At 31.6% G+C, this 144,179-nt stretch overlaps 12 protein-coding genes and 1 non-coding gene across 20 annotated transcripts in view; 5 read left to right on the top strand and 8 right to left on the bottom strand.

Annotated features, from left to right (window-relative positions):
- Nucleotides 1-4,033: 4,033 nt before the first annotated feature.
- Nucleotides 4,034-10,296, bottom strand: LOC101211425 (MACPF domain-containing protein At1g14780). 2 transcript variants are annotated; one of them, XM_004142779.3, is made up of 8 exons: nucleotides 9,792-10,296; nucleotides 9,463-9,704; nucleotides 6,230-6,434; nucleotides 5,534-5,608; nucleotides 5,252-5,435; nucleotides 5,004-5,170; nucleotides 4,846-4,910; nucleotides 4,034-4,766 (listed from the first exon to the last, which is right to left on the bottom strand). In XM_004142779.3, the coding sequence occupies exons 1-8, from the start codon at nucleotides 10,026-10,028 to the stop codon at nucleotides 4,100-4,102; spliced, it is 1,842 nt and encodes a 613-aa protein (XP_004142827.1). In that variant the 5' UTR covers nucleotides 10,029-10,296; the 3' UTR covers nucleotides 4,034-4,099. The 2 variants fall into 2 exon arrangements, with proteins under 2 accessions (XP_004142827.1, XP_031741875.1); XM_031886015.1 differs by having other exon boundaries at nucleotides 9,463-9,667; nucleotides 9,792-9,924.
- An 11,946-nt stretch (nucleotides 10,297-22,242) lies between these two features.
- LOC116403700 (B3 domain-containing protein At2g31420-like) lies at nucleotides 22,243-23,341 on the bottom strand. The gene has a single exon (XM_031885197.1). It carries the CDS (start codon nucleotides 23,100-23,102, stop codon nucleotides 22,305-22,307), a length of 798 nt encoding a protein of 265 aa, XP_031741057.1. The 5' UTR covers nucleotides 23,103-23,341; the 3' UTR covers nucleotides 22,243-22,304.
- Nucleotides 23,342-23,731: 390 nt separating this feature from the next.
- On the top strand, nucleotides 23,732-23,813 carry TRNAS-AGA. Its single transcript has one exon. It is a non-coding gene; the product is annotated as a tRNA-Ser (tRNA).
- A 2,225-nt stretch (nucleotides 23,814-26,038) lies between these two features.
- On the bottom strand, nucleotides 26,039-27,678 carry LOC101211173 (vacuolar iron transporter 1). The gene is made up of 4 exons (XM_004142778.3): nucleotides 27,300-27,678; nucleotides 27,124-27,209; nucleotides 26,648-26,762; nucleotides 26,039-26,511 (listed from the first exon to the last, which is right to left on the bottom strand). Exons 1-4 carry the CDS (start codon nucleotides 27,530-27,532, stop codon nucleotides 26,205-26,207), a joined length of 741 nt encoding a protein of 246 aa, XP_004142826.1. The 5' UTR covers nucleotides 27,533-27,678; the 3' UTR covers nucleotides 26,039-26,204.
- Nucleotides 27,679-28,909: 1,231 nt separating this feature from the next.
- Nucleotides 28,910-31,142, bottom strand: LOC101210926 (vacuolar iron transporter 1). The gene is made up of 4 exons (XM_004142777.3): nucleotides 30,800-31,142; nucleotides 29,883-29,968; nucleotides 29,642-29,756; nucleotides 28,910-29,520 (listed from the first exon to the last, which is right to left on the bottom strand). Exons 1-4 carry the CDS (start codon nucleotides 31,039-31,041, stop codon nucleotides 29,223-29,225), a joined length of 741 nt encoding a protein of 246 aa, XP_004142825.1. The 5' UTR covers nucleotides 31,042-31,142; the 3' UTR covers nucleotides 28,910-29,222.
- Nucleotides 31,143-43,617: 12,475 nt separating this feature from the next.
- Nucleotides 43,618-47,328, top strand: LOC101210681 (G-type lectin S-receptor-like serine/threonine-protein kinase SD2-2). Its single transcript, XM_004142776.3, has one exon. The coding sequence runs from the start codon at nucleotides 43,918-43,920 to the stop codon at nucleotides 46,393-46,395; it is 2,478 nt and encodes an 825-aa protein (XP_004142824.2). The 5' UTR covers nucleotides 43,618-43,917; the 3' UTR covers nucleotides 46,396-47,328.
- A 4,901-nt stretch (nucleotides 47,329-52,229) lies between these two features.
- LOC101210438 lies at nucleotides 52,230-54,411 on the top strand. Its single transcript, XM_004142775.3, has 4 exons — nucleotides 52,230-52,510; nucleotides 53,043-53,309; nucleotides 53,575-53,733; nucleotides 53,830-54,411. Exons 1-4 carry the CDS (start codon nucleotides 52,508-52,510, stop codon nucleotides 54,076-54,078), a joined length of 678 nt encoding a protein of 225 aa, XP_004142823.1. The 5' UTR covers nucleotides 52,230-52,507; the 3' UTR covers nucleotides 54,079-54,411.
- Nucleotides 54,412-55,185: 774 nt separating this feature from the next.
- On the bottom strand, nucleotides 55,186-57,900 carry LOC101221701 (G-type lectin S-receptor-like serine/threonine-protein kinase At1g34300). The gene has a single exon (XM_004142814.3). The coding sequence runs from the start codon at nucleotides 57,718-57,720 to the stop codon at nucleotides 55,333-55,335; it is 2,388 nt and encodes a 795-aa protein (XP_004142862.2). The 5' UTR covers nucleotides 57,721-57,900; the 3' UTR covers nucleotides 55,186-55,332.
- Nucleotides 57,901-61,520: 3,620 nt separating this feature from the next.
- LOC105435693 (putative clathrin assembly protein At1g03050) lies at nucleotides 61,521-62,738 on the top strand. Its single transcript, XM_011657942.1, has one exon. It carries the CDS (start codon nucleotides 61,521-61,523, stop codon nucleotides 62,736-62,738), a length of 1,218 nt encoding a protein of 405 aa, XP_011656244.1.
- Nucleotides 62,739-63,412: 674 nt separating this feature from the next.
- Nucleotides 63,413-87,995, bottom strand: LOC101221461 (THO complex subunit 2). 2 transcript variants are annotated; one of them, XM_031885916.1, is made up of 33 exons: nucleotides 87,632-87,995; nucleotides 87,361-87,486; nucleotides 86,876-86,917; nucleotides 83,701-83,760; nucleotides 83,478-83,540; nucleotides 83,011-83,091; nucleotides 81,830-81,901; nucleotides 81,620-81,667; nucleotides 81,425-81,493; nucleotides 81,186-81,319; nucleotides 80,102-80,177; nucleotides 77,447-77,640; nucleotides 76,590-76,670; nucleotides 76,290-76,500; nucleotides 75,962-76,207; nucleotides 75,461-75,541; nucleotides 75,258-75,377; nucleotides 75,108-75,167; nucleotides 74,882-75,009; nucleotides 71,450-71,546; nucleotides 71,201-71,329; nucleotides 70,350-70,453; nucleotides 69,715-69,895; nucleotides 69,349-69,527; nucleotides 68,217-68,823; nucleotides 67,970-68,074; nucleotides 67,295-67,450; nucleotides 67,079-67,159; nucleotides 66,552-67,007; nucleotides 66,302-66,461; nucleotides 65,295-66,214; nucleotides 64,105-64,409; nucleotides 63,413-63,997 (listed from the first exon to the last, which is right to left on the bottom strand). In XM_031885916.1, the coding sequence occupies exons 1-33, from the start codon at nucleotides 87,764-87,766 to the stop codon at nucleotides 63,928-63,930; spliced, it is 5,577 nt and encodes a 1,858-aa protein (XP_031741776.1). In that variant the 5' UTR covers nucleotides 87,767-87,995; the 3' UTR covers nucleotides 63,413-63,927. The 2 variants fall into 2 exon arrangements, with proteins under 2 accessions (XP_031741776.1, XP_004142861.1); XM_004142813.3 differs by having other exon boundaries at nucleotides 65,295-66,461.
- Nucleotides 87,996-95,043: 7,048 nt separating this feature from the next.
- On the bottom strand, nucleotides 95,044-98,726 carry LOC101210025 (receptor protein kinase TMK1). Its single transcript, XM_004142774.3, has 2 exons — nucleotides 96,097-98,726; nucleotides 95,044-95,811 (listed from the first exon to the last, which is right to left on the bottom strand). Exons 1-2 carry the CDS (start codon nucleotides 98,411-98,413, stop codon nucleotides 95,276-95,278), a joined length of 2,853 nt encoding a protein of 950 aa, XP_004142822.1. The 5' UTR covers nucleotides 98,414-98,726; the 3' UTR covers nucleotides 95,044-95,275.
- Nucleotides 98,727-113,295: 14,569 nt separating this feature from the next.
- LOC101209777 (histidine kinase 4) lies at nucleotides 113,296-121,469 on the bottom strand. Of its 4 annotated transcripts, none has more exons than XM_011657143.2 (12): nucleotides 120,859-121,469; nucleotides 119,709-120,194; nucleotides 119,307-119,540; nucleotides 119,031-119,200; nucleotides 118,614-118,832; nucleotides 118,340-118,526; nucleotides 117,417-117,468; nucleotides 117,087-117,316; nucleotides 116,834-116,932; nucleotides 115,929-116,638; nucleotides 114,188-114,688; nucleotides 113,600-113,920 (listed from the first exon to the last, which is right to left on the bottom strand). In XM_011657143.2, exons 2-12 carry the CDS (start codon nucleotides 120,048-120,050, stop codon nucleotides 113,695-113,697), a joined length of 2,970 nt encoding a protein of 989 aa, XP_011655445.1. In that variant the 5' UTR covers nucleotides 120,051-120,194; nucleotides 120,859-121,469; the 3' UTR covers nucleotides 113,600-113,694. The 4 variants fall into 4 exon arrangements, with proteins under 4 accessions (XP_004142821.2, XP_011655445.1, XP_011655446.1 ...); XM_011657144.2 differs by lacking the exon at nucleotides 120,859-121,469 and adding an exon at nucleotides 120,335-120,835; XM_004142773.3 differs by lacking the exon at nucleotides 120,859-121,469 and having other exon boundaries at nucleotides 113,296-113,920; nucleotides 119,709-120,835.
- Nucleotides 121,470-141,037: 19,568 nt separating this feature from the next.
- Nucleotides 141,038-144,179, top strand: part of LOC101209374 (zinc finger protein 7) — a 3,722-nt gene continuing 580 nt past the window's right edge. Inside the window, exons 1-3 of one of the 3 annotated variants that reach the window (XM_004142772.3) lie at nucleotides 141,038-141,553; nucleotides 141,640-141,685; nucleotides 143,122-143,938. In XM_004142772.3, coding sequence (XP_004142820.2) covers nucleotides 143,190-143,938 — 749 coding nt within the window. In that variant the 5' untranslated portion in view covers nucleotides 141,038-141,553; nucleotides 141,640-141,685; nucleotides 143,122-143,189. Of the gene's footprint in view, nucleotides 141,554-141,639; nucleotides 141,686-141,753; nucleotides 141,778-143,121; nucleotides 143,939-144,179 lie in introns of those variants that run through there. The other 2 variants (XM_004142771.3, XM_031886071.1) reach the window with 2 other exon arrangements.

Here is a 144,179-nt window from a genome sequence, read left to right as displayed (position 1 = left end):
GAACAATACCATGAGTTGTCTGTCGTGTAAAAAGGGCATTGTCGTGAGAGCTGGAGGTAAATCCAAGTTGAGTAATGGTGGAGCTAAACGTGGCAAACCAAGCTCGTGGAGCCTGTTTTAGACCGTATAGAGCGCGACGAAGGAGACACACCTTGTTGGGAGGAGGAGAAGTTCCCTGAGGTGGCTTCATATACACTTCTTCAGATAGGTTGCCGTTAAGAAATGCATTTTTGACATCCATCTGAAGAAGAGGCCACTGTTTGGCAGCAGCAACAGCTAACAAGCTGCGAACAGATGTCATCCGGGCAACAGGGGCAAATGTTTCTTCATAGTCAATCCCATATTCTTGTGAGTATCCTTTTGCAACAAGCCGAGCTTTATAACGTTCAATAGTTCCATCAGAGTGAGTTTTGATTTTGTAAATCCATTTGCAACCAATGGGTCTTTTACCGGGAGGTAAATCAACATAGTCCCAAGTGTGCGTCTTTTCAAGAGCCTGTAATTCTTCATCCATTGCTTTCTGCCATACTGGGTTAGTACTGGCCTCTTGATAAGAGGTGGGTTCAACAAGGGAAACAATGGTAGAAAAACAATGGTAATCAGTGAGATGAGTGGGAGGTTCTCTTACCCGGGTAGAGCGACGAAGAGGAGTAGCAGGTGGCGATTCAGGAACATCATCGGAGACAGACGGTGGATCCAGATTTGCAGTAGCAGGTGAAGATTGTGCAAGCTCAGTATCCAAGGTGGGTTCAGAGAGAGGAAAAAGGTCAACAGATGTATTTGTAAAGAAAGATTGAGGACTAGAGAAAGAGGTGTGGAAGGAGGACAAACGAGAGAACATAGTGTGTTCCCAAAAAGTGACATGCCGAGATATCCGGAGTCGGTTGGAAAGAGGGTCCCAACAACGAAATCCTTTGTGTTCGGTGCCATAGCCAAGGAAACAACAGAGACGGGCACGTGGTTCAAGTTTATTGTGTTCATGAGGATGTAACAGAACGAAGCAGGCACTACCAAAAACTTTGAGTTTAGAATAGTCGGGAGAAATACCATATAGTTTTTCGAACGGAGAGGTGTTTTGAAGGACAGAGGAAGGGAGACGATTGATTGTATATACTGATGTAAGGGCAGCTTCACCCCAGAATTTTTCTGGACAAGAGGCAGAAAGAAGGAGGGCACGTACTGAGTCAAGAATGTGACGATGTTTGCGCTCAGCACGTCCATTTTGTTGAGAGGTATGAGGGCAAGAGCGCTGAACAATAGTGCCCTGTTGGGAAAGAAAAGAAAGAAGGATGGAATCTTTATATTCCAAAGCATTATCAGTGCGAAGAATTTTGATGGGAGAGGAAAATTGAGTGCGAATCATGTTAGCAAACTCAATATATGTGCGAGATAATTCAGAACGATGTTTTAGAAAGTAAATCCATGTAAATCGAGAGTAGTCATCAATGAATAAAACATAATAGCGATAACCATGAACAGTAGTAATTGGGGCAGGACCCCAAATATCAGAATGCACTAAATCAAAAGGTTTATCACAATTAGAGATGGATTGAGAAAAAGATAAGGCAGGTTGTTTAGCAAGTTTGCAATTCAAACAATTAAAAGGAACAAATTTAGTAAGATTAGTCAAATTGTTAACAGAAATTAAATGACGAAGTTTTTCAGAGGAAGCATGACCAAGACGAAGATGCCACTGATATGTGTCAGAATCAGTGACTGAAGCAGAGATGGAAGAAGGAGATGAAACCCGAAGTGATGTGAGCTCAAACAATCTTCCCACTTTGCGACCCGTTCCAATCGTCCGTCCCGTCTGCGGATCCTGAACCTGACAACCATTGGGAGAAAATGAAACATTTAAGCCAAGATCACATAATTGACCAACAGACACTAGATTAAAGGTCAGGTTAGGAACACAGTAAGTATGGGGAAGATGTAAACTGGGAGTATCAATGGTACCAGTATGAGAGATGTTCATACAATTACCATCAGCAGCATAAATAGGAGGTAAAGATTTTGTAGGGCTAGAAGTAGACAAGAGAAGAGTCAGAGGTCATATGATTACAACAGGCAGAATCAAGAAGCCATCGATTACCTGATGAAACAGCAAGAGCGGAGGATGATGAAATTAGTTGATTCAATAAGCTCTGAAGATCACTTATCTGAATGAGGGATGAATCATCCGAGGTCGCAGCAACAACAGATGAGGAACCATGTTTGGTAAAAATTTTCTCTTTTGTGGAAGTGCCAGGAGGTCGGGGTGGTCTGGTAGGGCAGTTATCCAGAATGTGACCATGTTTATGGCAGTACCTGCACTCTATTTTAGGACAGTTACTAAATTTGTGACCAGAGAGCTTACAATTCTTACAAAACATATTTGCGGCTCTGTTGGGAGTGTATGTGCTGGCAAGGACAACATCAGATTGTTTAGTAGAGTTGATGCCAAGACGCTTTTCTTCAAACAGAATTTCTTGAATAGCTGCATCTAATGAGGATAAGGGATTCCGGTGTAGTAAAGCAGCTCTAACAGATTCATATTCTGGACGTAATCCCATAAGGACTTTAATAAGGCGAAGATGATCTTTGCTGATGTTCACTTGGTCAAGTTGAGTCCAAATGGGTTGAAGAACTGCCAAATATTCATTAACAGACTGACCAATATCTTGATTTAGATTTACAAGTGTACTGTGCAGTTGGTAATAATGGGCTAAACCAATAGACTTGAAGCGTGTAGACAAAAAATCCCATAATATTTTAGCATCATCAAAGGCATCAAATTGTGCATGTATAGCGGGAATAGAGGTGTTACCAAGCCAGGTGATAATTTGATGATTTTTACTGTCCCAATCTTCGAGACGTTCAATGAATTTGTTGTCCCCTTCCTTTGCAGTTGGTTTGGTGATGTCGCCAGTTACAATGCGCCATAGTTTTCTTCCAATAAGAAAACTTTTCATTTGATTTGCCCATGTGATATAATTTGTACCATCAAGTATTGTAGAAATGGGTCTAAAGATATGGTCTCTCTCCATTTTCGTCTAAAGATATGGTCTTTCTCCATTTTGATTTGAGGTTAACAATGCGGATTTTCGGTCGAGTTTTGACTGATTCGTGACTGGATTCGTCAGATCTGGGTTTTACTGTATTTTGCGGCTGAGATTTGCTTTGCAAGACTAGGATTCGTGACAGGTGAGCGTCTTCACAGCTGGGTCGCGGCGACTGGATTCAGGGGTTCACGGCTGGGTCGCGGCGACTGGATTCAGGAGTTCACGACTGGGTTGCGGCGACTGGATTCAGGGGTTCACGTCTGTGAACGGAGACAAAAAAATTGAAGACAAACGGCTGAAAGATTCGTCAGATCTGGTGGGCGGCGTCGAACGGTAGACGTCGTCTTGCACTCACGACTGGAAGAGAAGTCGCGTGCGGCTTGGAACGACAGAGGAATAAGGACAGAACGACTACGAGGCGCGTATCTCAGCGGCGTAGATTGGAGACAGATCGGAGCGGCGTAGACTGGCGCTTCGCGGATGGAGACAGATCGGAGCGGAAATGGACAGATCGAAGCGGATGGACACCTGCGATGCCGAGGCTGCGACTAATCGGCGCGACACCGATGCTGTGGTGGAATGGCTGCGAGTCGTGATGAAGATACGGGACGGAGACGGTTCAAGATGTGGCGGAACGGCTGTGAGGCGCGATGAGGATGCGGGATGGAGACGTTCACGGGTGGTTGGCGACGGCGGCGGCGATTGAGATAGAGCCTGAAAACCCTAGCTCTGATACCATGTAGGAGAATATGCTAAAGAATATTCTTGTGTGGTTTATTGATCAAAGTTCAGTATATTTACAAGAGTATGAAAATTATACATAAATAGCTAAATTACCCAAATTAACTAAGGAATGTAATATAATTAGCCTAATGTAATGTAATTAGCCTAATTTACATAATTTACATTAATAGGTTTTATTTTGTGTCAAGAAAATTTGTATGGGTGACTTCATCAAAAGCCTAAACTAACAAAACTTATAATTTAAAGAATAGATTTAAAAGGATCCATATATAACAAAAGAACTTACCAATATATTGTTTCTTGTTTCTTGAAGTTCATTGATCATCAGTTATAGTTTCTGAAACTACATGTAACAAACCGAACTTAACTTGTAAACAAATCTTCCCTTTCTCCAAGTTCAACCTAGCTCCAATGACCATCCAATGTCCCGGACTGTCCTGTGGCCCCTTACGCATCTCCGACAAATCCACGAACTTCACAAGCCTCTGCACCTGCACCGACATCGGAGGCCCACCATGAAAAACTCCCGAATCCACTATCACAGCAGCCTCTGGTGGCTTCTCTTTGAGGGCAGCCGAGGTACCAGTTAAGGAGGTGCTGATCGCTGAGAAGATACCAGACTTTGGGGAGATGTCGGAGGAGTGGCGGGCCCAATTGGTTTGGACAATATACGAGTTAGGGACTCTAGAATAGAGGAGGCCAAGATGGAGGACGGTTTTTGAGTCGTGTTGTTTTACAACAAGGAGCTGGGCTCCGGTGACTATGAACGCTGCTGGGGAGTTGACATCACCGGAAGTGGTAGCCCAAGCAGGGTCGTACTTGATTGGAATTGTACATACATGTGAGAATTTGTTGCGATTTAGTGGCTCGACATAACGGTCGTCCGCGATGTGCTGTGAAGAATGCCAGTAAGTTTGTTGAGTGATGTTGTTTTCAAGAAGAAGAGGAGTAGTTAGAAGGTGTTGGATGTGAATGGCCAACCTACAAATACAAACTTTAAATTTAGCTCAACGGTAATTCACAGCAGTTATTATACTAAAGAATTTATTACATTTGTTACCTGTTTGATTTCATGCCTTCAAGATATAATCTCATTCCTGTAACTGGTCTGTTATCTGCTATAACCTATAAATATCTTTGCATACTTCAAATCACAGGTTTGAAGAAGTCGCCACAAGCTAGACTTGAAAGTTAAGTACATGAGTGGTTAGGGTTTACCTGAGTTGTATTTACATATAGTTTTGGACCCATCAAGTTGAGTTGGAGGGAAGGAGAAGTAGAAATATTGGGAGTTGGTCCTAAAGGAAGATCATTATGGATGGGTGCCCAAATCTTGTGCACTTGAAAGTCCAAGAAGTATTGCAAGTCTGCTATAGGAGGTTTGTCTACAAGAGAAAAACACATATAAGATCAAGAGAAGCAACACGAGAGGACTGTGATGAAGAAGAAAGATTGCATATACGTACATCGGAGATAAAGGTTAATGGCATGGGAAAGAAATCCTTTGCCCGGAATGCATTCGAGAAGAGAGATGATCGGTATGAACTGAAAATGAATTGCATCGGGCGATTCGTGGACAGTCGGTAGCCACTCACAATGACTACTTGCTGTTGGACTTCCTCCTCTCTTTGAAGTGATCACTATGATTCCCTACCAGAAAACAAGCAAAAAGACTAATCTCAAAAATCATAAAGAGTTGAATAGAAGATTTTTAATTATATTATAGACTTTGGTTTTCTTGAACTTACGTCTTTTGCACTGACAGAAGAGAAGTTGCCAAAAGCCACAAGTTGGGGATCAAACAAGTTGAAAGCTTGTGGTATCTGCATCCATGTGAGAAAACGTACAAGTTTAGATTTGTACAATAATTCTATGAAGTATTGTAGTACTTTGGAATGATGTTCTAAATGTTTAAAGACACTTGTTTCTTTAAGTAGTTAAAAAGTCATTTCAAATAAGCTTTTTAAATAACTTGTTCATTTACCTCATTACTAAGTAATGAAAGATGACCCTTTACTATTGTAAGAGTGCTCAGAGTGCACCTAAAAGCGTAATGATTATTTATATTGCTCCTCACGATTTTTATCAAGTGCGAAACTAAGGATCATATGTACAAAATTGTGCTCTCCCTCCCTCCCTCACGTTTCTCATTCCTTTACTAGTCCTCTCACAAGCTAGGACTCTTCCTCCCTCTTGCTTGAGCTTAATCACTACTCTAAACCCCTCGTTACCCATATAAAATCTAAAGGTAGAATAAATAATTTTAAACACGTTAGTGCACTACAATAATAATGGTAATGAGGCCGATTATCCAATTTAGGTCAAACGACATTAACCATCTAAAATTTACTTCGTTCATATAAGAGAAATAACAATTCCAAACACAAATAAAGCTTAAGAAATTGTATGATATATGAAAGAAATGAGAAGTATATCATTTAGACCTTGGGTTTGTGATGATCTTTAGGTTTAGAAACTGGTGGAGGAAAAGTGCAAGCTCCATTGAAAAGCTGATCGCCCAACTCTTCCAAGTGGTTTTTGAGCTCTGATGGTTCCAATTTGGATGATTTGTCTTGCCTTACAAGAACCACATCACGTCCTCCGATGCTCAGCCCAACTATTATATGAGTTCCATACTTCTCTATGAACCTGTTCCATAATTATATACCCCCTTTATTTAAACTTCAATTTTTTTTTCCTATTAGTTTGGTTTGGTTCATCGGTTTCTTACACCCTAGTTGAGATTACAGGCAAACCCACCACATGTATTTTAAAAAATTATGGAGAATGAGAAGAGTATCTTAGACGATAAAATTTCAGTACATAGTCCAAAGGAACAAAGATTAAAATGTAAAAAATTCAATTTTTCTTCTGTGCAACTTTGGAAAGTCCAATCCATTTTTTCCCCTCTCTAATTTCCTGGAAGCCATTGACTCAGAGACAAAATATAAGTCTATATTTTTGTCTTTCTTTCTTGAGTTTGACAAAACACAACTTTGAAGTAAAGTATATTAAGACAATATTGATTGTTCATATTATTTCATGATCATATGGAAATTTATGTTTCGGAAACAAAATCTAATAGTTAGCATCTATCAATTTTGAACATTATAATACATTAAAGATTGGTTCAGGTTAGAATAATACATAGATTGTTTACACCTGTGATCATATGTGGCAAATATTTCACTGTTAAAGAATGGAATTACTTCCTTTTACTATGTAACAAAAAAGTTGCATGAGATATAAACATAGTCTAGACTACACCTAACCATTACCCAATTTTCTATATCTTTGAGTTTAACAATCTTAAAAATGGTTTATTAATATAGAGGTAGAAAAAGTGAATTAGAACACAAAGAATTAAAAGTCAATCAAGACCCTGAAATGATCCTCAAAAGAGGCTGCCCAACAAATTTCTACGTTTGAAATTTGTGAAGCATTTAATAACAATTACTAGATCTTATTTCAAAAGGACTAAAATGAGTTGTCAAAATGGATCGAAATCAATTCAACTCATAGTATAGTATATGAAAATTACTTTTAAAAGTGTAAAATGTCTATTTGAACTAAATTAATTCTAACTATTTCAGGATGACTCTAACATGTTAACAACATATAAATATTTAATTCATTTGAAATATACCTTCATATTTGAAGCCCTCTACCCATACTCTCACTTATGTCATTGTCAATAAATAAATAAATAATGTCAGCAATTAGATGAGTTGACTATCTATTACAATCAAGGTTTGAGATTTGTTTATTAGCATAACCAAATACTCAGCCATCCTTAAGTTGTTGTAAATAAAAATAAAATAAAGCTGATTTTTTGGACTTTTCCTTTTTTAAAAAAAAAATCAATTTATCAATTTATGGGTTAATATAGAATTTTGTTAATAAATTAATAAAATTTTACTTTAATGATAGAGAGAGAGATACAAGTTGACTTCATATCCATGTCGGTGGAATTTCACACTATTTGACATGTATGTTAACATGACAAACAATAAATATAGGTAATTTGAAAAAAAAATTCATTTATTTATTATAGTTATGAAATTTATTGAATTAAAAAAAATCTACATCAGGAAAATTAATTACATATTAAGTAGAGTTGGTATATGAAGACATATATAGATGGAAGACTCCATGAACAACCAATAGGGTGACCATAGAGTAAAGGTTTATAATACTACAAAAATAATTGAGAGCAAAAATGACAGAATATTTTGAAACTCTAATGTAATGAACTGGTCAGATTTCTTCTAACAAGAATATCATTAATCTATTTAAAAAATAAATAATCAAATTTTGTTGATGGTTGTATTTTAGTTTCTAAACTAATATAAAAGATAATTCCAAACTTTTAAAGGATATTTGTTTAAGTCTATTTTAGAATATTATAAAAAATTCATGGGTTGAAATGGAATTTAAAGTTAAAATAAAGAGAAAAGAAATTGATAAATACATCTTTGGAGCAATATGAACTTTCGTATTCTCTTTCTCAATAGCTGTCTTGTCATTGATAGGTAAAGATTTGTTAAGCTAATAATTTCCCACTTGCCCAAGTCAAGAATCCCAACCTATTTCCCTCATCATATTTCATACATCAATTTAATACTATTGTTTTTATATTGGTTAAAATATTATCTTGGTTCATAAGTTTAAAAGCAATTTAACTTTAGTATTTCTAATATATATTTGACTAGCTATAATAGGTTCATTTTTAAGAAGGTAACATGAGGTTGTTCTCCTCCTTTTCCATGAATTAAAAGTTATTTTAGCAATGTGTTTTCCAAAAAAGGATTCAATATATTTATTTAGAAGAAAATGAATCTAAAATATTTATGGTGCTTCTTAGTAGTATATTTAAAATTTTAGGATCTATAGTGATATAGCTACTAATGATGCCTATAGAATATGCATATCTCTTTTGGGTTAGCTTTTTGTAAAAACATTAAACATATGTGATCATGGAATTTAAAATTTTAGTTTGCCAATAATCATTTTACTTCTTTTTAATAAGACAAAAATTTAGGTGTAGTTGGAGTATAGGGCTGCATCTATCTCTTTTACCGCCCTTGCTACACCAATACAATGTTGACACGTTTCAACTTCTGTTTTTACTAATTATTATCCCTTCAAAAGTAAATTCGATCAATTGTCTCTATTGAGTTATTTTGTTAGATTTTTATTCTAATTAAAAAGTTTGAAAACAAAAGTCATTAACCATTTCCTTTGATGGTTCAACTTTTGAAATAAATTATATATAGACATTCACTCCTTAGAGTCCTTTAACCATCATTTCAACTATGACATAAATAAAAAAGAACCATCATTGAACTTCAACTTTAGCCACTACCATTTAAAATTAAACCAAAGTTACCCCCCCATTATCTTCATTCAAATCATCACTTTTAGCTTAAGAAATCAATATTAAATTTAAGAGATCAAATACAAAAAACAATAAAACATTTTTTAAAAAATAAAAATGGAGAGTTGAAATGTTCAACCATTAAGATACTAACATCATCTTTGAAGCATAAAGTATTTCCAAGTGAAAATTATATCCTCCATTTCTAATTTTTAAATTTACCGTTAAAATTTATAAATTAACTGATATTTTTTTATTTAGAAAAAAGAAATAGCTTTTAAATTAAGGAATTGGAATTACCTGGCAATAGCAGGGGGATCCCAAGTCGACGGCACGGCGGAGCGAACCTCATCGGATAGGCGGAGTGGATAACGATCAATGTGAGCGTTAAAGAGGCTGATGAAGTAACCATCAAGCCCTAAGCATTTGGTATTCACAGCATCCGTCGCCCAACATCCACTCTGAAATCCGAACATGGAATTAAACGATCCGGACGGTATCTTGCCTGGAATCGAACATTTCCGATTGAAAAGTTCCGACATCTGAATAATAGCAACGAAATTTCAAAAAGGAAAAATAGAGAAGTGAAGAAGAAATTTCAATTTGGAAGGCGATTAGGTTTTTATTACCTGATTGAAGTTGAGAATATCGGACTGGTAACGAGTCCGATCACCTCGATCACATTTAATGTCGATAGAAACGTCTTTGACGGCGCCGAAACCAGGTACGATTAGGTCTCGTCTCTGAGATTGGTTGAGAAGAACGAGACTGCGTTGGCCTTTACAGTATTTGAGGCGGAAATCGGAGGTGAGATCGAACCCTTTTCCTAAGCTGTTGAGAGCTTTTTCTACTATTTCATCTGCCATTTTTGTGTGTAGCTGTTTGTTAGTAGCATAAAGGAGATTGATGGGGGAATTTTAATGGCGGAAGGAAGGAGGTGAGTGCAACTGTTTGGTTGAAAGAATGATGAAATTTTGAAGAGAGAACGAGAAAAAGAAATTTGGAATTGGGATTTGGGAAGTTTCTTCTTTCCGATTTATTTTATCTTTTAAAGAAAAGTTTAATTTGATATGATGAAGTCGGATATGGATACTCTGTCTATCTCCATCTTCGTGTGGAAATTTGGAAATTTTGACATGGTCATCTATCAAAGTTTTGTCTAGTCAATCAAGCCACTCCTTTTAATGTTTTAAACTACTCTTTTTTTTTTTTTTTTTCAGGTTGAGTGAAGTTCACACATATTGATATAAAAATATGTATATTTTGACGAGAAATGTGAGTTAATAACAAGTTATAAACTTCTTTAACTATTTGTAAAGAAAAGAGACGATCAAGTTTCTTTTTCTTTTAAGTTGTTGTCAAGCATTCTTAATCTTAGTATTTTTAATCTGAATGGTGGTATTTTTAATAAATTTTGTATTTATAGATATCGTCAAATTAAATTTTATTGAAATTGGTTGAATATTAATAATAACTTTCATATTTGAATATTTGAATATATTTTCAATTTTAAAAAATTGAAGTAACCTCATTTAAGGGTAAACATGATAGATCAAAAAATCAAGTGGACTGACCAAACAAAAGGCGATCCATTAGAGATAAGGGAAGGTTTGATTGATACCGATTTGAAAAAATTCAAAATGAACAACATTTTTAAAAAAAGTCAAATGTTTAAACCGACTCATCGGCAGTACAATGATCTATTTATACTCTTCGATGGTAGGTTTGAACATTTACTAAACCAACCATAATCGAATTCAATACGGCTAGTTTGATTGGAAAACCGACTTTAATTGGTCGATGTTGATCTCTAGCATCATCTTTGTGTAGCTCTTAGTCCACTGTATTCAAGATAATTGATATTTTTTAAAGTATATATATTTTTAATAAATTTAAGATCTTTTGAAAGTATAAAGACAAACATTAGACCATTCAAAATATGGAAAGGAAAAAACTACAAAACACAATACACTACACTAATATTTTAACTTTTCTTTACTACATTGAAATAAAATAAAAGATGACTTAAAATTTTAAAAGCATTTATATTACAAAGAACCATTCTTATTACAATTAAAATAAGGTTGTTTTAGGTTGCTTATCAATTGTATTTTAAAAGAAAAAATGGTAACTATCATTTAAGTTAGTCCAATTAAAGAAAACAAAACTTGTAGGAATTGATCGGGTTTGCATAAGTTACCTATTATATATTTCAAATATAGCAACAAGTTTCAAAGTTTACAAAGATATACCATGTAATTGAAATATCTTTGTAAACTTTGAAACATAATATGAGAGGAAATATATATTTTTAAAATTAAGTCAAAAATTTTATCAATAGTTTGAGAGAAAGTAACTACTCAACGTCCCAAAAATCAATTTTTAGTCCATTTAACTTTTTAATTATTATAAACAACAAATTATATAAATAGTTTGTACATAAGTAAAAAATAGTTAACTTTATAACACAAGTAGAGAGAGAAGGAATGGATAAGAAATAGTAAAAACACCTAACAAATAAAGATATCAAATTTTGCAACAAATAAAAGGATTTTAAATAATATTGTTGTAGGTTTAAATAGTTGTAAAAACCACTCTAACATTAGGCTGGATAATGGCAAACATAAAAATCAACCCTAAATAATTGATGAAAAAATTAATAATAATAAACAAAATTTAGATCCAAAAACTTTAGGAATATGGTAAAAATCTATTTAATTATAGATTACAGTAAGACTATCCGTCATAAATTTTGTTATTTTTTAAAAGAAATTAAAAATTGTTGTCATATATGATCGTTAAGCAATTATTACTATCAATTGAAATTACTTAATATTTGGAATCCAAAACTCACTCAACCAACTTCAACTTCAAGTATAACACACCTTAAAATATAAGGAATATTATATGAAAAATTATATCTCAAACTTTGGCCTAGAAAAATACTTTAACGAAATAGATCATGTTTATACATAGGAAATAGAGTTTATATAACATTATAAATGTGGTGGTAAATATTAAAACTAGCCTAGGTCGTTCTTGACCATTAGATTAGGGTTCAGGTGAATGAATGTAATATCTTCTTAAGATACTACACATTCTTATAATAAAATATTGAAATTGAAAATTTTAGAGTAGCCCATACTACAAATAAAGTCAATCTCAAATTTTCATATGTTAATTTAATTTGTAAACTCACCCCTCAAAACAAAGGCGTAAAATGATCAAATTAATAAATACAAATAAAGTCAACAAGTGATCAATATCATCTTTCAATAAATAAACTAAATTTGATCATTTATATGTTTTCTCTTGATTTCTTTCCTCCCACCCATTTGTGATCCTCAAAATTATGACTAACTTCTTCATTATGTTTCTATGTTTGTGTATTTTAGGTCAAACCTAAATTATAGTACTAAGTTTTAATTAATATAGGTTTTTTGGCTTTAAATGATTCCTTCTTTGTTTTGCTATAGCCTATATAAAAACCTTAATTGAAGAGCAGCCATTTTAGAGATTGAGAAAAATGAAAGACGGGGGAGTAGGACTACGAGAGTAATAAAAGAACAATAGAAGAAAAAGTGTGGCTAGAATAAGAAAATATGAAGACGTAGATTAAAGGTGATCAGAAGAGTAAGTAAATGAAAGTAACGAGACGGTAGAGTGTGTTGATAAATGATTTCCGTTTCATTTACTAACAATTGTAATAGTTTTAAGCCTAAATTATTAAAACAATTTTATTTATTTAAATTTTTATATGGATATTATTGAAACAAAATATAAAAATCGAGAGTAAACAAAATAACATTTGCAAAAACGTACCCATAATTAAAACTAAACAATAATCACATGTTTGAAGGGTAACATCTATTAATTAACACTGTAATATAATATGTTTGTTTAGGTGTAATAAACTTAACTTATAACTTAAAACAGCAAGTTTAATTAATAAATATAAGTTTGATGAAAGCTTGAACCAATGAGATTAACGTAACAATGATGTTACCTTAAAATAAGCCATTGAATGCATTTATGATTTATCCCAACACATAAGTTATATATATAAAACTCAAAACCATTTGTCAAACTTCACAATTAATTACATTATCCAAAAAAGGAAGTCTTAAACTTATAATGTGAAAGTGGTGGTGGGGAAATGTGAATATTTGAGTAGGTTTGTCAAATTCAAAGGGTTAGAAAATGGCAGTATAATTATATAGCCTTGTGTGAAACATTGGAAACATAAAAAATAAATAATGAGAAGAGAGATAGATAGCAATAACACATATTGTCCCATTAATCAAACTTAAGTTGTCTTCTTGAGTTTCTCTATATACATTTACGTATGTCTTTGTCTCAACAAATTGATCTTTTCTCAAATCAATAATTCAATCTTTTAATAAATAATTATCTCATCCTACACCTTTCTCTTTCTTTCTTTCTTTCTTTCTTCTTTTTGTTGAGATAGTAAAATCTACCCATTTCAGCTTTGTTTGATTAATTAAAACTTGAAAGTATTCCTTAATTTGTTTTATTTATTTTTCATATTTACGTAGATAAAATAAGGAAAGTGTCAACAATAGTTTCTACAACAATAGTTTCTACAACAATAGTCACTACAAGAAATTGAAATAACTCTGACGCTAGAAATAACGTCGGTGAAAGATGCGTCGGTGTTGACCATCCTTCGACGACACAACATTGCTTGCGTCGGTGAAAAGACATTTCGCAACATACAAGAATAAGACGTTACGAAAAGTTTAAAATTAAATTTAATATCTTCAGTTTCTCCGACGTCTATTTGCCACACATTAGGGAAAGCAGAAGTTGTAAGTGTACATGACATTGGTCACTTTCTGTGACGTGTGGCAGGTGCATGTCGGAAAATATTTAAATCATGAATTCATAATTTAATCTTTTCGAAATGTTAGTTTGTCCAACGTCGGAAAAAGTTCACTCTATTTCTTTCCCCTTCAACATAGAATCAATTGCAAAACGAAAGGAAGAGAAAATCGGTGAAGAGAAATGGAGAGGAGGAGATCCATGTTGTCGCTCGTCTGTCTTTGTTGTCCTCGTTGTCATCGCCAGAAGTGTCATTGTCCTCCTCTTTCTCCTCTGTTACTATTCCTCACTCTCCCTCTCTCATTCCCTCTACTTTCTCCATGTTTTCCTTCTCTGAATCACGTGCTCATCTCCTTTTCTCATTCCTTGTACTTTCTCTCTTTCCATTATCTAAATCGCTCCTCTTCGTCCCTTCTTTTGTCAAATTTCATTCTCCAAAAATGATTAATCATCGTTTGAAAATAGACTAATTTATCAGCAACATCAACCATATCTGACAATGACATAAATAAATATAATAATTTAGTGGGTTTCTTTTCATATACATTGTTTTGTAATGAATGAAAAAAAATAACAAAAAATATATATTTAAAGCCTTCCACGATGCAAACGTCACAGAAGCTGCAACGTGCGTCAAGAAAGAATTTCTCGTTGTTGATGTGAGCCACGTTGGGGAAAGTATCCTCGACGTGCCTGCCGACATCGTTTGCGATGTTGCAGTAACTTTCTCCGATATTGGTTAGGGTTTTCAACGACGTATTGTTACGTCGGAAAAAATCTTACTTCTTGTAGTGAGTAAATTGAAATGAACTGTGATATCAATTACACAACAATAAGAACAACTATAAGTGTTTACTCTTCTTGCTAATATTGAGATCAAGAATATATTCCCAACAAGAATCGACTAGTTGATGTTTCTTTTTTTCTTGCTACACAAATTTTGCACATAACATCATCTAAACTTTCTTTTTTTCGCAATCTCTGATAAGACAAATAAATATGATTTATATATATCAAGCAAACATCCTCACTTATTCCTTAGATAAAAGAATTACTTAGAATTCACAAAATCTTTACCTTGAGATAAGATAATTAATTTTAAAAATATCTTTTATTTAAAAAATATATTTTAATAAAATATTAACTCCAAATATGGAGGCGTTATTAAGAACAAATTTTGAAGACGTCCCCAACAAATGTATATATTTAATTTAATTTTAAATTTTAGATTTTCCATATTTAAATTTATGTATTATTTTGATAAATACTATATATTTTTTATTTAACAAAATTAAAAAAGGTTAGAAAAAACAACACAACAAACAAAAGAAAATAATTGTCAAACAAGTTTTAGTTTTGTTTTAGTTTTGTTTCAAGACACTTAATAGTTACAAACAAATTCATGTTTCTAGTTTTTAGAATTTAAGAATCGAAAAACAAAAGATATTAGAAACAAAAAAACTAAAATTAAAAAACGAAAACATAATCAAACGGACTATAAATATAAATTGTTACAACTATTAACTTAAGATTTCGATTGATATAACCTTAAATAATTTAAGAGTAGAAATATAATTTTTTTAAAAAAAGTTATTATGATAGTCATAATCTATGTATGTTCGTCGTCTTTATAAAGGTAGAAAAGTGGAAATAAAAGGGAAAGGGAATTCAAAATTTGTGTAGACTTTTTGACCACGTAATGTATACCAAGTATATGCCATCGAGTCGTGATCGCTCTATGTCTCATAACTATATACTTATATACGTATGCTTTTGTCTGATTGAATATTAGTTAGAACACATGAAATTAAATAATAATGACAAAAAACGTTAATACACAGTTCGTACTCAATATGAAAACACACAGAAGCTATAATATAAACTTAGAAAAAGGGAAGTCAAGTCAAGTGTTCCAAACTAAAGGCCAAAAATAGTAGACTTCAACATTAAGAAATTCCAATTTAAGTGACTAAAAAATAATACAGCAAACAACACTTTTTCTTCTTCCAATTCAAGTAATCGTGTTCTTTTTTCCCTTCCATAGTTCCCTTTTAGGATTTCCACCAATGTTTATATGGCTAATCTCTTGATATTTAAAAATATCCATAAAATGTGAACGTTCACATATATACAAATGAAAAACTAAAAAAAATACATTATATTTTTTAAAACAAGTTAAGATGTTCTTAATTTATATAATATCTAAATTAGTTATGTTTTATATTTATATTCTAATCCAAATTTTAAAATTGAACCTTTGAGTTTATATTTATATTGAATATTTTTATATGAGTTCATTTTTTACAATTATTCTAGGATCTAATTGTTATTAATAAAATTTTAATCCATCTCTTAATATCAATGTTAATTAAAAATATGAAAATTAAATATAATAGACATATCAATAAAAAAAAAAATTGTAATATTCATGCCAAAGAATTACTTCCAAAGTTTTTAGAAAAGAATGATAGAATGTACAATTATTCTGAGACAAAGACAAGCTCTTTAATGTTGACCATATCATGACATATTTCTATCAATGAAAGAGTGTGGACAAAGCTATAGAGAATGGGAGGGGAAATACACAAAATAATAATGTCTGCTAGAGAAAAAGTATATTCACAGTTCACACTACTTTTCACATTTGAGAATACCTATGGCAAAATAATTCAATTAGAGGACAGAGTGAAGAAGCAGACTCACTTTGTTTGACTCTACATAAAGTGCTCAATCTTTTGACTGAGGCAACTCTAAATCTTTTAACTACTTCAATTTCAATTAGGTATATTAAAATTTTAATTACTGCCTTAATTTTGGTACATCAAATATACCAAAATTTTAATATAATTTTTAAATATAAAAATTATAGTAAAATGAATTAAAATATTTATAAATATACAAAAATATTATCCATAAATTACAATAAATTAATATTTTTTGGTTGGTATACAAATTATAAATACTTTGTTATACTTATAAATATTGTTAGCAGTTTTAACCTTTAAAACAATTATCCTTCATTCGAGCTATCCCAATAAAATTTGTTTAAAATAAACTTTTTTAATTTTGAAATGAAACATTTAATTTTTTTTCTTTAAAAATTGAACCCAAATGCACCTTAAAAACAAATCTTTAGCTCCTTCAAAGTGTGGATGAAAGTCGTCTCTAGTGGAAAGAAACACTACTTTCTTCTTCTGATCTTTTGCTAATTTCGTTATTTCCATTGAAGCATCCCTTGATTGTTTTCTTAAATAAATAATAGAGTAAGAGAGAGAGAGAGATAATGGTTTGCATAAGATAGAAGAAAACCTTCGTTTACCCTCCTATACGCAACTTAAGCTTTCAGTGACTTAGACTTATAAAAATGATTTTCAGTGACTTAGACTTATAAAAATGATTTGATGATCATGAGAAACTTGAGAGTTGTAGTTGCATGTGTTACAGAATGTAAGTTTTTCTTTTCTTATTACAACAATAATGGTGGGATAGGAAACAATATTATATTTTAGGCCTTACTTTACTTTGGCACAAAAGGTTGATAACTAAGTTTACTTTTCTTTAGAGAATATATCAACGAACTAAGCTCATTTGAAGGTCTCGTTATCTGTCAACTTTAATACAACTCAACTTGTTTATATGTGCATATAAGTAAGAGAGATTAGATGTCCAAATTTCTCCACTCCATTTATTGCTCATCGGAAATCAAAGAGCATCTTGATATCTAAATTATTAGTTCTTGTTATCTTGGTCCTAGGATTTTCAAAAGTTTACTTTATTCTAGCCTCATATCTTATTAAAAAATTAATGGCTTATCTACAATTATAAAAAAATTAATGGCTTATCTACAATTAGACATTTTTTGGTCTGTGAACTTTTAAGTTTTTGTTGAATAGATGTTTAAACTTTAATTGATCTATTAACATTCAATATTTTGTCTAAAACCATATCTTTAACTTTTATAAAATTGTCTAATAGATCCCCCACACTAATTTTTATTTCTCATCTAATAAGTTCTTGAGCTTTAATTTCGATTTTGTGTATACCTAATAAGACTTAGATTTATATATTTGGCATCTTCTAAAATTAAGTGTGTACGGCTTTGAAATAATTTTGTTAGGTAACCTTGTGAAAAGAAATTTAGCATGCACGTAAGTGAAGATGAGGCATGCTGAAAAAACCTACGTTGACGGTGCATATTGTTAAGACACAATAATTGTGTTAGAATGTTAAGGTAATTAATTGTTTGTCAAATTCGAATTTTAAATCTGAACATGAATAACATTACATTATACCCTAACTTTTTTTAACATGATTGAACTTGAAATGAAAATTTTAAACTATCAATATTCGTGAAAAAGTAACAACCAATCTAATTTTTACGTTAATTAGGAGAGTGAGGAATGAAAATCAAAATTAAAAGTTTATCGTGAAACATAATGATAGAAAAGTCTCCAACTTTATATATTTAGTGGAATGGAAATTATTTAATGAGCTATACCAAAGAATAAATTTATTGTAATAAAGGGCCCCTTTGCAAATGACGTTTTACCTTCTAAGCTTTGGCCAGTCTTAAAACATTTTTAAAGTGCAGATGACAAAAATACAAACTTTACTAATGAAACTTTTGTATTTTTTATGTTTTATAAAAGTAAAGTTACTTTTAATTTTTATTATTATTAATTACCACGTTGAAATAAAAGTTTTATAGATATAGAACATACTAAAGTAAAATTGAGTACTTAATTGGAGAGAATTTGAACAAAATTATGGCATGATATCTCTCCCAAAATTTTGATTTTTTTAGTTTAAATCTTTCCATTTATAATAAAAAAAAATATGAAAATAAATATACCAGATACATTGAAATATAAGAAATTTGAAGAAAAAGGTGTATCTATAAAAATTAGGAAGAAACAAAAAAGCAAAATTGTTAATAAAAAAAGAAAGAGATACAATTAACTTCAGTGAAGTGTAGAAAAAGAAGAAATAATAACAAAGAAAATTGTATGTACATTGTATGGTGCAATCCATTTATTGAGAAATTTTAGATTCAAATTTTAGTTCATTTTAATTTTCAATCAAATCTCAAAATTATGATAAATATTATAATAAATATATCTATTATCAATTTCTTTGATGTGTTTTCGTATGTGTCACTTCCCTCCAAGTCCAACTTCTTTATAAGAAATCAATCCTTAGTGATTAGGTAACTTACTTAATTTTTGTGTTTCCTTACCCCTCTTTTTTATCCTATAAATTACATTTTATAAAAAAGATGTGATTCTTTTATATACAAGTCTATATTGGGTAGAGATGTGATTTCTTAAAAAAAAAAAAAAAAAGTTTCCCCTTCATTTAAGGTGAAGTATAGATCATGATGTAGGGATTTTTTTAATATAAAATACAACGAAAAGAAGATATTCTTTTCGAGATAAAATGCTATTTTTTTCACTTTGTTTAAATTCCTTTAACGTAAAGTAGAGATACGAAGATAAAAGTTTATTTATAAAAAAAAAAATCCTCTTAATTTATTGTGGATTTTTAGAGATAAATTTTGATTTTTTTTCCGTAAGAAATTCTCCTTTATTTAGTTGAAGTATAAACTAGTTAATTTGTCACCTATTTTAGTTTAGTTTTATTTTTAATTTCTTAATGTATATTCTCAATTCTCCTATTATCATGATGTCTTGCCATAAATTTTCCTTAACAAAAAAATGAAATATAAAAAGAAAACTAAAACTGAAATCGAAATTGAATTTAAAATATTTGAGAAAACCATTTTCTTAAATAAGAAATTTAAAAAAAAATTAATTAAGAGATAGAGAGATTAAAGAGGGTTGTTATATCAAATTAAAGTTTCTGGGTCGTGTCTTTTCTCTCTAATTTTACTTAAGAATTAGAGCTCTTCATTCCTAACAACCCTCCTAATTTCACACAAAATGGGGTCAGAAGATTTTGTTTACTCTATTGGAAATCTCTCTTTTTATTGGGGAGGAGGATAAAATCTTCTATCTACTCAAAACTTGTTGAGAAAAAAGATCTCGACCCCAATTTGATTTTTAAAATAAGATTATTGAAAATTTGGTTGTAACAATCATAAATTGCAAAAATACAAATAATCAAATTTAAAACTAATTAAAAGTTGATATGTGTCCTAAATTAAAATAGATAACTTAAATAATTCAAAAAAGGACACGTCTTGTTTAGGGTCAATTCAAAATTATTTTCTTCCCGTGATAGTCTTTCTTTAAAGTGCATAAAAATAGTGTGGGGGTGGGGGGTTCTTACTAAAAATCCATAAATATATCAAAATTTCTTATTTAAAATGATCTTCTGTGGACTTTACATTACAGAAGTTCTTTTGGTGGTAATTGGGAAAAATACGATTTTACTTGGGTGGGAAAAGAATTTTGAGATATATTTTTTTAATAATGGGGTTTGAGACGAACGAGTGTTTGCAAAGTCCTAACTACCCTTTAATTTGATCAATGTTCTCAAATGTCTTTTACATAATTATGTATGTTTTGTCATTAATTTCTTAATAAATGTAAGAGTAAAATATAATTTTGACTTAAAGTTTAGGATTAGTGTTCTATTTGGTGTTTGAAATTTAAAAAGAAACACATCAGTCCCTAAAATTTATAAAATGCTTCGAGATGATCTTTTCAACTATTTTATTGTCTTTTCACTAACTGAAAAGCTGACGAATTTTATTTGAGATGATAATTATTATTAATTTTAAATAGTTCTTCTTGACTAGATAGTTCCCTTTTACTCTCTTTCTCCTTCCTTGCAACTCACATTGAAATTAAAATTTATCATTCTAATTTCAACATCTTTAAAGATCGATTTATTATACATATCCTTCAATTCTTAGTTTCTCCATTTTATTTATTCTACTTCAACTTCATTTCATCAAACGATCCTCTCCTCGTCCGTCACTATAATGGATGATTGGCAAAATGATGCTAGATACTTCTAAACAAACGTTAATTTGGTTATTGCAATGGTAGTTTATGATTATATAGCATGAGAATATAAGATGATTTTAAATTTATATAATCTCATCGTGTGTACACTTAAATTATTACTTTAAATGTATATATACACACATAAAACTTAATATTTTTTTGTTATAAGGGTAAATTAACTAAAATTTGTAGCTAAGGGTAAAGGTTGTTGAAAGTTTCAATAAAAAAAAGGAAAAGGAAAAGCTTTAGACTAGGACTTTTGAGTTGGAGACATAGTTGGCGCCTGGAGGGTTATACCAATGGTCGAAGAGAAGGAGTGAAGGGATGGAGAAAAGAGAAAGGAGGAAAAAGGGAGAATGAAAGAAAACGTAAAAAAGGAAAATAAATAAATATAAAATGTCACCTAATAAAATCAATAACATATTATCATAATATGAATTAAAATTTATCCACACATTATGTCATCTTACTTTTCGTTAATGAACCGATGATAAAATAGATGGAGGAAACATTTAAAAGCATTTTACGAACTTGAAGGACTAAAATACTTTTTATAAAACTTTAAGAATGAAATAGATACTAACTTCAAATTTCATTCCCATTACTTATAAATATAAATAGAAAAAGAAATTATAGAAGTAATCTTTTTAAAAAAATTAAGTATAAAATAATTGAAAACTAATTTTAGTCTCATTCAGTGGTGGTGGGTTATTGGGAATGACTGGAAATCGTGTGGGCTTGCTTGGGTTTGAATTTCTTTTTCAAATCAATTTTTTATTTAATTTAAGTGTGTTGGTTCATATATAAAGGAATTAAAATAATATTTTAACCTAATATCTAATACAATAAATATATATTATGTTTTAGATAAAGTACTCTTGACTAATAGTTATCATATGTTGTGTAAACTTAAATATGAATATATATAATATATATTTTGTTATATAAAGTTAAATATGTATATATATAATATAACATGTTTAAAAAGAAGTAGAAGCACATGTGCAAATGAGACAGTTTTTGGTGCAATTTTGGAAAAAATTCATATTTGCCAATGAGAAATCTAAATCCATTAATATAAATCTAAATTTCTTTTCTTTACATCAAAACTAAAAGCCCCCAATGTGCATTTACATTTCATTCTCCAAAATATCTAAAACCCCACGTGTCATTTTTAGTACATTTGCATTTTTTTTATAAACAGAAAAGAAATAAAAGAAACACAATTTTCCATCTTCTTCCTCTCTCGCTTCCCACCTGAACTCACAAACCCTAATTCTTCACCCAATTCCAAAATTAGTCATTCTTACATAAAGGTACTCAGTTCAATTAGCAAGTTGCTAATTTAACCAAAGCCAAGCAAAGACGATGAGCTTCATCTTCATCATCTTTTCTGAAGCTCCAAACTTGAATCTCTTCTCCACTCTTCAATCCCCTTTCTTCAACCATCAAATTCCATTTTGTCATCAAACAGTAAACATATCCACTCCCAATTTTCCACTTCTTCAAACACAGCATTCTTTCTTCAAGAACATCATCCAATAACATTACATTTATCCCCATCTTGTTCTTATTTTCTTGTTCACTCAGTAACTTACTCTCTTCCTCCGTTGCAAAGTCGAACGACAGTTGTTTTGTGTTCATCGACAAACGACCATGGTTTTTGTTTAAATCCGTATCAGTAAGTTGTTTTTGAATCACTAGGTTTATTTCATACCCACCCATCTCTAAAATCCGATCTCTCATCGCCACCGGCATCGAAGGACGCTCACTCTGGTCTACATTCATCTTCCTCTGTTTCTTAGTCCTACTCGTCGATGCCACATTCTTCTTCCTCTGTTGCTTAGTCCTACTCGTCGATGCCTCCGTCTGCGTCGGAGGGTTTTTTCTCTTGCGGGTTTTGTTTATTTTTTGCGGTGGAACATCAGGAACAGAGTTTGCCAGTTGTATTAGAATAGACGCAGCCTCCGCCATAGACAAGGGGAGTTCGGTTTCAGTCATGGATTGCTCTTTCTTGCCGACGCCGGAGGAAGATCCACGTCTTTTCCGAGGTACGTAAACATTGTTTAAATCAGGAAGTTGAAGACAGATTCTTAAGCCACAACGAACAGATGTCTCCATTACCATTATTTGTTAAACACAGAAAGTGAATGTGAAATTTGAGATTGAAACAGAGTGGAGAGAATTGAATGAAGTGATGATGATTTGTGAGTAATTTGTTGATGGGAGTGAAATAAAAAGCTTAATATACGAATTATTTTCCTTTTATGAATCTGTTTACCGTTGGGTTAGGAAAATTAAATGGAAAATTGGGTACCGTTAAGGAAAATATTTGGAAATCTTATGTTCTTCAAAATTTGTTTCCATATCTGAAAGTTGGGTCAAAGTTAGTCAAAGAGTGTTAGTGCCATAATTGCATTTATTTGATATCCCACAAATCCGACTCGTAGAGTAATTACTCATAAAAGATCTCCAACACCTTAGACATTGCTCCCTTCTAATTTAATGATTAATTATATTATTGAAATTTGTTTAAGGCAAGCCATAGTTTGGAGTTTTGATTATTAAATGAAAGAGTTTTATGACTTTTCCAGTTATTTATTATGTTCCATTGAGGCTATGTTCTCAAAGTTGGTATATATATATAGTTCAGTTTTGTTCTCAAATGAGGCCATAAATGTGTATTTCTATATAAAATATCAACTGGAAAGTTAGAACTTAGAACCCTTCAAACCTCGGGTGTTAAAGATCATCGAGTGGGCGTGCCGGAGTGGTTATCGGGCATGACTAGAAATCATGTGGGCTCTGCCCGCGCAGGTTCGAATCCTGCCGCTCACGCTTCTTTTCTTTTCTTTTAATTAAACATATAAAAGTTTATATAAATTTAATTTGTGTATAGTAGAAGACAAAGGAATCCAAATTTGTGGGGTTTACGATTAAAGAAATATTGAGATTTAAATTTATTTTTTTAAAAAAATTGAATAAAGTAAATGAAAATCTTTAGATTTGATTTAGATTTGAAGAGTTGAACTTCTTTCTCTTTAAAATACAGAATTTAAGATAAATATATTTTCTTCAACTAAATCTAACATTTTCTAATCCACTTGCCACTTAAATTCCTACTTAGCTTTAGTTTTAGTTCTAACCCAACATAATCCTCTCACATTTCCCTTCATTTTCTTCTACTATTTCCATTTCAATGGAATAAAGGAGAGCAGTTTACGACTTTCAAAAAATAAGATCTTTCAAACCCAACTTCACATCTCTATGTTGAAGGCATCATACATTTTAATACATATGACAAACTCTGTAGTTTCTGATGTTGAACTACAACAAATTAACAAAACCGATCACAAAAAAAAGAACCCTCCAAGGACCAATACTACCATTAAGAAAAAAAGAAAGAACAAGAAGGTAAAACAGATTGAGTATCCGTCCATTCCTGAGATGCCAACGACAATGAGAAATCGAATCGAGAAAATGGGTGGTTATGAAATTAATCTAGTCATTCAAAATCAACTCACAACTCACGGACACGGATTTAAACAAGAATGAAGGACGTTTGTCCCTACCAAAAAAGAAACTTGCGTTTGAATTTACAATTGAGGATGAGAGGAATTTGCTAAACCAACGAGAAAATAATAAATGTAATGATAATGAATAATATTGTTGAAGAGATTAGAAGCATTTGTTTTGGTTTGAAGAAATGGAAGATGAGAAGTGGAAATGGAGAAGTGTACTATTTGATGACGCAATGGAATGCATTTGTAGAAGAAATGGGATTGAAGAAAAGACAATATATTCAACTTTGGTGCTTTAGAAAAGTATGAATTTGAACCTCCTCGTTTTTCCTTTGCTATGATCTTCTTATTTTTTTGTTGTAATTATTATTATTACATTGACTTTGATATTTGTATTGAGAGGGAGTGCCTCTCTCATTTTCAATCAAAAGTGATTACTATTGTGATATAATTGTATATGTATACTCTTTAAAAATAGCTATAGAAAAAGAATCTTTGATGATGTTTCATATCAAATCATTAAGTTAAATTTTCTCATTTTTTCCATTACAAAAGAAACACAATTTATCTAGAAAATAATATTCATATTAAAAATAAATTGAGAAAACTCATTTTATATAAAAGTAAATAATAGATTTTTTTTAAAATAAAAACATCACAAAATCTTTATAAAAAAATCTTCTATTTCTTTTAGCACTTACATTAAAGTAGTATAATAGAATTTGAATTTTTTTATGAATCTACATTATTAACGGGAGAAAATTTTGAAATTTGCAAAAAGATTTTTTTTTCATATTACCTACAATAATTCAGGTTAAAATAAATTTTATATTTTTACATACAAAAATCATTTTAGTTAAAAAGGATTAAGGGTAAAACAAAATAAATTTTCAAAAAAGAAAACTTATAACAAAGTGCATCACAATAAAAAAAAGAAAACTATTCATCTAATTTTATCTTAAGAATAACGAGGAAAACTTCATGGTGTTCTTGGGAGGTTCGACAGTTCTTGGAAGATTCTACAAAGGTTAGTTTCTTTTTTCTTTTCCTTCTCATAAGCATTTTTAGACTTTTCTTTTATTTTCTTTGAATTCATTTTTGTTTTTCAAATTAATTTTTTTTTACGACGTTCGTACACTTCTGCTATGAGAATTCTATTCTTTTATGCACAATATCATTTAGATTTTGTACAAGATCTATCGTTTGGACTAGGTACAAGGATACAAGATCGTTTTGGTCGGATGTAAGGATTCAAAATCGTTTAATTTAGACCTGGTATAAGATCGTTTAGACTAAGTACAAAATTATTTTTTCACACGTGTGTGATCGATTAATCGGAAGTGTTTTTGTTATTTGACGTTGTGGACTTGTGAGCTTTTAAAAAAGAAAAAATTTGTTCTCTAGTATGTAAATATTTGGCGTGTTTTATTCAATTTTTTGAAAAACCCCAAAAAGTATCCTTTGCTTTTTTTATTAATTATTTATCAGAAAATAAATAAATAAAACCAAGTATGCATGAACTTAACCAAAGAAGAAGAGAAAAACGATGACATCACCATAACAACACATAATAACGATTATTATTCTGCATTTGGATGCTAAATATACATAATAACGATTATATATGTGTGTACACAAAACTTGAATACGTAAATTAAATTACTTTATGGTAGTGTGTAACATATATGAACAACCATTAATTAATTAGCTAGGGTTGACGTGGTTGGATGGCCTTGGCCATGCCGTAGGCGGCCGCTGACGCAATGGCTCCGATGAGGGCGGTTTGCACGGCGCTCATGACGGGTTTGTTGCCGGTGAAGTAACCCTTGGCATAGCCAAAAACTAAGAGTGCTACCAAAGTTAAGGCAATAGATGCAAGAACAGCCTCTGAGGCTTTGGGGAAAAACATGTAGGGAATCAAGGGTACTAACCCTCCCAATATGTAGGAAATGGCAATGGTTAGGGCACTTTGTATGGCTCTTTTTGGCTCTGGCTTTTCCAATCCTAGCTCAAACCTAGTTTCAAACAAGTTTTGTTATTTTCTTAACATGATTAGAAAAACGCAATCTATCCATTGGTTCAGAATATATTTTGAAATATATAGAAAAGAAAAGAAAAAAGTAGTTGAAGAGGAAGAAGTAATTAAGATACCTCATCATGAAATGAAGCCAAGCTTGAGGGTTTTTCCTTAGAGAATTAACAACAGGACCATATTCATGTGCTTCTATTCCATATTGCTCCAATATATCTCCCACTTCTGCAGCTTCTGCATTATATTATTCCAAAAATGCTCTCCATTTTAGTTTTTCATTATTCTCATAATTGCCATTTCTTATTGCTAATAATAATATTAAGGTTAATGATTCTATATGTGTAGATTAAAATTTCAATTATATCATTTACATTGTTTTTTCTTTCCCTTCTAAATTTAGAGAATGTTTTCAAAGTAAATTAAAATCATTTCTAACTGCAATACTTCACGAGCCCAACTAAAGAATTGAGCCCTGAGTATGAGGGCCCAAATTCGTCGGCCCATTATATTGTATTTTTATTTTTATTTTAACGGGAAATGGAAAGAAGAAGAAGAAGAAGAAGAAGAAGAAGAGGAAGGAAATGGAAGCACTAACCAGTATCAGGAACTAAAACGATTTCCTCCTCTTCTCTCCTCAGCTCCTTCTTGTACTGATCCGCTTCACTTTTCGCCGCTAAATATCTGCCTCATTTTTCAGAAACACATTTCTTTAAATAAATCAATTTCATAATATAACCCTCCACTGCCCTACAAATCAATCGAGATCCGTACCCGCCGAGTCCCATGGAGATGGCGCCCGCCGCCACCTCCGCGATTCCGGCTGTGAGAACGATGGAAGAGGAAGCATTCGCACCGGATAGACCTGCAGCAAGAGCAAAGGGGACGGTGAGGCCGTCGGAGACGCCGATGATTATGTCCCGGACGATCTCCCCGGCGGTGAAATGCTTCTCTTTGTGGTGCTGGAGGAGTGGCAGTTGGTTTCTGGTTCCGTCGAGGTCGGCCATTTGTTTTTTCTATTACTTCTAAAATTTCTGAATGGATTTGAAAACAAAATTAAAGAGAATAAAAGGGAAGTGGGAATGCATTCTAAAAAAGTTTTATGCTCTTTGTTTCCCCAATTATTTATTCTTACTTTACGTCAATCTCTAATTCCTTTCCCTTTTCTTTATTTTTATTTAATTTTTTTCTCTCCTTATTATAAAATTTTAACATTTCTATATTACTTATAGTATGTTACTCCTAAAAAATTTATAAAAATCAAAACACTATTTCAATAAAAAATATATATATATATATCATGTCTATACGAGTTAGCATGAGAGATTTTATTGATGGAATTTTCTATTTTAGTAAAAATAATCTCAAAAAAAAATTGTAAAGGTAAAGCGTATAATTGATTCTAAATGATTGCATTACATATGAGATTTTTATATAAGGGTGCCGGTAAAAGTAGCAAAATTAAAAGTTAGTAACAGTCTAATAGTTATTTAATATTATTAATTATTTGTTAATATGTAAAAGAAAAAGTATCATTGGTGGATTTTTTCTAAATGTTTTTATCATATGATGCAAATTTTCTTTTTTATATATAAAGAGCGTAAAGTTATAAGAAGTTTGTACTCGGTCTTATGCTAAATTAGTTGGTGTTTACTTTTGTTTAGGTTTCTAGAATTTTATATGATACAATAGAAATATTGATTCACCGTTTATATGAACATGGAACCCATAGAAGTACATGAATATGGCTGAAAATACCCACATGTAATTACAGGCTTACAAGTTGTAACGGTCTGGTTGGTATTCTATAAATTAGTTTTCAAATTTTAATTTTTAATAAAAAACTTTATTTAGATATATTTCCATTGAGAAAAATAGTAGATACATCCCCCAAAAAATAATAATATAATTTTGGTAAAAGATTATTGATTGTTTAAAACTAGTTAGTCAACTAAGATTCTAATTAATTGATTTAATTGAATTCTCATATTTTTATCCTAATATTGTAATGAAAAATGATGTAATTGCTAAAACTATGGGGTTGAAGTTGAAATTAGAAAATTGAAACGCAGGAGCTCTATGGTTGACTTTTGTAATCAAATGATGAAATAATTAACAAAAATTACGGTTTTATTATTGTACAAAATTATAAAATCATAATAGTTTTCTTTCCTCTTTTATTTTGTAAAAAATTGTAAGTTGGAAACTATTATTGGTTAGAAGATCAAGTTTTGAATCTTTTATCAACCAAAAGAAGTTATATAATCAAACTAACAATCTTATTCATATTTGATTACAGAATTCAAAAACTGAATCTAACTTAGCTAGCAACAAACAAACATATCTATGAATCCAAAAATCTAAAAACATAAAACACGATTAGATGGTACCAAACAAAATCCTTCAAAAAAAACTTTTAAACTTCTATACTTTTTAAGATTTTCTAGATCAAGAAAACAAATTTAAACCCAAGATATATCAATTTGACAAGAAGTAGATCCTAATTAAACGAGTACATTTACTTACAGAAATGGCGCAAACATATCTAAAAGAAATTACTAGAAAAGCAAGAACTACAATTCAATTAAGGATCTTCTTACTTGCGTCCAGAACTATATCCAATAATATATATATATATATATATATATATATATATTCTTATTTCTAATGCTGACATAATTTGATAATAGAGAGGTTTTAGGTACGAAAAGCCTTTGCAATGAGGAAAGCAGCAGTAGAAGCAACGGCTCCAATTAAGGCAGTTTGTAGTGCACTCATGATGGGACGATTACCAGTAAAATAGCCCTTAGCAAACCCAAAGATTAGCAATGCAATTATGGTTACAATCACAGAAGCAATCACAGCATCTCCAGCAGAGGGGAACACAACGTATGGCGATAAGGGCACCAAGCCTCCGATTATGTACGATATGGCAATTGTTAATGCACTTATTAATGCCCTTTTTGGGTCTGGCTTTTCTAACCCCAATTCAAATCTGCACCACCCAAATAAATCATTTATGATTAGTGTGTGCATAAATCACATCCAAAAGTTATATATACAATATATGGATAGTAAATGTCAAAACAAAAGTGAGGGGAGGAAAGTTTAGTTACTTCATCATGAAATCAACCCAAGCTTGAGGGTTCCTTCTAAGAGCAGCAACAACAGGCCCATATTCATGGGCTTCAACCCCATACTGTGACAATATATCTCCCACCTCAGCAGCCTCTGAAATCATTATCTTATATTCAATTTTCAATTAAACTACTAATCCAAACTTAACTATACCAATTAATTTTAAACCTAAATAAGTTTTTTTTTTTTTAAAAAAAAAGGACCAAATAAATAAATTACCTATGTCTGGGACTTCAATCACCTCTTCTTGTTCCCTCTTCAATTCTCTCATGTAATGATCAGCTTCACTTTTAGCAGCAAGATATCTGCATTATTTCAATTCAATACAACCTTGTTACACTTTGATTTTATCAACTTATATTCATATATAAATCACGTGATGTGAATAAAATGGTAGAAAGTGTTTTTATTTATTTAACTAATTTTGATTAAAAAATCAACTTTTGAATAACTAAATTTAAGGTTTAATCAAAATATATTAACTAAAAAATGCCCACTAAATATGGACATAACCCACCTTACGAACAACACCAAAAATGATAATTTATTTTATTTTTTTATAAAATTATTCTTCATCCAATAAACCAAGAATCAAATAATGATTGTTTCAAGTATATATGATTTCATACTTTGAACAAATTATTAATACTAATTTGGACTCTTCAAGAATCAACATATGATCTAATTATAATAGAGTTCTACTTTTTCTATTATGTGAGTGGATGAATAAGTGGCTTTTTTTTATAAAAAAAAAAAAAGACCCACTAAAAGGCACTTTGACAGAATGTTTTCTTTTATATTAATAAGTTTATATATAGTAAGATATTATATTCAATCAAACCACTTTTGCAGTGTGTAACAAAAAATTTAAAGCCAAAACAGAGGTAGATGCATGTTTAAGTCAAAAAGTTATTTGGAAAACAAAAGGTTGAATATGTTTAGCCTCTAATGACTTCATATACTGATATAAAATGAAACATGAATTTTATTGATATGACGTTCTTATCTAGAAGTAGAAAATTGATTTTCGAGATGCTCACTAAAAACTTTACGATTTTTCGTTAGAGATGGAAAAGAAAAAAGTAAAAAAAAAAGAAAAGAAAAGACAAAGTATTTTAAGGGATTGTGTAGTATACCCTCCAAGTCCCATGGAGATGGCTCCGGCAGCAACTTCAGCAATTCCAGCAATGAGGATAATACTGGAGCTAACATCAGCCCCGGAAAGTCCAGCTGCAAGGGCAAATGGTACGGTGAGGCCATCGGAGACGCCGATGATGATGTCACGGACAACTTCACTTGACATGAAGTGCTTCTCCTCATGATCATGAAGAAGAAGTTTCTGCTTCTCTGGATCAGTGAAACCAGCAGCTTCCCCCATTGCTGAAAGGTTAATTTAAGATCCCAATTAATTGGGGTTTGAAGAAAGAGAGAAAGCAAAGGAGAATGGACAACTGGTGTGTGAAGAAAAAGGAAGGAAATTGGCCACATTTATATAGAGCCTCAAAAAGTGTTGAGGTCATATTGAAATTCTCTCTCTCACGGAAGAGAAGAAAAAGTTGATTTCACAAATAAGTAAATGGACTCTTATGTTTCTAATCCCAAACAATCATTAGGGTTAGCACTTAATTTCATATATCTCATTTTTCGTATTTAGTACAAAAAATAAAATATACCTTCTTTAGTAGACTTCTAATTTATTGGTATGAGCCATCCACCAAAAGATACACAAACATAACTTTAATCTTGACTAGACCCTATTAAATTTTTTTAAAACAAAATTTTCATTTATTTTTTAATTCTAAATTTGAATTAAGTTTCAAACAGATAGTTTTCATACATAGAAAGATTTATAATTTAGGTAGGTTGTTGTTAAATGTGGGTGTAAACAATAATTGTTTTTAAAATATATCTATATTTATTAAAGTGTTATAAATATACGTTTTTATAATTTTTTTTCTCTCTTTTAAAACATTTTTTCTTTGATACTTATTAGATTATTATTCACCTCTCATTTCCCAATTATATATCAGGTACGAAATTTTAAAAAATATAACAAACCATCAAAATATCTACACTAAAATATTTTCAAAAACGAAAAAAATTCAAAACCCATAATGAAAATTTCTAAAAATATTCCAATTAATGGGCATGTAGTATATTTGGAAAATGAACGTTTTATTTGACAAACATTAGTTTAAAATTTGACTATTATTTGGTAGGCGAGATTTAGATTTAGCATCAAATCTAAATCTAAATGATCTTATCCTAATTTTTTTGGAGTGGGTTCTCAAATCTTTTTTATATTTAGAAAATGATAGTTTATATTCGTAATATAAATTGTTAGATTTTATTGTTAAGAATGGACTAATTTGGTACGAGTTTAAATTTGGCTATTTAATATCCAACAGCTAGAAGAGAAGAAAGACGATGGAAAAAAATGACAAACCTTGAATATTTTAAAAAAATAGTTATAGATTTTTTCATTTTGTTAGATGGAGCATAAATATTTTGTACCTATAAAATAGGTTACATATCTATGTGTTGATGTAACGTTTATCTATTTTAAGAACAAAACAAATCTTTTAATTTAGAAATTTTTGTAATTAATGAAAACGATAACAATGAAAATGTAGTAATGAAATGGAATTTAAACACAAATCAAATGAACTTATGGGAATGATATCACATTCATGCATAACATAAATTACACAAACATAGAACTAAAAATTAATATATATATATATATATATATATATATATTGTTTAAATAGGAAACATTGAATTGCAAATGACAAAGAAATGAATGGAAATCTTTAGAGGAGGCTCCACAACACAATAACAAAACAAGGCGTGTGTTGGGCACAAGCTTATAACAAAATGTCAAAAGGAATAAAATCATAATCACAAGGCGTGTGTAACCCACAAGCCCTTAACATTTCATCAATCATGACTTTGCATGGACCAATTTTCCACTCCATAATGCTCACCTCCAAAATTGACCAATTTCAATACATCAAAATCTAACCTACCCAATTTATTTTGGGGTAAGCACTCAAGTTAATTGTGAGGTTCGATATGATTAACGATGTAAGAATTTATTATAAAAACATGAAACTGACGTTGTGTTTGAGTTGTATGGTTCACAATGAATCAAACAAGTGCGCTGTCAACTCAATTCATTGGACCAAACACTTTTGAAAGTTTGATTCAAGTCTGAGCATGTATATTTATTTTTAGTTTAATTTTATCTATTCATTTGAGTGTTGAAATTGAAAGAATAAATTAATAGAATACTTTTAGATTATAGTCGTAGTTAGGTTTAAAAAGGATAATTGCCAAAAATAGTAAATTTAACAAAATATTTATAACATATAACAAAATTTTCAAATTATATCAATAATAGAGATTGATATAAACCGATATATTTCTATCAGTAACATTGATAGATAATGATAGAAGTCAGTTTTGATATAATCCAAAATTTTACTTTAGCTTGTAAATATTTTAATTTATTTTGCTATTTTTTAAAATGTCTCTTTAATTTATAAATAAAAATATTAATATTTTTTTTAATAATAATACTTTAGTCTAATGACTCTACTCACATGCTATTTTTACTTAATTTTTATTAAAATAGAAAACTATATTTTCATTTACGATAAACGGCTTCATCAAATTACATTGATAATAATATTAAGTAATAATTCATAAATTTAATATATTTAAATTTAAAAATTTCGTTTATTTCAAATTAGGGGAGGGTGGTATAATTATAATTAATTAAAAAGTATAATTTAATACACATATATAGTAAAAATGGGGTTAATTTAGTAGATAGATATGTTGATCCTTGTTTTCTTTTTAAACATAAGTAAACAAATGAAAGGTTAAAAAATAAATGTAAAGAAAACAAAATAGAGCAAGGGAAAAATGATTTTATATAAATATATATAAAAGCTGCCGTAATAGGAGCTTAATAAATGAAAGAATTAATGTTAAATATAATTTGAATAACAATCTAAAAAGATTCCATTCCAAAGAAAGAACAAACACACCACCTAACCATTCCACTCCCCCACCCAACCATTTTTCTTAATTTTTTCCACTTCATTTTCTTCCCAACCCTTTTCTTTCTATCATATTTTTCCAAAAATTATATACCAATTTTTATTTCTTTTCCAATTTTCTTAACATCATATTATCTTTACCAAATCTTATACTAAAATTTTCAATTCTTTCCTCCCATTTCTATTTCAATTACATTAACTTTCATAACTTTTAAATGAATTTATCAATTAAGAATTATCTAAACACATTTTACAAATGAATCTGGCAGTATCATTTCTATGCTTCACCAAGTATCAAATTTTACCACATATATATATATATATATATTTGAAAAAAATTAAGTGAATCGTTTCATCCAAAAACAAATTTGTATGGTCTTTATGTTCATCATTGATAAAATTGTACCAAAAATAAATTGATAATGTATTAAGTTTTCTTAGTCCCGTTTTACGGAAGCTTGAGCGATATCCATACTTTTTTTTCCAATTTATGCAATCTTTCCAACTAACTTTGGCTTGTTTTCAAAAATTTTCATGTAATATTTCATCTCATATAAAGTCATACATCCAGTTTATGTTTACACTAATTTTCAAAGTGATTTACTTGTTGTTTTGCTAATTATCTTTTTTATATATATATAATATTTAGGATTTTTAATCTTAGGAAAGATTTTAAAAATTCAAGTAAGATTTGAAAAAAGTTATGTGAAATACAAGATGCTCGAAGTTTCACCAAGTAATTTTTAGTATTAGCTTTTTATACAAATTTGGATAGTCGATATTGAGAGAAACACCAAGTAAAACTATTACATGGAATTCTAAAAAATGGTACTACTACCCCTTCTTTTATCTCTCAGACTCAATTATGAAATTTGTTATTTTATTATGATACTTAATTACCATATCAGTATTACAATATTTAGTTTCTTTTTAATACAATCATTATGAAGTAGATCCACTAAATTAAATTCACTTTAACATGCACTAACCACTATTTAATTAGGGGTGTTGTTACTTAAAAAAAAACATAAAGATGAATATTAAGTTTATAATATAAAATTAACATTAATTTTATGAAGAATTAAAGTGAATAAAATAATTACAGGGTTGAATTCAGAAAGAGAGAGAGAGAATTTAAACTTTTCTTTTTTAAAAATTTGAAAAAGTATTATAAACTTGATGTGACTGTGTTTATGTATCATCAAAATTAAATTGTTCGCCTTGATAAAATATAAAATTTCCATAAAAGTATTAATAAAATATTATTTTGGATGGATTATTCTAAAAAAACTAAATTAGTATTATTATTTAAAAATGAGTAAACATGTCCATCTATATTATTTATAACATTGGTGCTTATTTTTGTTTTAAAATAAAGAGTAGTTGATTGTTTATAATCAACTCAAGACCATTTTTGTAACCTAAAGTTATTTTCATCTTTATTTAGTATTAACTATCCTACTAACTTTCAATCCTTCAGTATTAACTACCATATTTACCATTATTATCTGTTCTACGAAAATTAAAAAGAACTAATATATTTTTATAAATTTAGATAAACAAACTAAAATATTTTCAAATATTAAAATTGGTACGTGACAAAAGAACAAAAATAAAAAGGGAAATAAAAATAAAAGAGTGCATTGGATATACAAAATTTGAATTTATCTTGGTGAAAAAAAACAAGTGTAATAGATTCAATCAAAATATTTATAAAACATAATAAAATATCACCGTCTATCTAAATAGATGATATATAAATCAAAATGAACCATCCTCTATATCTATTTGTATTATAATAGACACACATAATAATCTATAAGGTATACTTTTCTTTTCAGTAGCTCAATTATAAGAAAATGTAGTTTTTTTTTTATTTTTTTCTCCAAAAAATAGGCGAACAAGGACAAAATTTGTCTAGAGGTCCTATGTATTAGTTTGTGTGGGAATGATTTTCTCTGTTAAAAGCAATATAATCGGTAAGACAAGTAAGGTGTGGCATTGCCATGTTGTGGTGGGTGTACCAAATGAAAAATCTAAATTTTGAATCATGGGCTTATGATGTTATAAATCCTCTATAACCCTTACTTGGTTGTATACATGGTATGTTGCTTTTTTTAAAAATAATTAAACAATTTTCCTCTTTGCTCTTGGACTTAACACATCATTATTGAACTTTTTTTTTGGTTTGATTCTTTAGGTGTGAAATTGTTTAATTTGATGTCATAACATATTTTAAAATTTTTATACTAGAGTCCACTTAGAAAAAAGAGAATTATTAGGAAGAACAAAAAGAAAGTAATTGTAGGAATAATTTTAATAACACTAAAATAAATGAGAGGCATTTTAGATGATACATTAGCATAAAAAAAGAGAATGTATATATAGAAAATAAATAAGTGGTGAATGATTTTGTTACTTTTACAAAAGTTGAGGACAAAAAACGAGGAGAGGAAAAAGTTGATGAAACTTTAGAAAAAGTAGAAAGAAAATCCCAAAAATAATTGGGATGTAAAGAGGCAAAAAGTGAAGGGAAAGACAAGGAGTGTGGCCACCACGTTCTCGTTCATTCCCATGCCTTTATCTCTAAATAATACTAATAAATATAAAACCTTTACCTTTACCTTTCTCTTTCTTTTTCTCAAGAGAATCTTAATTATTTTTTGCTTGCTTTATGAGCCTCTATTGGCTACAAATATCATTTTTATGTTTCAATCTCATTTTCTATATTATGAAATTTGGTTTTTAGTTTAAACAAGGGAATGGGTGATTGTAATGTCTAAAACCCACTTGAGTCCTATTGCCATTGGAAAGTAACTATTTTTTAGTGTTATAGGTGGATGCATTTGAGATTAGAAGGCTTCTACAAATTGGAAAAGATTAGAAATACTCAAAACTTATAACATATTTCAGCTTAGTGAATGTACTTATTAGTAGTTGTAATCATCAATGGGTCATCAAACTAAGTTTTCTGACTAAAACACCACGAAACCGACTATAATTTGTATAGTAAACATTCAAATCGACTCCAAACATAAAAAAAATACAAACTAGTTGTTGGTCATCAGTCGATCAGTTTATGTCGATTTATACTTGAATTTCTTTTTCAAATCGATATCAAGCAAACCTATATCGGTCAGTCAGCTTGATTTTTTAGTTTATCATGCTCATCCCTACACATTGGATCATCTTATCTAGACAGTAGCCACACTACTTCACAACGTATACGTTATTCAACTACCTCGTGATCGAATTAACGAGAGATTAGATGTTTGGATGGGACCAGATAAAAATGTGTGTCGGATAGTTTATATTTGTGCACTACACCAACCTAACAGGTCCCATATGTTGGCCCTACAAATTACTTGCAAGATCCAAACAAATTGTAGTGATATAGTTGTGCAAAAGTCAAGTCATGTCCAACTTTTTTATTTAGTGCATAAACTGTAGATATTTTGAAAATAAACAAGGAAACAATATATTTTTAGATGGGATCGTTATGTTGTTTAATTCAAAGGTACTCTGTACATATTTAATTATTAATAATTAATGACAAGAAATTATTTAAGTAAATTCAAAAATTGTGAAATGTATTATAAATACACTTTTTCCTCTAAAAAGTAATGGTTAAATTTTTTGTAAAATCACATGGGTTAAGATCAAGTGGACAAGATATATATATATATATATATATATATATATATATATATATATTAGTAACATATATATGTTAGGTCTTTTAATTAGATGAGTAAATAAGGTTGGGCTTAATTATCAAATAATGATGAAGAAAGTGCAAGTCTAGATATTTAGACATTATGTCTACAAAAGGGATATCTCTTTAATTAGACCTTACATGTTCAAATCATGTGAGTGCAAGCATACTTACTATAGAATCATAATTTTTTCATAAAAGAAGGAAAAAAACCACACCATTCATAAATATTTACTTTTGTTTGTAAGCACATATGTTAGGTTAATTGAACTAAACTCACTTTGACATCATTAGTATATAGACCATTATTCTTTTATCAAATAATATTACGGGTATGCATAGAGTTCCCTCTTATACGATTATTTAAATTGATAATTAAACTCTTTTAATTTTCACTCTCTAAATAAACGACTCAAGTATATTTAATTTTCTTTAATATTCATAATTGTATTGGTGATTAAATTGAGGGTTCTTTTGTAATGTTTTATGGGTATTTATAAGAGATATCAAAGATATCCATCAAACCTTCCAATTTAACCACAAATATGAATGTATCAACTCTTAGTTTAACATGAATTTTAGGAAGTTAGCAACAAATTAGTTGTTTGTAAATCCAATTCAATCTAATCCAATACAAGAACAGTTTGTCAGATAAAGAATGCATATGCAAAATTGGGAATACAGAACAAAAGATTGGCAAACAAAAGATAATTGAGAGGATAAATAGCAATTAAGGGTACAATGATTTGAATGTACTTGAAGGCTTTAAGGGCAATGAGAGATGGATGAAATGGTAATGAGAGTCAGAAAAAATGGGAGAAAAAAGGGTGTAAACATGTGCATTTATATGCCTTTGTTTTTTGTTTTATTTCTTTAGAGAAAGTGGAATTATGGGCACAAAACACAGTAGTAGGTTTGGTGTTTTGTCTCTACAGCAAAACCAATGAATTGGTTTGCAGCTGTTTGAGAAAAAAGACAAAACCCAAAATGCCCAAAATCTCTCAGAAAGAAAACCTTTCCACTTTTTACTTTTTACTTTTTACTTTTTACTTTTTTTGGCAACATTCAGAAGTGGATTTATTTAAAGTTTGGGTTTTGTTTACATTTCCAAAGTTGAAAGTTGAGTGTGGGAGCAAGCGTGCCTTGTTTTCCTTTTCATCTTTTCTATTTCTATTCCAACGTTTCATGACAGTCAATATTCAAAAAGATTGAACGTAACCCTCAAATCTTTTTCCCTACATATCTATAGACCATAGGCTATGTCTGTACATTAACTTTTCAAGTATTAATAAAAAAATTGTTAGTATTTATTAACGCTTATTTAAACATTCATAATTACACTCTTATACTTATTCAAAATTTTGAATCTCTTAACGCGTTGGTTTACACCGTCGAAACAATAGGTATATTTAAATGTTACTTTTGATCTTTGAGGTAGGATGACGCAGTTATTGATGTGCCAATCTAGTTGAGATACTTTCCTCCACCACCTAATCCCTCTTACCTTGAGAATTTATTTTGAAGAAAAAATAATAACTCACTCTTTGTTTGGAGTTAGTTAGATTTAGTTTCAGTTGATGATTAAATTTAGTATTTGAAATAACCCAAATCATCTTATTATTCCCCAACTCTAAAGGGGTGTTTGTTTCAAGAGTTGAGATGTTCGTCAACCAACTTTCGGACACCACCTCTGATGACCAACACCAATCAATCTCCGACCACCACTTTCGATGACTTCATTAACACATTTGTTAACCTTTGATCGACACCAGTTAACCATAAATTTTTTTAATAAAATCACATTTCGTATGAACGATAAACCTTTGTCTTTTTATTTTAAGTAGTTTTTATATATAAAAAAAATTGGTTATTGAAAAACATTTTTTTCAAGTGATTTCGAAATTAAAATAATAGTTTTCTAAATACACTTTATCATTCGTTTTTTTCATTTTATGTTATAATTATTAGATTATCCTTTTAAAATTATCTTTTCTATTATTTTCTATTAAGTTAGGCAATATGTGTAAAAAACTCTAGTTTAATTTAATAACATTTTTATGTTATGTTATTTTATTTTTGTTGGTCTTTTTAACCATTATTTAAACTTAAAGATTGAAACAAGGGAAAAAATTTAGCGACCATATAAAAATTAAAGTTCAAGCTTTATGATATTTTTAGACAATTTTTTATGGATGAAAAAAGAAATTGAAACAGATTATAAATATAGCAAAAAGACTTAAATAGACTATATAGAATTGGATAGATTTTGTTAATAGTTTTAATTTCTTTTTTTCTCATATATAATTTGGTAAAAGAAATTATAATTTTTTAGTAATTGAATTCAAAATTAAAATATTGTTTTATTTCAATTTGAGGTTAGCAATACTATGATTAGAAAAAAAATGCATGATCTTTTTCAAATCAGTTAAAGTGAGAGAAATCTAGAAAAATTTATTTCAAAACCTAATAAAATCAAAATGTCAAAGTATTAAACAAAATTAACTATGAAAAAATGTAGAGTAAAAATAATTATTTTCAGAATAATAGTAATGATAAATAAAAATGATATTGAAAAAGAAAGAAAATGAAAATTGATACTATAATTACTTTTAGTCACAACATAAACCGTTAAAATACATACTAAAATAATAATCAGTCCAAAGACAAATAAACGCCTAACGCCTATGACTCAAATATCCCTTACAAACCAAAGACCGGCCCGCTTAAGCACTAAGGCCCAAAGTCCCTCTATGTTTACTTCCTTCTTTTTTTCTTCTTCTTCTTCTTCACTTGTGTTTTTCAACTTTCTTAAATAACATTATTTATATTTATATTTCAATTCTCATGTCCTAAAATGGAAAATTAAATTTCCCAAACATTAAATATCCCTAACCCTTCATATTAATATTGAACTAAGGAGTATATTTCACTCAACTTTTGTTCCTTTAAATTTTTATTTATGGCTCCCTTGGTTTAAGATTTTATACATGCTTTCAAATTTTAGTAATTCTAATTAAATTTTATCCATTAATATATTTATTCAACATTAATTATAAACTACTACTTAATCATGTTTAGAATTAATTAAATTCAGTAATTTAAAATTTAATTAAATCTTATGTTTTTTATAAAATAATATATTATATAAAAAGTGAAAAATGAGATAAATATGATATTTATAAAGAATACTAAAAAAAAAGGCTTTATAAATAGGATATGTGTTGATGGCAAAAATGAAGTAATGTAAATTTAACACAATAAATAATTAGTTGGTCATAAAGAATCAATAATGATCATTTGTTTATAGTAGAGGATCTAATTAAAATTAGTCTCAATAAATAATTGTCTGCTTGTTAAAAACAAAATAAAAGAGACAATTATCATCATTGTTGAAAAATAAATTTTTGTACTTCCTAAATTTAACTCCTCTTAGATTACTGATTAAATTTGTTTAAGATATTGTTAGTTAATTAATTAGGTATAGAAATAATTGCATTCCTTTAATAAAATTTAAATGTAAAATTTAGTCAAAGGCAAATATTTCAACATAATATTATTATTGATTTATTAAAATTAATATTAGTTAATTAACTATATTCCAAATGATCATGTGAAAATGGAAAACTCACACTCCTCCAAAGAAAATAAAAAGCTTTTATAGAAATAAGGATGTCGAAAATAGTTTATTATCAAACCATGAATGAAAACCTATAAAACGTACATGAATTAATACTCCATATTTTTTACTCGGAGAATATACTTTATGATCATATAGATACTTCAAACTTATATTCTTATATTAACGACATATAGATAAAAATAAAAGACATTTTCAAATAAACAAAAAGTATTTATAAAGTATAGTAAAATTTTAAATTATATCAAATCATAAATATAGATAGAATGGAAAATTTTAGTATATTTTGAAAACATTTTAAACAATTTTGGATTTGCAATCCTTTTTCAAAACAAATAATGGAGGCTAACATTTTGATATGAGTTGTAGTTTATATGAAAATTTTATTTTCTGCAATATGAAACCTAATCAATACGGAACTCCACTTTCTCGAAGATCATATTGCCCTACAAAGTCAAATAAGAATTCTAATACACAAAGTTTTCTAATCATTCAACATATTTCAAATAGGTTTATTTAATTTTCAATTTGTGCCTAATAGGTATTGTAGACACATTTCCTACAATCAACGGAACTTATCTTTACAAAATATTGGATTTTATGTTAATATATAATTTAAGGTTTGATTTTATATCCAATAGGTTGGTACCATTTAAATATGTTAGAATAATTCAAAACCCTTTATACACAAATATTAAAAGTTCTTTTCTTTTTTTACTTATTCAATATAATATAAAAAAAAATAGAAGTTTAAGTAGATATAGCAAAATCTATCAAGTTTAACACTGATAGACCATCTTGTAAATATTGGTGTATCAGTGATAGACTGTAAGTTTATCAATAATACAAGTCTATCACTTATATATTTTGCTATATTTGTAATTATTTTATATGTCGATATATACTTTATTACTACTCTTAAAATTGCGACCAATAATAATTGCCCTAATACTTAATTGTTATACACTTAGTAATTATTTCTATATTAGCAAAAACAAATTTTTTATGTTCGGTGGGTAACCATTTAGTTTTCTTTTAATTTTTAAAAGTTAAATCTATAAACACACGTTTAATCTTTAAAATTTCTTTTTATTCTCTATTTTTTACCATTGTTTTCAAAAGTCAAACAAAGGTTAAAGACTAAAAACAATAGCTTTTAAAATCTTGTGTTTGTTTTTTAAATTTGATTTAGAACTAAAATATTTTAATAAAGAAACATGTTTGATGATACTAAATTTCTGTCAAAAGAAAACGAACATAAACTTCACATGGTAACACAACTGTAAATTTCTAATTTAGGGAAGAAAGAAACATATTTTTGATCATGCCAAATTTTGTCCAAGAGAAAATGTACTTCTTCACGTGGTAACAACGATAAATTTATAATTAGAGAAAAAATAACCTGCAAACAAAAAAAAAAATGACTTTGATGTTTAAGTAAGTAAGAGAATCATATAGTAAAAGAAAGAAGAAACTTTTTGTTACCTTTGTTCGTGCTCATACTACTTATATATTTATAGAGTTTTTCGCTTGACCTCTCTGTCTCAATCCTTTTTAAAGTGGGATCCCATATCCGTTATTGACTTGGGATTTCTTTAGGATGTTTTTTGGTCTTTGTCTTGGCTTGTATTGGGGCTAAGAACACGAAAGTGTGGACTTCTTTGAACTTCATATGCATCTCGGTTTGGGATGGGCTAAGTAGGACTACGAGGTCTTTCATTAGATTCAACCTCAACTTGGAGCAGAGGTAGACCAAAGTAGTATGGGCTCAACCCATATCACTTTCCTTTTCATCTAAAACTTAGCCTTCTTATTGTAGTATAAAAATATTCATTTTGTCCATTAGTCTAAACTAACTCGTAACAATGTTAATCATGATGTAAAAAAAAAAAAAAAATAGACGTAATTTGAAGAGTAAACTAAAAACTCTATCTACTAAAGAATTTGTTAGATAGATTAAAATTATAAATTAACCAAAACTTTATTAACAAAAAGCCTCCAACCAAACCAATTTGTAGTTGATTATCTGTAGTTAGTAAAACAGATAAAGTTATGATAATAGACATGATATTTTGTGATTTTTTAAGAATCAAATTGACGAATGAAAAATAAGAAAGGAACTTGTTCACCAACTTCTTACTTTAATTTCCAAAGTCAATCCACATAACTATATAGTAATAATAATAAACTATATTGAGTTCACATCACCACTTGGTTGCCATGTGATGATAGGTCCTACCATATTATTATTATTTCTTTTCTTCTTTCCCCGTAATACTATGTATACATAAGAAATGTTTAAATCATATTACACCATGATGGGAAATACAGAGTATTAAAAGTTAATAATCTTTTTTTTATTATCGATAGGTTGTCTGCATCAACATTTTGTTGACTTATTTGAATATTAAAATTATGTTAGGTGTATTGGAGAAGTGTCCATGAATAGGAAGATTCATGGAAGAGTTTTATTGATAGAAGGTTGATGACAACTTTTGTAGAGTTGATAGATTCAATATTTAAGAAAAACATTGATAAATGAATAATTAAGTATCATTTCAGTCAAATAAATTAACTAAAACCCAACACTTATAAGTTTAGAAACAAGAAGTGAGGCTTCTTTTTTTTTGTTTTTTGAAGGTTAGAAGATAACCTTGAAAAAGAAGAGGAAGAACATCACATCCCATATCTATGTAATATGTAATATGTAATATGTAATATGTTAGACTTCAAAAACCGGGGGCTCAGTTTTTATTATAAACAATTAATTACAAATATCCAAACCCCCAATTTAATTTCCATGCCTTTCAGCCGCCGACCTCTCATTTCTTAACCATGTCTCTCGCCGTCGCTTTCTCCGCCCTCTTCCTTCTCTTCTTCCCATCTCCGGCCGCAGCCCAGTCTCCGAAACCCACCAATTTCTCTGCCTTCTCTATCTCCCAATCTCCATGGCGACCCTCCCACAATCTCCTTCTCCTCTCCCCCAACTCCCTTTTCGCCGCCGGCTTCCGCCCACTACCCAACAACTCCAATCTCTTCATCTTCTCCGTTTGGTACTTCAACATCTCAACAGACAATATCGTCTGGTCCGCCAACCGTCTTCATCCCGTCACCCGTTCAGCGGCTCTGGTCATCACAGCCACCGGCCAGCTCCGTCTCAACGACGCCTCCGGTCGCAATCTCTGGCCTTCCAACAATGTCTCTGCCAATTCAAATTCGACCCGATTAATCCTTCGCGACGATGGTGATTTGATTTACGGAACATGGGAAAGCTTCCAATTCCCCACCAATACTATCTTGCCTAATCAGACATTGAATGGAACCACCATCATCTCTAACAACGGCAAATATTCGTTTGTGAATTCTGTTAATTTGACGTTTGGAACAGAGAGGTATTGGTGGACTGATAACCCTTTCAAGAATTTCGAAAATACAGGTCAAATCAACAGAGATAATCAAAACCCAATTTACCCTACTGATTTTAATTCGACCCGGCTCCGGAAATTGGTTGTTGACGATGATGGGAACCTCAAGATTTTGAGCTTCAACCCCAATTCTCCGAGGTGGGATATGGTTTGGCAAGCACATGTAGAGTTGTGTCAAATCTTTCGTACTTGCGGCCCAAATTCTGTCTGTATGAGTAGTGGCAGTTACAATTCCACTTACTGTGTCTGTGCTCCTGGATTCAGCCCCGATCCTCGCGGTGGAGCACGTCAAGGATGCAACCGGAAACTCAACGTATCGAACAAATCCAAATTTCTACAACTGGATTTTGTGAATTTTAGAGGTGGGGCTAATCAAATCTTCATGGAAACCCCAAATATTTCAGTCTGTCAAGCGAATTGTTTGAAGAATTCGAGCTGTGTGGGCTATACATTCAGTTTCGAGGGCAACGACCAGTGTGTGCTTCAGCTAGACATTTTGTCGAACGGGTTCTGGTCGCCTGGGATGAAGACGGCTGCCTTTGTGAAGGTCGATAATTCGGAAACAGATCAGTCAAATTTCACCGGAATGATGTACAAACTCCAAACCACATGTCCAGTTCACATCAGTCTCCGGCCACCACCGGATAATAAAGACAATACCACCAGGAACATATGGATAATCGTCACCATATTCATAGCCGAACTAATCTCCGGGGCGGTTTTCTTCTGTGCATTCTTGAAGAGATTTATCAAATACAGAGACATGGCTCGCACGCTTGGTTTCGAATCACTACCCGCCGGTGGACCGAAGCGGTTCAGCTACGACGAGCTGAAGATTGCCACCAACGACTTCTCAAATCCCGTTGGAAAAGGTGGATTCGGCGAAGTCTTCAAAGGGGAATTGCCGGACAAACGTGTTATCGCCGTGAAATGCCTGAAAAACGTCTCTGGCGGCGATGGGGACTTTTGGGCGGAAGTCACCGTTATCGCCAGAATGCACCATCTCAACTTGCTCAGATTGTGGGGATTCTGTGCCGAAAAGGGTCAAAGAATGTTAGTCTACGAGTACATCCCCAATGGATCTCTCGACAAATTCCTCTTCGTCAAATCTTCGTTCTCTGATTCGATAGAGATAGATGGAGAAAACCCATTGCTGGATTGGGGAATCCGTTATAGAATCGCCATTGGAGTTGCAAGAGCAATCGCGTACTTGCACGAGGAATGCCTGGAATGGGTATTGCATCGAGACATAAAGCCCGAAAATATCCTTCTAGACAACGATTTCTGCCCGAAACTAGCGGATTTTGGGTTGTCGAAACTAAAGGAAAACGACGGAACAGCGGTGAGTATGTCTCGGATCAGAGGCACCCCCGGTTATGTGGCACCGGAGCTAGTAAAATTGGGTTCAAATTCAATCACGCCGAAAGCAGATGTGTATAGTTTCGGAATGGTGCTGCTGGAGATTATCAGTGGGACCAGGAATTTCGATACAAAAGAAGGATCGACAGTTGAGAGCGCGTTTTGGTACTTTCCGAGCTGGGCATTCGAAAAAGCGTTTGTGGAAGAGAAGATTGAAGAAGTTTTAGACAGCCGGATCAGGAATGAGTACGATAGTGGAGGCCATTTTGCGATTGTTAACCGTATGGTGCAAACGGCAATGTGGTGCCTTCAGAGCCAGCCGGAGATGAGACCATCGATGGGGAAAGTGGTGAAGATGTTGGAAGGGAAGTTGGAGATTCCAAACCCAGAAAAGCCCTCCATTTACTTTCTCTCAGAAGGACAGGAAGGTCCTAAACATCAAATAGCCATGGTGGTCGATTCTGTAGATTCCATGGATTCTGACTTTCCTCCAGCTGAATACAGCTCAACTAGTCTAAGTTTCGGGTAACTTTTCCCCCATCTCAATCTTTTGACCTTTAACATTCTTTTTTCTTAAAATGTTTAGAATCCATAATCTAATTTTTTTGTAATCAAGCTTATTGTCACTGTCACACTGTATATGGAAATATTCTTACTTTCATTTTAAAACTTTAAAAACAAGTTTGAAATATCTTTTAAATTTGAAATGCATATTTTTAACAATATTTTCCTTTAGGCTTTAAATCACTTTGTTGAGTCTTTGATGTAATCTTTTAATTTTGAGACTTGTACTTTTACTCCAAGTTTATGTCTTATTTGGTTGTTTGTTGAAAATTTCTTTTTGGAAATGTTGAACTGATGAAAGAAAATTTGAAAGTATCTACAAAAGAAGAGAAAACAAAACAAAGAGGATATTTTGCCAGGGTTGTCAAGGAAAAATCCAAAACCCATGAGAATGCCCAAGCTCCAGGGTATTGGGATATACATGTGCCTCCCAAAGGAAAAAAAAAAAAAATTAACATTCCAATAAGGACAATCAATTATGCCGGTAGAAACACATCAATCAACAAATAACTATGTTGCACTCGATTTGACATCCTACAACCTTGAGTATCATCATTGTTACTTGTAATCGGAGGTGAGTATTAAACGTGAAGTTTATAAATAGCTTCATTCGATGACTTTCAAAAGTAGATCGTAAGTAATCTTCAAAAGAGAGTCGTGACCTTACCTTTTATGTGCTTAACTGAATTAGACACTATTTACTGTAATTTATACATCATAGTGTGGTAGGTTCCACATCACACCTGTATAAGAATCTCTAACACAATTCAACTCCACACATGACCATTAAATTCATTCAAAGTGAACAAATTTGAAGACAACTTGTATAGATATCATTGCTCAAATTTATCATCTCAAGCCTATAGTGAAATTGACCTTTGGTCTACTTCTAGTCTAATCTCACTTTCTAAGTTAGACTTGTGTGAGGATACTTTTTACAATTAAAAATTTATAACTGGTTTTTTTTAACCGTCTCTCACTTTCTTTTATAAAGAAGAATGATGATCAATAATAAAATTTGGAAAACTTAAAGAAGAAATGACAAAGTAGACAAAATATTTATCCTTCGTGACAATATCAAGTTTAATAGCATATCGTTTGTTTTTTTAAAAAATATTATTCTCAAGGAAACAAAAAAAAAAAAAAAAAGTTAAAACAAAGTATAAGATAGTGAGAAAATGGAGTTAGTTTTTCACATATTGTGGGAAAATAGGAGAGTATTGGTTAATATAATTCCCCAAATGGAGGGGAACTACACTTTCCACACTACCTCTCCTCTCTTACCCATTTATTTAGACCTACTCCATAACCTAAATCTCCCTCCAAATTAGGCACCTCACCAACCTTCACTCATTCTCCACAATTATATCTTTTTCACTTTGACCCTAACCACAACCCACTCCCATCATTCACACATAGTCCAAGATATTGACCTCTTACCCCTACTCCAATTCTCTTTTTGAAGGGAACTTTGTGTTTTCCCCCTTTCACGAATAATATCTTCAATTTTCCTTGTTGAGTTCTTATTAAACTTTCACATCAACAACACTGAAATATGAACCTTCAATTAAGACAATATACCCTAAACAGATTAGAGGAATATCAATTACAACATCGTCTATTATTATCCAAAAGATTTTTCCTTTTTCTTGGGTTTAGTATCTGCCATTTGTCTCCCTTTTCTCTCCATTTTTGCAAGTGGTAATGACAACAATAGCGAGAGAATATTATTTTAATAGATGTTGGTAATTGGCCATTATGTGAATGGAACATCGTTTATCATTCCATTTTTTTTTTTTCAATTTCCATGGTTTGGTCTATTGATATACCGTTGTTCTTAATTAGTTTTTTTCCTTTCATTTATGTATTCCGTACTCTTGTGTTAATTTTTGAGCGTCATTCTTTGCATATATTATTGACGAAATAGACATGATAAATATGGCTTCTACATATGGAAAAAAAAATTAAATTCTTTTCCACATAAAAAGAAAATTTACACATTTTTTAATTCTTTGGGAGAAGGGCTCATCGAATATAAAAAATAATAATTATAATTTATAAAAGAAAAAGAAAAAGAAGACCATGGTGTAATCTGAGTCATTGGATATTATGACGCGTGGTCATGATCTTGGCCTTCTCCTTTGCCCCTCACCATCAACAGCTCGTTTCCTTCCTCCCTTTTCTTCCCTTCTTCCTCTTTCTCTTCCTCCTTGCATTATCCTGCCATACACCTGAAGAATTAAACATAGCTTCTACTTTTTGCTCATTCTTTTCTGATGAATTCCAGTTCAAATCATCATATTTCTATTCTAACCTCAAAATTCTGAAGAAAACCTTTTCTTTAATACAACAATGTTTACCCACTAATGAATTGAATCTCCATAACTTTAGCAAAACATCTGTGCGAAGTGAGTCAACTTAAAAATTATAGCTACATCAGTGATTGTATGTATTGATTGTAAATGTAATAAATTCATGTGTAATTGAGAATTAAAACTCTAACTTATGTATAGTTTATTTCCAAGATTAAAATATATGTTCATAGTGCAATGAGCATGATTTAAAAACTTTCAATCCATTAGTCTAATTAAATTTCTAGAATAATTGTTCCTATTATTATTGTTGTCATTAACAACTTTTGTGTGAGGAGTGCAGTGTGTGTTAGACTCCTTCTACATCATAGATTCATAAATATATCTATATAAACTATATGTATATGTATAATATCTTAAACATGAAATAAAATATTTATTTTTAAAGAGTAAATAATATAAATGAGAAATGAGAAATAGAAAAATATATATATTAATTTTTAACCCTTTCACCTTAAAGGTGACATCAATTTAAATATACATAATAATAATAATAAAACAGCTCTATAAAAGAAAATTTTAACACTATTAAATTAATATTTAAATGTCAACATGAGTTGGCTCTACTGGCGGTTACATGTTCTTGTGTACAAGAGGTCTTGTGTTCAGATCTCAACCCCAGTATTTATTACAACAATACCTTTGAAAAAAAAAGTAAAATTTAAATTTTGATTTTACATATCACTTTTATTTTTGATTGGCTAAATTATCAGGAAAAGATATCCTTTTATACTTTGTAGTTTAATTAGGGTAAAAGTATATATATTGTAAAAGTATATATATATTTGAACATCATGTGTTAGTTGTGGTAAATGTTAGTGTTTTTGTTTAAAAAATAGAGTTAAGTTTTGTAAGTTTTCAAATTTACAATTACTGTGAATATATTTGAGCAAAATCCAATGGTTGGAAGTAAAGATGCTTCTAAATGGTCAAAATTAGTTGCATTAGTAGCACTCATACCTTAAAAGGAAAAAAAAAAGAAGTAACTATTTAATCTAATTTATCTCGCCTATTACTCCTCTTCTTATTGACCATTTAACCTTTTGTTTATCTCTATTAGAAAATTATCACATTTCAATTAAGGTAAATAGATTATAACAAAAAGAAAAATAATATTGAAAATACTTAAATATGTTTCATCATTTGTATTAATAGTCAAATACATTCTTTTGTATTCAGCACTATTATCAATTTTTATTTTGCAAATTTGTGAATTTTTTAAGATTTTATGCTTTAACTTAAAATTTTAGATTATATTTTGTTGTGAAAAGAATGATGTAAAAATTGGACAAATGAAAATATAGTATTCATGAAAAAAATAATATCCATATAATTTGTTCTAAAATTGGTACTTCTTTTTTGCAGTAAAAAAGACTTCAAAAAAAAAAATATAAAACTAAGAGCATTAATGCATCTTCTGAAGTATAGAGATATTTTTGAATTGAGTTATTAATTTTCGGGTTTAGTCATTTCAGTTTCAAAACTATGAAAAGTATCAAATCCACAACTGAATTGTCATCTCTAACTCAAACTGAGTTATAGACAAAACATTTAATTTAATATTTTAAAAACTAGTATTAACACATTTTTGTTTTGATTTATTCTTTTATTGTAACAATACTAAGTACATATGCCATCGTTCCTTATTTTACATTTAATCAAATAATTTATCTTATTTATTGAGTTGATCCCATTTAATTATTAAAAGCTACTTATATGCCAAACATTTGATTGAAAATAAAAATTTCTAAAAATTTTCTCCATCCCATAGGAGTATTAAAACCTCAAACCTCTAAATTAAAGACAAAGGTTATGATATACTCATTTAGTAGGCCTTTCCTCCCTACAGTAATAACTTTTTGACAACTATAACATTTTGTTTGAGAAAAAGAGAAAACTTATTTTCTAGACAAGAATCCTCAAAATATCACTATAACGATATGATACTATCTAATTTGAGATACGATCTTAGACCCATGACAATATATAGGTTTTAGAAAAGTATCTATAATCATGTATGATAGGAAGATAATAGAGAAGTATGGTTGTAAAAAAATTGATACAGACTAAAGGGAACATTATTGGGCTAAAATGTAGAGAAAAGAAAGCAGGACATTATTTGTATTTTTTGGGTCATTATTGATTACATTCTCCAATGGGATTAGGGTTGCCAATAATTTGTACAACCATGAAAATGTTTGAAACAATTATCATGTCTTGTCCCACAATAATTAGTCTCACTTCTTTATTATTGGTACCACAACAAGATCAAACCCCTCTACCAATTTATATATAAAATTTGTGGCAAAGTTACGTTTAAGGATAGTTTTTATCATTTAACTTATAATTTACTTTGCTACACTTCTGGTAAACAAAAAATATATCGTCCAATATTCTTTTTCGAATAAATATGCTAAAATCGTGTTTCTAATTCTGTTCTCAACCTTAAGTAAAATTTAAATTAAAGAGAACAAAATTTACATATTATAAATTTAAAGTTCATTTTTAGTAGGGTATACACTTATACACTTATATTGGTGATGAAATTTTGTTAAAATGATATTGTATACATATGTTGATAGTACAAGATATAAGAAATGTTCACTAAACGATGATATGAACGTCAATCTATATATCCAGGTCGATCTAGGATTTAAGAGATCAAAATAGAAAAATAATCTAATTTTTAGGGACCAAATTATTAAACATATATGAGTTATTAGTTTGGTTTTAAAAGCTTTCCAAAATGATCCTTATAGTATAATTAAAACTCTTAATATATTTCTACAAAACTACATACCAATTATTAAGAACAATAAAATTATAATTGAACAAAGAATCCTTGGCTAAAGAGATAAGTAATAATTTGTGGATTTTGAATAATGAGTGTAATTTAGGGTGATAACTCTCGTTTAAATGTGATTAAACCTTTAAAATACAAAATACATAAGACTGAATAATTGATTTTTAGTAGTATAATAATAATTGTATTGAGACCAATAAAGCATGGAAACTATAATACATAAATGCAAAAAGAAAAAAGAAAAAAAAAAAGGTAATTTAAGGAAGGAGCATTTATGGTAATCTAAAAAGAAAAAAAAGAAGAAAAGAATAGTTTAAATTTGATTGGGAATTTAGAAAATATATTTGTAATTGATTAGTTGTAATTTGGAAATGATAAAAATGATAATAAAGAGAGAACGGCGATGGCGTAAATTTCGGATATTTCGGCGAAACGAATTTATTTGTCATATCGGACCCCACACAATCCAACTCCCATCATTACACTCGGAAAATATAACGGAATCTCTACCGTCCAATCAACATTATCATCCAACGGCTCAAACCCCTTCATCTTTCCCGCCGTTTGCAGACTGTTTCCTTCCTTTTACTCTAATGGGCGCAATTGTTCGCAGCAGCTTCCAAAAACATTTCACCTTCCATTTTCTCACTTTCCCCTTTTCTTTTTTATATTTCCCCCTCTCTTTTTTCTTTTTTTTTATTTCTTATTATTATTGTTATTATTCAGTTTTCACTTTGTAGCCGCATACACAGTCTCTATATTGGCCTATTCCTCTTCTTCTCTCTCTGATTCCTCTTTTTTCCCCCAATTCACTTGAACAAATTTCCCATTATTCCAGTGTTTTTTTTTAATCGATTTCTCATCCACCCAGAACTTGAAATTCCTTCAGATTACATTTCAATATGGTGAGTCTTGATGTTTCCTCTGTTTTTATTATTCTTATTATTATTTTGCTGTTTTTGGGTGTTTCTTTTCATTGCGTTTCTTCTTAATTTCTTGTTTGTTTTGTTCAATCATATGAATTCGTTCCACCCAGATTGTTTCTCTTCTTTCTTAATCATTGAATGTTGTTTAATCATTTTGTTTCAGCATTTTTTGGGTATTATAAATATAATTCAGATTGTTCAGAGTATGGATTGTTTGCTATCTACTATACATGTTTGGTTGTTTTTTTTAGTTTCCTGTCTTATAATTTATTGTATGTGACTGATTTGAGAGTGTATTCTATCGTTAAATTTTACAAGGAGTTTTCATATCTTATGTCATGAATGGGTAATTTTGGCAAATTATACCTAATTTCTTTTTAGCTTTTTGATGATGATGCCTCAATTTGGTATTGTTTTGGTTTATGTTAGGATTCTCTAATGATTTGACAAATTAGTCTTATTCACAAGCAATCATCAAATGAATTGAATTGTTTTGATATGGATATTGCAGGCAGGATGCAAGATTTATTTGAAGAAAAGGAAAACAGATTGGCTTAATTCCCTTTTGCAAAGCAAATTTTTTGGTTCTTGTGTTCATCATCAAAACAATAGAAAAAATGAAAAGAATGTGTTTTGTATAGATTGTGGTATTGCTATCTGCAGGCATTGCCTGATATCTCATTGTGTTCATCGCCGGCTACAGATCTGTAAGTACGTTTATCAGTACGTCGTTCGTGTTCCCGACTTACAGGACCACCTTGATTGTTGCAATATTCAGGTATCCCTTTATTACCTCCTTAAAATTATCTAAACTTTTAATACTGAACTTGTCATGTTACCTGTTGCTGCTGGTTGTAAGTTGTGATCAAATCATACTTCTAGATGTTTAATCGCTCAAGTATGCTTCCATAAATGAAACAATCCTCGAAGGGAACGACTTTGAGAAAGCATTGAATTTAATCATGATAGAGATCTTTTTGTTGTTGTTGTTGGTGAATTATGGTAGTGTTTGAGACTAAAGTACTGAATGTTTGATTCACTAGACTTATAAGATAAATGGGGAGAAGGCTGTTCATTTGAGTCCTCGTCCACAATCGAAAGATTCGAAACCGTCAACAAAATTGAAGTTTGGAGGTACTTGTGAAGCTTGTGGGAGATACATACAAGACTTGCCTAATCGCTTCTGCTCGATCGCCTGCAAAGTAAACGAAATTCTTTCTTGTTTCGGTTTAAACTTGCATTTCCTCTCATTCATTTTCTTGCATGACTTGAACATGTCACATTGCTCAACTTGTCAGGTCTCTATGGTTCCAATGGAACTCAACAATCAATGCTGTAGATTCATGGATTCAGAGCCAAATCTTAAAGATATTCCATGGAAGGAAAACCATAATCTAGAAATCAATACAAGTGAAATGGAATCATCATCGATCTCAGTAGCTGAATCAACTGAAGAGATTAAAGCATGGCGAGTGAAGATGGTGTTGAATCCAAAGAAGCTTTTGCATAAAAGGAAAGGCATTCCACATCGATCGCCTCTGAAGTAATGCCTAAACACTAATCATGAAGATCTTCAATACCCTTTCTCTGTCAAACCCACATTTTTTCCATATATCCAAGTCCTATAAGAATACAAGTATAGATATATAATATAACATATATTTCATCTCATCTCTTGGTTTTTGGCTCTATACTGGATTAGTTATGTTTTGGTTCCATTTTTTTTTTTTTATGCCAATATTTTTGGAGATTGTATAGAAAAATGATAGATTTGCTTGTGGAAACAATAATCAAATAATTGACATTGTTATCTTATATTCTTTTGCTTAATCTAAACATTATGGTGCTATGCTGTTGCTAGAGCATGCTGTATTAAGACATTATGATTGACTTTGGCTCTTAACTTTATTTTTTACTTGAGAATGTTCCTCTTCATGTTCTATAAAAGTTAATCTTGTTTGTTCCCTTTTTGGGCCTCAAATTTCTCTCTCTGGCCCAATTTGATGTGTGGTTGTTGTTATTGGGGGCCCAATGTTTTTCCCACTTTACATAAAGGCAACAATCTTTCATTTTTGTCCTCAGGAGAATGTGGCAGACAAAAGGATGGCCACACTTTCAGACAAAAGGATTGGTCAATAAAATACAAAATGCAATGTCTTAAAGTTGATAACACAAATCAAAGTCTTCTTCAAATTCCTCCTTCAAGGATCATTCATTAAATCTTCTCACAAAGTCTTCCATAATTTTGAATGATTTTTTTTCTAGGGTAGAGGGTGTTTTAAGTAAATTAACAAAACATTTACCACATCCAGTTTGGATATCATAATATGTGAGTTATAATTATTATAAATTATAATAATTTGTTTAGGCTACAACACAAATTATTATAATAATATTCTAGTTAATCATGAGTTATAATAGTTAACAGTAATCAATAATCAACTCCTATAATTGACCCATTTAATTTTTTGTTGTGTTTATTTAAATAATTAAAAATGTATTTGTAATTTTAGAAAAAAATTAATCCAAATTTGAAAATAGTCGCAAATAAAGGATACATTTTGTTATATTTATAATTCTAAAAATAGAAAAGAGGGAAGAAGGAAATTGATGGGAGAAGAAGTGGTTTGGGGTAAGATGAAAATTTTGACATATTCATGGGGGTGATGAAAAGATTTTATTTGATATTTAATTAATAAACTATTTACATAATAATATTGTGGATGAATTAGAGAACGTGAACTGACTTCGAAGGAAGGAGTTTGGTGTATCCCAAAGGCAGGCTTAGGCTTAATTTAATTTCATTGAGACAAGAAGTAAATAGAAGGCTTTTCTGGAGGAGGAATTTCAAGCTTCCCTTCCAACATCTTCACCACTTTCCCCATCGACGGTCTCTTCTCCGGTTGGTTTTGAAGACACCACATCGCCGTTTCCACCATTCGATTAACAATACATACATTACCCCCCCTCTCGTATTCTTCCCTTATCCGACCGTCTAATATCTCCTTCATCTTCTCCTCCACGAACGCCTTCTCGAATGCCCATCCTGGAAAGTACCAATCTGCACTCTCCACTGTCCATCTCTTTATCTCAAAATTCCTTGTCCCGCTGATTATCTCCAGCAGCACCATCCCGAAACTGTACACATCTGCCTTCGTCGTTATTGAATTTGAACCCAATTTCACCAGCTCCGGTGCTACATATCCAGGCGTCCCTCTGATCCGAGACATACTCACTGTTGTCTCCTCGTTTTTCCTCAACTTCGACAACCCGAAATCTGATAACTTCGGGCAGAAATCGTTGTCTAGAAGGATGTTCTCTGGTTTTATGTCTCGATGCAACACCCATTCCAAGCATTCCTCGTGCAAGTACGCGATTGCTCTCGCTACTCCGATGGCGATTCGGTACCGTATGCTCCAATCCAGCGGTGACCTTTCTTCTTCCGTCTCTCTTTCCTCCTTCTCCGAATCGGAAGGTGAATGCTTCACAAACAGGAATTTGTCCAGCGATCCATTCGGGATATGTTCGTATACTAAAATTCTCTGACCCTTTTCTGCGCAGAATCCCCATAATCGAAGCAAGTTAAGATGGTGCATCCTCGCGATGATGGTGACCTCCGCCCAAAAGTCACGGTCACCTCCCGCGACGTTTTTCAAGCACTTGACGGCTACCACACGTTTGTCTGGCAGCTCCCCCTTGAAGACTTCGCCGAATCCCCCTCTTCCGATGCAGGTCGAGAAGTCGTTTGTGGCCGTCTTTAGCTCGGCATAATTGAACCGCTTTGGGCCGCCGGCGGGAAGTGATTCGAGACCAAGAGTGCGAGCCATGTCTCTGTATTTTACAAATCTCTTCAAGAATGCCCAGAAGAAAACTGCACCGGTAATTAGTTCGGCAACGAATATGGTACTGATTATCAATATGTTTCTGGTGGTGTTGTCTTTATTTACCGGTGGGGGCCGGAGGGTTATGCGAACTGGACATGTAGTTTGGAGTTTGTACATCATTCCGGTGAAATTTGAGCGATCTGTTTCCGAATTGTCGACCTTCACAAAGGCAGCTGCCTTCATCCCAGGAGACCACAACCCGTTCGACAAAATGTCTAGCTGAAGCACACACTGGGCGTGGGCGTTGCCGTTGCCGTCGAAGCTGAATGTATAGCCCACGCAGCTCGAATTCTTCAAGCAATCCGCTTGACAGACTGAAATATTTGGAGTTTGCAAAGAGATTTGTTTAACCCCGCCTCTGAAATTCACAAAATCCAGTTGAAGAAACTTGGGTTTGTTTGATACGTTGAGTTTCCGGTGGCATCCCTGCCGCGCTCCTCCTCGAGGATTGGGGCTGAATCCGGGTGCGCAGACACAATAAGTGGAATTGTAACTGCCACTACTCATACAGACAGAATTTGGGCCACAAGTATCTAAAATTTGACACAACTCTACATGTGCTTGCCAAACTACATCCCACCGAGGCCAATTGGGGTTGAAACTAAAAATCCTGAGGTTCCCATCATCATCAAGAACCAATTTCCGGAACCGGGTCGAGTTAAAATCAGAAGGGATAACTGGGATTTGATTGTTTATGATAATTTGACCATCAATTTGAAAATTCTGGAATGGATTTCCAGAGGACCAATAAGTCTCTGTACCAAACGTCAAATTAGCAGAGTTTACAAACGAATATTTGCCGTTGTTGGAGACGATTGAGGTTCCATTAAATGTATGATTAGGCAAGAAAGTATTGGTGGGGAATTGGAAGCTTTCCCATGTGCCGTAAATCAAGTCACCATCGTCGCGAAGGATTAATTGGGTCGAGTTTGAATGGGCTGAGACATTGTTGGAAGGCCAGAGGTTGCGACCGGAGGCGTCGTTGAGACGGAGCTGGCCGGTGGCTGTGATGACCAGAGCTGCTGAACGGTTGACCGGATGAAGACGGTTGGCGGACCAGACGACGTTGTCGGTTGAGATGTTGAAGTACCAAACGGAGAAGATGAAGAGATTGGAGTTGTTGGGTAGTGGGTGGAAGCCGGCGGCGAAAAGGGAGTTGGGGGAAAGGAGAGTGAGGTTCTGGGTGGGCCGCCATGGAGATTGGGAAATTGAGAAGGAGGAGAATTTGCGGGGGTTTGTTGTGGGTTGGGCGGAGGCCAGAGGTAAGAGGAGGAGGATGGAGAGAGGGGCGGCGTCGAAAAACATAGTTCCGTTGAGGTATGGCTGACGGGAACAATGGGAAGATTTGAAATATATGAAGAGAAGAATGAATGGGTGAATGGGGATGGAAGATGTTCCATTATTTCCTCAAATCAAACCAATTTGAAAGCAAATGAGACTAAGACTATGAACAGTGTGAAATTCAAAGTCGTCCACTTCCACTGCTGCTTTTTTTTTTTTATATATATATATAATTTATTATAAAAAATATATCTTCAGTAAAAAAATACTTAAAAACTTTTAAAAGTTTGAAAATAAATTTAAAATCATAATTTAACATATAAAGCATTTCGTAGACCAAAAAAGATATCACTTTAAATATATTTAACCAAAATCTAGAAGATTCAACCTCTTATAAATTTTAACATTATTCCTAAGTTTAATATAAAAATAAAATAAAATTGTGTCACTATAACTTCATTACATCACATTTCATTAATCTTGTAAACAACAATAATTTCATTTACCTATGACCACACGTACTATTATTCATCTTCACAGTAAATAAACTAGATAATGCATACTCAAATGCTTACTCAATTCAACTCAAATATTAAACTCAACCCAATTTTAAAAAATATGTAACTCAAATCCAAAAAAACATAAAAATTTAACCTAACCTAATTTAAAATAAAAACTAACACACCCTAGCTTAATTCTTACTATTTGGGTTGAGTAGTCCGTATTATTTGAACAACCTTAATTATTGTATTGTTAAAAAGATTTTTTTTTCTTGGAAAATCTTTATTTTCTCTATTGCAGTTGTTATATTTTAACCTCTCACTACATTTAAATTTCTATCTCAATTAAGAATAAAATAAAGTTAGTGAAGCACTACTTTTTTTTAGTTTTCAAAATTTTCTTTAGTGGGAAAATAGTCTTTATTAACTATACTTATGATTAGCAAACTATTGTTTAACCGACATTAATTTATACTATCAACTTCACATCAGGTATTCAATTCAGTGGTGGGTACAATTTTTTTTTATGATAAAGAGCCTTAATTTCAAGTTTCACTAAAAATATTAAAATGAGTCATGAAACTTTTTAAATATAAATTTAGTTCACAAACTTTCATTTTTGTGTCTTGTCAATCTCCTATCGACTTTAAGTCGTCTCTAATATGTTTTTGACATATACTATCATTTTAAAAAGTTAATCAATCTATTCTATAAAAAGATATTTAAAAAATTTGTGTGCAAAATAATTCTAACTTAGAACTATAAAAGCGGGATGAGAGTATCTTACCATTGTATACAAAATAGTTATTTTGATAATCAAAATGACTTAAGATTTTGTACTAATATAAACATGCAAAATTAAGTTAGAGAGAAGTCGAGTCTCTTGAGCTTATATTAAATTTGTCCCTATCGATCTTCTATCTATTAAAAAAGTAATTAAGAATATATTTAAAATTATTAGGCACTATTATCTTATTTTGAACAAAAGAGCTTAGGGCCTCAACTTCATGTAATAACAGCCGGGGAAAATGAGATCATCTTTTATTATATACTTTTAAGTAATGTAAAAGAAGAAAGTATTAATTTCATCTTCTTCTTATTCTTCTTTTTTTTCCCTTTGAAAAGGAAGAATGAATTTGTTTAGTACACAGATTACAATTTACGTTGTCAAAAATTTAATAGTTTTTAAGTATAAAATATAAAATCGTCAATGTTTCCTAACAAAACTCAACTCTATTATTTCTGTTCATCTTTATTAAAATTACATTACTTTTTAAGAATGTCAAAAAATTAATGCTTTTTAAGAAAAAGAATTGATTACGTACAAAATTTAGAATGTTATTTTGTTTTTGTTTATTCCAAGAGTCACGGCTATTTGAATAAAGTGTGAGGCAATAACGTTGAATGCTTATATATTAATATATTTAGATTGAGTGTCAATATAATTTTTTTTTTCTTTTATAATTTTGATTATTAATTTTAATTCTCTTAAAACATTTTTATAAAAGTATAAATTTACTCTCCTAGTTTCTATACTTTCAATTTACATGGAACAATTTAGTTTCTGGTTTTTACTATGAAACAATTTAGTCATTCTACTTTAAAGTTTATAATGATTTAGATTGAAATTAAGATTGACCTCACTAATACACTAATAAGGTCGTGTTTCATGTGGAGGAGTTTGGTTTGAAGGTCTCTCCTTCATCCTTCTTGAGTAGGATGGAGAGTCTATTGAGTCATGTACCCACCTAAAGGCTCTAAAAATTCAATTCTAATGCATATATCTTGGGTGGAGAATGGTGACATTAGTTTAGTTTGCATAACTCCATGGGGGTTCTCTACTCTTGTTGGGTGTGAGAGTCTATAATTGGTGCTTACAGTGATTAGGGACCTTTTTTTCTCTTCTTGCCAGGTTCGATGGTTAATATTTTTGCTATGATTGCTGAGTCAAATTGTTGTGAGCTTATTAACGCTTGTTATATGAGCCAAATTAGCTTGCTAGTGAGATTTTTTCTTTCATAGTTGATGTTCGAGTCTCCACATTTGTCTGGTGTGTCCCCCACCTTGCATATGCACTGTTGTTGATGGAAATTGGTTTGGGTATTGTTTTGTGGACCTTTCTTCTTTCTTCTTTCCCATTTAAAGAAGATAGTTGGGTTTGTTGTGGTTAAATGGTTCTTTTTTTATAGGAAAGAAAGTTGACTTTTATTAACTTGTATTTGTAAATAATGTTACCCTCAAGTTTACTTAGTGTATGTATATACATTGATGATTAGCACGGATACAGATATATTAAAAGAATTCAAAAAACCATAAAATTAAAGAATGTGAAGCTTTAAAATAAGCTTCACTCAACTTGATCATATACCTATATTAAGCATTAGCAAGAGTTTGTTTTGTTTTTTTTAATCTTCTACAAACTTGAAATATATGCAAAGTAAGGCAGTATACGTATTTATTTGCAAACAGAAATTCCAATACAACAATATGATATATAAAAACCCATGTTTTCTAAAGAAATAACAACATATTCACACTTGTGACATTCAAATTAATCTCAACCAATTCCATCACATCACTAATACTCTATAAACATTTTCATAAATTTCAAATATTGACAATATTGTCGAATCAATAATAACACATTCATCATGAGTGTTCAAACGACCTGATAAACTAAACTACTTAATCCAAATTGTAAAGATCAGATTCAGTTAATTTATATTTTGAATTGGATTATTGTATTCAAGTTTTTAAAAATTTGGGATTGTAACACTCTAGTCTAGGATTCTCAATCCAAATTATGTACCTGACAACCTCCCACATTCTCCGGTGCCTATGCAAGTTGTCCCTATACAAATGCATCCTAAGAAAATTTCAAATGATCACCCAACTTAGATTTAGAGTTACTATGATTACCAAAAAGAAAGAAAGAAGAAAGATATATATTGTAGATATAGATAGTAACTTTTAATCTTTTATAAGTATTTGTTTCATATCTCAAAGATGTCTTGTATTGGAACTAAACTTGAGTGTTACGGGTTGAGTAAGACACTCGAATTTTGGAATTGGTTTAAAGAAATACCTCCATCTCATCTCCTGTTGACCTATTGTCCAAATTTTTACTAATTTTTGGTGGCATCGGTTTCATAAACATTGTTCTTGTAATTGTAGCACTTCGTGATTCCCCCAAAATTAAGATACAATCAAACAACAATTTTGTTTTGTAAAATCAACCTTCTAATTAAACTTTTTTGAAATAATTACTTTTTCTATTTCATATCATTTGTTTCTAAAAATCCTCTCTCTTAATCCATTCATACCATGCAGACAAGATTCCGGCGATTTCTCACCGCCGTCAAAGAGAATTGTTCCGTCCGCTACGCCAAAATCGTTACAGCCAGTGGATATTCCGACGTCGATCTCATAGTCATCAAAGCCACCGCTCCAAATGACTCACCGTTGCCGGAAAAGTACGTTCAAGAGCTTCTCAAGATCTTCGCCTTCTCTCCTCCTTCCTATCGAGCCTTTTCACTCAGCTTCTCCCGTCGATTTCGAAAATCTCACTGTTGTGGAGTTCAACTCAAATGTCTCCTTCTCCTCCACAGATTGCTCCAATCACTCCCCGACAACGCTGAATTCCGATTACACCTACTCCGCAGCCGATCCAATGGCTCAATTTCTCTTTACCATTGCCATAGCCGACAAGACGAAGATTATGACACTTTCATCAGATCCTACGCTCGGTTCCTCGACGAAGCTCTGAATTCCGATTTGTCCTATTACACAAAAACACTAGATGATTCACATGTACACAACTCGATCGGAACAATTTCAAGCAGAATCAACGAAATTAACAGAGTAATTGAAACAACAACACAGATGCAAAACATAATCGACAGAGTAATCGATTGCAAACCGGTTGGGAGAACATCACAAAGCTTCGTAGTTCGATTAGCTATGAAGAACATAATCCGCGAGAGCTTCTATTGCTATCACTCTGTCTGTCGAGATCTCGACTCAATCGAAGACAGTCTTCTTCAACTACCGTACCGGAGTTCTGTAGCAGCAATCGGAATCTACAAGAAGGCCGCGATTCAAGCAAATCAACTCTCGGAGCTTTACGATTGGTGCAAATTGATGGAAGTGTGCAGCGCGTATGAATTCCCGGACATTAATCGAATACCGGAATCGAGGATTCAAGGCATAGAAGCAACGGTGAGGAGAATGTGGGAGGTGACGGAATCGTCATCATCGTCTACCAGCTCCGGAGCATCGGGAAGAAAGGGAGCGGTGGTGAGGAGTGAGTGGGAGAAATTTGAGAATGGAGTGAAACCGGCATTGATGGAATTGGAAGAAAGGAGTTGGGAGGATTTGCTTGAAGCTTCAGTTTCGTTTACAATGGAATGGAATTCGTTGAATTGGGAAAGTAACGGAGAGGGAGAAATAATTGAATTCATCAATACTTCTTCTCAACTAAATCCCTTCAATGCTTATTCATTCCACCAACATTCTTTAAGAATTAATACAACACCAAAATGAATGAGAATTCTAAATTTTAATACAAATAAATAAAAACCCACATGAAATTGTGTTTGAATTATAAATTTGATGTACACTTCCTATTGTCTTGTTTTCTTTTTTATTTTTTATAGTATGATTGTCCTTGAAATTCTTTTGGTTTGAGTTTAGTTTTAGCCACATACCCAAGTGGATCCAGTGTTTTTCAAAAAAATTCATGATGACAATGGCACACCTGTTTATAAAATGAAACTAAAGTACAGTACTCAACATGAATTTACTTTACCAAATCATCAATCAACTAGTAAGTTCAAACTTTTGGAACTAAAAGACAAGTTGCTAATCCTGGAAGTGGTGATGAAGCTTTTCAAACAAAATCTTAATTTCCTGGAAAATTTTACACTACAAAAGTAAAATAATAATAATAATAATAAGAAAGAAAAGTGATTTTGGATTTGAACATATCTCAAAGTTATAACATTGCACAGTTTGACATGAAATGTGTGTTCTTATATTAATAATGCTTTGAACACAATCCTCCAAAAAAAAAAAATTCAATTAACATTATAATGAACCATGTAGTCCTTCAAATTTTAAGTGAAAAAGAATGCAGTTAGCATTAAAATATATTTTAATATAAATTTTAGTATATTTTGTAAATATTTTGAAACACCAACCACCGTATTACGTGAGCATATCATAAACAATGAACAGATTTATAGAAATTGAATCAGTTGAGGTTCTTCTCAAAACTGGGGGTGAAACTTTTTGTAGAAAACAGGGCAGGGGAACACTATGAAGGAATGGAAAGGGGAAAATCCCTACGTTCACACTAATCTTGAATAACTCATACTACCAATGGCATACAAGAACAAATGTACTCGGTGGGGGCCTAAAATATAATACACAACTTTATCCTAATCTCAATTTTAAACAACTTACAATAGTTTTCAAGGCAGAACACCCCCAATGTCCTGTCCTGTTTGATTATGAATTGGTCGTCATTACAGGAGCGTGCCGTCTATATTCCCTCTTGGGCAGGCTCAGAGATTTCCAATAAATTACAACACTGCCTTCCTTTTCGTTTATGAATTTGGTCATTACAAGATCGGACAGCTCGTCACCTCTCTATGGGCAGCTTAAATACCATGTTAGCTGTGTTCTACCCGGCAAGGAATGGTCAAGTGTAACGAGAACCTGATTGACCAGCTTATTTCCGATGCCTTCTCTTCTGATCTGCTCTCATTCTCTTCTCGTCATCCCATTCTCGTTCATACATTCTAAATCCTTGTTAAGGAGTTGATAAAAATTAATGGAATAGATAAAACTTATTATCACCTAAAGGTCATTAGTGATCATGCACAAAGAGTTGTGATATAAAGGATACAGATCAGCTTCACGTCTTGTCATCTTGTTCACCACTTCTTTACCGTGGATTCTCAAGCCTGGGTCATCTAGGTAACCAGGACGTTGCATCATTACTCCCTTCCGGTCTCCTCTTTCTCGTCCATCATAAGATTGAGACACACCACCACCCATCGGAGGTGGTGGTGGGCCAACAGGAGAATACTCACCAGCCTCAACTAATGACAGATGCTCCCTTTTAAGTTTTCGCCTCTTAGAGGCAGCTGAAGCATCCATGTCCTCTTTCAAAAGGTTTGCCTTTTCCCTCTCCCTCTCCCTGTCATCAACCTACATGAACAAGAATACAATTACTATTTACTGAAAATTTACAATGTGATAACTGTAAACATAGCTACTGACTGAGGTACGATGATTAAATTCGGATAAATGCACTTACGTACAAATGATATGTGAACCTAGAATGTCGTAACAAGAAGGATGAAAGGAAAAAGACTACTCAGATCTCTCTCATTGTGTATGGATGTGGGGGGGGAGAAAGGGAAACTACGTAGGTTTAAATCACTTTTGTTCTCATTACCAATCTTTTGTCAAATGAAGATCCCAATTAAATTTGAATACGCCAAAAATCAAGACTATTAATTCCAGGTTGGCAGACCTCGATACACTTGTTCACCCAATTTAACAAAATAACCCAAGATCATCTATAATTTAGATCTAAAAGGCAATGTTTGGGCTACATCTTTTACACTTCGAAACCATGTAGAACTTGAGAGTTAAGACTTAAGCTAAAAAAACATAACTTTCCTTTGACATATAGCCCCAGTTTCCTTACCAAGATGATACTATCTTAATCAACAATAAGAAGAAAGAAAGGCACAAACCCTGTTGGCGCAACCCAAGAAAACAATAATTCCTTTTCTAGAAACCAAAACCCAAGAAATTGTAAGCCCTTTTCTATAATCCGTTCCTGTTATGATTCTAGATAGATAAATAGAAACATCCTATGGTACTAAATAGGCTTTACCATCTGTCTATTCGATCAATTTTCTGAAGGCAGGGTTGTGAACTGATCACCTTTAGAGGGGTGTTAACAAAATAAAAGTTCACTTCTATTTGCATATGGTACATTTTGCTTAAATTAATCTTGAGTTCGTACTTCGTACAAAAGGTTGTTATACCAAATAAAATGCAATAAAATTGAACAATCATTACCTTCAACGACATCCCAACGTCTCTCTCTTCTCTCTTTCTTTCTCGAAATTCCTCTTCTCTTCTGCGCTTTGCATCATCCTGTGAAATTAAATTTTCCTCTGATCGTCTTCGTTCCTTCTCTTCATGTCTAGGAGAAAGCCTTTGAGCATGTCTAGCAGTTCCAAACCTCCTATCTGCATCTTCTTCTCTTCTTCCACTATTAACAGATTGAGGGACCAGGTGTGGCGGCAAGGGTGGTGGAGGTGGCAAGCTCTGTCCGTGGAACCGATCATCAGTGTGAGACTTGTCTACAGTTGAATCGCTATATCGTAATTTGCTCCTATCATCTTTGTTTCTCTCATCCTTAGACTTTTCAGGATACCTATCAGAAACTCTCTCCACTTTCTCAACTGAGCGCTCTCTTCCATATCTTTCTATTGATCTGTCTCTTGTTCTTTCTACTTGAGGATCATCTCCACGGGACTTTTCAGGACGTTCAGCCCGGTCTCTGTAGTCCCTATCATACCTTTCATTTACTTTATCTTTTGTTCTATCCAAAGGTTTGTCTAAACCTCTGTAACCACTTTGTTCCTCCATTCCTATTTTATCGGCATCTATAGATCGTGGGTCCATGGATCTATCTTTGTCAGAGATACGAAAATCCCCATCTACATCCCTAATCTCACCATCTCCCTTCCGGCGTTTGCCTTGCCTGTCTGGTTCTTCTGCAGGACTAGCTCTTTTCTGCAGCTTATCACTAGATCTAGAACCACTGGCAGAATTATCATGCCTAGGAGAATGACCAAGTCTGGAAGAAGAGGATCTCGAAACATCAAGAGCTTCAGGGCCATCATCCTTCACCGAAGACACCCTACCATCAGATGTCCTTCCAACCCCACTCTCTGCCTTCGATTCAATAGTGTGACCATCTGAAGCTTTTACTGTTAAGGAGGAGCCTTTAGTTAAAGAATTTTGTGTATTACCGTTTGACATAATGGAAGGTGAATTAGAAGGACCTCCATGCCTACCACCATCTGTTGCATGAACTGGAAGCTCCCTTTCACTCGTTGAAGACCCAGGATTCTTGCTAGCCGCTTTTCCCGATCTAATTTCATCTTTTGTGATATCTTGTTTCGGTGCTTTATTAAGAGATGTAACAGGCCCTGATCGTTTGGTTGAACCTCTCAACTGTTAACATGATAATATAATAAGTCATAATTCAAGGGGCACACACACACACACAATCTAATGCCCACTAAAAGTATAATTTAATACTACCTCCGATTCAGAAGAGGTCTTTGAAACAACTTTTGATGAGCCCTCATCCAAAGTCCTAGTTGAGTCATCACCTGGTTTCTGACTATCCACCATTTTTAATGATCCCGAATGCACAGAAGTTGAGGGTACCAGTGGCTGGGAATCTGGCCCGTTCAATGACATCCCTTTCTGCTTCCCATGCCCGAGCTCAGATTTTGGAACAGAGAGCCCATCTATTTTGTCCGTTCTCACATCAGAAGTTCTTGACCTCAATGAATGATCTTTGGCCATATTTCCAGAATCTGAATTTGGGATGGGTAGCGCACTGGTCTTCCCTCCAACAGGTTCATTTTGTGAAACAAAAATGGAATTATTTTGGCTAGAAGCTAAATTACTAGCCGAAGGTTTTGACGCAAGAGATGGTGTCTTCAATTCAAGGTAACCCATGCCAAATTCTTCATCCGTAACCCATGAAGGCTGCAGAATGAAATAACATCAACTGAGCAATTAAAATTGAGAAGGTGACACAACAGAGAAATGGAACAAACCTTTCTAGCAGCCAAGGCTGCAGCAACACCAGTAGCTAAAACCTTCAGATCTTCTCTTTCATCACTTTTGATCTTGGCTACCTACATGAAGAGGAAGAACTTTTAGTTTTCTTTTTAAAAATTTTTAAATTCCAACCATTATTTTTTTCATTGTCTAGAGATGAAATACAAAAGGAAGAATTCTTAGTTGACGCTAAGAAAGTAAATTTGTCCTACCCGTTTCTCAAGGTTGATTCCACTCTTTCTAGTAACGGGAAACACATTGGAAATTTTTGTTAACATTATAAGAGCATTTCTAATTTCCATGTATTCTGTAGATTCCAAGCATTGTATCAGTAACCGTGTAATTCTTTGACTCCACTTCCAATGAACCTATAAGAAAATCAATTAATGGATTATTAAATACAGTGACAGAAATATATACTGTCGTACATGAAAGTCAAGCAAAACAAATTTATACTTGAAATGGGACACTGAATCCCCAGTGAATCGAATATTGAATGATACAGGTAATTAAAATCTAAAATTCTCCATGAAAGTGGAAGTAGAGAAAACTTGAGATCTATATGACCACAGAATAACCCAGGAGAAACCATGCCAAAGAAGATAATTTGGCAAGGTAATTCAGGACTTACTGAAGTTGCACCACTACATAACTTACTGGAGTTGCACCATTACAGCAAATCTGATAGAGCGCTAATAGGGGAAAGAAAGATTGCTTTTACATCATAACAGAGATTGATGTATAGGATAACTTCTAAGAGAAAACTTAATACCAAACAAGAATTGGAAACAAACTACGTAATTCAGGCAACATATTATCAATCTTCACTAAAATGTATAGTACATGCAAAAGCAATCTAAAGATAAAAATGGTAGAAATCCAAGTACCTTGATGAACTGGCCGTACGTTACTCTTTGACTATTTGGATACCTATAGTAGACAGCGAATCCAGGCATATTTCCACATTCACGTTCATAAATGGATTCATCACTCTGACAAAACGATTGATCAACATGAACAACTGAAGATGGGGAAGATCCCAGTAACAGAATTCAAGCACTTTGCAGAATGATGAATGACTTTTTAACTTCATTTGGCTTCATCATGATAAAGAAAGATTAAGTGATCAATTACCTTCCAATGATAAGCTATCTTTAGTGTCTCATATAAGAACCTTCCAAGCCTGCCTGCTTCATATTCCGTACAGCAGCATATCATGGGTTGCAAAGTTTTACATATCAAAACATCAATATGGTTGACTGTATTGAAAAATGGCGTTCCAAGGGAATGAAGAGTGTGCACAAACATAGCACAGTAGACCGCATCAGGCATACTGAATGTACAGCGGGGAAAAATACAACGCTGAAGGAACTCCATGTTAATTTTCAGAGTATCAGGACAGGAGCTCAACCACTTATCCTTTTCACGAGAAAGTCGTCTACGAACAGATGCAACATTTTCTTCATGCTTAACAAGTTCATTGGACAAGCGATCCAGAGATTCTTGAATTCTTTCTTTGTCTTTCTTCCTTTTGTTGATTGCAGAACTAGAGTTATCAGATAGCTCTTCTAAAGCTTTAAGAGCAGCATGCTGCTTAGCAATTTCAGATTCATATCTACTTCGAGGAACGTAAAGATCATAGAGAGTGAGACCCCAAAATGTAGTATAGAGATCTGGAGACAAGCTATTCCAAGCTTTTGGAGGTAACATAGACTTCACAGTATCAAGCAGATCTGACCACCTATCAGAATAGAAGTTAAAAGAAAATCTGAAAGTATTCCATCAAAAAAAAAAAACTCCCTATTTTGTACCATCAAAATAAAAAATACAGTTAACTCCCTATTTTGTACAAAATAAGTCTGACAATGAGTGCCAGTAAGTCAATGCTTCTGAATATCTTACATTTTACCAAAAGTAACAAGATCAAATTTGGCGGAATGAGAGAATCAATATCTTGTATGATTTCTCTGAATGCAAAAAGAAAAAGACACAGGGAGAGACTGCTTCTCAAAAGTTGAGGGAGAGATTACAACAACAAAAGAGTTAGAAGTCGAAGTAGAAATGACTCGGTATCTAAATATTATATACCCAATAATCATAGAAATTTTTTTAAATTCTAAACCCAAATCCAATCAAAGTACTAACTACATTTTATCAATAGCATTTAATCGTGTACAGTTTAATCAAAATATAGAACAAGAAAATAAGTTACAATAGCAAAGTGCAAGCATGTAGGAAAAGTGAGCTTAAAAAGTAGATCTCTTACCTCACAGGTTTCTGTAAAGAACCAAGATCCAAAACGACATCAGCAGAACATTCTGCAGGTTCCAGATCAGAACTGTTGCCTATAACATTTGCATCATTTCCATCCAGTGGCCAGAAGATATCAGAACCACCTTGACACTTATATAGCCTCATTATTGGCCGATAAATCAGGAAAGCAACCTACAAAAACGAGCCATACCAGAAGTACTTTAAGAGCGTGCAAAAAAACTTTAAAGCATAATATATTGAGAACTTAAATCTCATAAATAAAGAATAGACAAATATCAAAAGTAGTTCAACTATGAGAAAACACACACACAACCCCAAGAAAACAGATGCCGTATGACAATGACACAAGCACACAGACCTCAGGATCAAGGTGATAAAGATGGGCAAGCTCATTGAGTGAGGGAATCAACTGAGCATAAGCTGAAGCAGGCGTAACTGCAGTTGTAAGAAATTCCACATATTGAAGGAGAGTTCCATGACATCTATCAAACTGCTCACTGACCATCTTTATATAAGGAGCATTTGCATTTATAACAACCCTGAAGGAAATAAATCATATGTTATGCCAAATATTTTAAAGCTCTAAAATGCCCATGAGAATTTGCTAGTTGGGACTAAGTGAAGGTGGTGAGCCGAGGAAAGAAAAGAAAAGAGAGACAAGACAAGAACAAATTGCGTGCTAAAGGAGCCCAGAGTAGTAGCAGGTAAGTGTATCAATAGACATCTCAAGTGATTGAATTACGATAATTTTACTGCAAGATAACTGTTAATGAAAATCATAAATAAATAGCGTGCTAAAGGGGCTTGTCAGAGTTTTAAAATATTTAAATAAAAAATAACATGAATCCCCCAATCTCTACATAATCCTCCCCACACAAAATTTAATCTATAAAATGTACAAAAGGAAAAAAGGGGGAGAGAGGGTCCTAGTTATAAAGCAGAAAAATACAATATCACTATATTTTGCATAATACAGAGAGTAATAAAGCATACAATGAACGATGTTGAGCAATAAGTAGCAAAAGAGGGACCGCCAATTTTGGTTCATCCTTGGGAAGTAATGAGTCACGCAGTCTGTTGCTCGACTTGATCAATGCCTGCAGTATTTAACATGGAAAACAGAAATAGGATGATATAATAATTCCAAATTAATCAACAAACCATCATGTTTTTAGTACAAACAGAAAATAACATTCAGATAACAGCAATCACACACAAAAAAAAAAAAACATAATAGCAATAATAATGATAATGATAATAGTAAGAGTACAAAATCACAAATAGGAGACAATAGTTTGATTTTAAAATGTAAATATCACTAATAAGAGTACACTGTGACAGAGTAATACACCCTATCTCTTTGGAGCTCCGGTGCAAAGTGAAAAGTAATATTGTATAATATTATAATAAAGCTTTTTTTAAAAACAAGAAACAAGTCTCCCCATTAAGATAATGAAATGAGACTAATGCTCAACAAAAGAAATATCATGATAAAACTGTAAAAAAATTAAAGAAACCAGAGTTTTCGTGAGAAAATTTGAATCTTTTAAGAGTATTGGGTGGTTTTATAATAAAAATATTAAAATAATAATAATAAAGGGGCTCACCCAACGCCTTGCCTGACCACATCATTGAAAATTCATCATTCTCTTTTTGATAAAACATGTCAGAATAAATTCATTGAAGTGCAAAGGAGCTACTAACTGAAAACTCCTAGCTTGCTACCAAAACCCATCAGGACTCAAGGTAGTCTTACAGTCATCTACTTTCACATCCTTTAGTGATGATTGTAATCAAGTAAAGAACCGGGAAGAAGAAAATTATATTGCCAATCACTACAATACCTTGTTATTTCGAGTAACTCCGAAAGAAGTTGCTTGATAACGAAGCGTCTCACTTCCTGCCATAGAATCCAACTGTTCCTCAGTTAGGTTTTCTGTGTACTGGACATTAGCCATTTGTTGGACAAGTTCCTGATTACATTACAAAAATATATATAAGTACGTAGTCAAGAAATAAAGTATGATAGTAAAATATCTAAATGTTGAGCCATGTGGCTAGCACAAAGCACCCCTTATAGATCGGCAAAGTACCTGCAGGAGAACAAGCTCAATTCCTTGACCTTTTTTCAACTGATTGACGAGATACTGAAATAAACCCCTTAGTTCCATAGATGGATACTTCTTACACCTACCACCAACAGAAAAAGTCCAAGAAAGTCATCAAGAAAATAGGAGACAAATGTACACAAGATCTGCATACCCAAAAAGTATTCTGATGATAAAGCAAGTAGAAGTATAAGATATGTTCTGTAGAAAACTGTTCAAAGATGACAGTTTATACAACAGTACAGCACATCTTTATATCCTTTTTTACCATCAAAAGAAGAAACAAACAAAACACAATTAGAGTATCTTTGTATACATATACAAGGATGCAAGTTTAAAACCAAAGAAAAATTTGACAACATTAGAACGCACAAAAATTCTATGAAGCAATTATAGCAAAGAAAGATAAACCAAAACAAAAAGATATTTTATTCTAGGTAGGTGGCCACCATAATTGTCTAAGCCAACTTACATGCACCTCGACTAAGCTCACGGGACAATCCGTTTGGTTCTACAACATTTTGGTGTCAAAGAGACTCATAAGATATTAAATCCTAGATAGGTGGTTACCATGGACTGAACCCATGACCCTTTAGCCCTTGATCAAGGTCATGCCACCATATTTACTACTAAGTCAATCAATGATGGTTGATAGGATACATATAAATTATGAAATTTTCAAAAAGAGCTGGAGGACAAAAGGCACTAAAAGAATTGCCTATTGCTCCACATTGAACTCACCGAGTAATTGCAACATTGGATTTCATCTAATAAACAAAAACATCACATTTTGAGGAAACCAACTATATCCACATCATTACAAATAATTCTTATACATTCAAGCTAAATTCTCAGGGCAGCAAAAAACCCATTCAACCAAATGCTCAACCTACCTCTGAATCTGGGGCCTCATAACTCTTCTTCTTTTAAGGGGAAACACAAATTTCAATGAAAGATGAAAACGATACAAACTCCTGAAGGGAGAGAAAAAAACAAGCAACCAAAAAGATAAAGTAAAAGACCCAAAAATTAGAAAATATTCAGACGTAGAAGAAAAGAGGCCAATGGCTACTCCATTGAGTTAGCGCCACTGGAAACAAAGGAACAAATAATCCAAATATCCAACTTCTTTTGTTCTTTCGTTTTCTGTTGCAATAACAGTACCAGGTTGGGTAAAGAATGGTCCTGTGGTTCCTCCATCTTCTTTAGCTTAATTGTTACCTATGCTACCTACAGGGTGAGAACAAATAACTGATCTTTATTAGGGATTTCCCGACTCCACAGTACCTTACATAACTTTGGAAGGACAAGACACATTGAAATTACTTACAATCAAATATGTTTAAAATCCTGGTAACAAATTTGACATTATAAAATATACATAACCAACTTCTTTTAATGAGAAAAAAAAAAATACATGGGCAGTTTGTATTTGAACTTTTAGGGAAGGAAACGTGAATTTAAACTTTCTGTATTATGCATACATACCACAACAATTTATATAGTCACATAGACAGCTTCCATCAATAAATATTCTTTAGTGTGAATGTGTTTAAGGTTTCCTAGAAAGGAATAAAAGGAAAAAGTCAAGAACAAGAATGTGCAAAATAGCCCCAATACTTGATTAGTTCTTTTTTTTAAACAGGACAATTTGACAATAGTTTTTATTTAAACAGGACAATTTGACAAGAACAAGTGTAAGAAATTGACACATTGAAAGAACTCTAGAGGACTGGTTGCAATTCAAGATAACTTTTAAATAATACAATAGTTTTTATTTTCACTTCTTTAATATTAAGGATGCATATAACATGTGCAGTTCAAGATCACTTCGACATAGTGCAATTGTATCGCTTTGGTTAATATCAAGTGCGTACATAACATGTTTACCTATGCAGTAAAAGAAAAAGGAAAGCAAAGTTCACGTCCCAATTAAACCATTCCCACTCCTTGGACGTCTGACCCGCCTTGAAACCCTCAAATGGATTCCAATAGGAAGCTCGAATAAAAAATAGCAGCACAGAACTTCTGATTGATCCTAAGTTTCTGTTTTACTTCAGTTGCTCCTCCAATCTCTTTTTAAAGATACAGTATGGCATTTATCAGAACCATAGGATACATTGAATGTAGTACCATGAAAAAACCCAACTTGCCATAGAGCTGCAACAAAAGTAGGCAAAGAAACTAGAATTTCCTTGATGAACAACCCCTTTGTAAAAGAATTTCATGCTTCGACCAAGAATGATTTGTGCCTATAGCTGGAATGTGAAATTTTCTATATTTATCCAATACAAAATTTGAAAATCCTCCAAGAAATCAACATCTCGGAAAGTTGAAGCAACCAAAACTGATAAAAATCTTCAAAATGACTAGTCCTTTTGTACTTTTTCAACTATATGGTGAAACTAACATCTTCAAATGATTCAATTATAAGTCAGGAAACTTCTCTTCACAAGAGCAGTTAATATCTAGCACTTCTCTTTGAAGGTCCATCCCCTCTGAAGCCAGCCAATGCACCCAGAAAAATAATGATTCACCTCCAATTTTCTGAGCAAGGTTCATGTTAACCTTACTTACCCCCATTTACATGTAAGGTCATATAAATTACTCCCTTCCACATTACTGGATCTTGCAACCATAACACTGTTTACTTTGTTTCACTACAACTCTTTTACCAATATCTTGCTATTTAACAACCCAGCAGATCTTGAACAAAGGCAGCATAACAGAAACGTGAAATATCAACTTCATCCTATCATCCTGTATCTTGTAAATGAAGCAACGACCAGGGTCTTTCACCTTCCAATCTACTATATTATCATGAACTTGAAGAGGGAAATTGAAACCCAACAACAATCTCGATGGCCAAGTGACTAATAATAACCCAATTGATATATTTAATCATACACCTGCAGCCCCCAAAGCCATGTATGAAGTTCACAAAGCATATCCCATGAAGCAAGTTTAAGTAGTTGAATAGATCCAAAATAGCTAACCAAGGTTCAAACGTTAAGTTGTCCATAATGCCCTCAGTTTAACCAATCAACATTAGCTGGGTGCAGCAACCAGGATGTTAAAGTGTGGCATTCCAAGTATAACCAAGGACAAATATCATGAAAAATTCAGACAGTGATGCATGCAAAAGAAACAATAGAAAACAATAACCGAGTAGCAATCACCTAAAGCAAAAGAAGAATTAGAACACCATAACTCAAATATACCAGAAACAACCCAGACAATTCAACCTGCATTATCGTGGAAGTTCACCTAGACAGAAGCCAAATAGGCAACTATACAATTGAAGTGACTCTTAAACAAAATTTATAGCAAGTGTCCTAAAAAGTAAAAGCGCATCCTCAACAGCAGAAATCAGTATAAAGAAATATGTTTTATATGGAAAAAAAAAGAGAAACATACAGGTGACCCCAAAATGAAGCTAATGATTGGAGCCAATCTGAGAGATTAAGGCCATCATCCTTCAACTTATCACGCCCTCCTTGCGCCAAACGTTCAATCACAACATATTCCAATATGTCATACTCAAGCTGCATAAAAAATATGGGGGAAATTATTATTAAAATATAAAAAATATAATACTTCAAAATTTAGACAATGTATCCATGGAAATACACATAGTACATACCTGAGTCAGATACTTGAATGCGTCTACTACAGGAGTAATCATATCCCTATATGCCTCAATCTGCAGAAGGTTATTTCAAGAATGATGCTCTAAGAAATTGGAAAGCAAGATATACATAATTGAAAATAGTATAGCCAGATCAAATAATACCTGGTGAACTATTGTCCGAAGGACAGTCATCGGATTAGCATGCGCAAGTTTTGCAACCATCCTACCCAATTGCTTCAAGTTCTCCTTAGCCAACCGCTTCAAAATCCTCCGTGTATCCAACTGAGAAGTAGTTGATTGTGGTTTACATGATTATGAAGTATTAAAGAGAAGATACCAAGAAGAAATAATCAATTAAATAATACCTTTGCCGTTTGCCTTGCAGCCAAAACCATTGGAATCTTCTCGTCATCTCTCTCCCATTCACCATATAAACGATATCGCACCTAGTAAAGCACGATATTTTTTATCAAAAGCACTAATAAGATTTGGACTATAATACAAAAGAAAAGACCAGTTAAATTCTTAGACTAACGAATCAAGCACATAGAATAAAAACCAAATAGCACCAATCCTATTTTGAAGAGAAGGGGATGTTTTCTGGCAAGGCGAGGTTTGTAGGATATTCAGATGTTTGTGCAAGAAAATGAACAATAGAACCTTTAGGAGAGGGGAGAGGGACTCCTGTGATGTACGGTCCCTTGCTTGGTTCTACATTTTCTCTTTGGACACCACTGACAAAATCTTTCTGTAATTATTTGGTCTGTCATATTTTACTTGGCTGGACTCTTTCAACTTTCAAAATTTTCAATTATTAATAATCAAATTATTCAATAGAGGTAAATGGAACTAACTCATGGATCTACCTCATACGGAAGAAGATTCATTACTTCCCATATCCCTTGACCAACAGCTGGATTGGCAGGTATCAACTGTAAAGAAGGAAGTAGGCATGTTCCTAAGGCTTCCTCAATCCTCAGCCTAGCTTCCTTCAAGTGAAGATGAGGAACTCGGTTTCCAGCTGGCATTACAAGTTCAGGATTTTGACCACTTTCCACACTGTTGACAAATTCAATTGCCGATGTATAATAACCTCTCAGCACCCTGCAAACCTGCAAAAATTAAAAAGCATAAATAAGAGAGAATAAAAAGAAATACAGGTTGGAAATTAAAGGATAGTGGTGAACACATTACCTTCTGTAGCAGAATTGTATCACGATAGAGATAAGGTCCAGCAGTGGCAAGCATCTGGAAAAGTTCTCTTGGAAGACCTATAAAAGAACCACCAACTGGCAAATTTGTAGTCTCAATAGCATCAATGCTGCTTCCTGCAGAAGCCCCCAAGCTCTGATGAGGGTTCTGACGAACAATAGAGTATGCAGAGGAGATTGATTCTTCAATGAGCCTAAGCAGACACCAAAAGAAAACTGATGCTTGAATCAAGGTTCATATACATGTTTACATGGATATAATTAAGCATCAAATCAGAATTACCTAAACAAGCTGTTACAAATTGGAAGAAGTTCCACTGGATTGAGAGGCGATAGACGATCAAACAGTACATGTGCATGATACCTGCCAGGAAAAAGAAAAAAGTTAACGAAGTTTACATTCAGCTTGGTTAAGAGGTGACATCTTCGATTATTCTTTTATAGGATACGAAACTTGGATTGCAGACTAAAGACGTACACACACAAAAACAAAAAGAAAATGAGATCTCAAAAAGCCAAAGAGATTGTAGAAAGAATTCCCAATTGCATAAAATCCCCAACAGCCTAACTCTTTAAGACACAGAATTTGGCTTAATGATAGAAGAGAATACTCTATTTTATTTTACAAACATGCACAATCGGGGAAAATAGTTGGTATGCTATATTGACATGTAATCTGTTTGAAATAAGGGGATATGTTGATAGTTTTATAGCCCTGAGGGCATTTTAGTATTTTACTTTGCCTTAAGTTTATTTCCTTCTTTTATTATGACTGTTACAGATTCAATTTTACGTGATTTTTTGTGATTTTTACAGTGCAACTTTCATTGTATGTGAAAATAATAAAAGAGACTCTATCATGATTTTTTCTCCCTGTTATAGGGTTTTCGACGTAAACATCGTGTTCCCTTATAACATAATCAAATACATGTTGAAACAGAAAGAAGGAAAGAAAGGATGATCCAACCAACTTATGCATACAAGTGTTCTTTTATAAAAAATCATGCGCAGATGTTGACCCAAAGAATTGGATTTCAACATCAAAGTTGGCCCTTCACTGTTTACTCCCAAGCAAACAGACAGAAGGACACAAGCAGTTATCACCATCATACAAAATGTTACAGATTCAATTTTACGTACCAGTCACCCACAGAAAGAAATCCAGTAAGCAAGCCCAGTGTTTGATTATTTTCTAGTTCTGGAGACCTTTCATTGACTGCCTCACTTTCCATGTCAATAGCAGCAAAAAGATCAATGCTTACATCTCCTTGCTTTTCATCATCCATTAGGTCCTTTCCAGTTGCCGCAAGATTTATTTTACCTATTCTGCTAGCCTGTAGAAATTAATTCAGACCCGTGATAATGTACACACATAATACATGGGCATCTAAAGAAAAAAAAGTGAAGTTATTTACAAAGGCCTTCTGAAGCTACTAACTCACCACTAGTACTGGAATCATAATTCTATCTAGTATCTAAAAATGCCCACATTCTATTTGTAGAAACTGCCATGTCGCCAACAGTCTACCTACCTAACAGAGTAACTAATAAGTGAATTGAATTTTCTCTACTACTGAGGATGGGTTGGTGTGGAGATTGAGAATAACTACACTGCTTAATCAGCTTACTGGAACTTGCACAAGGATAGAAAGATCGTAGACAATATTATTTGCAATTCTTTATGGAAAGGACCCCGTCTCTGGGAAAAAGTTAAGCTCTTCTTTGTGGTTAGTATGTATTCTATGCAAAAGGAAAAACAATAGAATATTTCCAGATACGTGTAAAACAATAGAATATTTCCAGATACGTGTAATTCATTCAAGTATTTCTTAGTTTTCACTCCTAACTGGAGTGGCCAACGCAATAGCTTTTAGGAATGAAGTTCTTCTGATGCTTCTTATCGAAAAATAAAAATAACAAATCCACCAAAGTGACGGCAAGCTATTTGCAGGTCAGTATTCTTGCTCCAGTAAAGAGCACATTTATGATTATAAAATGCACCAGAGAACTTCTAAACCTCCCAAGAAACCCTTCCAAACAAAAATTCGCTGAAAAAGTTCCAGCTCACAAAAGAACAAAAGTAACATTAAGATTCTTAGAATCATTACATAATCAATGTATTGATTCTAAACGACAGTGTTGGTAGATCAGAACCTGATTTCTATATATTTTAACCAACAAAATACAGAACATTTTTTTTTCTTTTGAAAAAATGCCCGCATTTATGATCTCTTCAAACATGCGCTTGATAACAGTACACCTTACATGATTATTATGATATTGCAATGGGCAATTATCACAAATTAAGCCAAAATAAAGGAATCCAACACACTCAGAATCAATTGTAAATATTTTACAATCAGGAGGGGCATTGAATTTTCTGTGAACAATACCCAAAAACTGTGGACAGCGATTTTATTGCCTTTGTTGAAGAGAGTGTTCATATTTGAGAAACTCCTTTCCATGACTAATGAGTTCTTCCAGGAAATTTTGAACACTTTCTCCAAACTTCCTTGAGCAAATAAAAAATCCATTGATAAGAGAACCATGACATCCATTGTCTTCCTATCAAGGAACGCCCCCCAAGGTATCCCCCAAAAAACGATTTCATTTCACCCATGAAACAATTGAAAAAGTAGGAAAAAGAAGAGAGCCCGTTGAATTTTCCTTTTAACAAGTTTATGTTAGTGTCTTGACCCCACCCAACTTCCACTTAGAAAGATGAAGACCACCCTGATATCAAAGAAAAATATGAGGAACCCTAGACTGTGAATGGCAGGTGAAGCTGATGAATGTGAAGAACGTTGAACAAACAGTGGACGAAGCTGGAATCTAAGAAGAAGATGAAGAACGCTGAACGTGGACATGGACAAAGCCTGGTAACGCATGAGATGTGAAATGAAACCTGGAACATGCGATGAAGTAGAAGCCTAAAAATTGGAATCTCCATTGGCCGTGTGAGATTAGATTATGAGAGAATGGAGAGTTGTGCGAGATGGAAGTCCAAGAGAATAGAGATTAAAAGTGGATGGCAGTTGAAGTTTGAAGAAAATAAAGCAAAAAAAACGTAGCTTTTATGCATGGTTTCCAGGTCTGGTCGGGTCAACCTAACTACAAAACTTAGAACCCAAGAGGCAAGAACCCACCCGAATTTTTGCTTTTAAGAAGTTCCAACACAACCGAACCCAAAAGAAGAAGAAAAATCTAACTAGTTCCAGTTGATCGGGTTCCCATGTCTTTTTAACACCCCTAATTATCCAACTACAATTACATGTCAATCTAACCACAAAATTTAGAAACCCAAGAATCGACCTGAAATTTCTGCTTCTAAAAAATTCCAACCCATCCAAAAAAAGTATATATATATATATATATATATATATATATATATCTAACTAGTTCTGGATCTCTGGTTGGTAGGGTTCCCGAGTCTTTTTAACACCCCTAATGATCCCAACTGCAATATCATGTCAAAATTGCTCCTGAGACTGACATCCACCATTTCATCTCTTGTACTTTTGTTGGGACTTATTGGTATTTCATCTTATAGGCTTTAATAAGTACTCACTTTACTTCCTCCAGTATCCATCATCTCTCATCAAAAACAAAATTTAGGATTTGTACCCAAAAAAAGTGACAAAAGTAATTATCTAGTTGATTCAAACAAACAAAAAAAATACATATTCAGTACACAAAGTAGCTCCATCAAGATGCCAACAAAGAGGGGGAAAAAAGGGAATGAACAAAGTGACTACTAAAATAATGCTAATTAATATTTACTCTCAATAGCAGTACCTCATCAAGTCGTTTGGAAGAAAAGGAACCATAATGCTCAAATGCCTCATCCTCCTTGGGAAGTAGATGTGCATATCTACAGTAAATAAAAGTCTATATTTAAAAATTAAAGGTAGACTACTCAAAATAAAATTTCAAAATTAAAGCATCAGATAATGCACAATAATGGAGAGAAAACAGATACAGAAAATGATAGACATTGGGTGGAATATTACTTGTTAAAAGATGGCTTGGATTAATTTCCAAATTATCAAAAGCGAAGGTAAAGTCAGTTGTGGTTGGGTATGCTTATTTGTTTCCAGAAAAAAAAAACAAATATCTTGATTCTATTTGAGTTTACAAGTTCACTGAATCAAATGGATTTGCCGATATTTGTTAAACATATTTGTTTTCAAAAAGAAATAGATTCTATGATCCAAAAGTGAAAATTTTGATAACTAACATTTATTTGTTTTCAACTTTAATTTGAAGTTCTAAAATAGACAATAAATTATATGATGTGGGAAAACAACAATGATACAATTTAACAAATATCGGGTTTGATTCCTTAAGAAATGTCTTGTATTAAATTGAAACTAACTGATATGAAGAGGTCAAACATCAAATTATTAATTAGGTTTTATTTAATAATTGTGATGTAATTTTAATATTTTCGAGTTTTATCCTTTTTAATAACATTTAAGTAAGGTTAATTTAGTATTTTTACAATGCATTGGAATTTTACTGGGAGGTTAGTTAAGTCTTGCCTTTAGGTTGTTTAAAGGAGTTTTTGGCATATCGAATTTGAAATAAGATTCTCCTTTGTGTTGATGACGGAGATTTATCACCAACTTTATCCGGAGGGTTGCATGCTTGAGCATTCAGGTAAGTTTGATCATCTTGCTATGGAGTGTTCAAACCTTGAGGTTTATCTCTTGGTCTTCGATCAAAAGGTAATACAATTCTAGTCCTTCCCTTTGGATTGTTGTCAAATTGACTTCGGGGTAAGATTTGATAATAAGGGTTCACCAGTTGGGTTCTTAATTTTCAATTTCTAAGGTTTTCATATCACTAACATTCAATGCATATGTGTATTTGTACTTACATGCTATCAAGATCAATAAACTTTTCCTTCACTAGTAACGCTGTAAGCTTATAAAGTCCAAATGGAACTGGCGAATTTACTTCAATGCGCTGATAATACTGAAATTTGAACCCAAGGATTTGTGAAGCATGGGACTGCCAAAAAATTACAACATCATGAGAAACTTAAAGAGTCTGTTTTTTGGCAAATATTAGCAAGATTATCTACGTCAAAATGTCATGACTCGTAAGCATCTTTACCTTAGGAAATATTGGTATTAGCTCCACAAAAACACTATTTTCTGGCTGCAGTTCAAAACACTCCAAGACCTGATATAAACATATCAAGAAGATGAAAGTTTAGCAGGAAATTTCTTTACAAAAAATAATGAACAAGAGGTAAAAGGAAAACGACATATCGAAGATTATGTAAAATAAACAAAAGAATTGACTCACAATGTCAAAAACACGGTTTGGATCCAGATCAAAGTGCCCAATCAATGACTGTAGAAAGCTTAAAGATCAAAAAATTGGAAAAGTTCTATAATATAGTATACACTATATATTTATATTTATATAGAATAATAACTAATTTGATATCAATGTCTATGCGTGTTTTAGAGATAATTAATGATAAAAGACTCAAATTGGAAGTTTACTACCAACCTTTATAATACCAATTGTGGAACCTGGAAAGCTTTTATTTGAAGCATCGGTGACCCGGCAAAGAAGTGTTACCTGGGATTTCTTTCTTTATAAGTGACAACCATGTATATTGCAACGAAAAACAAAAGAATAACCTAAGGGCAAGGGGTTCAGAACCCCTCCCCAAGGGGCTAATGAATAAGAGCCTTCTGGTTGTTGAAAATCATCAGTAGATCAAGTACAAATTTGCAAAAGTATAAATACATATTGACAAAATTACATTCAATGACCAGAATAAGAGTACAATGGACAAATTAAGTCCAAAAATTTATGCATCACATGATCTTGTTCTCATTAAAAAATCTCTCTTTTGGCTGTTTGGGGTACCAAGTTGAAAGTATGTGAGCCAAACACCCCTTTGATTTATCAAAAATTGGTATAAATATGAGACAAACAGAAATACTGAATCCTACTTCATTTAATAAAAAGGTTAAAAGGAAAAACTCCACAACTCTCTTAAAATGTAGATAGTTTAAAATAGACCAGGAGTTCTATCAAGAAGTCAAGGAATGCATCATATTCCTGAACATCCTAGAGAAACACTACTATTGCTCTCTAATCATAATGCCACAAATTCCAGTAGTCGCATAAATCTCTAACAAATCTCTAACGATGCTCTGGTGCAATACCTTTCCAAAGATGTGTGCACCCCAAACCACATTCAACGTCATATCATATCAACTTACAGTAACTTTGTGTCTTAGGGTATCAGGTTCATAGTAAAAACGTCAAAGCCATTTAGCTAACAAGGTCGGTTATGGGATATTACTGTGAGGTGGGTTACGTCAGTCCAACTATGTAAACCCAAGAACTTAACCAAACACAAGTGTTTCACAGCTACTCTACTTTTATCAATCAAGATGGGAAAACTTTTGTTAGACCCCTCTTTAGAGAAAGGAAAATTTAACATTTGATCTCTTTTATCCATTTAGGTTATTTACTTTGGCTTAAGCCTTTTTTAATTCATTTTTCCAGCTGTTTAATGAAAGGGAATGTATTAAGAACCAAACTATTGAATAATTACACTCTTTCAACATTGAGAGAACAAGTCTTCTGATTGATCAAGGCAAAAATGAACAAATTAAGAGGAAAATCACAAGGACAAATGACGGACTAAGTATTTAATCAATTCAATAGCATACCAATTTGGCATAGCCCTCGCTTTCCTCCCGCAGAAGATTAAACTTTGTTTGCTGATATAAAAGACGAGTATTTACTCTAACCTGAAATCAACCAAATGACTGTATAAATGAACCACTATAAAAGGTTTGGCCTCCATGCTGAAATTGAAGCTTTTTCGAGCATGGACAGAAACTTAGGTTAATGACTAATGAGGTACATAGAGAAGCTTTTGCAAATTGATGTCATTATTTTTTAAAATATTTAGACAGAAATCTAGAGACCACCAACCATTCACCTGCTATTATTACAAAGGGAAAAATAATTAATACATCAACAGTATTATGTGAGTTGAAAAAAATTGAGCAACCAAATGCATAAACAGAAACTAAACAGATGGTAAAGGAAAATAAAACCATATGCACTGATATCCAAGACCAGGTGGCATTATCTATAACGAAGCTTGAATCTTATTACAACTATCACTTACCTCTTTACTCTTTAATTCCTGCGCCTTAATTTTTATCATTTCAGCCTCCCATAGAAATTCTTCCTAAAACCAAGCAAATTCAGTTTAGAAATTCGTTAATACATGAAATAGTGCAGCAAACTTTGAGACCCACAATTAAAAAGAGCGTAGGTACAGAATTTACTGTGAAACAACTAAAAAACAATGCAATACAAACAAGATAAATTTTATATGTAAATATTACCTCACATCGCTCCTGAAAAAGCCTCAATGGGACAAATGCAGATTCAACCAGCCACTTAGCCTAGAAGAGACAGAATACAATATCCAATTGCCAATATGAGTAATAATTATTATTTAAATAAACAAGGTAATGATGCAAAAGGAAAGTATATGGTACTGAGAAACAGAATAACATTTCTCGTAGCTCCCTTTACCTAATACAGTACATGAAGAGGATGAGCAATGAAAAAGTATGAAAGACCATAACAGAATTTGGTGCACAAAAAAGAAGTTTGCAAATTTCCATTATCAAATAATTGGTTTTTTAACTATTGATAGCAAAGTTCCATTATGTGAAATGAAATTTACTACAACCAGAGCCCAGGACAAGTGCCTCTACTACCAATGAAGGTTATAAATTAGAACTGCAATTCTTTTTAAAGAAACAATTCCTTTCATGGAGAAAAACAATTAAAGAAAACAAGGACATACAAAAAAATCAAGCCCACAAGAAAAAGAGTTTCCAACTTGGTAAGATATTGCCTAGGGAATAATAACAAAATGTCTAGGAAACTAAACCCCTAAAAGAAACATGAAACCTCGCTAAAGATCAAACTTTGCTAGGATATCTCCCCACACCATGAGCATTGTTCCTCTCCCCCAAATGTCCCACTATAAAGATGACACATCCACAAACCAAAGATAACCGCCTATCTTTTTGAAAGGCGGATAGAGGATGAACTCCCCGATCATCAGACACGGATAAAATTAATGTGTTCTATGCCGCCACCACGGTGAAACTATTGTGCATCTCTTGGTTTTTTGTGATAATGCTCAGACCTTTTGGAAGAAAATTCTCACAGGCTTCAACTACCAGGTGGTCTTCTCAAACAATCCTCTCACTCTATTGTATATACTCCTTATCGGCCATCCCTTCAAAGCCTTCTTGTGGATCATATGGAATGAACAGAATCATCAAATTTTTTAAGATACGAAATCTGACTTCACCCACTTCTTTGATCACCTTTTATATACTTTGCTTACTTGATGTAAATTCACTCGTTATCTTTGTGATTGCAACCACACTTCACTAATATCACAATGGCATAACATTATGTGATCCCAAATGACTTAACTGCCCTTTTCTAATTTCATTCCATCAATGAAATTTGTATTATGTTTCTCATCAAAAAAAAACAAAAAAAACAAAAAAAAACAAAATCAAAATCAACTGTGCATCCCTCTAAAGAGCAAGGACAAAATCAAACTTCTACAAGAAACTGCCCCAAACAGAGCTCTCAAACTGACACTCCAAGAAAGGTGATTCATGTTTTCCTCCACCTTCCGACAAAGGATAGAACAGAAAGGACCCATTAAAAAAGACATCTTTCTCAAAAGCCTATCCATCATATCCACACAACCAAGCAAAACATGCCAGGTAAAAAAATTTAAGGGGGTGTGTGGAGAGCTAGTATAATCAAGATTACTGGAAAACAAAGTACTGTTGGAAACCACGAGTAATCAAAGACCAACGGAAATTAGATCGTTAAGCGTGAAAACAGTAAGAAGATGGTTGAATTAGAAACTGTGAATGAGTTTTACATTACAAATGAGGCCCAAAGCACTCAATCCAAACATTGGGTTTTTGAATTACTTTACATTAGAAACACATCTCATTATGGGCCACCAAACACCCCTAACTTCTTTTGGAATCTTAATCTTCCGTAAAACATCAAAGACCAACACAATGACAGGAGATGGATTCAATAAAATCCTAAAGAATAATCTACAAGAAAAGTCCTCCAAAATGGTGGGTAGGACTCCGAATACAAACATCTCTTCTCTATCTAAAGTCAAAATCCTCAATCAAGAAAAGAAAAAGGTCACCATTGTTGTTTCCTATTGGACAACAGAAACCATAAACTGAAGGAGAAAGAAACAGAATTCCCCAGCCAAAGAGTCTGACACACAACAATTTCTCAAAGAGAACAAATGATATAACCTAGAGAATGCAGAAAAAAGGAGTTTATCCCCCACCCAAAGATCTTTCCAAAAGTATGTTTCCTTGCCTTCTTCCAACAAGCAAAAGACGAGATGGAAAAAGAATGGGAGTGAATAGAAATATCTTTCCACAGATTTCGATGCATGCCTTTAACCCTTTCACCACTCACTCACGAGGGTGGTACTATATTTGCTCACAATAATCATCTATCACGGGATTTGAGCTCAAGGGCAAAATGCCAAAACAACTTAGCCCACAAAGATTTGTTGCGTGTCCTTATATTTTCGAGCTCTAACCCCCTCATCCCAATTCACAGGTTTCCCAACAACTTCCCAGCTAACCAAATGAAACTTCTTCACCCCATCACAGAGGAAATATCTAATAAGCTTCTAAATGTTCTTGAAAACCAAGACAAGCACCAAAAGAAGGAAAAGTAATAAATGGAGATTCCACTCAATATCGATCTAATAAACGTCGATCTCCCAACTTTAGAGAAGAAACTTTTCTTCCACAGAGCTAATCTCTGCCTTATCTTCTCTATAACACTAAACCGTCTATCAAGCTTCTGTTCCTCACAGTTTATCCCTAAAATCTAACATTTGCTCCAGTTAATTTTAATCCCTGTATGAAGGAAGTACAAGGGTATAGTTGTAGTTTTACTTTTTATTGTTTATGTGGAATGTATATTCAGGATGGGTACACACTTTAGGCCTATATATTTTCCTTGGGCCGATCATAAACCTAGTTTTATTTATTTGACTGATGTAATACCCCGACATCGCCTCGAAGAACCCCATAATGGGATCTAGTGTCCTTGTGCCCAGCAAGAAGGAAACCAAACATCCAAAAGAAGTAGTTACAAATTAATCTAGCCAACTTTGCTACGCATAGACTACAAGCATTGCCAAAAGCCACCACATTCATCCAACATGTCAGCACATGGGAGCGTTGAGAACTTACCACCATGTCTGTGTGATTAAATTGAAAAAACAAACATAATGCTAAGGATATTTGGAAAAATAGTTGGTTCATCTTTTTTGTGGTTCTTTTGTATCTCTTCTCCATTTCTTGTACACCCATTTTGGCTTTCTAATGAATTTTGTTATTTCTTGCCTAATAAAAAAAAACAAAACAAAACAAAACTATGCTACATCATGAGACAATAATCATAATCTCTTATAGTTTATATACTAACCAATTTTAAAAGCCGAGCACGATACTCTCCCGCTAATGTGATCTGCAAATTGAGCAAATTAAGTTCAATATGCATAGAACTTCTCACGTTTGAGTACATTTTCTCCATCAAAAGCATGAATAACATACAATTCAAACGAAGCATAGAGAAAACTTCGCAAATACAAAACTTTAAACCAAATCAAAATATTACAATTGACAATTGTTTATCTCTTATAGGTTTAAGATGAGGAACTTCAACAACAAGTCAGCCTATCTGAACCTAGGATCAAATGTATATGTTTTAATTAGTTGAGCTATTCTCAAGTCGGTAAAAATTTGTGTATTCACCTTAATGAGGACAGTATTAACGATTGAAACTTCAAAAATCCATTTAAGCATAAATTGGAAAAATTAAGCTAGATGTTCTAATAAGGAAAAAAAAGGAAAGAAGATGAAAAGGAAGGTTGCTGCTAACGGAGATATAATGTAAAATTAAATACTAACATCTTGAGCCAATTGGGTAATAACATCAGCAAAAGTTGATCCTAACTCCTCCGCAGACATTTTCTCCGAGAACTCAACTGAATCCAATGCTGCTTTACACTTCTGAAATGGCAAATCCCCTCGAACCTGAATCCAGTAGAATCACATAAACAAATTAATATTAATAACCAAATGATTGCACCAATAATATCCCCAAAAACAAAACACTTGAAAGTCACTAAAAAACACAAGTTCTACATATGGATAAATATAGGTCAATTTAAGTACGAACCATGGTCCAGCAGAGCTCGTAAAGGAAGCGAACCACGGGGACAGGTTGAGGAACCCTAAAGCTGGAGTTTCCGGACTTCCATTCTCGAATATTGCTTTCTACGACATACATACACTCTACGGGCGGGAGAGCCATTGCAGGGAGAGGCTATACAATCCCTAAGAGACCCAAAAAAGAAAAACTGGGTTTTGGGAGCTGGAACAGCTTCAAAAAGAAGAGTAAGAGAAGAGAAGGAGAATCAATGGGGTTCTCATGGGAGTTTAGTATGAGAGTATGAGAGAAATTAGGGTTTGAGATTTATGATGGATTGTGGAGGGAGGGAGGGAGGGAGGAAGAAAGACAGTAATAGGGGTTTGGGGAAGCTGGAAATTTGGAGAAGAGATGCTTGATGACGCTGTTCATCGTACAGGCGAGACGGAGATGGATTGGGCTTTCGGCTTCGGCCATTGGGCATTGGGCATTGGGCTCAGATCTGTTGGTTGTAGACTATGGGCTTTCTTTTGAGAAGCTTCAAATTTCATTTGAATTTCTAACAGTACTTAGTTAGATTTAAAATAATTAAATATATAATAATATATTTAAAAATGGTAAATATAATCAAATCTATTCGTGATAGATTTATAATCATTCATAAACTCTTATAATCTATTAGACATAGATCAATATTTACAACATGGTCTATTGTGATAGACTTTGATAGATTTTTTTATATTTATAATTTTTTTAAAATGTTGTTATATACTTAATTATTTTAAATCTAATGGTTATATTTGCATTTATCTCCATTTATAAAGGGTTAGTGCATAAATGGCAAAAAAAACCTAAAATAATAACTAATGATGAAATAATTGCATATATAACACAAAAAAATACTAAAATACCAACATCAAACCATCATTTTGATCATTTGTTGATGAATTTCTCAAATTTAAAACTATCATTTAGTGATAACATCTATCACTGATAATTGTTATATATATGTTATCACGAATAACTTTCAATTTGATAAATGATTATTTCACACACTTCTTTCTCGATTTTTCACATTGAAAACTATCACTAATAGCTACAACTGGTAAAAATCACTTATAGATGTTATCAGTAGTTATAACTGATAAGTTATCAGATAACTTGTCACCATTACAAGTTTTTTTTTTTTTTTTCGTTTTCTTAAATTGAAAGTTATCATTAATAGTTGTTATACATTGCTAACACCAATGGTTGTATATGTTGTTATCACTAATAGATGTTATCAATGGCAGCTTTTAATTTGATAAATATTTTATCAATTGATATAATTGATAAGCCTATCAGTATTAATTTTCAATTTGAGAAATGCGGTATCAGCAATCATTACCAATATCCTCTATCAGTGATGTTGCTATCAATTGATATTCTTGATAACTACTATAAGTAATTTTTCAATATAGTTATCAACATAAAACGATATCACTAACATTATCTATCAATTGTTGCATTAGAAGAGTATTATTGTTGATCGTAAATATAAGTGATATCGTTAGAAGAATATTTTTTATAAGTGATATCGTTAGAAGAATATTTTTTATAAGTGATATCTCTTTGGTAAGCATATCAATGTGGAAGTGATGAGTTTTAATTAGGCTATCAATTGTTATTTTTTATAGCTACTATCAATAATATTCTTCTATTGTGATCACTAATAATATCTATAAAGTGATATTTTGGTTGTTTGTTTTTAGCATGAATGGACAAAGAAGAGATATCAAATTAGCATCCTATCAGTAATAGATTTGAATCATAATAACGTACGATAGATATGACAACTTCTATAGTATAAATTAAATTAATATTGTTGCAACTTTTGTTGAAATAAATTTTTGATTTCAAGTTATGCTACCAACATTTATATCACATAGAAATTCAAAGTTCGAGTTATCATTGATGAATTTATGAAAACCACATTAGCATATTAGATATCTGTCATTGATAGAAGTCATTACTGATAGCATGATATCATTTATAGAAGTCACTACTTATAGCACGAGAGGAAGGAATAAGAAGGGTAGAATTGACATTTAAAAAAATGTACCATATGACTGTTAAAAGAATGAAAAATTGCATCAAATGACCAAAACATTTAGAAAAAAAATAGCTCATAACACCAATTTTTTACATTACGAATATGACAAGATTAATGATATCATAAGGCTATCAGACGATAATCATAGGGCTATCAGATGGTCATCACTTTTAAATTTATTACTTTTACAAATTTAAAAAATGTTGTAACATAGGCTCTGTTATGATAAATTTTTTTGCTATTTTTGTAAAAGTGCGTAAAAGAATTATGATTTTTACAAATATTGTTCTTTGGGCTATAGAATTTAGGTTTGGTGACACATTCTAAGTTAATGACTTTATTAATTATGGATAAACAAAATTAATTGTTTAACTCTTTAAGACCATTTAATGTTAAGCATCTACATATTTAGGTAGAGTATATTTCAATCTTCTCCAACACATAGTCATCAATTCAATTTTTATGCAATTATCCAACTAGACGCAACATTGTTGGATCTTTATTAACCTCTTTATCACTTCTATGAATACCTTGATTAACAATTTAACATGTCAGCTCTAACCTAATCCCATTTTTAAAAAATTAAATATGTTTGAAATAGGGGCCAATTGTTCAAAAATATTATACACAGACATGCTAAAATAACTAATGCACTAATCAAACCAATAACGAATTTAAATCATTTTGTAACAATCTAAAAATTGCATCAAAATCCTAAGAACAAATAACTCAATCACTTTGGATACATTGTATGCAAACAATCACGTTGCATTCAAATGTAGAAAAATCAAAGTTTAAGAAGAAAAGAGAGTCAAGTCAGACTCTTTTCCTGCATACTCAAATTGGGATCACTCTCGATGAACTTCTCAATCGCCAATCTCTGTAAAGTTCCAATTTATGACCTCTTGTCCATAAATTGACTATCGGTCGCCATTGTGATGAGTCCTAAGTCAAACTCCTCGTTCAATCTTTTCAAATTACGGCAAAACACAATTATATAAAAAAAAAACGTCACAACCTTGTGAAACTATCTAGAATTAATCGAAGTCTTCCTTGCATGTCAACATCAGCGCAGTGCCACAACGTTACCCTAGTTACTTCCTCTAAGGTTATAGCCTCATGCAATGCCACGACATGTCACATCTACAACTCAAAATGTCAAAATTTGACTCTTTATAGGTATTTTTCATAACTTTATACTTTAGTTAGCCAATTGTAGTCCAAATGCTCGACTCCTACAAATTTGACAAATAAACCATTGATGAGCACATTCATGTAATGAAAAAACTAACAAAATCCTTTTATTGTTTTTCACTTTGCTCTTACTCAATATTTGGTTTAGGTTAGCTTATGCATATTGTGTGAACTTAGATTTGGCTTATAATGTTGAGTTTAATATCAAGAGAGTTAGATAATAAATAATTTTCACGAAGCAACATAGGAGATAAACCAATGTTAAACAACTAAGATTGGCTTTCATTTGACCCATAGAAATAGGTTAAGGGCTATAAACTCATTAGATTTGCATGTTTAATTAACTAAGTTTTAAATCAACCATATCAAATTTGATTTTTATTGGCTAAATGTTAGTGAGATCAGATCAGAGATTTGATCTAGAAGACTTAACCTATATTGGCTTGAAAGGACAAATATAGGGGAGAATATGGTGTCTAGGTCTAGTTGAACACATAGTGGATAATTGGATATAATGTCCATTTAAACGTTGCAACTACTTCTCAATCTCTATCTTCATTTTATTTTATAGCATTTTATACATCTTTCTCATCTTTCTCTATTGTGTTTTTGTACAGTTTCCTAACATTTATTTTACTTTCTATAGAAACACATACAAATCAAAATCATTTTTCTTGGTAATTACCATTGGTCGTTGCAATTTAAGTGGAAAAAAAATTGTTTCTATTGTAAAATTGATTTATGTTGCACTTCATTTCCACAAGATTTAATGCTTGGAATGGTCTGTTTTATATTTACTTAAATCGATGGTGTATATATACTTGCACCTGATGACATTTGTCCCACACCCATCAACATCCCTTGGTTTTCAAGTCCTAAAAACTATTTGATTGATTGTCATGGTGGATCCATAATTCCTATATGAAGCATCATTTCCATTCCATGTTAACTAGGTTTCCACCTTTCTCGGTCATGCTTATACACATTCGAAATAGGTCTGCTTCCAGGTTTGAACCTACTTTTATTGAGGTAAAAATTCATTATTTGATGATTCTTAGAAAAATCTTCATTTCTTATTTATTGAATTTAAAGGGCTTCCTTAGTTGGATGGGTGATGGACAATTCTCTAATATAAGCACACTATTGATAGGTCGTATGAAATGGGGAATGTTCAAGTATCTAATGCTTGAAGTATAGAATGCAAGATTTCCATCAATTAACAACTCAAAATCTCCTCAAAGTTTGTCACAAAAAATAACCGTAATAAAATAATTTGAGTACTTGATGGATGTGATTTGAAAAAAAAAGTAAAATATGAGAAAATCGTGCCTTAGAAAATAAGAAAAAATCAGTGAGAGAATGTTACAAAGAAAGAGGATTCATATAACATTTTCAACTTTTAGGTGATTGCAACCACTTTGTGACTACAATCTACTTTGTCAACACCAAACCCACACATAACCTAACATGCGACCCATAAGCACCCAAGCACATAAGGGTTATCCCACATGATCAAGTTATCAAATTCAAAACAATTACATGTCTCATAGCTTGAAACATTAAGAAAATCGAATGACAAGTGAAAATCAATATGAAATAGGAAAGAAACAACAATGTAATAACTTGAACATATGAACGCATGACTTCTTTGGACCACCTGACTCAAAAGTCGTTTAAGTTGATAGGTGAAGACAAATATAATATAGTGTCTAACAACATACATGTTTCCATATCAGTAATTTCGAACTTACGTAAGTGAGTTTGCAATTGAGTAATCCCAAAAACATTACCCCTATGTGTAGAGTAAAAAACATAATTAGTATCACTACAAATATTTTGGGTCTCTGCATATGCAGAGAAATGCGTGGGTAGATCTTAAGAAAAACAAGGACAGAACTTCTACTCTGTTATTTTTGTGTGGGCATGCTTTGTGGTCTAAACCCCATCATCTTTTCATTTGTCCACATTGTTGACGTTATGTTGGCAGAAAGGTCTTTTTACCAATGATCGTCCTCATGTCAACAAAAATATAATTTCTACCAACATTTGTTTTGTGGACAAAAATTGTTTCTACCAACAAAAATATTTTGTTGGCAAAAAGAAAATTTCTCTACACGTTAAATTCGTTGGCAGAAATATATGTGCTAAAAAAATACATTATTAATATTGTATGCTTCTAGATTAATTTTCCAATATATATAATGAATTTGTTGACGGTTGAAATCCGCTAAGGAGTGTGTAACAACTCACCTGCCGAATCAACTTACCCCAAAAATGGATGGCACTGAAGCGCGCGACCTATACCCGGCTGTCGGGGCAAGAGCCCGACCCCGATGAGTAGGAGGGTGTGGCGGTCGCTGCAAAACTTTGGACGTGAGCCCAAGCGGAGCGGCCGTCAGTGCAGATCATGGTGATAGTAGCAAATATTCAAATGAGAACTTTGAAGGTCGAAGAAAGGAAAGGTTCTATGTGAACGACACTTGCACATGAGGTAGTCGATCTTTCTTTATAAAGAGAGTTAAGTGTATTAAAAATAGAATTAAATAATAAAGTTACAATTTACCTCTCTACTTAAATATTTTATTTCATTCAATTTTGTTCACAATTAAATAATAAGGATAACAACGAAGACAATAATAATAACACCAATAATATTTAAAAATAATAATTTATAGGTAATGGGACCCATCTCACAAAATGTAAAAAAAAAAAACCATAAAACACCCATTTTTTCTAATGTTTTTTTAAACCACTAATTTTTCCAATTGTCCCCTTGTTTTAAGTATACAATGGGATTGGAGGATTTTAATTAAAGTCCTTTTGGTCTTCAAATAAACAGAAATGACCATTGAGTTAACTTTTATTAACATTTTTTCTAAATAGTTTTTTTTAAAAATTGTTAATTTAACAAATTGACCTCATACCTACTTCATTATTACGTTACCAATGTTTTTGTTACGATGCGGACAAGATGGCTTTGAAACTTGTGTATTAATTAATTAATTAACTTGCTAATCTTGAGATAAAAACAAGTAACCGTTGTGTAGAAATTGTGAAGATGAGCATTAAAAAAGAAAAAGAAAAAAGAATTAGCGTATAAATGGACATTTAAAATTTAAAATTTTTGCTAATTGAATGGAAGAAGAAAGGAAAATGGAAATAATTGAAATTACAGCTCACGTTTTGACTAAAGAAAGCAATAAATTTAGCCCAAAAAGAAAAAGATTATTTTAATTGTAACATAAAAAGAGAGAAATTTGATGAGACGAAAAATGACGGAAGTGGGAGTGACGGTGGGTTTTACCCAATATGTGTTTGTCACAGTCAAATTTGACAGAGAAGAGCCAGATCAGCTCCACCCCATGGTGATTCGCCACGTGTATATTTGTGAAAACGGACTGTGACGTAACGTAAACACACAAACCTACTGCTGAGCTGGCGCCTTTCATTCAAATGTCTTTTCCTTTACATTTTGGGGTTTTCTTTTGTTGGAATTACGATATTGTTTCGACAAAACGGAATAAATCGCCCACACATACCCCCATCGATGGATGGATGGATGGAAGGAATGGGTCTCTTTCACATTTGACAATAAAATCAAATTCTATTACGTTTTTCTATTCATAATCATGTGTCTCCTTTGTTCAATTGTAATAACCAACCCAAACCCCCCTTATTAATTTATGTATAAAGGAAAGCAAGAACATTCTAGGAAGATATTTAATTTATGTAGTTTAAAAATCTAACCATTTCTCTTTAATGAAACTTAAATGTAAAAAATAGACCAAATTGAAGGTAGAAAGCGTAAGAGCCAAACCGGTACTTTAATGCGTTTGTGTTTATTAACCAAACCAAAGATTTTCATACTTATTTGCACCAATTGTTGAACAATGATAATAATAAATTGACAAAAAAATTGGTGATTTCTCTTCTTCTCAAGTTTAAAATTTTCATTGTTTTTGACAGTACCTAGTGGAAACAATGAAATACTGTGTGAAAAACTACATTCAAGGGTCAAATATAACACAAACAAATATGGTGAGGCCGTGAGGATATATAGAAAACTACTACTAGGATAAAGTTGTGCCTCTTTCCCCATTTCATCTTCTAACGTTTCAGGGGAATTCTATCAAAATAACATGTTTAATGGGAATACTAGAAGAATATTGTGTGGATGTAGATTAAGAAACTTCTATCTCTAAAACTTTATAGATGGATGACATAAGTATCCAAAACCACAAGGACAGAAAATATCACAATCCTTACACAAAAGGTTTTAACTTTGGGGATTAAAAGTAAAAAGAACCAACAAAGATTAGAGGGGGGCTAAAGAATAAACATCATAAAACACCTAAAGGGCAATCAGAAACTCAAGTTCCTCTTATCACTCACCGTGCGTCAACAGAGGTAAATGAATTTGCGAAACCAGATGGCCGGTTCGGTATGCTGGTTTGTGTATTGTCACCACTGGCAAGGAATGATGATGAAGAGGAGGACATGTCCACATTGCTATTTCCTTCAAATGCCTGCCATTTCCTAAGGGCCTGTGGTAATGAAAGCTCAAGATCAATCCCCAAATTCTCTTCGGAGTCTGGTTCTGTAGGCTTCCAGACATCGACTAGAGACGAAAGCACGTTGACTGCATGACCCATGTCGGGCCGTTGGTATGGCTCTCTTGCACAGCAATGACCAGCCAAGTCTGCAACTGTGTTGATGCTGACAAGGGTCTCCTCGTCTATGTCGATTGAAGGGTCTATGGCCTTTGAGAAAGTGTCCTTGTTAATGTGCATTCTGCGGAACCATGATACAAGGTGCAAACTTTCTTCTGGCTGGCTCTCGTCGATTGCTTTTCTACCAGATATCATCTCCATGAGGATCACCCCAAAGCTATAAACATCGACCTTGGTTGTAACTCGTCCAGTTACTGCTCCACCAGCCATTGATGTAGAATAGAATGTTAGTATATATCAACAGAAGAAAATGGTTACTAAAAGGCGATTGCTAGGTGGACAAATATAGTGCCAACTAATTATTGTACTTAACTACATTCACAATCCAACATGCATCAGAAAGGTAAAACTTGTTCAAAATATAAACAATAGAATGAAGCAATTGTTTGATATAAAATGTAACTTAGTTGTTTCCTCAACATGTCATTAACTTGCAACATAGAGTTTCATAGCAAAAAGGACAAGAGAAGAGTGTATACCTGCATATTCAGGGGCAAGATAGCCAAATGTTCCCGCTAGTCTTGTTTCAATCGATGCCTTCCCTTCAGGAGCAAGACGAACCAACCCAAAGTCAGCTACTTTAGCCCGTAAATCATCTCCGAGAAGAATGTTTGATGGTTTGAGATCACGATGGATAAAGCTCTGATGTGCTAAACTATGCAAATACTCAACACCTCTGGCCACATCCAAGACAACAATCAACCTTCTTTTCCATTCAAGGGGTCTAATACCTTCTTCTTTCCAGTTAAACAGAAACCTACTAAACGTCCCCTGGGGCATGTATTCATAAACGAGAAGCCGCTCATTTCCATCCAAGCAATACCCAAGAAGCGCAACCAAGTTTCTATGGCGAACCTTTGTAAGAACTGCAATCTCAGCCTTGAATTCATTCAAACCCTTCTCACCTATGACTCCAGACTCCATTCTCTTCACAGCAATCATCGTACCATCGTGCAATTCTCCCTTGTAAACAGTTCCAAAACCCCCTTTCCCCAATATATTTTCAGGGCTAAAATTATTAGTTACACTCCTTAAAACTTGAATCGAGATAACAAGGTTTCCTGCCTCTACTACATGCACGTCACTAGGTCCAGCAATAGGAACTCTGCTGGTTTCGGGCGCACTTCCATCGGATCTAGCCTCTGTAATCGTAATCTTCACCGAATTTTGGTCTCCAGAATGGCTAGGATGTACCACCACAGTATTTGGACTCTGCACTCTATTACCACGTCGCTTCTTCCTCTTGCACAAAAAGAAAATCACAGTCCCAACAACAAGAAGGCCAACAATAACACCAATTATAGCGCCAACAACCACTCCAGCATTACTTTTCTTTTCATCATTACCAGCTGAGTCACCTGATCCATCAGAGGGCGATCTCCCGGTGGGAGAACCAGGTACGGGAGGACTGGCATTATCTTTCCCAATATCCGGGTTCCCCTGGGTGTTGACAATCACATTCTTCCTGAAGACTGGAACTTTCCCATGAAGCCTGTTATTGGAGACATCTAATTCTGTAAGACTAGGCATAGTCGCAAGTTCATTCGGTATTGTGCCAGATAGAAAATTGTTAGAGAGAAACAACTTTTGCACGGATGTAAGCAATGAAAAGCTAGGAGAAATAGAGCCTGCAAGACCCATATTTTTTAAGTTAATTACACTTATGTTTGTAGGGTTGCCAATACATGAAATACCCTTGAAACCCTGACAGGGATCGTTCCCTGCCCAGCCTTGTGCAAAGGCTGTGGGAAAACCCATGGACTCTGCAACTGATAACAAAGCATTCACTCGGGGATCACATGGTTCACCCGGAGAATCCAAGCAAAACTTGTTCGTTTGTGGTTTCATATCCAGCTGAACATTAGGATCAAAAGCAGGAGTTGGTCCTTGAAGCAAATTATTGGTCAAATTCACAACCATGAGAGATTTCAAATTTACCAAGGATGAAGGAACAATACCCGTAAGCTGATTATCCCTCAAACTCAATTTCGCTAATCCCTGAAGATTGGAGAAATCCGGCAAAGGACCTGAAAACTGGTTCATATGCAACCAAACCTCCTGCAGATTAGTCATATTTTGCAATATGGCGATTGAACCGTTTAACTTAGAACTACTCTGTTGTCCATTCAACCAAAGCGACTGAATCGAAGAACCTGCAAGACTTGCTGGTAATTCCCCTTCAAGAAAATTACCCGCCAAATGCAAGTTCGTAAGAGTCGGAAACGTTGCGCCATCGAAAATTCCAGGGATTATACCGGTGATGTTGACACGATTGGCCGATAATTGCTGTAACGCAGATGCATCTCGAATATTATCAGGAATCTGCCACGCCGAGAAGGGATTGTTGTCGATATCTATGGTTTGCAGAGCCGACTTCTTGGCGAAGAAATCAGCAGGCATGGAAGTAAAAAGATTATCATGCGCTAGAAGTATCTGAAGAGAATCGGCGAGGTTAGGGAAGGGCCCACCCAACTGGTTGCTCTGTACCTCTAATTGCACTAACGCGGAGAGACTGAAAAGCTCCTTCGGAAGTGATCCTTTGAGGTTTTGATTCCCAATTTGGATTTTAACAACTCGGCTCTGAGAATCACATTTGACATGGTTCCATTGACAGTAATCCGAACCAGTCCATCCAAGAGAACTCGGAGCTCCAACACTATTCTTCAAGAGATTCATGACTGACCCATCACCAGCACCACCGGCGGCCGGCTGAGCAAAAACAGAGAACCCCAGAAAGTGCAGAAACAAGGGGAAAAGCAAGAGAAAAACCCCAAAACCGAAATGGGGTTTCCTCATTTTTGAAGCTTTTCACAAGAAAAGAGAAGGGAAGTCACAGAAATAGTCGCCCACCCAGAAGAGAAAAGAGAGAAGAACCCAGTATATGGTAGGGTTTTCTTAAAAAAAGAAAAGAAAATCACATTGAGAAAGCAAAGGGTAAAGTATGCATTAAGATTAAAAGGCTTTTATGTTTCCTTTAGGAAGACTGATAAATGTTTGCTTTGGTTGTTAAGAGAGCAAAGAATGGAGGACAAAACGGCGGGGAGGGAGGGAGGTGATTTTAGGAAGAAAAAAGAAAAAAAGAAAAAAGAAAAAAGAATGAAAGAGAAAAGGAAAGGGCGTTAAAGAAATGAATTAAAGAAAGAAAGAGAAAAGGAAAGTGGGAAAATGGAGAGAAATGGAAAAAGACGCGTGGGTCCAGCTATGAAAATTTGAAAACAGTAAACGAGTAATTCTAGGGCAAAAGCTTGGAGGTTGTTTCAATCAGAAAGATAATGCTTGGCTGTCTTCCAAATCATCTCAAACAATATATATATATTTCACACCCATTATCAATTTTAACCTTCCATTTCTATTTCATCCCTTCTAACCTCTAAACTCATATACTCGCTAAAACTGGGTCTATTTTCTTTTCTTTTTATTTTCTTCTATTCTTAAAACTGTTGTTCACAAGTAAGCATCAGATTTGAAAGTTCCAAATTCTAATCTTCTTTAAAATAAATTCTTTTGGAGGGTCAGATTAGATCCACGTACGACTGTCTTTGGGGTGGATTTGTTACCTTGAATTCTTCTTTGTATGGTAATATATTATTTTTAAAAACTTTTGGTATGAGATAATTATGGTAATAATTTGTTCTTGTTTTTGTTTTTTGTTTTTTGTTTTTTTGAGTGGTTTCAAAACTCTATCCAAAGTCCTTTTAGGAATAAACTTTGCCATCAGTTTGAAACAAACACTTTTGCTTTATACACAAAACATATCTTCTTCACAATATCTTTATATATCAACCATTTTTATTTAAATAAAATACTATGAAATCTCCTACTAAAAACAATACTGACTTGCCCTTCAACTATATACCCATCAAATATTTTTGTAATAAATATTGATTTAAATATGAAAGAAAAACTTGACATTCCAAAAGATTTTGTCACAATAGAAATCATATATAAAAATGTGCTGTAATCATATGCAATCAACAGAGAAAATAAACAAAAAGAAGAAATCGATCATGTGTATTGAGTGGGGTCATTACTAATAAGTAAAGAAAACAAAAACTTTATATAAAACTTATAAAATCATGTGCCATGTCTTATACCTTACTCCAAATTTCAAATCAATAGTTTTGTTAAGCAAACAACTCAGCCAATTCCAATAACCCAAAAACTTTAAGTGACCATTCCTCTTTAAGGTTAATCTTAATGCTATTATTTGATGTTTTTTCTATATCAATAACAAAAAAAAAAAGGAAGAAATGAACAACAACAATAGGAATAAAATCTTCCTCACTTGCTATATTTGTTACCTATATGTTAAAAATATACTATGAGATTAACTTGATGGTATGATAGATAATTAACATGTGTACTCTTGTTTGAATTCAAAGTTTGATCAATCGTATCTACAATTATGTTGCAAAAATGAAAACTAGATATGTCTAACTTACATCTTTCTTTTTATTAAATAAAATATATTTTGACGTAAAGACTATATATTTAAATTGTTAATTTAAACGTAACTTAGTATGGACATGACGTTCATTTTTTTCAATCCATTAATGATTTGATCCCCATTTTATAACTATTGAACTAAAAAAAGTAACATAGTAAGTTGTTTAGACGACGTATTATTTTCAATATGTTTGATCACAATGTTTAGAAAATGAGACAATTAGGTGCAGTCCAAGCAAACCTTTTTTTAACCTAAGACAAAATAATAATAATTTTTTATCTTATCTTTTAAAATATAATATGTCATATATAGACATTTTTAATTGGGCAAGTGATAGTTTCCAAGTGTATAGGTCAAGTTAGTAAATGTCGAAGAGTCCAAATATCATCGTCACACGTTCAATTTCACAAATTATCTAAATTATTATAGAATTTAGTGAAGCAACTTTATTTAAAATTTGAAAAAAATGTGAATTTTTGTACTTAAACTAGTAGAAACTACGAAGACAAAAATCGATTTTCAATACTAAAAATTTATACAGATTTCAGTACTCCATTAATTATTAAGTCATCCTTATGCTTAATATGGATTATTGTCTTCACCAGTGAAAATCTCATAATGTGCATGAATAAGCAAGAAAAACTAACATAAATTAAAAAGAAAAAAAGACAAAAATAATTGGCATAGATAAATTGCATATAAAAAGACGACAAACTAGAAAAATTTCACTACATGAAAAAATATTACGTACAATCACATGATAAAATCTCTCCTCAATTCTAATTACACAAAAACATTATCCCATAGCTTTTAACTACTCGTACTTAGAGTTAGCTCACCCAATTAATTCATAATCTCTTGAAATAATCAAGCTAAAGACCATGACATAAATCAAAATTTAATTATTAACAAAGTGAGATCCATTTAACGAATAGTCCAACTAAACATATATACATTCTATAGAATTAAATATTTAATTTAACATGCATATGGATGACCAATGAATAGAGAAAGAAATAATGATAACATTGAATATATAGCATATTTTCTTCCCCTTGTTTGTAGAAATAACCCATAAATGTCTTATAATTAGTCACAAATGGACTATTATTAGTATTACCTTGTTCAACTCCAATTTCTGCTAATTCCTTCAACTCCTAAAAATTACTGCAAAAAAAAAAAAAAAAAACCCATTAAATCTAATAATAATTAAAATAAAATCAACTTTAAATTAAAAGGAAATGAAATATTTTTCAAACTTTTCATTTGGTGGATTGTACCTCGATTACTTCAATCACAGAGTAAGGTGTTTACATATTTAAAGTACAGATTATTACAATCTTATCTATGTCCGTGTTTGGAGTGCTAATTATTTTAGCATGTGTTCAGATATTATACTATAAATTATAACAATATATAAATTAAATGTATGCGGTATATATATATTTGTATAATATTAGTCTTAATTCTACAAATATTTGATTTTCATTTTTTTTTCTAGATCGTTTTTATTTGTTGTTACTATTATTATGAAAAATAATCAATTTTATTTTACACCTCTACAGTAAATTGTTAATTTTTTAATAATAGAAAATTAAAAAGAAAAATGAAACAATTTACGACATAAAACAAAAGAATTAAATAAACTTTAAAAATTAATAAATTTGGTTATATCTGTACATAGTTTTAATTTTTTTTCCTTTTTAATAATAAAATATTTTGATTTTATTAAGTTTTAAAATAAAATTTGAAAAGATCATATGGAATTTTATCATAACTTGCTAAACTCCAAATTAAAATAAACTAATAATACTTTAATTTTAAATTTAATTATTAAAAAATTATATTTGATAAAGAAAAAAACTAATAAAGTCATAAAATTTAAATTTTATTTGGTCAGATTGTAATTAATTTTTAAGTTTATTGTAAACATACAACCACAAGAAAAACGTATTGTATACAACACCAACCTAAAGTGGGAAGGATTCAAATGGCTTATTATTTGATATTGTAATCCATGGACGATGCGATTCCCAAATATTTTATTCTTCAAAATGGATATGGTTTTCATTCATTTTATTTCCCTAAACTAGAATGATAACAACATTTTGTAAAAGAAAAAAAGAAAAGTCAAAAGGGTAATAATTATTTAAAATTGTTGTACGTTGTGATCGAGGTTGAATTATTTTGTATGTATTTCTATTTGTTATGGTAAGGTGTAATAATGTTGGGAAATGTAATACAATGGGATGTCTTTTTCCTCGAACTTACAAATTCTAACTGCGAAATAGTATTCTTAATAAATGTACCCTTTGTGAACGACGTGACTCTGCCCTTATGTATTTATTCATTTTTAAACATAGTAAATTCCGTAGTAAAATTTATTTTATTACTCAAACTTTCGCACACTTCCCATGCAATTAATGCCGTTGAGCGTTTCCCATTTAAATAATAATAATAATTTCTTTTGTTTAAAACCATAAAATTAAAAACTATGCAATCAACCTAAATCATACATTGAACGTTCAAATATTTACGAGCGTGTAACAAAATAAAATAATCTTTAAAACTAGTCACTTAAAAATTTATTTCATTTGCTCCCTTTTTCATCCTCTTTCTTACCTTTATCTTCCTGTTGTTTTCATCTTCCACTGTTTTTTAAAAAATATATTTTAAAAAAAAATTAAATTGTTATTTGGTTGTTACAAATATAAAAGATTGTGAAAAAAAAAATATTATATAGCAAAATCTACACGATCGGGTACAAAATCAAAAAATGATCTTTTCCAAATATAAACATGTACCAAAAAAATCTTGAAACAATGGTTGAGATTTGACTATCCAAATTTAAACGAATAAATAAATGTAAGCTATGTGTACCAATAAATTATAAAAAAATGGTTTAAATTTGGCTACCCAATATGACATTCTATTACTATTAATCACGGGAAATTTTTTGTAAATATTTGGGTGATTTGTTAGGTAAATCTCACCTTCTTCTTAAACAAGGGTACTAATCTAACTCCCCACCCTGTTGGTGCATAATTGTGGACTTCTTGATACATGATTCTGCTTGAATGAATGTGGTTAATTTATATCTCCTCATCCACTGTTATGAGGTCTTGTAGATATAGATTGTCCCTATTTATGCATGCCACTCTTCTCTGATGTCTTCTTGGACCTTTGCATTAGGGCTTAGGAGAGGTACACGTGTTAGGGGGCCAAAGGGTGGGCAGAGACAGATTTTTAGTTGGTTCGTGGTTTCTTTGCTATTTTAATACATGTGCGGGATAACTTTGACTAAGTGGACGCAACCCTAAGAGTTTGGAAAATGTAGATGTGACATATCATTTACACTTACACCTTACACCCACCCTTTGAATAGAGGAATGAAAATATATATAAATTCAGAAATGTTAGTGGAAACATATCGCAAATAGATTGTCCCAAGTGTTGTTGCAAGAATTATTTGGTTGTCTCTTCCCTTTCACGAGCAATAGAGTAAATAATAATAACTAAAATTATAATTCAAATTATGGTATATGATAATAAATCATAAAAGTAAATGAGGAAAAACATATTAATTTGGCGCCGTATTTTGCCATTTAATAATAGTAGAAATATAAAGGAAGGAGAGGAAACAAAGAAATAAATAAACAATAAAGTGAAGAGTAAGATCGATTAAGTGCAATCCAAGGCAACATTAAACTATATATTTATTGGCCGCCAAATCCGCCATTTGGCACCACCGTGTTTATTTATTTATTATTATTATAAAAAAATACATATAGAATAAACAAAAATTTAAACCGTCCACATTAGCTTTCCAATTATTAATACATTTGTATGTCAACTTAGCTATATCTTTTAATCGGATATCATAATATAAACAAGGAATGCGAGTAAGAGAGGGAGGGAGGCAAATTACAGCAAACGTTCGAAGACATTCGATGAGGAAGTGTGGCAATGTTAGGTGAGGAGTTTGACATTCAGAGGGTAGTGACGAAAAGGGAAAGTCGGGGGAGGGGTGCTGCGAGAGGAGTGAAACCGAGGAAGTTGGGAAAATTTTGTAGATCGAGAAAAATGAGAAAAAAAGTAAAGTAAATTAGGGTTTTTTCTAATAAAAAAACATATGCTCCCACGTACATTATTTGCGTCGCTACATATATAAATCTTGCGTTAGCATACATATGTATAAAAATGTGAGATTATTTTTCGCCACGTAAGTTACGTCACCAAATATTTAAAATATCTGCTCACACAATGAAATTACATTAATACTTCATATATTTTTGTGTACATTTTTTTTACGTTGTCAAAAAAAGTTGTCGACAAAGAACCGAAATTGTTGTAGTGACTATTATGATCAAGCTAGCAATAAATCATATGTTTCATATTTATGTATTCACATACATCTTTTAAAAGAAAACATATATCTACTAGTTGTTAACACATACATATTTATAGTTTGACTTTAATCTAACTTTAAAGATAGAAATTTAACCATTTAAGTTAAGATAGAGTACTACTCAACTAAGGATTAAAATTATATGTTGACATGTTTTTGGAAATTAGCTATACTATGGTTACTTCATTATTTAATGACATTATGTAGTGGGGGAAGAAAAGAAAAGAAAATAAATTTTCTCTTAAGACTCTTTCGAGTTTTAGGTCACCTTTATCTACTCTAACTCTATTTGTAAATATTCAATCCTAACATACAAAATGAGGCTCAACCAAACAATTACTTCTCTTGGTCTGAATCTTTTTTAGGATTTTTTTAAGATGAAAATCGATTATAGTTATAGATGATACTAATACAAATCTAAATACAATCAATATCAATATACTTTTTAATATTGTTAATTATATAGTGCTATTTTTTTAATCACATGTTGATTATGAAGTTGAATGTGAACATTTAATTAATACTGATATCAATACCTAGATAATTCAAATACCATATCAACTAACTTGGAACTGAGAGATTTGAATTTGGGACCTCCTGTATTGTTCTCGAAAAGATACAAAATGTCAATTAAGATACAAAATACAAAATTTTGATGATTAGGCTTCAGATAATGGTGTGACTTAAATCTCTCACGCCACCGTCTGTGCTCTCCCCTCTTCTTTTTTTTTTAAATTGAAATTATCTTGAAACAAATTAGAATAATAACATGGAATAGTTTAAAAGTAAATAAAATGGGACTAATATATTTAATGTAAAATAAACTAGAAAAATTATAGAATATGTACAACATGTACAAAATAAACTCTATGGAATTGCATATAAATATTCTCACAATGAATTACATAATACGTTGAACTTGAAGGCACTAAAATTTTTGCGTGTGGATGAATTGTATCTAGCATATGAGTCCAGAAAATTTAGTAAAATGACAATGCACCAAAATGACGATGATCAAAATCTTGAACACAATTTGATGTTTTTAATTTTTTAATAAAACATCAATTTACCATCCAGTTTTGAATTAAAAATTAAAACCCTAAATTATTTAAAGTGATTATTTTATTTGATGGTCTAGTCATCCAAATATAGAAGTCACGTCATCCTTATAAGTAAAAGAATGTTAAAGTTGGCATAGTTAACATTTGGTCCTGCTATTGAATAGCATGTATTCGTATAATAGAATAGGTACAGATTGAGAGTTATACTATTTGCTCTAATCTCAATCCTAATTTACTAATTATATTTATAATTCTTATATGAGAATATATTTATAATTAAAACACAATTCATTGAAAAGCTACACCTATAATATATATATATTAAGCAGTTAGATGTATATTTTATGTAATAAATGAAAAAATAGTTTAAAATGGTCGGATAATCTCTAGACAAAATGTTTGATTGTTAGATAGCTATTGTCTTTGTAGATACCGTATATTGTCCTGTCCTTTTATTTTTTTTATTATTTTTTTTAGAAAATTGAACGTGAATTTAAATTTAAATTCTAAATTCTAAATTTATGTTTTAAAACAAAAAAACAAAAATAAAAACATATTTAAAATCAAAATTAAAAGTAAAAGTTTTTTTTTCTTGTCCCTATTTTTCTCAACCATCATTTGTTTTCCTTGGTCACCATCTGCTACTTTCTTCCGATGTCTCAAGTTCTCCCACTCTTCCACCTTCTTCTCCTTTCTCTACCGTACTCCATTTCAGTATCTAAAACTACTTCACTTCTATCTAAAAAATGAGACATTGCCCATAAAAAGAGAATGAGAAGATTCAATTGAGGGAGGAGAATTTTTTTTTGCTGGGAGGATTATTTGATAGAGAGGAGGGACACGTAAAACAAATTTTTTTGGGAAGAGGTGAAGAGGATCAACCCATAACATTTTACATTTAAGGCAGACCTTGTAAGTTTTTTGGCACCCATTTGGGTGCTTTTAATCATTTGACACTCATTTCACATCTTTTAATTATTTGCATCATTTGACACCCATTTGACTATTTGATTGTTGCCCTAATTAATTAGTGTTTTGCATCTGATTACACTTATTTGTGCATATCTATTTGGCCATTTGACTATTTTGATGGTTGAGTTGTGCATACACTTTAATTATTTTGGCACCTATGTGAATATTGTAAGTTAATTATCTGATTTGACTGCTATTAATTATTTCATTTGGTTAATTAATTAGCATGCTGGCAATGCTATGCTAATTATTTGGTTAATGTTAATTTTCTGCATCCTTGTTAATTATTTGACATCCATTTGGCCATTGGACTATTTTGATTGCGAGTTCTGCATCTAGTTAATTAACTTGACACCCATTTGACAATTTGATTGTTGCGCTCATTAATTAGTTGTTTTGTATCTATTTAATTATTTAGCATCCATTTGGCTACTGTGTGCTCTGGATTAATTATTTGACATATATTTGAGTGCTATGTTAATTATTTTATTTGATTAATTAATTAAATGATGCGTTAATTATTTGATTGATGTCTTAATTATTTAACACTTATTTGACACCCATTTGGCATACTGATTTAATTATTTGCTATCTTTTTAATTATCTAGACACTAATTCTACATTCTGTGTTAATTGTGTGTATCCATTTGGTATCTTGCTTTAATAATTATCCATTTGACATATGTGTTAATTATGCATTTGAAAATAACTATTCATTTAAATACTCTCTTAATTATGCATTGTTAATTAATTAGCATAATGTATTTGACAGTTTTAATTTTTGGCATCCTCCATTGTGAGCTAATTATTTGCATATTGTTAATTATTTTAGCACTCATTTGGCCTCTTATGTCAATTACTCATTCCAATTATTTGTATTCTGTATTAATTAATTAATCAGCATGCATATTGCTAAAATTATTTGACATTCATTGGCTACTGTGCTTATTTATTGACATTTTGCATTAAACCTACCTTGGCAGCCGTTAATTATTATTTCACCATTTGACATCCTCGTTTAATTATTCATTACTTTGGTCTGGCCTAATTAATTATTTTTCATATTTCTGAATTAATTAATTATTTTTCATATTTCTGAATTAATTAATTATTTTACCTATTTCTGAATTAATTAATTAATTTGCTTGTTTATGTTTCTGCATTAATTAATTATTTTGCATCGTTTTAAATTAATTAATTATTTTGCATCATTCTGCATTAATTAATGATCTTGTACATTTTGCATATTGCTTACATTATCCATTTGTTTTATGTATTTATTTTATCTCAACATATTACCTTTCAAGTATTTTTTAAATTTCGTAATGTTTTGTTGATTGTTATTATTCATTTTTCAATTGAAATATAAAAATGTAAATTGGATAAAAGTATTGTTTTTTATGGATTTTATAATTTAAATTCCATGAATACATGAAATTTTTCCGTTTGAAATTTAATTAATAGATTGTTTTTAAATAAACACATTTCATATTTTAAATGAGATTGAATAGTATTTTCATTCTAGATACATGAAATTTCTCATTAAACACCTCTGATAGAGATTAAAATATCAAGTTTTGGTATCTTAATATTGTTAAGGTGAATAAAAATCTTTTAAAACAAAAATAAACTTCATTTTTCTAATGGCTCCTATACCACACATAATCATCAATTCATGTTTAGGTTTTACTTTCTTCAATATGAATTGGTAAACATGGGACATTTAAACAAAACATAAATAAAAACTTTGTTTTGTGAACCTCTATGATTTAATTTAAAAGATAAAATTGGGTAACCATTTTATGAGTGTTGTAGGGTGCTAACAACTCCCCTACACACAACTGACTCCCGAACTTAAATCTTTGAATTTACGCAGACCATTTTTTTTCTTTTTTTTGGTTAACCAATCACACCCTAATATAGTTGGTGGCAACTCCAAAACTATTTATTAAAATTAAATAAATGAGGAGGTCGGTCGCTCCATGCACATCGCAACAGTCCTAATTTTATTGAATATGATAGAAATGTGATTACACCTTATACTATTTTGTTATTTCTCAACTTTAAATTACTATTTGGATAATATGTATATATAACTATAGGAAGAAAATATTAATTTTGATTTAGTTTGAAACTTGTTTTCTTGATCTTTTAATTAAGTAAGGAAAAAATATAGTTATGAGACGTTAAATAGTCACTAAATACGTTTAAAGGACAGTCAACAAATAATTAATTTATGCTTTAAATATTTCCACAACATTTGTTTTAAGTACAACAAATAGAGATGAGAAGAATTTGAACTTCAAAACATGAGAGAACTATAGTTGTATCATATTTATGTGTTCTGTAAGTCTCACTACAATGTTTAACTATTGAATATTATGATATTTAATGGTGAGTTTTCTTACCCCAACTATCACCCATGAAAGACTATTTTAATAAATGAGCTAATTAAATAGCTATAATGTTATGGAGTCTTCCATATACCTCAATTGTGTTCATGTTCACTGTGGAGACCTGTTCCTAATACAGGGAAGATTCTTCTAACTGGATCTATCTTTAACATAACGAATATATATATATATATATATATATATATATATATATATATATATATATATATATATATATATATATATATATATATATATATATATATATATAGTATAATTAATTAATTAATTAAAACGACTTTTATCATATACATGTCTCTGTTAATTATTGATGCATGTGTCCACAATACCTTAAAGTTTTTTGTTATTTCAATTTATAAGTCTTATTATACCATTTGACTTGCTTTTGCTTTCAAACATTAATTCAAATGTAATCAAATTTGCTATAGAATTCCATTCTCATACATTGTTTCCTATGACATATCATAAGCTATGTACTTCAAATAAATACTAGCTAGTTTTGTTACTCCATTATCAATGCCGTTGTTTAATATTTTTCTAATAAAATTTTATTTTTGAAAAATAAAAAGAAAAAAAAGTCTCCAAAGTTCCTCTTTTTAGTTTCTAGGTATCGTTTACATGGTTGTCATTACAACCAACATTTTGTAATAGCAATGAAACAACGAGCCCTACCACACAAAATTCACAATATCGATCCTTAATCTCTCATTAGGATTAGAGAACAAAAAAATGTGATGATTGTGTGAGATTCCTTCCTTCTTTCGTGTTGAAAAGTTTTTAGATTTTACTTTTAAATGGTATCCATCTCGTTTAATTATCGTCCATACAATTTTTATTGTATATTTGAAATCAATATTGATATTCTTATATAAATGATCATGTATATATATTTTTGTCGTACGATTGATATCAATATCAATACACTTTCTATTACTTTTTATTATGTAGTGCCATTTTTTTTATTGTTCACATGTCAATATTGATACCTAAATTGAATGCTAACATCAATATTTTGTAGATTTTTATCTATATTGCACAATATAAATTATGTAATTAGTATATCCAATCTTGCTTATGATCGATGTTACCATATATAATATTTACGTTTCATTACCATTTTGTAATAATTTTTAGGAAATTTTTATTAATTATCTTAAATTATTTGGATGTTATGTTAAGGATTATTTGAGTTAAAATTAAATTATTGAATTAAGATAATTCAAATTTATAAAATTTTAAAATAATTGATTGATTGGACAACATTTGGTTAATTAAAAGAATAGAAGATTTGAGTTGATTTGATATTTGGTTGGTTTTTGATAGAATTGGAATTAATTAAACATGTATTGGAGGATTTATATTTAATTAAGAATTTGGATTTTTTTTGGAAAATGATATTTAATTATTTGATTTTTATAAATAATTTGTATGAAAAAGTAAAATTAATTATAACTGCTAGGAAAGAAGATGAGTTAACAAGAGAGAAATGTTTGTTGTTTCAATTGGAAAAGAGATAGGAGATTGATTGAGGTGAAAGAATGAGAATAAATAAATATATGTATGTATGTATTTATATTTTATATATATTATCGTGAAAATAAAAGAAAATAATAGAGTGAATAGAAAAGAAAAGGGTTGGAACTTTTCTTCTTCGAGATAACCCTAGCCACCTCCACCATGCAACTCTCCACTCTGTACGTTATCTCTCCCCAGACGAGATTGTGATGAGTTTGATGGGTTTTTAGATTAATTTTGGAACATATTAAGGTTGTAAAGTTGAGTTTATTTTTTGAGTTAATTTGAGCTTTTCTTATTCAAGCTAATTTGGAGGTTTTTTTTTATTTGGGTGTAAGCAAATTGGAGAATTAAAATTGGATTGCAATTACTAATTTTATTGTATAATGTTATTAATTAAATTTGCTACGTTTAGGTTGGATTTGAGAATTATTTTGCAACCAATGGTTAAAACTTTTATTGTACATGGATACCTTTGAGTTAGACATAAAAAATAATAATTATGTTTTCTAGTTATGGTACTATATAAGCATGCTATTTTATGACACGTGAATTATACTGGAAAACTTTGAACTATGTCACTATGTTAAGTTTATTGATTGATGAATACATGCTAAAATTAACGGTGATTGTTAACTCTCCTGACATGCTATGTACATCTTATGTTTTATATTCCTTATGGATCACTACTTAATGCCATAAATTGTTTATCTTTGAGATCACTAATTACACTATGTTTGTGTCCCGTAAACAATGTTATGATTTGTAATCATTCAGGGTCATTACCTATATCATGTACATACATTGTACCTATGTTGGAATAAGTTTAACAACGTCAACATAAGTTTAGCTCAACTGACATCTGTATGTACCAATAAAAGATTATTTACTGAGTATTTTTATAATCATCATTTCTTGTTTCATATTTTTCAGGTAAGGCAAGAACATATTGACACGGACTTTGAAATTTGATGTGTTCATGTTTGTTTTCAAGTTATTTTAAAATAAAATTTATACTTTAGTAATCAAATTTTTTTGGATGTTATTTAGAAATATCAAATAATTTGGTATTATATCTAAAGAGCATTATAATAATTATCTTTAAATATTTTAGGCATAGCTTTAATCTCTTTATTATTCTCTATTTTTTTTAACCTGTTTGCTCTTTAGTTATTTAGGCTGGCTGGTTCCCTATATATATATATATGAGCCTCCATTTGTATCACTTAATAAAGTTTGAGGTTTTATTTCACTTGTGTGCATTAAATATACTATTCTATTATCAGTGTTAGTATAAATGACCTTAGTGTTAAATCAAATTTTGATTATATAAGACTGCTTAATGAGATGAAATGGTATAATAGAAAGAAATCCAATTAGAAGAATCCTAATTGGTAACACTTTTAGGTTTAATAATCAACAAGTTGTTTCATCACGGACTTTAAAAGGATGGAATAAGTTAGTATAGGACTTCAATTATAATAATTTAAAGTTTATTAAGGAAAATTATTACTACCAACTATTATAATCTATAACAACTACAATATTACTATTTTAATTTCCTTTTTGGTATCAAGTTCATTGTTTGTTACCACGATCAGAACAATGAACCTCCACATATTTTCAGAAAGATATGATATTATCTATATTATGAACATGTGTTTTCGTGGTATTACTTTCAACTTCACCCACAAAATCTCATACCAATAAAGATTAATTATCCACGCCTATATATCCACGATCGTTAAAGTATAAAGATGTAACTATAATAGCAATAGTTTGCAAGTCATGGCTGCTATTTGTTATAATCTCAATCCCTAATTTACTATATTCGTTCTTATATGAATATACTTATAGTTAGAAGACAAGGTTTATATATAAATATGTAATTCAAGTGACAAATTATGAGTGAAAAGAGTTGGAAGTTGTTAAAAAACATTCACTCATGTTTGAAAAGAAAAAAATGATTTGAGTGTTAGATAGTCATTGTCTTAAATTTCTAGGAAAAGATGATAGAGATGTGATCAGAGAATTTAATACTATATTGACACATATATCAACTTCAAGTTACTATTTGTATGAGTTGTATCCTTATATGAATATACATATTTATTATTACATTTTGATTCATATATATAAAACCAAGTCTATGAATAAGTAAGAAAATATTAAATATGAGGGTTCATTTTCTCTTTTCTATTTATGAATAAATAAATGGAAGAATGGTTTTGATAAGATTAGATAGTCATTGTCTTGAAAGATGCTCAAAGGATAGTGACAAATAATTAAATTTATTTTGTTATCCTCATTATTTCTTTCACACTTTTTTTAAGTACAATAAATGCAGATTAAAGGAATTTAATTTTAATTTTGAGACAATTAATTTATGTCCAACTCATATGGATAAAGAACTAATAGTTTAATCATAATTTTTTGTTTTGTTTTTTTTTTTCTGAGAACAGATTAATCATTATAAAAATTTATATTATGTGATGGGTGAAGTAAAATAGAGAATGTAAGTGTTGAATGTGATGACAGTTTGATTTCTTTGACCATATCAATATTATTACCATATAAGACCGTTTTAATAAATGAACTAAGTAGCTATTGTTAGTGAATCTTTTATGAAATTCAATTGGATGGAAAGATGTTCACTTTTTCTATAAACTTATCTTTAATAACTTGATGATGAAGGGAGGTATTTGGTGGGATAAAATTGAGGGAGGTAGGATAAGAAATTCAGCTTACCCTAGACCCATTTGCTTTAATACGTAGTTGTTTTTAGAGGCATTTTTCAATGTAGCAAATGAACCAGAAATTTAAAAAAGAAAATGCAGTTACATGAATTATGACAAAGTTAGTTTTACTCTTTGGGTATTTGATTTTATTGTAATATGATTTGAAGTTCTTTCAACATCAATTGGCCAAAATGAGAGCCTAAGGCAACCAAGTATATCAGGATATTTTAGAAGAGGTCTTAAAATATGTGAATTTACAATTTAGTTGCTTCCCGTTCCCCTTACAAACATTTATACATCCATTTGGGGATGGATAATTTCTGTATACAGGTAGGTACTCAGTACTCACATTCTAAACTAAATAAAAGTATTTAGTTGGTTAGAAACGCTAAGGGTGGTTTAAACCTGAATCTCAATGCCAGTCAAGAAGACAGTTAGCACCAGCAATGGTGTCAAAACTTGCTGGTACTTCCAACTCACCCAAAGGAGGTCTGCATTTAGAGCATTAAGCCTTTTGATGGACTACGGTTTTTTAAAAAACTTGGCAACTTCTTTGTATAGATTTTCTTCCTCAAAGGGTTTCGAGACATAGCCATCCATTCCACATTTCAGGCATTCGTCATACGTAGCATGAATCACATCTGCAGTCATTGCTAATATTGGCATATGCCACTTGCCTTCTCCTGCATACGATTCCCCTTCGTTTTCCTTGTTCTCCATCATCCTGATCAGACGAGTCGCCTCAAACCTGCAGTTTCAACAAAACTCGACTCAATTTTATGCAGTTTCAGGTCAGAAAGGATTGTTTCAGAACGATGTTTTGAGAAATAATTTTCTGATTCAAATCAGAAGCAGGGCTCTGCATTCCATAACAGCCCTCGTCTTCTGAGTCTAGTAGCTCAAAACTTTTGAACTAGCTTTGTTTTGAGTTTCATGAAATAGAGAACTTTGCCATTCTAATTAAAAACCTACAAAATTCAGGAAAAAGAAATGATAAAAGTTAGTTAGAACATACCCATCCATTTCAGGCATTTGAATATCCATGAAGCAAGCATCGAAATTGTGAGGTAGCTGAAGCAACTTCAGAGCAGCTTTCCCGCTATCTGCACACTCAACATCTGCACCGAATTTCTTCAGAGCGCCTGCAGCAACCCTACGGTTTACCCTATTGTCATCAACAATTAAAATTCTCTTGCCACAGAGAAGGCTCTGAAGGAAAGCAGAACCGTTAGGTACGCCTCTTCCCCGTCTCTGATTCTTAACCCCGAGTACTTGTTGCAGACAGGCTGCCACCATACTGGCCCTCAACGGTTTCATGATCACAGTGTCGGCAAAACCTACTGCTTTTGCCTTGTCTAGCTCTGCAGTAGTAATATTTGTAGCAAGAAGGATCAACTTCGGTAACTTAAACGAATTCCCGTTCAGTTTCAAGTTCAATTGATGAATGGTCCCACATTCCTCGTCTGAATTTAACGTATCCTTTTCAACTAAGATCATATCTGGAAGGATTGCGTTTCTGCAACATTGAGCAAAACAGTTCCTCTAAGAAAGTTGTAACAGAAATCATCTGCAGAAAGGTCCACTAAACAAGAAGACTATAATCTAGCATTCAACAACACTTTGAAATATTGCCAAGACTTTTGAGTCCTCAATTTTATTTTTGGTTTTCTACGTTTTTCTTTAACAGAAAAACAGAAAAAAACTTTTCATTGATTTAATGAAAAGATGCTAATGCAGAGATCGAATTACATTGAGACATAAAAGCCGTAGTAATCCTGAAATGTAAGAATCAATACACGGACCCGACATCTCAACTAGGTTGGCACCCCACAGCACCCTCATCATATCCTATAACAATATAAAGCCATCCAAAGCTAGTTACAAAATAACATATAACACAGTTATATACCGAAGAAGTAAAAGCAAACCAATTAAGACAAACTTCCTGAATATAATAATCAACAAAGAACTTAGATTGAGAGCACTAGAAAGAAACTAGAAGACGGCTGGACCAAAATTTTGGTTGTTTGTTGAGAAATAGCTTATGGTAACTAGGTGTTACTTAAATTCTCTTTGTTTAGCTCATCACTTCATGAAAATACTGAACAGGTTTTTAAATTGTGTTTTTAGTTTTAAAAAATTGACTGAGATTTCAAGAACATTTTTGAAATTATATTAGAAACAAAAAGAAAAATGTTACATGTATGTATGCTTCTTAATCAAAGTCTTTTGGCTTACATTAATCACAGTAGCAATAACGAAGGGAGGGATGGAAAAGGAAATACTCCTTGAAAATTAGGAAGAACCAAAGCACAATAAATAACAGCTTAAACCTTGTTTTCTTATTTTCAACCTTATTATATTTTAGTTTGAGAACTTTCACATAGTTTCTTTTAGTTCCTAACTTTGCGTAACCACCTTGTCAATAATTTACTTGAAAAAGAATTATTTGACATAGAACTTAAGCATACCCACATTTTTTGTTCCTCACTTCATGAATAGATATCGGTATATATTTGTAATTAAAGCAACATGTAGTAGGTTTGATATTGGGTTCTGAAACACAGACAACTTTTAAAACGATTTAATGGACAATCAACAACAAAGGCTAAAATATAAAACTAAAGATAAGACTAAAAGAAAAAAATATGAGAGTTCAAGAACGAAAATGACTTATTTCACAAATGATTCCACTCCTTTCAAAATTTCTTACTCGTGTGAAAAAAACAGAAAAAGAATAAAAGAAAAGGGCTTACCCTGGTATTGTGGATCCATTTTCTCTGGATAAAGAAGCTGCCATGTTGACGCTACTGGTTACTTCAACTTTAATACCAAGTCTCTTCAAATGATACCTGGTTACAGAAGCTCTAACATGTTTCCTGTCAACTATGATGGCTTTCATTCCTCTAAAACTGGGGGGAAGTTCTTCAGAGTTCGGTTTTTTCAAATCGTTGATTGAGTTTTTCTTACATTTTCCAAATACAGCAGTGAAGGAAAACGTGCTTCCTATCTGAGGCCGGCTTATGAAGTTTATCTGACCACCCATTAGTTCAACTAAACATTTACTGATACTTAAGCCGATACCAGTACCCCCATAATTTCGGGAGGTTGAGCTATCTGCTTGCATGAAGGGCATGAAAACTCGATTTTGGGCATGTAAGAGAATCCCAATTCCAGTATCCTCCACACTTACCATCAAAGTAACATGACCACAACCCTCGTTGGCAACTACCATGCTGTTTGGAGTGGCATTCAACTGGAAGTCCTCATCAGCTATTATATGTTTAAAGTTATCCCAGCCATTCTGATCATCTGCTGCCTCACATCCACTCAAAGTTTGAAAGTCACGACCACCCGATATGAATAAGTCACTGTCAGATATTCCATTGACATATTTTGAGTCAATGGAGCCTTTTGAGTGCTCAGCTAGGTGCACTTTAACAAATATATGTCCCCTTTCAGTAAACTGGAAAAAATGAACATGGAAAGGCTCTTTTTATGCTGTCTCCAACCATTTAGTCAATAATACACTTCAAAACACACATACACATACTGAACTGGTCAAAAGAAAATACAAGTAATCCAAACATGCCCGTTGAAGATGCACTAAGATAAGTGTTCATTTCAAATTGGGAAATGCACACAGGAAAAATCCACTCACCTTAACAGAGTTACCCACAAGATTTGTTATAATTTGTCTGAATCTTCCGGGGTCTCCAATAACAATTTCTGGAACTTTATCAGAAACAAAAACTGCCAGCTTCATTTTCCAAACGGACAATCAATTGCGGTTGAAGTAACCATGACAAAAAAACAAGGAAATTATCAATTAACGTGACATATAACAGATAGCCACTTGCCAGCATTCAGCAAACGTGTTCATTTGAAAAATAAATTACGTCCATACAGCTTACCTCCAGACCCTTTTGTCTAGACTTCTCGGAAAATAAAGATAGCACATCATCGAGTATTGATCGAATGTCAAATGGAACTGCTTCCAGTTCTAACTTTCCAGCTTCAATTTTTGCCCGGTCAAGAACCTCATTTATTAATGCTATCAGTGCCTTTCCACAAGCCTGAGCAGTCTGAGCATAATCTTTCTGAGTAGAACTTAAATCTGTATCCAGAAGCAGTGCGAGCATTCCTGAAATTGATGCACACAAAGGTATAGAAATTTGAGTATCCTTTGCATATATAAAACCAGCCAAGTTGGTAAAAGCAAAGCTTGACAGAAATATACGTACCGAGGATGCCATTCATTGGTGTCCTAATTTCGTGAGAAACAGTTGCAAGAAACTGAAACAAAAATAAAAGAGAGAATTTAATTGAGAGAAGCAGCAGCGTATAGATGAGTCAACATTTTTAAAACATACAAAAAATTAAATGCCGAATACCATATGATCAAAATAAATGACTTCTAAATTTTTCCCACAGATAATCATATTCATGGGTGACTTCCAAATAAAATGCAACTCAACTGATCTCACATGATATTGGCATCTGAAAACTGTTTCCAAAAGGATTTGTATGATAGAATTCAACTAATATCGATAACGTAGAGGCACGTATCCAATGGAGACCTTGCTCTCCACATTTCCAAGACTGAGTCAAAAGCCAAAAGATGCACTTCCTGGATAACCTCCATGTCTTTAGAGTCTCTCAAATCTTACCCATGACACAACCCTTCTAAATACCTGAGTCTCACACACCTGACACAACCCTTCTAACCCTCTTCCTATGCCACACATTAAAATTAGGTCTATGAATTAAACCTCTAAAGAAGGTGGTCATTGTAACTTAAATCCGTGATCTTAAAGAAAATTGAATACACCATTTATCCTTTTGACCACTAAGTTAAAATGCAGTGATCTGGAAAAAGTTCAACGGGGCCATAATCAAAATTTTTATATGTTTATGTTTCTGTATAATGCAGAGATTTAGTTCTGGCTATTTCATTTAACCTCCATATTATGCTCTCTGCTCAGTACTAGACACTAACAAGGTCATATGTCACTACAATGTCCATAGCTTGAACATAAAGAATCTGATTCATTTTGAACTTTTGTACCAACTATCCTTTTCTCTCCCCGAATTCCCTTTCCATCTGTTTCCTTCTCTCTTCAAGTCTCTAATTATTTTAATTCCTATAGGACTTAATCGATGGTACCTGAGATTTTGCTATATCAGCAGCCTCTGCCCGAACTTTCAGTATTTGCATCGCATGAAAATCATCTTCAACCTTCAGAATATGAGTTGCTGCACCATACAAAATGTATCCAACTAACAACCCGATCACAAAGAATAAGAATGCAGTAGTCAGAGCAGTCCAGGATGTGGGAGCCCTCTGCTGATATCTGCACCATATCCACATAAAGAAAGCCATAAGTCACCGAGGCAACAATCCAGATAAGAGAAGTAACTAATATGGCAGAAGCCTTTACCTACAAATCATCAAATGCTTCCTGAATGGATCTCCAAAATCAAGGCTACTCTCATGCAAAAGAGACAAGTCACCATCTTGATATTGATGACCATACATGACGAGGGGATCAGAAGAGTTTGTGACATCATATACATTTACCAAAATGGCCTGGTTCCCTGCAAGCTGCCCAAGCAAGTTTTCCACGAGTGACTCAACATCAAAGGCTCCACCAACGTAGCTGCATTAAAATAAGAAACAATTTAAGGTATCTTGAAAATATAACTTCCATCTCTCACATGATGCTAAAGCCCAAGAAATTTGAAAATAAAGTTATACGTTGATGAGAACCACTGATAATACTTGACAGATAATTCTATATGTTCTATATTAAATAATGAACAAACTAATCACAGACGAACTGCGCATCCAGACTAACCCTGCTGTTGCTTCAATCCGATCTTCTTCAGTTGGTTTAGATGGCAATTTGGATTTGTAAACAGGAAACGTCAAAACAACTCCAAGATGATGAGAACCCAGTAGCCTGAAGGGGCTTGTCAAAACAGCCTTTCCTGTTGCTCTAGCCCTTAAAATATTTTCACGGTCCTCCTGCAACACATCAGACAGAATAAATCAACCAAATAAAAAAAGAAAAACAACAACATGCCACTTGTATCCAACATACAAGCTAGAATAGCAAGATCATTTACTCTACCTCTCCTGACATCATATCCAGTGATTCAATATACGAGACTGTTTCTTGAGAAAATATTACTGGCGCATATTCATCTCGAATTGGTGAAGGTTCCCTTTTCATTGTTTTTATCATCCATCCATGTTGCTTTTCGAAGATATCCCTCTCTGAATGAATCACTCTTTGTGCATACGCCACCCCACTGAGTAGAGGTCGTTCAAAAGCAGTTCTGGCTGTGTATTCTGCAAAAGTTTCCTGCATTGTTATGTTTCAGGCTCATTAAACAACCATGTTAGGAAAGAAAAAAACAGTAAAATGCCAGTTTCCTCAAGAAAGAGCAAGGAAATGAACTTGTGCATCTTGTATTGTTCAGATTTCCCAGAACTATAAATAACAAACCAATGCACATAGAGAAACACATACCTGATCAATAGCAGAAGGGTTTTTGAAGTAATGAAAGGTGGAAACAAGAACAGCCAACGCATGAACATGGTTAACACTAACACTGAATTGATCCTGCAACATCCTTGCTCTCTGCTCACACATGCTTCCCAAAACTTCGTTCCTCCTCACTTTATTATCAGCATCCATGCCATTATAAATTAACATGCTGATAAACGCCATCCCCATAATCCAAAACAGAAGATACTTTCTAAGCCAAGCCCTATTAGCTTGAACAAATGTGTAACCCTTCTTTGTCGTTCCCATTTGCTCATTCCACTTCATAGCCGCAGAGTAGTTGCTCTGCTGCATTTTCATACCCATCTCCAGAAATCCCTGTTGGTCTTCGTCTTCGACTTCCTCTTTCACTTCCTGCTCTTCTTCATTCCCCTACCAAAACTAGGCCAACCTCAAGACCCAGCAACATTCTTGAGCTTACTTTCTTTCTGAAAATTCCTCTGACACCTTCTGCAATTAAACAGAAAACCAAAATGTTCACAAGAGGAAGCTTGGCGCAACAGCATTTGACCTGTAGGATTTAAAGTCCGGAAAGCAAAACCAAAAAAAACCCAAATAGAAAAAACCCCATTTCCTATTATAGCACTCACCAAAACCCATTTCTAGAGTAGGAAGGAAAGACGATGAGCTGAGCTGCTCAGTATCGATAAAGAGAGCCTTTCGATTCCCAGAGACAAACCTGACTCTCAAAAGATGGGGTGTTTTTTTTGGTATACAATAAAATAACATCCAAGGGAGAGAGAAAAGCCCACATTCCAAAGAATTCCTCGCTTCATATACTTTCTGGTCAAGAAGGTCTTTGCGTGACAAAAAAGGAAACAAACAATAAAAAAATACAGAGCAGTAAGTTAATCATTCCCCTCAATTCCTCCTCCTCCAAGCGTGAAGTTCAATAACCCATTTCATTTCCATTAAACAATCAAATTCACAGTTGAACGAATACCTTTACCTCTACTCCCAAGAAAAACCCACACACGCGTAGCGAAGAACACAAGAAGAAACCCACAAAGAGACACACACAGAGAGAAACAGAGCAATAAGAAAACAAAAAGAAAAAAACGAAAAGGGAAAAGTGGGTTATCGAAAGAAACAATGCTTTTGCAGTTATTCTCACCTGGGTATAAAAAAGAAAATGCAAAATGTAACCAATGATTTGCAGAGATAATGGAAGAAGAAGAAACTCCTTCACAAGTCGATCCGGAATAGCTTTTCACTGTAGAAAATCATATGGGGTTTCTTTATTTTCTACTCTTTCTTGATTGTTCTTCGTAACTCAAGAAATTGAAATCAAAATATTAAAGATTAAGAAGGATTTTCAGTCCTGACTTTCCTGTCTACCTAATCGCTCCTCTTCCCTAATACTCTTTTACTACGTCGTCTTCTTTCTCTCACTGCTTCTTCTATTCCACTCTGGCTTTGTCTCCCCTTTTAAATATATATTTATATTGTTCTTCTTCATCAGCAAACTCTTGTAATTCTCTCTCTCCTCTGCTGTGAACTTGCTTTTTATACAGAGTACAACAGGTATGGTCTCAGAGAAACTCCATTAACAAAACAAAAAAGAATGGAAATAGCTCCAACCTGAATGGACCCAGAACCAGAAAACTAAAAAAAATTAACAAAATTTTTCTTTTGGGTTTTGCTTTATGTTCACTGTGGGAGAGAGAGAATCGAAGTGGTGGGAAGGGGAAGACGAAAATCTCCATCGCAAATCTGTGTGATAATGACATGGCGACATTGCCCGGATCTCATTCCCTTTCAATTTACCTCTAGCCCCTCCATCTAACTTAGGTTAATGTAATTTTAGCCCATCTTTCTATTTTATTTACATTGATGTTACTAAATCAAAATCAGTTTAACTCAATTCTAATTAATACCAACTTCTTTCTTTATACATTAGATACGCATTAGATACACATTAGATACACATTGGATGTTTGATCTCTTCCCTCTTCCCTCTCCTACACCTATTGTACTGAACAAAATTTAATGACATTAATTAAATGAATAATAATGAAAATGATGTCTTCTAGCTTTTTATCTTACAATTGTTACACCAAATTTCATATTATTTTAACCATAAACCTTCGTAAAGAAAATTTAGAATAAATTGTTTAAGTCAATAAAAATTAAATATTTTTAAATTGAGATGTAAATGAAACATACCATAAACTTAAAAGGTGTCCTTATTCAATTATGTTAAAATTTTAATCTATGATTTTTCTTTGTGAGTAGTCTTTTAATTTATAGATTTGAAGAGTTTTGATTTTGTTTTAGAATATTAAGTGACGAATATATTCCCTTTTAGAAGAAGTAGAAATGTGTGGACTAAAGCTCGCGCTAAAGATCTTATAAACTTTTGATTTTGGTTTCGTTGAAATTTTTTTCATACAAAAAATAATTTATAAATATATGCCACATGAGGATAAGTTAACTTGATAAAAACACAACGACGTGCATGTTAAAACATTTGATTTAAAACACTCATGTAATAATTGAACGATTTTTGCCCACATGCCTTATATTATTGAACTTACTCTCATTTGTTCCATCCAGTCAAATCGTTGTTTATTAGTTTCAATATTTAAATATTTGTGTTAAGACAAAATCTTTGATAGTTAAAAAATGGAATAGAATGCAATGATTATTCATTGTTTTTATTTTTTATAAGAATTATTCGATATCGTCGTAGACTTTTTAGAATATTTAACGAAAAAAACTATTAATCAAAACCAAACTGAAAGCAGTGAAAGATATATGTTTTATGGACAAAATAATACTAAAAATAATGAATAATTAAATTGGATAATTGTTCATCTTTTTGAGTTTGTGAGGATAACAAATTTTGTTTTCCACTTTAATCTTAGTTTGTGATTTAGGTTTAGTTTCGCCAAAAGAAGATAGATTGGTCCTTTCACATTTTTTCTTGTTGGGACCCACAGTTTGATTTCTACAAATCAAGACCGTTCAAAATCATCAATATGCCACGTGTAAGTTGGAGATTATTCCATCAATAAAGGTTAAGAGTGGCCACATTTTTTTCTTTTTAATATTTTGTTGATTAAAGTTATGGCAAAGTCAATAATTGATTTTTCATTAATGGGAAAGAAATCTTCCTTTTTGTGCAAGAAAAAAAATATAAATCAGATAGGGATCTTGACCAATTACACAAAATTCTCTAAATCTAGATCATTTATTATTATTATTACTATTATTATTTCTATTTCTTTTTTCATTTTAAAATGAAATGACTTAATTAGAATCCCATTAATATCAGTTACAAATCTAATCAAATGAAGTGAAATTTGATGAAATTCAATTATTAGAACTCTAAAGAATCTAATGCTCATAACCAACATCAAAAGACAATTTATACTCCACCAAAAATGAGTTATTTGGATAAATATTACTTTAACATATATTATTTTCTCAATAGTCAGTACTATTTAAAATATAGAAAAATGTACACTTTCAAAAATAGATATCACCTTGAAATGAATAACTATAATTAGAAATACCCATACATTCTTTAAATGAGGATGGTAGGGTTTTGTAGATTTGTTCTTAAATTCTATTAATCAACCTTGAAAATATTTATAGAATACAACAAAATTGTAATTTTATTAAAATATTTACTTGTTTGAATTTTGTTTTAAAATTTTAGAATAAAACTCTTTGTAAAATAATACAAAAATAAACATGTTAAGATTAATTAGGATTTTTGTGTTTACTTTTATTTGATATTTTCCATATTAATATTTTTCTTTCTTTTGTTTTGTATGTTGGAGTCCATTTATTTTGTTATTTATTGTGTTACAATGGGAACAAATTATTGGATGATATTAAACACATTAAGAAAATAAATTAATTTGAAAGTAAAAATCATACACTTCCCACTTAGGTAGATTGAAAATTTATTTTAAAAATGTTTAGTTGAAGCTTTAGAATTAACCGCACCTAATTTCATTTTTGTTATTTCTACACGTGACATGCATCTATCTATCCCTATAGATATATACTTTTCATCAACAATCTTTATGGCTTCAACCACATCATATATTCACATATTAAAACATTTAATTGTATTAAAGATTTGATTGCCAAATATTGAAAGTTTGAAAAACTACGTTAGAAATTCTAAATCTCTTTCTAAAATTTGGTTTGGTTTCTTAAATCATTGGTAAAAGGTAAGAAAATTGGAGGTGGAAATAGCGTGGGGACGTTAGCTAGAAACTAAAATTGAGATGTTGGAGTAGATAAAGAAAGGGAATAATTTAAGTTGGAGTAGCTATTTTGAAGGCATACTTACCTTTATTTATGGCAGAGATAGATATTGGCTTTAATCAGTAACATAAAAACATAAGCTAATAGGCAAAAATGGGTATGGTTGAATTAAGGGGGCAAATCTTTGTAAAGCATAGCAAAAATGGTAGAGAGAGTTTGGTCTTATTTGAGATAAATCAAGAAAAAGAAAAAGAAATGAAATGAAAGGGAATATCTTAGTGGATGATTGCATGGGGCCATGAAATATTGATATTCATTTTCACTAATAAAGATACACAAAAAGAAAGCCAACTACCCCAAGAGAATAATTTTCAAAGCTTTTCTTCTTTTGTATACCATTTACCTTTAAGTTTCAACTATTTACTTGCATGCTCTCTTCTAATTGGAATATATTGCACAATATTTTCTTTAAAATATTCACGCCATTAATTCAAAAATTAAAACAACCCTAACACTTAGAATTTTGTTTCAATTATATTTCATGATATTTCACAAATTTTTTTATTCTTCGACTTTTAGGGAAAAAAAAATTAAAATAAGTTTGCTCTACTATTTAATGTATGGTCCAACAGTTTCAAATTTCTCATATTTTGTATCTCACCTTCTTCATAATACCCTCCAAATCCACCATTTCTTCTTTTGTTTTTCTTTTCTTTATTTTCTTCTTAAATAGCACAACTTTAAATAAAGTCGAGGAACTCTCTTATTTATGAGTATACCCTAACATAAATACTCTCATTTTCCTCAAATTTTCAAATTTATGCTCATACCATTTGTTTTGCCAACACCCAAACATGACCAAAATCTTCAACTTTAATTGCCTAACACAACTTTACCTTTTATAAAGTATAAAATCCATTAAAGTTTCACAAAATTCCCAAATCCAAATCTGCCCTCAAAATTTATGTTCTTAAACCTACATGCATATACAGTAACATCTATATTTGTTTATAAAAAGTTGAGTCAATCATTACCCATGAGAGTCGAGTGGAACCTCTTCCAATGAAATGTACTTTAAAGATGAACCAAGCAGAAGTTGTTGCACTTTGAATTGAGGAGGAGAACATGAATAAATAGAAATCTTATTCGAATGGGAGAGATCCCAAGGTTAATTAAGAAAGTCTTACAAGAATTCAAAATTACTATCAATATCAACAAGGTCCATCTTTCTTTTTTGTGGCTCAATCATATAGGAACTTCATACTTAAAACATGCTTAGCTTAGATCAATTTTATGTTGAGTGACTTTTTTAAAAAAAAATCTAGAAAACATGTGAGTAAGAACAAAGCATAATTGAATGAAGTATGAAAGCTATCAAGTCAAACGGTAAGGATGACATATGAATTTTGAAAGAAGTACCTGCATCAACTTAAACGAAACAATGAAACACCTAATTGAATGCTTTGAATATGTTTTATGTTGTTTCAAACGGCTAAGTATGAACCTTTTAAAAATTTCAAAGATAATGCACATTTAGAATTTACATGATTTAATTTCGCATATTCATGTTTACGTACGAAATATGATCTTAAGATTTAGAAAAGTGTACTATATAAATTGATCTCTAACCCTAGAGACACCGTTCATTTTGTATTATGTAGCATTCTCTCCAATAAAATTATTTTAAACTCTCTACTCCCTAGATATATATAGCCAACACACTGTTGATGAATCACGTAAATATAGGTTGATTTTTTCCTCTTTTATATTTTTTTCCATATTCTTTGTTTGGAAATTTTGTACATTTTCACAATGTTTTAAAAGTTTGTCATGTATTATTTTAATTCTTGAACTTTGGAATTCTGTAAAAGAAAAAATATATATATATATATATTAAATCTCTCAACCTCACCTATTTACCCATCTCATTCTCAAAATAATCCACAATGAGACATTCAGCTCCCAACGAGACCAAAAAGACAGAGACACCACAATCTGAAAATGGAACCCACATATACATATTAATATAACACATACACATATACACATGGCATTGCATTTTAAATTTTATATATAGAGAGAGAGAGAGAGAGAGAGTATGGTGTGTTGAATAATATTCTGTTTGGGGATGTTTGTTTTGTCGTTTACTTAGAGAGAAAAGAAAAAGAAAAAAAGAAATTGATTGAGTGCCATTGAAAGTGTGTAAGTTTTTATTATGTAGGGGATGTCGGCCATGTGCCTCTCTTTCATTGTTTTCTTTCCCCTAATATTCTTCCAAAATCAAATCTCTCTCTTCCCCCCCAATCAAATCCCCCCCTTTCTCTTCCTTTTACTAACTAACTAATCCCTTTCTTCCTCCTCATCCTCATCCTCATCCTCATCCTCATTCTGCTCCATCACTACTACTCTTTTTACACATCTAACCCATTCACCCACACTCAACCCTAATTACTTTTCATGCTTAACTTACTCTTTTGTTCCATAATAAAGTCCTTTTCTATACTTTCATAACTTTAACTTGTAGATAGTCCCTAATGCGCTCATCCTCGAGAAGTAGACTAGGGAGATTTTTTCTTCTCTTCCGTCTAAGGCTTCAATTCGCTTCATAACTAAAATGAGAATAGTTTTCAAATTTTAAGTTTTATATCTATTTGGTTTCTACACTTTTAAAAGTGTTTAATGGATTTTTTAACATTCCATTTTGTATGTAAAATAGTATCCAAATTACTTCAAAAATCCTAATGAATCCTTCTTAAACTTGTAGTTTCATGTCTAACTAAGTTGTTAAAGTTTTAAATGTGTTTAATTAATAGATTATTCAACTTTCAAATTTGTTTTACTTTCTCAAGTAATTTCGTTAAAAAAATAATAATAATAAAAGAAACAAAGTACAAATTGACAATTTTTTCTTTTTTTTTTTCTCCCTCTTTTCCAATATATATTCCATCATAGCTAATATTCAATCTCCCTCCTTCATTGACCACTATTTTTCACTCTCTTTTATCGTCACTATCCTCTTCTTTTCCTCTCACTTGAAATGACATACAACAACCATGGTTCTACATGCACTACTTCCTATATCTTCCACTTCACAACTTTTTATGAGTATCTATTTTAACGACAATAACTTACAAGTATAGTAATCAGATAGATTTCTATCGTCGATAAATTTCTATAGTCTATAAATGATAAACTATACTTTTGGTAGTCTATCATTCATAAACCATAAAAGTTTATCGATAATAGATGACCATAAAAGTCTATCATAGATCTTGCTCGATATCTAATTTTTAAACAATATTGCTATCCACTTAGTTATTACTCTTTAAATTATACTACCCATCATAATTAGTTTGTTTGAGTTTTTAGATTTTGGATTGTATTTAATAAATTAGTTAGTAAAGGCTTATTAATTAAAACTATTTTTATCTTTGAAATAAATTAAAAAGTATGGTATATCTTTAAAATTAGAATATTAGTTACTCAATAGCGAATTAGAAAGGAGTAAAGTGTTAAGGATTGAAAAATAAAATTGGGATATGATGCGTTATAGAGATTTAATTTTAGTAAGGATATATATAAAGGATAGAAAAGGGATAAAATATATTGATAAAGTAAGAATTTGTGTGATTAGGATTTGAAAACTTGAGATTAAATAAAGTCTTATATTTTATAGTTTTAAACATATTTTGGGTAGCAGATTCAAATTTTGAATTTTAATTTAAATAACGGTTGACAGTGTATTCAAAAAATATTTTTTAAAACTACTTGTAATTACGCTATGAGTCGTATTAGGTTTAATATACGAACTACTATTGATTAACTCATAAACATGGTTTATTGTTAGACACAACGTGAGAGGGGATACATAAACTTTTCTTGTCTTCAACCCCATCCCTTGTAAATTTTTTTATGGGACACTGGTGAGAGTCAGGTCTCGAAGGAAATCCCCTAATCAATTTTTATTTAATTTTGCGTGAGGCGGAGTGGAGATTCTAAAACAAATAGTCTATTTGATGGTTCTAAGAGAAAATAGTAGGTAATTTTCAAATGAGAGTACTCGTCTAATTTCTTGTATGTTTATTTGAACCATATGTTTTTTTGTACTTAGTGTACACATTAGTTTGTGGTAGAAGTACTCAATTGTCAACACCATGCTGAAACTAAGATCTTTTACAAAGATCAACGCCAAAACCAAGTTGATCAAGGAAAAGTGAGTTAGAACTTCACAAATAAGCTCATTGCGTCATTCAAAGCAAACCAAATCTGAACTCCAACAAGTTTCAATTTTATTTTTTTAGAAGAAAAGAGAACATATGATTTGGATAGTTAAATTTCTGATTTCATGAACTAGATTACTCCAAAAAGAACAACATATAATTGTGTTTGCTTTCAACTACATATGCTGGCATATAAAAGAATTTAATAAAAAGGAAGACCCAAACTTTCCATTATAATTAATGAATTTGAATATATATTCACAACAAGTCCAACTCATCATTGCAAAAAGGACATAAACTCTTTCTAAGTTTCTACCAAACTCTCTACCCTCTTATGTGTTTAATTATGTACTACAAAATGTTACAAAATACTTCGAAATCCCAAATATTTTAAAATTTCAAACATAATCTCGATCAAATCTTGAAAGCCATCATCCTTGACATATATTAAAAAAATTCATAGAGCTTTAATCTTAACTTTAATTGAGTTCCATTAGGTGTCAATGTTGATAAAATATATATAATTATGTACCCTTTTTTTTGTTGGATTTAAAAGGGAAAAAAGGGAAATGTGATAAAGTTTTTTTTTCTAATCAACTTAACTTTATCATAATTGACTCATATAAATAAACAACAATTTATTTTGTCCATTTTCTACGAGTGGCCGAAATTGAAATCGAAAAATTAAAACTAAAAAAAGTAAAAAAAAAAAAACAATTGTTTAAATGAATTGATAAATTAGTATAATAACGAATTGTTAGATCGATTTGGTATTGTTTGATAAGGTAATTAAAAAGCACTAAATGTGGGATCTAGTTCTGTTTGATAACGTAGAATGGTGAAAAGGGTAGGATAATATACTACGTAAACAAATAGTGGAAGACTTAAGATATGATTAAAAAAAGTGCAACTACTTTATAGATATAAAGGCACAGCCCACAATAAATATATAAAAATCAACATATTCTTTTCCCCAAGTTTTGATCTTCTCTCAATTTGTCAAATAATATAAATGCACTAAGAGGGTTGAAGGCCTAAATCCTTCCAAAAGGAACTAAGAAGAAAAGACTTTTTGGGAGGTTTCATCCCCCATCATTTATATACCTCTTTATTTAGTGAAATTTAATCAATTGTGTGTTATTATTAGTCTGCATTTAGATTATAGTCTAAATTATTAACATATGTGAATTTAATGTAGGGTATTTTAGATGGTCTATAATCTTTCTTTTTTCACTATTACTCTTATCATATACTAATAATCAATATATATATATATATTCTAATTACTATATATTATTCTAAAAAGTAGTCAACTTTTACCCTACCACTACCACTCCTTTAGTTAATTTATTTAATAATTTGGTAATTTAATTTTATTAGGGTTTTTGAAATAAAATTTCCTAAACTTTTCGCACTATAAGAATCATATTTTTATTTCTTTTAATCAAATTATGCTAACTTTAAATTGAAATATACTTGTATTTTAATCTTGAATGAAATTCAATTTTTAGAAAAAATTAGATTTTTTTATTAAATCATATCCAAAGACTAATAAATTAGATATTTTTAAATAGAGCAAAAAAAAATTGAAACTATTTACGTCTATCAAATTCTATATAGTTTATTTAAGTTTCTTTTAATATAGTTTTACCTTTTTTTGTTTTAATTATTCATTAAAAGTTCTCCACAAGAAATCCTAACGTTTGAATTTTAATTTTTATTTGGTTACTACGTAATTTTTAAAATTTAAAAAATAATTATAAGTAAACTGACCAATTTTTTTTTTTAAAAAAATGTTATTAAATTAAATTAGGAATTTTTACCCATATAATCTAAATCATTATACACAGATAGTATAACGAACTATTATTTTACAAAAAAAAAAAAAGTGATTTAATATATATATGTTATTAAACTATATATTAATAAAAAAGAAGCATATATGTGACACTATATACATATACACTAGCATTATCTCCTAAAATGAAATGAAATATTAATTTTAAAATGGAAGAGAGATAATTTTAAAAAGATAACCCAGTAATAATAATAATTAAAAACTCCAAAAGAGAAAAAATGAGAAAGTGTGGTTGACTACTATCATTTCATTCCTCACAGACAGAGGGAGGTGCGAAGGATTGAGACGGAGTCGACTCGATCCAGATCAGGGAGGGCGAGTTACTACTGCAGGTTTTTAATTGATTATGAGAGAACAGCACAACCACTACACAACATTTGTATATACAAGTTTGTTTGGATTGTTATATATATCAAAAACATTTTTATCATTCCACTTCCCTCTCTCTAAATCAAACTATATGGTGTTTTAAGATGCAATATATGAACCGTTAAGATTAATAAATAGGTAAATATGACCAAATTGGAAATCATACAGAAATTGATTTATCATTATCATTTTCAATTTTTAATTTAAGAAAAGCTTTTAACGGTTCATGCAACTTTAACATTATGAATTTTATGACATTATACCTAATACATCTATCTGTACCAAACAGGCTTATTGTTTGCTCTTCATACAACACAGTATATATAATAATAATCCAACTTTAATTTTCTTTACAGCCAATGGTAATGTATATATCTCTTTTTCATATGAAATTAATGATTGAAGTATTTATTTCTCTCACGTCTCATTTCTTATGCTAGCAGAAGTGGTCTTCATTCCCACTCAACTTCATACATTTATTCAGACTTTGAGTTAAAATGAGATCTATTCAAAGTCCAAACCTAACCTAAATCGTTAGGTAAATATCTACTATGTGCTCTTAAAAAATAGTCGGAATAACTGGTTTATAAAATTAACTAATTTTAACAAAATATATATATATATATATATATATATATATATATATATATATATATATTATTGAAAGTTGACTGTCTTTTATGAATGAATAAATGAATAAATAAAATTTAGGAATTCTTTGACTTAGATCGAATAACCCTATCGTCACACCATAAATGGTATATATGGGTGTTTATATTTATATTCTTTGACAAAGAGAATTGGATTAGCTTCTTTTGGTTTTACTATTGATTAATAGTAATGTCTTTAATCAACCTCTGTGAATCATTAGCACCAGAAATATGCTTTTTAAGTTTAATTATTGCTAATTTTATAATGGTTTCCTTCCATTAATTAAGGATAAAACACTATTATTATACTTAATGTAACAGAAGTCAAAATGGTATCCTTTTAACTTTCTACTAAAATAACAAAAAGAGGAGTCTAATCTTTTGATGGGACCACTACTTTTTCTTTTCGACAATTAAAGGGTTCAATACTTTTAAACTTATGAAAGGCCATTTATTGTACTCTTCTACAATTTAAGTTTTTGAACGAATATATCTAAGCATCCTTTAACTTGGCCTCATCATATATTTTCCAACATTTTTACTTGTTGTTTAATATAAACAAAATTAACAAATGTTAGCATCTCTAGCTACAATTAAAGATTCTATCATTTTTTTAGAAAAGAAAGAAACAAAAACAAAGCAAAAGTTGAGGTGGTCAAACGTCATTTAGTGTCCTTTTCTTTATTATTAAAATCAACGAAATTATAACTTCATACATTTTCAACGAATTTGAGAATTTTAGTATAGATTAATTGTTATCATGTATTTTCGACTACTTTTGCATGTTGATTAACTAACAAATAAAGAAATAAGTTTATCAAATATTTGTGTTACAAGTATTAGATTCACGTATTGTAACGTGATATGCTTAAACATTTTTTCAATTTTATCTTATACCCTTTTAAATACATTTTTAAATTCTTTTGTAAATTTTAATTTTCATTAAATATAATTTATAGATGAATGCTTGAGTATTTTATACTCTTAGGAAATTACAATTTTGACCCAATTAACCCTCTTGTTTAAAGGTGGATTTCATTTTCCCACATGAGATTATGAGAAGAACAAGTTCTCTTTTGATATGATATCTCATTACAATACCTATTTATTTGAAAAGAATAATTCATATTAGACCTCTCTCATTTCCCAATATTTAGAGCATCTTTTTTAGAATGGTTAGTTTTGTTTTTAAAATTATTGATTTGACATTATTTAGGGAAAACAAGCAATTAATTCTCACCAATATTTTTCTTTTGAAAAACAGTGTATCACTACAAATAGAACAACCAAAATTGCTTGAATTCAATCGTGAACAAAATAATATGAAAGTTCCAAAGTTAGGAATATGATTCACATTACCTAGATATCAATGGTGTCAAAGTATATTTGCAATTATAGCACAATCCAAAACATTTTCAAATATAGTAAAATTTAGATTTAGGTCTCAACATTTATAAACTAATTGATGTTTATCGATGTGTTAGAGTTTTATCACTAATAGATTTTGTTAATTTGTAATTTTTTAAAAATGTTACTAAACACTTCATTATTTCACGGTAATTATTCATGTATTTATAGTAAGGTTTGACGTGAATCCTACGGCCAAAGATGGGTGGGTCTTTGTTGCCCTTTTTCCATAATTTTTTGGAGTGTAATATCACCCCTAACAAATAGGTGTTACTAATTCTAAAACAAACATTAAATACACTTTAAATTTACTTGACAATTCTTCTTTTGACAACCTTCTGTTTTCATTTCTTTGTTCTTAATTTTGTTCCATATTCGAAGTAGGACTGCTTTTATTTGGTTTCCATAATTAAGTCACAATTTACAATGCTGTGAGTATTGTAGACTTTTCCTTTTATCATATTGTATTAATTATTAATTATTGTTATGTACTTGTGCATCAATACTTTATTTAAATAGATTTAATTACATCAATAATATGGTATTAGTTTTTTCACGAATAACCTAATGAGTTAGAATATTATATAAAAATTATGCTCAAGTGATATCAACACTTACTTCTACGTATTTCTAACGTTTTTTTTTTAAAATACAGAATGTCGAATATAGAGAAAAACAACCATTAGTCTTCAAATTGAGGTTCACTTTTAAAGATTTCGATTTTGTTAGTTTTTTTAGACTTTGTTTTTAGCTTTGTTTATAGTTTTTTGTATGGATTAAACATTTTGCCAATTAAAGTAAATTCATAGAACCAACAATATTTTGTCAATTAAAGTAAGTTCATACAACCAACATTCATGCAGATAATGGTTGATTTGTACGTGATTATAGTAGCATATATTGATTCATGAAAAATTTGAGGTTTATTTCAAAGTTTAATGGTTGATCTCTATAATGATACATATAGTAGCATAAAGTGGTTGATATTCTCGTACAAAGTTTATTTGTATATTTTATTTCTATTTCAACATAATTTGAGGACTATATCTACCTTAGTTTAGGTTATAATTATTTCTCGTGTTATGGTTATTATATATATGATGTATATATTTGAAAAATAATTAAAATATATATTATAATATATATGACAAAGTCTGTGGAATATGTATCTTAATAGGGGTATATCGTATATATTACGTAAATTAAGTAACATTTGTACTTATTTTAAATACATTTGATATAAACATCATATATATATATATATATATATATATATACTTAAAATCATCTCGTATAAAACTTGAAATAAGTTTTGTATATATAACATAAAAACGAGATGCATACAGAAAATAAAGAACGAAAAATGAGATGTTTTGTGTCGAAGAAATCTTAAATGAAAATTGAGAAAAATTTGAGCTTCCAAATAGAAAAATAAAGAAACAAAAGGGAAACTATTTACCAAATACACCAAATCTATTAAATTCTCTCTAATCTATTTAAGATTTTTTATTATAACTATTTCTTTTCATCATCACACAAATGAAATTATGAAAATTATTGTATTTTATATACGAATGAAAATTCATAAATGCCATTTATTGAAGTGAAAATATTCAAATATTCAAATAAATCAATATTAAGATTTTCTTTTCAAATTAAAATGAGAAGGTTAGTAGTCCAAAAATATAGATAAAAAATCTTAATAGACTCAAAGTATTAAAATATTTTTCTAAAATAATTTAAAAATAATATGATTTTAGAAATTCTTGTCAAACATATATTTGAAACAAAACTATTAACAAAAATAGATGAGTCTACACAAAGTCGCAGATCCAGCCCAACTTCCATGCATGACTATGTAGGCCCCAAACCTTCTTTTTTTCCTTCATTATTTATATAAGGACTCCATGTCTTATTCCTTTTCATTATTTTATATATACACTAACTCATATACCCTAAGTTCTAAAAAAAACATCTTTACTTATCAAAATTAATATCTACTTTTTAATTTTAATTTACTTTTTTTTCTTTTAATCTTTTGTTTTTTTTATATATATTAAATATCTTAATATTCAATTTTTCTTATTAAATTCACTTGCATAATTTAATTGGATTATTTCTTAATCAAAATTATGCATATACAAATACATATCTATATATATATTTCAATTTATTTTTAAAAACACATATGTTAACAAAAATATATTATTAAAAAAATATTAAACAAATTAAAATAATAATAAGAATAATTGAAAGAAGTTGAAGCTTACCTAAAAATAATAACAATTGAAAATGTATATACTAATTTTCTAAAAATAATAACAATTGAAAATATATATACTAATTTTCCAAATTCTCTCAATTATAAAAAAAGCCAAATCAATTGTTATGATTATTTTTGGAGTAAACTTTTAACTTATCTCAATTATTATTATTACTATTTTAATTTGTTTATTATATTTTTTAATAATATATTTTGTTAGTATATGTGTTTTTAAAAAGAAATTGAAAAAAATATATTGTGGGACCTACGCGGCCACTGAAGTCGTGGACCTCCTCCAAACTCACCTATTTTTAAATATGCTTTCTAAAATCATATTATTTTAGAAAAAGATTCTATTTACGGTAACATTTTTTTAAAAAAAAATCAAAATATATGAGAGTCTATCATAATTGAATTTTATTATGAGTAGATGATATTGTAAAATTAATAGAGTAGATTTGGTTATATTTAGAAGGTTGTTATTAAACGTTTTCGTTGGTGTAAAGATCTATTATGAATCAGGCCCATGAAGGCGTACTTGAAATAAAAAATAAACAGCATTGATATGGTTTTGGCAATGGGCTTAGCCCAACTGTGGAAGTTCCCTTAGTAAATAAGACTACATCGGGAATTTGAAGCATATGGGTGAGAAAAGATGCAGTCAAAAGTACGAGTACATTCCTTATAATATCCAACATGAAGATCCAATGCTAACAAGTTAAAGCTCACTTCAACTATCAACTATAGCTCATTATTTTTAAAACATATTTCCATCGTTGTAAGTGATCATCTTATACTAAAATTACTATTTTTTTTAAAAAAATGTCATTAATCTTTATTATATAATTATTATATTTTTTTCTATAAATAATAATATAAAAGGTGAGTTTTTCCTAATGTACTCATAAAAATCATGCCAAGTAGAAGCAAAATCAACCAATTCAATATATATATATATATATATATATATATTTAAATATGCACTCAACTAATTTAAATTTGAATTCTCAAAAGAAAATATTTTTATCTAATTTAAAATTTAAATTGTATAATGAGGTTCCGATTAAAAACTTGTCATTTCTAATTTTATTTTTTTTTCATTTCTAATTTATAAACTCCGTCACCAAATCTTGAATTTCATTACAAAATTTATAGAATTTATATTCAACCGATGCATTTTCAACTATTTATCAAAATTCACATTAAAATATTAACTTTCGAAATAAGCTATACATTTTTTAAAACAAATAACAAAATTTTGACCCTTTTTTTTAATAATGGTTAAATTAGTGCATCTACCCTCTATTTTTATAGTTATAATAAAAAATGTCGTGGAATAATGTTTTGTATAAGGTACACGTCTCCAATCATAACTATGTCCAATTTTCAACTATGTAGACTGTAACTGGATTAAAAAAAATCGTGTACTAGGTAAGAATCTTGAAGCCTTTGTTGTGGTGAGAAAATAGTATTTTTCCTAATAAAGTTCCTAGTTGTGTCTCTCCCCCTTTGATTATCGTGAAGTTTAACACCCTTGAGCTCAAACGTTGTCAACTCCTTAGTGGAGGAGATTGCCACATCATGTATGGTTCACTTGGGTTTAGTAACGTAAATGGGTTCAGTAGACATGGATTGGATTAAGGAGATTGTTTGGACAAACCCGAATGCTATTCGAGTGACTTAAATAGAATCTCTAACGTTCCAACATAACCAAACTCGTTTAGTTACGTTGGGGCGTTGCTGGTTTTTTTTTTTTTTTTTAAGTATGTTTTTTTATTAACTTAAAATATTATCTACAACACTTATTAATAACTAAAATTTTATAAAACTCGATTATATACATGTAAATCAATTCTTTTGTAATCATATATTTATAAGAAAATAAAATTACGATTTCCAAAAATAAGAGTTGGATTGCGTTGATTAATTAAATTAATTACCAATATTTAAATAAAAATATAATAATATCAAGAAAAAAAATAGTTCCTCTCATATCAAATATATATGATTATTATAAGCTCAAAGTCATTGATCACACTTCACCACCCGAAAAACCAACACAACAATAAATTACACCAGAGTGCAAATAAATTATGAACCTACAAGTAAAAAAGACTACTTCACTAATAATTCTTTTCATGATACCTTTCATGTTTGGTAAAATATTAGTTCAATAATATATCAAAAAGATAATATCACTCTTCAATTACATACATAGTTTAAGAGACGATCTTTCATCTGTAAAAAGTGAAAAGTAAAAAAAACATATATAGGATTAAAATAATCACGCATCTAAATAAAAATGAACTTAGTTTAACGACAAATTAACGTGATATTTTATTGTGATATTTCATTTTAGAAGTAAAACGTTGGATCTGCGTTCTCATGATTATCATATTATTATCGGTGTAAATAAAAAAAACATTAAATTGATTTCATCTCTTAAATACAATATTACAATTCTCAATTAAAGAAAAGGTTAAATTGATTTCATCTCTTAAATACAATATTACAGATTAAAGTTGGATCTCCAACTCTGTAATTAGTTGAATTATGTTAATTTCTTTATTATCATGCATAGCATTCTGAATTATTGATTTTTTTTGTTGTTGTTATTGTAAGAAAAAAGTGATGTAATTATTAGAACTTTTCAGAAAATCTAAACCAAAATTGATTCAATATAATACCATGCAGGCATAGCTAGCTAATATAGCAATCTTAATCTTACTCAATTATATCAGTATGAGGCCTATGGGGATTGACATAAAATTTTAATATCTTCCATCTGACAATAAAGTTATTATTATTATTTTGAGAAATAAAGCGGATGAAACAGTACTTGGGCGGTTGGAAGGAGTAACAACTCTTTCTTATGCATATTTTTACATTGATACGATATTGTTTACTTTGACACAATGATATTTTTTTCGTTGTAATTTTAGTAAGGGTCTATCAGTATGTGACAAAAAAGAAAAATCTTAAAATACTATGAGCTAGAAATTATGATTGTCATAAAGACAATGGTTGAAATATAAGTTATAAGTCTTACAAATACCTTTGTAAAGATATAACATTTTCGAATTTTGACAAAATATTAGAAGAGTGGTCGTTCATTATATAAGGAATCGATCGATGGATTGCAAGCATATCAAAAAAAACTTTATGAGTTTGATTTCAAATTATGGATATTATAACCTTTGCATTTGCATGATTGTAATTTTGATTCTTTTTGCATAGTAGATTTCTTTTTAGGGTGGCCCATAATTTTTCTTTTATCTTAAGTAGCTAATACAAATCTTCAATCCATTCTCAAAACCCTAATTTATTATATATATATATATATACTTTTAATTAAATCGTTGGTTACAAAACATTTATGCGTCTACTAAGGTTTCTATTTAATAAATTCATAATCAAAACTACTTAAAAGGTTGATTGTTAAATTACAGTAATTGTTCAAAATTAAATATAAGTGGCAAAGCTATAATTTATTTGAACATGTAAACCTTTAAGTAATTTTTGATGAAGGATAAACTTGAATTCAAGCATTAGTACTCAAGCAACAAATTGAAAAGAGACAATGGCTCCATCCTAGCGCATTAAAAACATTCCTCTAATCACTCATTCAAGTGGGAGCTTTTGGGTATAATAAAATTAAATTAAGCCTACCAAAGAAGCACAAACTTCTAAAGCTACAACTTTACTCTCTCTCTTTTTTTTTTTTATCAACTCACTTTACAAAATATACATGATTTGCTTTCTATAAAGCATAGATTTCTTTAACATATATTAAAAGGAAAAAGCTAGTGTGTGTGTGTTAATTAGAAGAACATAGTGGTTATCTATTTTATGACAAGACATGATTTGATATGTGTTTGGAAGTAATAGAAATTTGAAAAAAGTAGTGGTGATCTTTGAAGAGGGCTTCACTAGTCCTTTGTCTTTAGTTCTAAAGCTTGTCTGTCTACATTTGTTGTGAAGATGACTAATGATATACATGTCTGTCCCTCTCAACCACCAAATACCCTAAACTCCCAACCAAATTGTTTTAAAGATATATACAATGTCATTTGTTTATGCTTTGTGTGAGATATCATGTGCTCTCTTCTCTTCATATATTTTCTTTTCCATTTGTGGGTGCTCCACTTTTCTTTTTTCCTTTTGGTTTTAATTAAATTATTGAGGGACGTTGTTGGAGCGATGCTGTTTATAATTTGTTCTTCAATGACATCTCTGATAAGACTGCTGATGGGTTGTTTTTTTTTTTTTTCAATTCAAAGGGGTGATTGGAGTAATTAAAGTTTTTGTGACTGTTTGTTGATATCCTTTGTTTGTTTGACAGCTAGATCGTGTGATTCGATTATATTTACGACATATTCAATAGTTGGAATTGGTACTCGTGGGTGGAAAAATTTGGATTAATATTGTACCCATCACATACACTCTCTCTTGTGTCTTGGATTCAACCTATGATCTATATTCTTCCATCAAAATTCAAATCCACAATTTTCTTAATTTTCAACAAAAGTAGTGGATTGAAAACCTGAGTTACCCTACAATTTTTTTTCGTTTTTTTCAATTTTGTTATTTTCTAATTTGTAGCTAATAACTCTAGAGTCAACTTTTTAATTCTCTCCCATTTTTTAATTATGAAAATTTATAATTATACTTTTTAATAATTAAATCTAAATTTAAATGTATGTATAAATGTTTTACATCAATTTAAAAATTAAAAGAAAAATCAATTTGTTCCACAGTCCAAACGTCGTCGATTTCGAGCTGGTTGTCGTCGTCTGACTTTTTAAACTCGATCTATATGACATTTGCTCATCTTGATTCTCTGGTTCTCGTTGGTACTCTTGTGAATCTAATATCTTTGCAACTGCTTCATAGTATAATATTCTTTACATTCTTCACGATCACATTCGTGTCCATGCATGTATGAAGTTGATGGACTTACTCCTTAATCAAAATATCCTGTACAAGCCCCGAAATCATAATACCTTGGGCCAATTGTTGGCATCATAGTCATCGGATTACCATAACCAGTTTGACTCTAGGTATGTGCCATTAGGAGACATTTCTTCCACATTATGTATATTCTTGTATATCTAACGACGATTTCCTCTTTTGCACCATAAAGTTCTTGAAATTTTGTTTTCAACCATGTCATACTTAATCTTGATCCCCTTTATTTTATTAGCAGGTGGAACCATACAAAGTAACATTTAACGAATAAAAGATTCTCTATCAACAGGTAGTCCCAACAACAGGTACTTCCATTTCTTGCAAAGATACTGCACTCTCTAATGAGCATATATAACGTATATGTCTTCGGTCTCCATCTCTCAATGAGTGCATTAATTAGATGTCAATCTAACTAGATGAAGCCCAATCTGGCAACTCCATAAAATTCTGAAGCTTGAAGTAAAGGCATCATGTTATGGTGAGAAGGGATATTGCAAAGTTCACAAGCGATAACTTCAGTAGGTTGACGATGCGACATAGTACGGTAGTGAGGGGTCTTCGATATATTTTTTTTTTCAAAATAATTAGGTTAACCTATGTTTAATTGTTTTAAAAAACAAATAGAGGTTTGGTGTTGAACACCTGAACACCTCAAACTGAAAAATAGTTTTTAAAAACTTGCTTTTGTTTTTAAGCAAGAAGTAGACAACCTCGTTATTTATCTATGTTTTCGGATCAAAGAAGATCCAAACTCATGACAACTAACAATCAATAGAATAGAGTTCCAACACTGAAAATATCTTCAACTAGGACACCAATCTCAACAAAAGAATACACCTCCTTAATTATTTAAGAAAGAAGCTTGATGATCTCAAATGTGTCATACTCTATTAAAAGTTGGATTAATATGAGTCTCTTTATGGCAGCTAGTCTATATCCATTCTTAAGGGGATTGGAAAATCTATGTTTGTCAAGGTAGAGAAGAGATTTGAAATTCTAAAGAAAAGCAAGGTTTGGAACCACTATCCCATATCAGAATGCACCTTTTTCTGAGTTAACAGCTGAGTTATCTTTGAACGGAAGAAGAAAGAAAGGGCTTGATAGATGAAGAAGAGTTCATCAGTATTTTGAATACCATAAATATTTTTTTTGATAAAACTAAAATAAAAGTATCATCAAAGTAAGAGCAAAAGAATACAAAAAATGAAAAAGAATTGGGACAGTTAGGTCGTGAATAGTGACCGTTTCTTGGAACAATTAAGAGAATAGCATAAACCCATGAGCGTTAAGGACTCACATATGTGGAAGTGTATGATTTGTAAAGATTAGACATTCGAAAGATACTTCTTTTTTCCCCTTTTAGGTCTCTCTTTCTCTCTCTCTTTCATTATTAGTGGGAGACTGTAAGAAGAGAATAAACGTTTTTAACCAAAAAAAGATATGGCATTTGATCACCTTCCGCCCTGGAATTTTTAGTTATATCAAAACATTCAAAACAGCTTCCCTCTTATCTCTCTTCCTTCTTTCAATTAGGATTATTAGGTTTCATACTTCCGATTTGAATAATGGAACTGTCCAAATTTCAACTAAAATAATGGGTTTTCCATTCTGATTCTGCAACTTTACACCATATCTTCCATCCCACCACATCCCTCTCTCTCTCTCTCTCTCTCTCCATTTATTTCCTCTGTCGAATCTTACCCACTCCATAACCAGTAAAGGCTATGGAAACCCACCTCCCTCTTCTCTGCCCCTTCTCACTTCTACACTCTGCTTCTCACTGCCGCTGCCATAGCCTTCAACGCAGAGCTTAGCCCTTAAGGGCACTCCAGATTCTTCAACCCCCATATGTATGTCTCCTCTAATTCCAACCCCCTTCTTTTGTTTTTGCCTGATTGCCCCACTTCTGTTTTGATTCTGCTCTGCTTTCTTTTAGGTGTTTTGTTCGTGATGATGATGAGATGAAATCCCTTTTTTTCTGGGTAATGATTATTCTCTTGGTGGGGTTTTCTATTGTTTCTTACTTAGAATTGTTTCTGGCGTTTCCCCCCTTTGCATTACTGGGACTGCTGAGGTTGGTGATTGTGTGTTTTGCTGTGCTTCCATGGTGCTTTTTGTTGTGGCCGGCCTTGTGTCTGCCAGTTTTATGTGAGATGTTTGGTTGTGTTTAAGTTTCGAGTGTAAAAAGGAAGTTTATATAAACCTAGGTTTATGTAGAGATTTGTATTTTTGTAGTTTGTGACGAACAATTGCGTATACCAATCCTAAGTTTGGCTTCTTGATCTCAAGTTATTGGAGCTGAATCCCTGAATCAAAGTCTGGTGGAGTTTATTTCTGGGTCCATACTTGTTTCTTGTTCTTCATTAGTTCAAATTCAAAGGTATTTATAGTAGAAAAACTGCAGAAATGTTGAGACTTATGGCTTTTACATGGATCCATAGCAAAAGGCAGATCCAGTATTTGGACTTCTTTCTCAAATGAAGAAGAAAAGATCATCATAAACTTGGATATTCTATATGCTGCAGCCCGTTAGTTTGAACCCTTTTAGGTTTAGGGGTGATTTAACATGGCTCTAAAGTTTGAAGTCATAATTCTCAACTACTTCAGTTTCATCTCCTTTCCATTTCTTTTGAGTAGTTCATATATTGAGCCTCTTAAATCCAAAATTTTCCAACTTGGCATGTGAGAGGAAATGCTGGATGTGCCAAGTGATTGAATTTTAGGAAAAAAATTATTTTCTCTTGTATCCCTATACTTAACTCAATGAGTCCATGTTGACATTGAGTTTTAAATTTCATCAAATATATCCTCGAACTTGATTTCATGATGAAATTGATACTCTCGATTAGTTGAAATTTCTCTGTTCTGAGATTTAGACTATCTATAGGTGTTTGGAGGAGATTGTTTTTGTGTATATTTATCTTGTGCTTGTGTTGGATTTTTTTTTTTATTGAGTTTGGATATTTTGTTGACCTTGCGCACTTTTACTTGATTTTTCTTGTAAGGTACAACTTACAAGTATCTTTCTTGTGGTGGGGTTGTCCAGTATTTTGGTGCTTTGATTTTGAGTGTTTTGATTGTTAAATTCCGTTTGGTTTATTGAAGTGTAAATTTCACCTCTTAATCAAGTTGGAGGGTTAGGGTCCAATCACAATCATAAACATAAAAATTAACCCACTAAGTATAGGAGGTATTAGGAAACTATCTTTTAATGTGCTCTATCTAATCAACTGAAGCCTTTGGAGTTTGGACCTACTAGTTATATTATAACTGTTTGAATATCATTTAAGATATAAACAAATAAAATGTCGAAGATATGAATAGCATCAGCACTTCTTTGCATTTTCTTTCCCACTATTATGCAATTAACTGGGAGCAACATTAACTTATATGATTGTTTTTGTGATTCTGAACACAGAAGGAAAAAGAGTGATTCTTTGTTTTGGAAGCCTCTGGTTCTTTACTTTCAGCGCTATTCATCCAAATATGGAAGCTTTAAATTTAAACCTTGAAGCTGCAAAAGATTCAGAGCCCAGCAGCAGTCAAGCAGCAAATCCTGATCACTCCAACACTGCCACTACCACTTCTTCCTGTCCACCAAGCTTGAGTAAAGTAGTCGTTGTTGATACAAGTCCCATTTCACTTGACTTGACACTGCAGTTCAACTCCAACGATATCGATTCAAAGGGTGATGGCGAGATCAATGGGGAAACAAATAGTAACAAATCATCATCTTCAACAGTACCAAGAGTTTTCTCTTGCAATTACTGTCGACGCAAGTTCTTTAGCTCACAAGCACTTGGTGGGCATCAAAATGCACACAAAAGAGAAAGGACAATGGCTAAACGTGTAACACGGATGGGAATGTTCTTCGACAGATACGGTAGCTTGGCTTCTCTGCCACTTCATGGCTCAGCTCTAAGATCCCTTGGCATTGAAGCTCACGGTGCTCTACACCAAACAGTTGTTGCTTCAGATCAGAGGCCTTATCCTGGTAGGAGTGTTGGAGCAAAGTTCGAGCAAAGCTCTTTTGGGTTCCCAACATTCATCGAGGACTACGATGATGATGTAGGGATGTTTTGGCCCGGAAGTTTCAGGCAGGTGGCTGCCAAAGTCGATAGCGGCTTAGGTCCTTTGAAAACCACAGTTCAAAATTCAAATCCAGAGTTTGGGAAAACAATGCCTCCACCAAGAACAGAAGCAGGATCATCACCTGATCTCACTTTGAGGCTTTAGTAAGTAATTTTCTTCTCTTTGATGCCTTCTCCTTAATGTATCAACTTTTGTAAAGTGGGATGATGTCTGCCATTGTCTGCCATCTTTTTAGTGGCTCTAAGATCAAGAATTATTGAATAAATCTTCAATTTTTTTTTTTCTCATTACCTTTAGTAATATCCAAGTCTTTAGCTTTTTGATCCCTTGATTCCTTTTTCTTTCCAATTTTTGTCCATGGATTCCAAAAGCTTCTATTATAAT

Source organism: Cucumis sativus, chromosome 5, assembly GCF_000004075.3.
Source record: "Cucumis sativus cultivar 9930 chromosome 5, Cucumber_9930_V3, whole genome shotgun sequence".
NCBI classification, from domain to species: domain Eukaryota; kingdom Viridiplantae; phylum Streptophyta; class Magnoliopsida; order Cucurbitales; family Cucurbitaceae; genus Cucumis; species Cucumis sativus.
This window is presented reverse-complemented; position numbering and strand designations above follow the sequence as displayed.

What these genes read in the sequence shown, in the direction of transcription:
- LOC101211425 (XM_004142779.3), bottom strand. Translation starts at nt 10,028, where the DNA reads ATGGCAGATGAAATAGTAGAAAAAGCTCTCAACAGCTTAGGAAAAGGG. An exon ending in CTTCTGTCAGTGCAAAAGAC is followed by an intron (nt 5,436 to 5,533) that starts GTAAGTTCAAGA and finishes GTTTTCTGGTAG; the next exon opens with GGAATCATAGTGATCACTTC. An exon ending in GAAGGCATGAAATCAAACAG is followed by an intron (nt 4,767 to 4,845) that starts GTAACAAATGTA and finishes TTGTATTTGTAG; the next exon opens with GTTGGCCATTCACATCCAAC.
- LOC116403700 (XM_031885197.1), bottom strand. Translation starts at nt 23,102, where the DNA reads ATGGTAATGGAGACATCTGTTCGTTGTGGCTTAAGAATCTGTCTTCAA.
- LOC101211173 (XM_004142778.3), bottom strand. Translation starts at nt 27,532, where the DNA reads ATGGCCGACCTCGACGGAACCAGAAACCAACTGCCACTCCTCCAGCAC. An exon ending in ATCTCCATGGGACTCGGCGG is followed by an intron (nt 27,210 to 27,299) that starts GTACGGATCTCG and finishes AAAATGAGGCAG; the next exon opens with ATATTTAGCGGCGAAAAGTG. An exon ending in TGGCTTCATTTCATGATGAG is followed by an intron (nt 26,512 to 26,647) that starts GTATCTTAATTA and finishes GTTTGAAACTAG; the next exon opens with GTTTGAGCTAGGATTGGAAA.
- LOC101210926 (XM_004142777.3), bottom strand. Translation starts at nt 31,041, where the DNA reads ATGGGGGAAGCTGCTGGTTTCACTGATCCAGAGAAGCAGAAACTTCTT. An exon ending in ATCTCCATGGGACTTGGAGG is followed by an intron (nt 29,969 to 30,799) that starts GTATACTACACA and finishes GAAATAATGCAG; the next exon opens with ATATCTTGCTGCTAAAAGTG. An exon ending in GATTGAAGTCCCAGACATAG is followed by an intron (nt 29,757 to 29,882) that starts GTAATTTATTTA and finishes TAATGATTTCAG; the next exon opens with AGGCTGCTGAGGTGGGAGAT.
- LOC101210681 (XM_004142776.3), top strand. Translation starts at nt 43,918, where the DNA reads ATGTCTCTCGCCGTCGCTTTCTCCGCCCTCTTCCTTCTCTTCTTCCCA.
- LOC101210438 (XM_004142775.3), top strand. An exon ending in TTGATTGTTGCAATATTCAG is followed by an intron (nt 53,310 to 53,574) that starts GTATCCCTTTAT and finishes TTGATTCACTAG; the next exon opens with ACTTATAAGATAAATGGGGA. An exon ending in TCTGCTCGATCGCCTGCAAA is followed by an intron (nt 53,734 to 53,829) that starts GTAAACGAAATT and finishes TCAACTTGTCAG; the next exon opens with GTCTCTATGGTTCCAATGGA.
- LOC101221701 (XM_004142814.3), bottom strand. Translation starts at nt 57,720, where the DNA reads ATGTTTTTCGACGCCGCCCCTCTCTCCATCCTCCTCCTCTTACCTCTG.
- LOC105435693 (XM_011657942.1), top strand. Translation starts at nt 61,521, where the DNA reads ATGCAGACAAGATTCCGGCGATTTCTCACCGCCGTCAAAGAGAATTGT.
- LOC101221461 (XM_004142813.3), bottom strand. Translation starts at nt 87,766, where the DNA reads ATGGCTCTCCCGCCCGTAGAGTGTATGTATGTCGTAGAAAGCAATATT. An exon ending in CTTCCAAACGACTTGATGAG is followed by an intron (nt 77,641 to 80,101) that starts GTACTGCTATTG and finishes TAATTTCTACAG; the next exon opens with GCTAGCAGAATAGGTAAAAT. An exon ending in CTGCAAGGCAAACGGCAAAG is followed by an intron (nt 75,378 to 75,460) that starts GTATTATTTAAT and finishes ACTACTTCTCAG; the next exon opens with TTGGATACACGGAGGATTTT.
- LOC101210025 (XM_004142774.3), bottom strand. Translation starts at nt 98,413, where the DNA reads ATGAGGAAACCCCATTTCGGTTTTGGGGTTTTTCTCTTGCTTTTCCCC. An exon ending in TCTTGCCCCTGAATATGCAG is followed by an intron (nt 95,812 to 96,096) that starts GTATACACTCTT and finishes CTGGTGGAGCAG; the next exon opens with TAACTGGACGAGTTACAACC.
- LOC101209777 (XM_011657143.2), bottom strand. Translation starts at nt 120,050, where the DNA reads ATGGGTATGAAAATGCAGCAGAGCAACTACTCTGCGGCTATGAAGTGG. An exon ending in ACCAATGAATGGCATCCTCG is followed by an intron (nt 117,317 to 117,416) that starts GTACGTATATTT and finishes CATCAATTTCAG; the next exon opens with GAATGCTCGCACTGCTTCTG. An exon ending in CTAGACAAAAGGGTCTGGAG is followed by an intron (nt 116,933 to 117,086) that starts GTAAGCTGTATG and finishes TGGAAAATGAAG; the next exon opens with CTGGCAGTTTTTGTTTCTGA.